Source organism: Dendrobates tinctorius, unplaced genomic scaffold (assembly GCF_039654945.1).
Source record: "Dendrobates tinctorius isolate UK_male_01 unplaced genomic scaffold, ASM3965494v1 ptg000120l, whole genome shotgun sequence".
Lineage (NCBI taxonomy): Eukaryota > Metazoa > Chordata > Amphibia > Anura > Dendrobatidae > Dendrobates > Dendrobates tinctorius.
Window position 1 is genome coordinate 35054435 of NW_027361788.1, and position 144179 is coordinate 35198613.

The 144179-nt window shown below is 46.1% G+C and overlaps 1 protein-coding gene across 1 annotated transcript; it reads left to right on the plus strand.

The window, feature by feature from the left end:
- The first annotated feature begins 38950 nt into the window (after nucleotides 1-38950).
- On the plus strand, nucleotides 38951-98545 carry ADAMTS13 (ADAM metallopeptidase with thrombospondin type 1 motif 13). The gene is made up of 32 exons (XM_073541149.1): nucleotides 38951-39116; nucleotides 64453-64516; nucleotides 64781-65046; nucleotides 65139-65277; nucleotides 65477-65625; nucleotides 74076-74159; nucleotides 74837-74961; nucleotides 75881-76027; nucleotides 79702-79836; nucleotides 80039-80189; nucleotides 81451-81555; nucleotides 81702-81853; nucleotides 82535-82598; nucleotides 82756-82882; nucleotides 85166-85311; nucleotides 85487-85607; nucleotides 85734-85814; nucleotides 86327-86508; nucleotides 86582-86717; nucleotides 86803-86932; nucleotides 87029-87208; nucleotides 87801-87990; nucleotides 88078-88177; nucleotides 88527-88656; nucleotides 88902-89081; nucleotides 92175-92351; nucleotides 92534-92738; nucleotides 92814-93084; nucleotides 93505-93651; nucleotides 96633-96809; nucleotides 96897-97075; nucleotides 98137-98545. Exons 1-32 carry the CDS (start codon nucleotides 39039-39041, stop codon nucleotides 98308-98310), a joined length of 4692 nt encoding a protein of 1563 aa, XP_073397250.1. The 5' UTR covers nucleotides 38951-39038; the 3' UTR covers nucleotides 98311-98545.
- The last annotated feature ends 45634 nt before the right edge of the window (nucleotides 98546-144179 follow it).

Sequence of the window (144179 nt, forward strand, 5' to 3'; positions counted from 1 at the left end):
TGATGTCAGGAATTTTGTGCAGTCCTGTGGGACTTGCTCCCGGTCTAAACCTTGTTCTTGCTCTAGTGGCTTGTTGATGCCTTTGCCGGTGCCCAGGAGGCCATGGACCCATATTTCAATGGATTTTATCTCTGATATGCCTGTCTCTCAGAGAATGACTGTTATTTGGGTGATTTGTGATAGATTCTCTAAGATGGTCCATCTTGTACCACTCCCTAAGTTGCCATCTTCCTCTGAGTTGGTGCCCTTGTTTTTGCAACAGGTGGTTCGCTTGCACGGGATTCCTGAAAACATTGTATCTGACAGAGGAGTTCAGTTTGTGTCTAGATTTTGGAGGACTTTCTGGGAATTCAGTTGTTCTTCTCCTCTGCGTTTCACCCTCAGACCAATGGGCAGACGGAGAGAACAAACCAGACTTTGGAGTCGTATTTGAGATGTTTTATTTCTGCCGATCAGGATGATTGGGTTTCATTTTTGCCCTTGGCCGAATTTGCTTTAAATAATAGAGCTAGTTCTGCCACTTTGATGTCACCTTTTTTTTGTAACATTGGTTTTCACCCTCGATTTTCTTCAGGGCAGGTGGAGCCTTCTGCCTGCCCAGGTGTTGACACTGTGGTGGAGAGAATGCACCAGATCTGGGACTAAGTAGTGGATAAGTTGTCTCTATCCCAGAAAAAGGCCCATCAGTTTTCCAACCGGCGTAGGACCGTTGGTCCCCAGTTTAAGGTGGGTGATATGGTTTGATTGTCATCAAAAAATATCGCTATGAAGGTGGCTTCTCCTAAGTTTAAGCCTAGATTTATTGGACCTTACAAGATTTTGGAGATTATTAATCCGGTCTCTTTTCGGTTGGCTCTTCCTGTCACATTTAAAATTCATAATGTGTTTCATAAGTCCTTGTTGAAGAGGTTTGTTGAACCAGTAGTTCCTGTGGTGGCACCTCCTGACCCTATATTGGTTGAATGTAACATGGAATATGAGGTAGAGAAGATAGTGGATTCCCGTCTGGCTAGACGGAGACTCCAGTATTTGGTTAAGTGGAAGGGTTATGGTCAGGAGGATAATTCCTGGGTCTCTGCCTCTGATATTCATGCTGAAAGATTGGTGCGTGCCTTTCATCGGGCTCACCCGGATCGCCCAGGTGGCATGGATGAGGGTTCGGTGACCCCTCCTCAAGGGGGAGGTACTGTTGTGAGTTCATTTTTCCCTTCACCATTGAGGTCTGATGAACTCCCTCCTCTGGTGAAGGAAGGTAGTGAGACTGATTACCAAACACCTGGGCAGCTAGATAATAACTGGGTGGCTGGAATTGAGGACTGGATATAAGGCTGCCGACGCCCTTCTTCCTGGCTGGTGATTTTCCTGCTGGATTCTTGGAGACCAGTCTGATTCCTGCGTCTGAAAGCTAAGTTTTTCTGCTCTGCTTTGTACTCTTCAGTTTTGTTTTTGTTTTGCCTTGTTTTTTGGGAGTTCTGCCATCCCCGGCCGGGGGTGAGCTGAATTCCATTTTTGTCTCTGATCTGTTGATCTTTTGCTCTGTCTTCAGAATATACCTGAGTGCTGATATAGTCTTTTGAAGCCTAGCGACTTCAGGACCTGTTTTTCCTATCAGTCGGTTGGCTCATTTTGATAGGGTTTTGATAGCAGCTTTCCTATCCTGTCCTATGTAGTTAGCTTGGGCCCCATCATTTGCTCAACCTATCTTTCTATCTGTGTTAGTGTTTTCATCTTGCTTCACTGTCATTATATGTTGGGGGCTGCCTATTGCTTTGGGGTCTGCTCTGGGGCAGTTTAGTTTTCCCCTTTCTGTCTTTAGGCTATGTAGCTCTCCGGCTGTGATCGAGGGGTCTAGGGCACCGTAGGAACCCCCCACGGCTACTGCTAGTTGTTGTGGATAGGTTCAGGGGTCTGCAATCCGATAGCTGCCAACCTCTCTGTTTTTTCTGGACTTAGCTGGTATTTTGTTTTTTCCTCCTTCGGTGACTCATCATAACAGGTACCCCATGCAATCGGACCACATGCTGCACAAACAACCTTGACAATGTTTCTGCTGAAGGTAATGCTGCCAAGGGAATGAAATAGGCCTGTTTAGAAAACCTATCCACCACCACCCAGATCACGGTATTGCCCCTAGAAGGTGGAAGGCCGGTAATAAAATCCATGGAAAGATGAGTCCATGGCCTATCAGGAACCGGCAAAGGTATGAGTTCCCCAGCCGGTCGGTTATGCGAGCTTTTGGAACGGGCACACATGCCACAAGCAGAAACAAATTCCTTGACATCGGACCTTAATGAAGGCCACCAAAAACCCCTGGCTACTGCCTCTCTAGTGGCCGTGATACCTGGATGAGCACTCAGCCTAGAATCATGAAACTCCTGCAGAAGTCTAGGCCGCAATGAATCTGGAACAAACAGTTTATCGCTTGGCCTGGTTGCCGGAGCTAGGGCCTGAGCCCTTAGGATTTCTTGTTCCAACTCAGTTGAGACCCCCGCCACTACCACCCCTGGGGGAAGAATGGAGGACGGCGGCTCAGGGGGAGACACTGGATCAAAACTTCTGAACAGGGCATCCGCTTTAGCATTTTTGGACCCTGGTCGAAAAGTAATAGAGAACTGAAATCGTGAAAATAAAAGTGACCAACGGGCCTGTCTAGGAGTAAGCCTCTTAGCAGATTCAAGGTATGCCAAATTTTTGTGATCCGTGACAACCGTGATAGGGTGAGTCGCCCCTTCCAAAAAGTGCCTCCATTCCTCAAACGCCAGCTTGACCGCAAGAAGTTCTCTATTGCCTACATCATAGTTTTTCTCAGCTGAAGAGAACTTCTTGGAGAAGAAGGCACAGGGTTTGAGAATGGTAAGGGTGGCTGGACCCTGGGACAGCATAGCCCCCACCCCCACTTCAGAAGCATCCACTTCCACAATGAATGGTTTGGACGGGTCAGGTTGCACCAACACCGGGGCAGACATAAAACATTTCTTAATCGCTGAGAAGGTTTCCTTAGCAAGTACAGACCAATTTTTTACATCAGCTCCCTTCTGGGTAAGATCCGTGAGTGGTTTAACCACTTGTGAGAAACCTTTATTGAATCTCCGGTAATAGTTCGCAAATCCTAAGAAGCGCTGGAGCCCCTTGAGATCTCGAGGCTGAACCCAGTCAGCGATCGCCAGCACCTTCTTAGGATCCATACGAAACCCCTCACAGGACACAATCAACCCCAAAAAAGACACCTCCTGTACAAAAAATGAACATTTTTCCAATTTGGCGAACAATTGGTTCTCCCTGAGTCTCTGGAGAACTGTCTTTAGATGTTGCAAGTGAGATTGACTGTCCGGGCAATACACCAAAATATCATCCAAATAAATAATAACAAAACGGCCTATCAGATCAGAAAACACAACATTGATGAAATTTTGGAAAATAGCGGGTGCATTAGTTAACCCAAATGGCATTACCAGATTCTCAAAGAGTCCTTCTGATGTGAGGAATGCCGTTTTCCACTCGTCCCCTTCCCGAACCCTTATCAGATTGTAGGCCCCCCGCAGATCTAACTTGGAGAACCATTGGGCCCCAGCTAACTGGTTACATAAGTCTGGGATGAGGGGAAGCGGGTAAGAGTTCCTAACCGTTATCTTGTTCAGTTCCCGAAAGTCGAGGCACGGCCGCAAACCACCATCTTTTTTCTTCACAAAGAAGAACCCTGCTGCCACAGGTGACACAGAAGGCCTGATATGCCCTTTGCGGAGACTCTCAGCTATGTACTCCTTCATGGCTTGGCGCTCAGGCCCTGACAAATTGAACAATCGAGCCTTAGGTAACTTGGCTCCGGGTACTAAATCAATGGCACAATCATAGGGTCTATGTGGTGGCAGCGCCTCAGCCTCACTTTCGGAAAAAACGTCTTCGAAATCCTTCAGGTACTCCGGAATACCTTCCAGATCGACAGACGACACAGACACGGATTTAACAGCGTTAACAAGATGTCCCAGGTTACTAGATTCAAGATTCAAGATTCAAAGAAGCTTTATTGGCAGGACTAAATACACATTAGTTTTGCCAAAGCAGGTGTACAGAAGGGAATAGGGATAGGGACTGTAGGGATGTTGGGAAGGGGCTGTAGGAAAGGTGGATGGGGCAGATCCAGGTTGGGGCTATAGAAGTCCATGGCATAGGGAAGGTGGATGGCGGCATGGGGGCAGATCCAGGATGAGGCTATAGAAGTCCATGGCATAGGGAAGGTGGATGGGGGATTGGGGCATATCCAGGGTGGGTGCCATAGAAGTCCATGGCATATCAGAGTTCTCTTTCTCGCAGTCTATGGCATTCGTTCACATATTGCGCTGCTATCTCCACTGCTCTCTCTTCTTCCCCCAGCAGGATGTATGTTTTCTCTTCCTCCTTCATGGTGGTGAAATCCGGGAAGAGATGTGAGAGTCTCCTGAAGTGAGTGTCCCTCACTGCTGAGTACTTGGAGCAGTGTAGCAGGAAGTGGGTCTCATCCTCCAGGGCCTCCTGGTCACAGTGTTGGCACAGTCTTTCCTCCCTGGGCTTGTAGCTCTGCCTGTGTCGGCCGGATTCGATGGCCAGACTGTGGGCACTGAGTCTATACCGGCTCAGGATCTTGCGGTCTTTGGGGTCCTGGAGTTTCTCCAGGTATGGAGCCAGTCTGTAGTCTCTCTGTAGACTCTGGTACATGGTCAGTTTCTGTGAGCTGATGATGTCGTTCTTCCAGTCACTTACGTACCTCTCCTGGCCTTCGTCTACCATCTTCCTGATTCCGGCTTTTGTCAGGTTGTTGTGATTGGTTTTCTGGTCAGGTTGGGTTTGGGTGAGCTGTTCCGAGGGTCCTGGTTTTTCTGTTTCCCCTACATGTGTCAGGGCTTTATGGTGATGGGAGCTTGGATTGCTCCTAAGTAGGTGAGCCCGGAATGACAGTGCCCTCTTTAGAACCGTTAGGTGTAGAGGGAATCTGCCCAGCTCGGCCCGGCAAGCACTGTTGGAGGTGCTCCGATGGACTTGGAGAAGGTGCTTGCACTACATTTATTATTGCATCCCCATTGAGTGATTTCCCCTGTAACCCAATCAATGGTAGGATTATGGCGTTGAAGCCAAGGCATCCCCAGTACCAGTCCTGCAGGCAAGTTATCTAGCACCAGACAACTTAGTTTCTCCACATGAGTGGAACCCACTTTTAGAGAAAAAAGTTCAGACCTGCAACAGATACCGTCTTGGGTAAGAGGAGATGAGTCAATTGCCAAAAGTTTAACAGGATCGTGAAGCCTGACTGTCCCTATCTTATTAAGAGTCATAACCTTGGTATCAATCAGGTTCACAGCAGAACCGCAGTCAATAAAAGCAGTAGTCTGAACAGGACCATAACCAAGTTCTAGTTCCACCTGCAGCACCATTTTTGCACATGAGGAAAATTGTACCTGAAGGTCTGGGTAGCCTCCTCGATTACTACCCAGACCTAGTCGTTTCCCGCCATCTTGGAGGATGACGGACAGGAGGGGCAGTCCTTCTACCAATGTCCAGATTTCCCACAATAGAGGCACAACTGCTTTTCCCGGCGGCGTCTTCTTTCCTTTCCCTCACAGGTGACAGCGCTCACCTCCATAGCCATAGGAAGAGTCCGGGTCTCATCTCCACTGAAGAATAAGGGCGTTTGCATAATGCCTCTAGCCCGCAGCCTGCGATCCATGCGAACCGCTTGGACCATGGCATCCTCCAGGGAGTCAGGCAGAGGATGAAGTGCCAAAGCATCCTTCAGACGTTCACACAGGCCTCTGTGGAACAGCCCCCGAAGGGCGGCATCACTCCAGGAAATCTCCCCTGCCCAACGTCTGAATTCAGTACAGAACCATTCGGCCGAGTGCTCCCCCTGACAGACACTCATCACTTTTTCCTCAGTCAACCGCACTCTATCAGGCTCATCATAAATAAGCCCTAAGGCTTCAAAAAATGCATCCACAGACATTCTCTCAGGGGCAGAAGAGGAAAGCGAGAATGCCCAGGCTTGTGGGGACCCCCTAAGCAGGGACATCACCACCCCCACCCTCTGTTTCTCATCTCCAGAGGAGCGGGGTCTCAAAGAAAAAAAAAGCTTACAGCCCTCCTTAAATGCCCTGAAATCATCCTTGTTACCAGAAAATACATCTGGCAATTTAACTGGGGATTCAGGTGGGACTAAAATGACATCTCTATTCCCCACCTGCTGGAAGCCTGCGGAAAGTACCCCCTGAACTGAGTCCTCAACCCGCCGTTGGGACTGGGCCAGAGCTTGGTGTTCCAAACTAAGCTTCTGCAGTGACTGAGTCAAGTCTTTCACCTGCTCAGATAAAGCACACATTGGGTCCATGCTGCAGAAGTGAGGAGAGAAAAAAAAATTGTAGGTCAGTTATAATGTCAGAGACACCGCACTGAACTTGCTCACTGAGCCAGTGCACTTGTCCTGAGTAAAGCGAAAGCGTGCTCAAAGCTACCTGTGGAGCGGGCCGCAACCGAATAGATGCGTACTTCAGAGCCGCAGGACCTGAAACACGTGACTGCTGGGGGCGTGGCCTAAACTCCACAGAGCTAGGAGCTGCAAGACAATTCCTAGCAGAGTAACTGCGAGACAAAGTTACCCAGGGGCATAGACAGGGAGAATAGTCAGGACGTAGCCAATGAGTCACACACAGAGATAGCTGCAAGGTACCAAAGGGGGCGAGCAGAGAGTAGTCAGGTCACAGGCAATGAGTCATACACAGATAATAACGCAGTACAAATTCAACAGGCAAAGTCACTACGGGAAACAGAGCCGGGTCAGAACCATATAAGCAAGCTATAGCAACAAACAGGCACACGGGGGTCAGCACACTAGGCCAAAGGCAAAAGTATAACTGGCAGGGATTGAAGCTACCCAGGGGTTTATGAAGCTCTCCCAGAACCAGAAAGAGGCCACAATCATTAACCCCAAGTGTGCAGGTCAAAACCTGCACAGAGCTCCAGACATTAACCCCCGGTGTGCAGCTCAAAAACCTGCACTGGGATCATGACAGGGAGAAGACTAAGATGCCGTCTAAGTAGACCACTACAAAGGAGTAGAGGAGATCTTGAAAGATGTAATTAATGAGCTCCTGGAAGACTGCAGGTGCGTTGCAGAGACCAAAAGGCATAACTAAATACTCGTAGTGGCCATCTCGTGTGTTGAACGCAGTCTTCCACTCATCCCCGGAACGTATGCGAACAAGATTGTAGGTCGAGCTTGGTAAATACTCGTGCTCCCCTCAGGCAATCAAAGAGTTCTGAGATGAGTGGCAGTGGGTATTTGTTCTTCACCGTGATGCGATTTAGGCCACGATAGTCGATGCATGGGCGAAGAGACCCATCCTTCTTCTTCACAAAAAAGAAGCCTGCTCCTGCAGGGGATGAAGATTTCCGAATGAAGCCTCTGGCCAGATTGTTCTGAATGTACTCTGACATGGCTTGGTTCTCTGCGGGGGAGAGAGGATAAATCCTTCCACGAGGAGGAGTGGTATCCGGAACGAGCTCAATGGGGCAGTCGTAGGGACGGTGCGGAGGAAGAGTCTCAGCTTCTTTCTTGTCAAAAACATCCGAAAAAGCACTGTATGCAAAAGGCAATCCTGAGGGAACAGAGGGAGGACAGGTTATACCTACAGGATGCACCGACAGCAGACACCGAGCCCGACAGGATTCCCCCCAGCGCAAGACGTTACCGTTATGCCGTTCTAAGGTGGGCTCGAGGAGCGGCAGCCAAGGAAGACCGAGTAGGATAGGGTGAGAGATACCTGCTAAGACATAAAATGTAATTTTCTCTTTGTGCAGGGCCCCAACTTGCAGTTCTACTTCCTGGGTAACAAGCGTAACGGTCTCTTGCAGGGGTCGACCATCTACAGATGCGAGAACCTGGGGATTCTCCAGGGTCTTCACGGGGACAGAAAATTTGTTGACCTCCTCAATCCTAATAAAATTTCCAGCGGCACCCGAGTCCATATAGGCAACCAGAGAAGCCCACTTCCCACCGATATGCAAGAGGACTGACAAAGTGAGGGGTTGAGAGGTATCACATGCACCTAGGAGGCCTCTCTTACCTGGCCTAGGCGGTGAAGTTTTCCGGACGCTCGGGACAGGTTCAAAGCAAATGGGAACTGCTGCCACAATAAAAGCAAAGACCCTGGAGGCTCCTCTCCCTAGGACGCTGGTCGGAGAGCTTAAGGCGGTGCACCTGCATTGGTTCGAGCGCAGAGGCGGGAGCGAAGGTCCTGGGTCGGGGACCGGGTGGTCTGCGAGCTGAAGGCAACGGTCGAGAAAGCCTCTCACGAGCCCGTTCCTGAAACCGGAGATCAATCCGGGTGGCTAGAGGAATGAGATCTTCTAGGGCCGTGGGAGTGTCCCAACCAGCAAGCTCATCTTTTATACGGCCCGAAAGACCCTGCCAAAAAGCGCCCACCAATGCTTCGTTGTTCCACCCAAATCAGAGGACAAGTTCCGGAACTGGATGGCGTACTGGCCCACGGTTTGAGAACCTTGGTGAAGATTAAACAGAGCCTCAGTGGTAGAGGCTAGACGACCCGGTTCGTCAAACACCCGACGAAAGGTGTCTATAAAAACGGATAACTGGGTGACCACGGGGTCATCACGCTCCCAGAGGGGATTCACCCAAGCCAAGGCATCCCCTTCCAGATGGGAAATGATGAAGGCCACCTTAGCTCAGTCCGTGAGGTACTGCTGAGGCAAAAGTTCAAAATGGTGGCAGCATTGGTTTAGAAAACCCCGGCATAATTTGGAGTCCCCGTTATACCGCGGTAGTTTGGCCAACCGCGGAAGAGGGTGAGAAAGCGTGGCTGGGGGAGGAGCAGAAACAGCTGACTGCAAGGAAAGCAATTGACCATCCACCAACGCCATGTAAATGAGGATATGTGTCTGAGTGTCACGCTTCTGAGCCAACTCCTGTTGTAAGCCAGCCAGCTGCGCGGCATTACCCGGGTCAGAGGATTGGAGAACGGAGAGACGCGAGTCTATAGTTTTCATAATTAATGATTCTCCCGGAGAAAAACTAACTCTTTTTGCGCAGCCGCGGCTCCAGTGGGATCCATGGCCTAACTGTTCTGTTACGGTATGCTGTCACGGGGAGGAAAAGTGATGACAACCCGGAGTGGACCCTCTGGGTCACGGCCCCAGAGCCCCCAAGGGAGAGCGGGCCTGGTATAGCCACCCCCTATACAGGGAGCGTTAGGGGCAGGCCCATGGAGGATGGAACCGCGACAGCCGGAGCCAAAGGGACGACTGGGGCAAGACACTGAAAATGAGGCACAGCAGAATCAGAGCTGCTAGCGCACAGATGAAACACGGGGACCACGGTGCGAGGGCAGGACACAGAACCGGGACACAGAGGATGGCGGATACTGGAGGCTGCAAGAGAGAGAGCAGGGTACAGGTAAGGCAACAATGGAAGACTGAGGAGGGCTACAGGTGTGCACAGGGAAAAGGAAGCACAGAACGGTAGGAAGGAGAGGTAGGACAGAGGGAGACACAGGAGCTAGGACGGGCTATTGAGCACAGCAGAAGGTGCAGTGAGGAAGCGCAAACAGGGACAGGGCCTGAGTCAAAGTGGGGGCTGACAGATAGAGCAGCGTCACCGCGAGTGATAGTCAGGCGCCTTACCTGGCGTGACTCTGAGCAGAAATAGCGCCGCCATGTTGTGGGGGGAGCCACCGCGTCATAGTTCCTAGGGGCCGGCGTGTCAGCAGCAGGATAGTGCGCAGGCGTGCAGGGACGGCGCCGTTGTACCCGGAGGTCAGGCGCGGGGACGCGCTGAGAAGCAGTAGCGCGCTGGGAGGCAGGGCCACGCTGGTTACAAGTCGCGGCAGGGACCGTGACAGTCACTCCAGAGCTGCACTCACTATTCTGCTGGTGCAGTCACTGTGTATATACATTACATTACTGATCCTGAGTTACATCCTGTATTATACTCCAGAGCTGCACTCACTATTCTGCTGGTGCAGTCACAGTGTACATACATTACATTACTGATCCTGAGTTACATCCTGTATTATACTCCAGAGCTGCACTCACTATTCTGCTGGTGCAGTCACTTTGTACATACATTACATTACTGATCCTGTACCGATGAGTTACATCCTTTATTATACCCCAGAGCTGCAATCACTATTCTGCTGGTGTGGTCACATTACATTACTGATCCTGTACTGATGGAGTTACATCCTGTATTATACCCCAGAGCCGCACTTCCTATTCTGCTGGTGGTGTCACTTTGTACAAAGATTACTTGTCTTGCGATAACTTGTTAGTTTATATATTTGTATTGATCTGATAGTGTTTGTCAGCGATTGTTGTATACTGTCCTGAGTTAACTAAGTTGTATAGCTCAGTGTGCCATCATTTACCTTCTTCTATGTAATTATCTGTAATGCTATTGACCTACCTCCTGAAGTCGGTCAAAGAAAATTTAATACTGTACAATATCACCACCTAGTGGTCAATATTATGTATTGCGCCACTCTTGCATTTATGTTGTGTTCTGTAACCTGTGACCTTCAAGTCAGTGGGGGTTGTCTTATCTTGGGGATTTCTATTTTTATTATGTGGGCCTAGCATGTCTGGCTTCAGAAGCTCCAAGTGATTTTAGTGTCTTCCACTTATGGCTAGTAGAGGAGCGGTCCTCATTTGATCACCATATGCCCTAATAGGGAATGTGAAAGGAGGTTGTTTTCATGATATCCCCTTTAAGAGACTGATAAAGCCTGATCACTACTGTAGTGATGGCCATCTGGCATTCTGAGATGGTGACTTAAAGAGGTAAGCACTAATGTACTGTATGTGTATGCTGCCACAAACGCCGCCCTCCTGGCTTATGGGTGATGTCTGGTATTACAGCTCCGCTTTATTAGGAAAACTTGGCTGCTTTTCTTTCAGAAATGGCGCTACTCTTGTCCACAGGTGGTGTCTGGTATTATACTTTGGAACCAAGTGTCAATAACAGACATAGCGAATGGACCAGAGAGGTGCTGTTTCTGAAAGCAAACAACCATGTTTTCTAAACTATAGCTGAGCTGCAATACCATACATCACCCATAGACCAGGGGGCGCTGTTTTGGGAAGAAAATGATCAGGAATACCTAAGAAAGACATCGTTCATAGTCAATGAGGGCACTGTATGTAGAAAGAAGCAGCCATGTTTTCCTAATAGGAGTAACCTGCAGTATCAAATATCACCTACAGGTGAAGGGGGGCGCTATTTCTAAAAGTAAGGAGGCACATTTTTCCAATCCACAAACCATTTGAATAGTTAAATCTTCTGTGACGGATCCTCTGTAATTACATTTTTACATGTTTTGACAGTAAATGGTGCGTACTATAATGAGTCTAGGGATAGAAGAGAGCTCAGAGCTGCCTGAACATAAAGCATCCCATTAAAATTTCTGCTGCCTCTAATTAGCGTCACCTACGCACCGTCTCCGTTAATAAGTTTGGTGGATTTATGCCAAATCTGAAACTTTGCCTCCAATGATGTCCAATCATCGGCGATTACTGATTATTACGGGTCTTGAGTTGAATCTTGCGGCTTTCCTTGTATTTGGGTGTAGAGCAGGTGTGTGGTTTAGTATCTCAATGCACAAATGACAAAATACTGCAGCTGGTCTCACATTTCATGGCTCAATGTCTTACTTAAAGGGGACCTGTCCTGTGGGACATGGTGACCTATCTGTGGACAGCAAGTCATGTTGTAGATGAGAAAAAGTCGAGTAGATATGTAGTTTTATGGGAAAATATTAAGTCGCACTTCCTGAAATTAGCTTTTTCCCCAGTGCTGATGAGTCCAGTGGGCGGTCTCACTTTATGATTGACAGCAGGAGAGACCACCCACTGGACTCAGAGGCCAAAAGGAATCTGAAATTTTCAAGTTCTGTTGAATCTTTTACTGATTTTTTTCCCCCACAAAACTATATATCAATCTTATCAGCTTCTCCGGCTCTATAATCTGCTATTGATTAGAATCAAGGTCATGGGTAAAAAGTCACATCTCCTTTAAGTAAAGAATGTTGCCATTTATTTGACTTTAAAGCAGCACTCCACCACTCTTACAAAAAACATTTATCTACCACCTGCAGGATAGGTGATAATTACGTGATCACTGTGACGAACACCGACATATAGTTTTATGTAAAAATATTCAGTCGAACTTCTTGAAACTTGCTTATTCCCTGATGCTTATGAGTCCAGTGGGTGGTTTCATTGTATGATTGGATGGTCTAATATGACCCTTCTCTAACGACTCCTTAATATAGGATCGCATAGCATCATGTTCGGGTACAGATAAATTGAAAAGCCGACCCTTGGGAAATTTACACCCAGGCATCAACTCAATTGCACAGTCATAACTCCTATGAGGTGGCAAAGACGCAGACTTACTCTCACTAAATACATCAGAGAAATCAGCCAGATAATCAGGAATATCATGAGACTGGGGAGAGGTGGAGAAAACAGGAGCGTCCCTAAGGGCACACTCACAACCCCAACTCACCACAGACCCAGATTTCCAATCCAAAACTGGATTATGAGTTTGCAACCAGGGGAAACCCAGAACAATAGTATCATGCAAATTATGCAGCACCAAAAATGTACAATTTTCTTGGTGGTCTGGGGCAACCCACATCGTCACCTGGGTCCAAAACTGAGGTTTTTTCTCCGCCAAAGGAGTAGCATCAATACAATATATAAGAAAACAAAACCCAGCTCACCAGTAACCACCGCAGACCTCAGAACTCTGTATAGACTGACGTGAGGAGGATATCAAAGAGAAGATTTGTTCCAGCTGCGTAAAATCATTTCTTCTTTATTTCAATTAAAATAGAAAAACTCTCCATATATATGCCATAACCACGGACACGGCAATGCGTTTCGATCAGAGCGATCTTTTTCAGAGCCATAAGGGAGTTCACCCTTTGAGTTACTTATAAAGCAGAAATTCTCCAATGGCATTGCGATATGCAGTCACATGACATATCAAAAGGTTTTTTGCTACTTAAAAACAATGAAACATAGAAACACTTTGGCATAAAAAAAGCCAATACAGTTACCTTTTAACAATAATGAAGCATAAGGTCATTACGTTTATTTAGACCATAAGGGAAGCGAGTATTAAGATGATATATCCAAAAAGCCTCTCTAGTTAGGCGACGTTGTTGGGAATCTCCTCCACGGAAGGGTGTATTAACCTGCTCTATACCTTGCACTTGAAAACTAGCGGTGTTACGAGCATGTTGTGTTATAAAGTGCTGAGATGCAGTCGATACACTGCGATTCATATTATTTGTATTGCCAATGTCAATCAAATGTTCTCTAATCCGCCCTTTCATTTTTCTTGAAGTGCAACCAACATAAGACAATTTGCAAATATTGCAATCTATTTTGTATATTATGTTTGATGAATTACAATTAATATATTGTTTAATTTTAAATCTTGTTGTGTCATTGGCATTACAAAAAGTCTTGGTGACATGTGCATATTTGCAAGTCTTACAATTAGTGGTTCCACATCTGAAAAATCCTGCACATGTAAGCCACGTTTTTTTGTTTTTTTTATTTAAGAAAAATAAGCTGAGCGATAATTTGTTGCCCAATGTAGGAGCCCTCCTTGAAGCTATGTTTATACCTGGCACTAAGATTTCCGCTAATTTGACATCTTCATATAAGATAGGTAAATATTTATTAATAATTTTTTTGATACTTGAAAATTGTGGACTAAATTGGAAACATATATATGGTTTATTTTTAATTTCTGCTTTATAAGTAACTCAAAGGGTGAACTCCCTTATGGCTCTGAAAAAGATCGCTCTGATGGAAACGCATTGCCATGTCCGTGGTTATGGCATATATATAGAGAGTTTTTCTATTTTAATTGATGAAATGAAGAAGAAATGATTTTACGCAGCTGGAACAAATCTTCTCTTGGTAGCATCAATACCCCTCAAAGGAATAGGTGTCCGAAGGGGCACCATAGGAAAACCACAACGCTTAGCGAAGTCAAAATCCATTAGATTCAAAGCTGCTCCTGAATCCACAAATGCCTTAGCGGAAAATGTGGACAAGGATCACATCAGGGTTATCGCCAAAAGGAACTTAGGCTGCACACTGCCCATCGCAAATAAGTGAGCAAAACGTTTCTCTCGTTTAGGGCAGGCTGAAATAGCATGAGAAGCATCTTCACAAAAGAAGCATAACTTATTACGTCTTCCAAACTCTTGATGTTGCGCCCTAGACAAAACCCTATCACATTGCATGGGTTCAGAGGTTTGTATGAAAGGCGGCACCGCCTCTCGCGTAGTTTTACGTTCTCGTAAACGTCGATCAACTTGAATGGCCAATAACATAGAGTCATCAAGACCAGAGGGGACAGGAAATCCTACCATAACATCCTTTACGGATTCTGCCAGACCTCTCCGAAAGAGAGCTGCTAGGGCATCATCGTTCCATTTAGTAAGGACCGCCCACTTTCGGAATTTTTGACAATATAACTCAGCATCATCTTGCATCTGTTTTAATGCCAATAAGGTTTTCTCAGCTTGATCAATAGCATTAGGCTCATCATACAAAAACCCCAGGGCTACATTAGCCAGAATAGGATTTCCAGGTGTCAGAGAAAAGGCCCAGTCCTGGGGATCGCCGCGCAGCAGGGAAATGACAATTTGAACCTGCTGCACCGAGCTCCCCGAGGAGTTAGGCTTCAAAGCAAGAAATAGTTTACAATTATTCTTAAAGTTCAGAAATTTAGACCATTCCCCAGAAAACATATCAGGAGTAGGTATCTTTGGTTCTACAACAGATGATTGGGTGAGAAAAGCAGAAATTTTCCGAACTTCAGCAGCGAGCTGCTCAACACGATCAGACATTTGCCTAGTCTCCATTCAGGAAAAAATCCTCTTACGGCCCCAGAAAAAAAAAAGGAAAAAATATATAAAAATTTCTGACACCTCTTTTTTTGCAATTCTTTCCTTCTTTTGAGTACCCTACAATCTACAGTTGGGCCAGTGATTCTGTTATGAATGGGTCACCGAGGAGGAGAGCGCAATAGGCTATGCCACCAGAACACCAGAGAGGTTGGTCCCTCAGCGGATTGCAGAACCCTGATCTTAACAACACAACTAGCAGTAGCCATGGAGCGTTCCTACGTTGCCCTAGATGCCTCGTCAAAGCCAGAGGACTAACTAAGCCTAAAGACAGAAAGCCTAAAGACAGAAAGGTGAAATCTAAACTGCCCCGGAGCAGATCCCCAAAGGAATAGACAGCCCCCAAACATATATTGTCGGTGAGACAAGATGAAGCACAAACACAGACAAAAAATAGTCTGAGCAAATGATGGGGCCCACCCTGACTAGATAGGACAGGACAGAAAAGGCACTGTCTGCAATCATGCAAAAACCCTAATAATTCCAACACGACTGCTGTACAAAAATACTGAGGTTTGAACAACCTCGCCCCCACTATATCAGCACTCAGGTGTTCTATCACTCAGGTGTGCTATCTAAAGAGATCAAGTTAGCCAAACACGAGTATGCAAAGATTCTGGAGGAAAGGTTCTCATCAAAAGATACTAGATCTGCATGGAGAGGATTAAGAGAGGTCACCAATTATAAAAGCCACCCCACTATAGTGAACCCCAGCAGAAGTCTGGCAGCAGAGTTAAATGAATTCTACTGCAGATTTGAGGCAAGCTCTACACACAGTGGCTATTCATCTCTAAGCTCCTCAGTCTGTTCATATAAAGATCATTCATTGTGCAACACCCAAGTAGTGATATCCGAGGCAGAGGTGGTACGCATCCTGAAGGGACTTAAGGTCAAAAAGGCACCTGGCCCTGATGGTGTATCTCCAATGTGTCTGAAAGTATGTGCTCCCAGCTTGCCCCTATACTGACAAATATATACAATGTGTCACTGAAAGAGTGCGTTGTACCTCAGTGTTGGAAAAGTTCCACAATTATCCCTGTCCCCAAGAAAGTGGGATCCTCTGAGTTGAACGACTATAGACCAGTAGCACTCACATCTGTAGCTATGAAAGTCTTCGAAAGAATTATGATGTCCCACCTGATAAAATTCACGCAGAATCTATGGGACCCGCTTCAGTTTGCCTATAAGGAGAATCGTTCGGCAAACGACACTGTCAATCTGGCACTGAAGTACATTTTGGATCATACAGATGAACTGCACTCATATGTCCGGATTCTTTTCATGGACTTTAGCTTAGCGTTCAATACCATTGATCCGAATTTACTTCATAAGAAAATGGTAGCTCTTGGAGTCCCTCTCAACTTATGTTTGTGGATTTATAACTTCCTGACAGCCAGGGTACAGAGTGTAAAAGTTGGACCATTCACTTCGGACACCTTGGTCACAAACATCGGGGCTAGAGTTGAGCGACTTTTGGTTTTTTAGGGTCGCGTTTCGTTTCGTGAAACCCGACTTTTCCAAAAGTCGGGTCGAGCAAGATCGTCCGATTATAGGGAAAAGTCGGGGTCGTCCCGAAACACGAAACCCAATGTAAGTCAATGGGGAATAAAAGTCGGCAGTGAGAGGAGGACAGGAAACACACCTACAGTGCCCATTTGAATGCCAAAAGCATCAATTCTTCTTTCTTAAGCTTGTCAACCTTAATTAACTTCATAATACAAGTTACGCACTGAAAAATGGGGGTTATTTGGCTACAAACTGTGGGGGGGGAGGGCTGGCTCCAGGTTTTCATGTGCCCTGGGCGAAAGAGCGCCCCTTTAACACATACCACAACTCATCATGCTCCGATACGGCAGAGAAATAGCGGTATAGTACAATGAAAAATACCTCACTTTTTACATCTCATGACGAGGCCCATCTATTTCTCCATACAGAATCATTGGTCCCATATAATGTTTGAAACAGTATATGATGAGCTCCACATAATGCTACAGTATATGTTGGTCCCCATGGATGAAGCTCCACTGTCTTATGGGCCCAAATAATGCTCCAAACATAATGGGCCCCATTTCTAATGCTCTAGTGTATAATGGGCCCTGTAAATGCTGCTCCAGTGTCTGATGTCCACCTTTGGAATGTTCCAGTGTATGGTGGGCCCCATCTATCATTCTCCAGAGTATAGTGCTCCCCAAAAATTGCTGTCCCAACATTGAAAACAATCAAATAAGTCTCCTCGCTAGGGAATCCCTGTACTTGTCTGGACAGGTGCTGTAGCTTGCTTAACAGCTCGCCAGCCGTTTTCACGCCCAGTATGGATTACACGTGATTGCACAAAGGTGAGAAAGGGTACCGTATCCCCAGATAACATGTATGGATAGCGTACACATTCAAAATATATGTCTCAGGAGGCAGGCTCAGACGGTGTTAGGCCCAGTATGGATTGCACGTGATTGCACAAAGGTTAGAAAGGGTACCGTATCCCCGGATAACATGTATGGATAGCGTACACATTCAAAATATATGTCTATACAGCATGAGGCAGGCTCAGACGGTGTTAGGCCCAGTATGGATTGCACGTGATTGCACAAAGGTTAGAAAGGGTACCGTATCCCTGGATAACATGTATGGATAGCGTACACATTCAAAATATATGTCTATACAGCATGAGGCAGGCTCAGACGGTGTTAGGCCCAGTATGGATTGCACGTGATTGCACAAAGGTTAGAAAGGGTACCGTATCCCTGGATAACATGTATGGATAGCGTACACATTCAAAATATATGTCTCAGGAGGCAGGCTCAGACGGTGTTAGGCCCAGTATGGATCGCACGTGATTGCACAAAGGTTAGAAAGGGTACCGTATCCCTGGATAACATGTATGGATAGCGTACACATTCAAAATATATGTCTATACAGCATGAGGCAGGCTCAGACGGTGTTAGGCCCAGTATGGATTGCACGTGATTGCACAAAGGTTAGAAAGGGTACCGTATCCCCGGATAACATGTATGGATAGCGTACACATTCAAAATATATGTCTATACAGCATGAGGCAGGCTCAGACGGTGTTAGGCCCAGTATGGATTGCACGTGATTGCACAAAGGTTAGAAAGGGTACCGTATCCCCGGATAACATGTATGGATAGCGTACACATTCAAAATATATGTCTATACAGCATGAGGCAGGCTCAGACGGTGTTAGGCCCAGTATGGATTGCACGTGATTGCACAAAGGTTAGAAAGGGTACCGTATCCCTGGATAACATGTATGGATAGCGTACACATTCAAAATATATGTCTATACAGCATGAGGCAGGCTCAGACGGTGTTAGGCCCAGTATGGATTGCACGTGATTGCACAAAGGTTAGAAAGGGTACCGTATCCCCGGATAACATGTATGGATAGCGTACACATTCAAAATATATGTCTATACAGCATGAGGCAGGCTCAGACGGTGTTAGGCCCAGTATGGATTGCATGTGATTGCACAAAGGTAGCACAGTTAGGGAGTTTTAGAAAGTGGCATATGTTGATGTTGGACATTCAGCTGATGCAAAAGGCGAAATAGGTGAAGTACCAGGAAGAGGTGGACCAAAGCAAGCCATTTTTCTGTCACCCTATGTGTCATCAGGGGAAGGTGGGACAAAATCCTTGGAAACCCATGCGTGGTTCATTTTAATGAAGGTTAGATCATCCACATTTTAGGTTGACAGACGGGTCCTTTTTTCTGTCAGGATTGATCCAGCTGCACTGAAGACTCTTTCCGATAGCACACTTGCAGCTGGGCAAGCGAGCTCCTGTAAGGCATATTGGGCCAATTCAGGCCAGGTGTCCAGTTTAGCGGCCCAATAGTCAAAGGGGAATGACCTGTGTGGGAGAACATCGATATGGGAGGAAAAGTAGTTTGTTACCATAGTTGACAACTGCTGTCTCCTGTCACTTTCCATCGATGCAGTATTACCAGTTGTGTGAGCGGTATTTGAAAAATCAGTCCACAACATTGTCATGAAACCCCTGTCTCCAACACCACTTCTGCTGTGTGCACCACGAACACCTCTGCCAAGCTGCCCCCGGCCCGTACGGCTCGTGTGAGAACCATCACCGCTGCTGTGTGCTGGGAATGCCTCAAGCAACCGATTTACCAGAGTTGCTTGTTTATTAGCCAATATTAGGTCAAGGTTCTCCTGTGGCATGATGTTTTGTAATTTGCCTTTATAGCGTGGATCCAGGATGCTGGCCAACCAGTAGTCGTCATCGTTCATCATTTTGGCAATGCGGGGGTCCCTTTTTAGGATCTGCAAGGCATAATCTGACATGTGGGCCAATGTTCCCGGTGTCAATGATGCACTGCGAGTGCTGGGTGGAGGAGCACTTTCTGGCAAATCCACATTCCCTCCAGTCACGCACAAACCCTGTACCAGACCTTGCCACGCCAACATTTTCACTTGCCCCACGAGATGCATCCTCCTCCCCTAAGTAATCATCCCCATCATCCTCCTCCTCCTCCTCTTCTTCCTCCACCTCGTCCAGGAGAGGTCCCTGAGCAGACAATGGCTGAATGTCATCAAGGATTCCCTCCTCCTCTTCCTCCTCATCAACATTGGCTGCAGACGCCTGCTCCTTAAGGTGCGTCAAAGTTTGCATGAGCAGACGCATAAGTGGGATGCTCATGCTTAGGATGGCGTCGTCTGCGCTTACCAGCCGTGTGCATTCCTCAAAACACTGAAGGACTTTACAAAGGTCTTTCAGCTTCGACCACTGCACACCTGTCAACTCCATGTCTGCTCTCAAAGTGCCTGGCCGTGTATCCTCCCACAAATGCATTATGGCCTGCCTCTGCTCGCACAGCCGCTCCACCATGTGCAGGGTGGAGTTCCACCTTGTTGGAATGTCGATAATGAGGCGGTGGTTGGGAAGGTGGAGCAATCGCTGCAGCTTCTGCATATGAACGGAGTGTACAGGCGACCGGCGGATGTGCGCGCACAGTCTTCGCACCTTCTGGAGCAGGGCTGTTAACTCCGGATAATTTTTGAGGAAGCACTGCACCACCAGGTTCAAGGTGTGAGCCAAGCAAGGTATGTGGCTGAGTTTTGAAAGGGCTATGGCTGCCACAAAATTACGGCCGTTATCACTAACTACCTTGCCTGCCTCAAGATGTACACTGCCCAGCCATGATTCAGTTTGTCGCTTCAAGTACTCGGCCAGCACCTCGGCGGTGTGTCTGTCGCTCAAACACATCATCTGCAACACAGCCTGCTGACGCTTTCCACTAGCTGCTCGATAGGGGGACACATCGTGTGCAACAGTGGCAGCTGCAGATGGAGTGCTCGTACGACTGCGCTCTGTGGACGAGCTTTCGCTTCTGGAGGAGGTGGAGGAGGAGGAGGGTCGAACGCCTACAGCCAACTGTTTCCTATACCGTGGGCTAGGCAGCACTGTCCCACCACCGCTGTCCCCTGTGGACCCTGCATCCACCACATTAACCCAGTGCGCAGTGATGGACACGTAACGGCCCTGGCCATGCCGACTGGACCATGCATCAGTTGTGAGGTGCACCTTTCCGCTCACTGACTGCTTGAGTGCATGGACAATGCGGTCTTTCACATGATGGTGGAGGGCTGGGATGGCTTTGCGAGAGAAGAAGTGGCGACTGGGTAGGTCATAGCGTGGTACTGCATAGGCCATGAGTTCGCGGAAAGCTGTGCTTTCCACCAACCGAAAGGGCATCATCTCAAACGAGATTAGTTTGGCAATGTGGGCGTTCAAACCCAGTGTACGCGGATGAGAGACTGAGTACTTTCTTGACCTACTCATAGTGTCTGGGAGGGTGAGCTGGACTTGAGAGCTGCATATGGTGGAAGTAGCGGTGGACAGGGCGGACTGAGAGAGGGTTGATGATGGTGATGGAGTTGGTGTTCTTTCTGATGGCCTAGAATCAGTCTTTCGTTGATATAACAGTGGGATTCCCTGACTGCTGTGGCCTTGCAACGACACCTCAACATTTGCTGCTGTGCTAACCGGTGGGCTTACAGTGGGGGAAACAATGTAGCGTTGCTGACTACCTTCGTTGTGATCAGTTGCACATGTGGCACTTGAGGTTTGGTGTTGTGTCCACGCTTGCAAGTGCATGCTAGTTAAATGTCTAAGCATGCAACTGGTATTCAAATTTTTCAGATTTTTCCCTCGGCTAAAGGTCTTTGCGCACTTCTTACAGATAACCTTGGCCTGATCATGAGGATTTTGTTCAAAAAAGTGCCACACTGCACTCTTCCTACTTTGGCAGACATTTTGCGGCCTAGCACGCTGTGATCTTTTGACCCTCTGGACAAGCTGTCCAGCAACTCTTTTGATGTTTGGAACCTGTCTTTGGAGTGCTCCGGGCCTGCCAGATAACAGCTGTTGCGATGTCGATGTCTGCTGTGGATGCTCCTCATCTGAGCTATTGGAAGCAGCACCCTCTTCCCCCAATGGATGCCAATCTGGGTCAACAACTGGGTCATCCATCACCTCCTCTTCTATGTCATGTGCACCTTCCTCTGTGTCACCGTGTATGGTGGTATAGTTTGCGGGAAGGGGCACCTGAGTCTCATCAGGGTCAGAATCTGGCTCTGTACACTGCGAGGACAATGTAGTGATCTGAGTGAATGTACCAGCAGAATCATCCATCAGCGGCTGTGCATCAGTGCACTCCATGTCAGATTCATCTTGGCCTGGGTAATTCACCGTTTCACTTGATAATCCAGGCATGGTATGTGAAAACAGCTCCATGGAGTAATCAGTAGTATGGCCTGCGTCATCCTTCAATCTTGGTTGGGGTGAAGGACACAAGGAAAGGTGTGGTTCATGAACATGAGCCTCCAATGACGACTCAGTGCTTTTACTTTTTACAACTGAAGAAGAGGAGGCGATAGAGCTGGAGGCTGAGTCAGCAATGTAAGACAAAACTTTTTCCTGATGCTCTGGCTTTAAAAGCGGTTTGCCAACTCCTAGAAAACTAAGCGTTCGAGGCCTTATGTAGCCAGACGATGACGCAGGCTCAACACCTCCTGCATTCGGTCCTATTTTGCTCTTGCCACTACCATCAGATCCACCACCAACACCATCATTACCAGCTGCCAACCCCCGCCCAATTCCACGGCCTCTTCCACCAGCCTTCCTCATTTTTGGTAGAAATGTAGACAAAATCCAACAAACTATATAGTATGTAAAACAAGGTGTCTATAGGACAGGGGAGATTTTGAATTTCTGCACACACTTTTGGACACTGGACACTTTTGGATTGTGTGAGGCCCACTGATATCTGAGCGCTATGTGACAGGCTCGATGGCACAGCTGTGACCTAAGTGACTAGAGAATAAGTGAGATTTTGAATCTCTGCACACACTTTTGGACACTGGACACTTTTGGATTGTGTGAGGCCCACTGATATCTGAGCACTATGTGACAGGCTCGATGGCACAGCTGTGACCTAAGTGACTAGAGAATAAGTGAGATTTTGAATCTCTGCACACACTTTTGGACACTGGACACTTTTGGATTGTGTGAGGCCCAATGAATATCTGAGCGCTATGTGACAAGCTCGATGGCACAGCTGTGACCTAAGTGACTAGAGGATAAGTGAGAGTTTGAATCTCTGCACACACTTTTGGACACTGGACACTTTTGGATTGTGTGAGGCCCAATGAATATCTGAGCGCTATGTGACAAGCTCGATGGCACAGCTGTGACCTAAGTGACTAGAGGATAAGTGAGAGTTTGAATCTCTGCACACACTTTTGGACACTGGACACTTTTGGATTGTGTGAGGCCCAATGAATATCTGAGCGCTATGTGACAAGCTCGATGGCACAGCTGTGACCTAAGTGACTAGAGGATAAGTGAGAGTTTGAATCTCTGCACACACTTTTGGACACTGGGCACTTTTGGATTGTGTGAGGCCCAATGAATATCTGAGCGCTATGTGACATGCTCGATGGCACAGCTGTGACCTAAGTGACTAGAGGATAAGTGAGAGTTTGAATCTCTGCACACACTTTTGGACACTGGACACTTTTGGATTGTGTGAGGCCCAATGAATATCTGAGCGCTATGTGACAAGCTCGATGGCACAGCTGTGACCTAAGTGACTAGAGGATAAGTGAGAGTTTGAATCTCTGCACACACTTTTGGACACTGGACACTTTTGGATTGTGTGAGGCCCAATGAATATCTGAGGGCTATGTGACAAGCTCGATGGCACAGCTGTGACCTAAGTGACTAGAGGATAAGTGAGAGTTTGAATCTCTGCACACACTTTTGGACACTGGACACTTTTGGATTGTGTGAGGCCCAATGAATATCTGAGCGCTATGTGACAAGCTCGATGGCACAGCTGTGACCTAAGTGACTAGAGGATAAGTGAGAGTTTGAATCTCTGCACACACTTTTGGACACTGGACACTTTTGGATTGTGTGAGGCCCAATGAATATCTGAGCGCTATGTGACAAGCTCGATGGCACAGCTGTGACCTAAGTGACTAGAGGATAAGTGAGAGTTTGAATCTCTGCACACACTTTTGGACACTGGACACTTTTGGATTGTGTGAGGCCCAATGAATATCTGAGCGCTATGTGACAAGCTCGATGGCACAGCTGTGACCTAAGTGACTAGAGAATAAGTGAGATTTTGAATCTCTGCACACACTTTTGGACACTGGACACTTTTGGATTGTGTGAGGCCCAATGAATATCTGAGCGCTATGTGACAAGCTCGATGGCACAGCTGTGACCTAAGTGACTAGAGAATAAGTGAGATTTTGAATCTCTGCACACACTTTTGGACACTGGACACTTTTGGATTGTGTGAGGCCCAATGAATATCTGAGCGCTATGTGACAAGCTCGATGGCACAGCTGTGACCTAAGTGACTAGAGGATAAGTGAGAGTTTGAATCTCTGCACACACTTTTGGACACTGGACACTTTTGGATTGTGTGAGGCCCAATGAATATCTGAGCGCTATGTGACAAGCTCGATGGCACAGCTGTTACCTAAGTGACTAGAGGATAAGTGAGAGTTTGAATCTCTGCACACACTTTTGGACACTGGACACTTTTGGATTGTGTGAGGCCCAATGAATATCTGAGCGCTATGTGACAAGCTCGATGGCACAGCTGTGACCTAAGTGACTAGAGAATAAGTGAGATTTTGAATCTCTGCACACACTTTTGGACACTGGACACTTTTGGATTGTGTGAGGCCCAATGAATATCTGAGCGCTATATGACAGGATCGATGGCACAGCTGTGACCTAAGTGACTAGAGAATAAGTGAGATTTTGAATCTCTGCACACACTTTTGGACACTGAACACTTTTGGATTGTGTGAGGCCCAATGAATATCTGAGCGCTATGTGACAAGCTCGATGGCACAGCTGTGACCTAAGTGACTAGAGGATAAGTGAGAGTTTGAATCTCTGCACACACTTTTGGACACTGGACACTTTTGGATTGTGTGAGGCCCAATGAATATCTGAGCGCTATGTGACAAGCTCGATGGCACAGCTGTGACCTAAGTGACTAGAGGATAAGGGAGATTGGATTGCTTTTAAAAAAGCAGTTTGCGGAGCAGTGGGTAAACAGCAATGCCAGCCTGTCAGGAAGCCTTAAAAGGCAGCCCAACAACCAACACCACTGATACACCACTATATAGCCTCCCCTTGCACTGCACACAGTGACTGGTGTGTTGTGCAGGCCAAATTGCTATCAGCAGCAGAAGCAGTTTTTTTTTCTTCTCAGCAGGACAAAAAAAAAAAATTGGGATTGCTTTTAAAAAAGCAGTTTGAGGCCCAATGAATATCTGAGCGCTATGTGACAGGCTCGATGGCACAGCTGTGACCAAAGTGACTAGAGGATAAGGGAGATTGGATTGCTTTTAAAAAGGCAGTTTGCGGAGCAGTGGGTAAACAGCAATGCCAGCCTGTCAGGAAGCCTTAGAAGGCAGCCCAACAACCAACACCACTGAGACACCACTATATAGCCTCCCCTTGCACTGCACACACAGTGACTGGTGTGTTGTGCAGGCCAAATCGCTAGCAGCAGAAGCAGTTTTTTGGTCTTCTTCCCTGCCTAACGCTCTCCCTACAGAATCAGCAGCAACCTCTCCCTATACTGAGATCGGCAGAAGTAAGATGGCGGTCGGCGTGCACGCCCTTTTATACCCTCTGTGACGCCCACCAAAGCAAGCCAATCACTTGCATGCCCTTCTGAAAGATGGTGGTGACCCGTGCCTATGTCATCACGTTGCCCACAGTGTCCGTGGATCCTGATTGGCTGAAAAAGAGCGCAAAACAAACTTTTGAAACGCGACTTTGGCGCGTAAGTCGCCGACCTCGTGGCCGACCTCATCCTAGGGTCGGGTTTCGTTTCATGAAACCCGACTTTGCCAAAAGTCGGGGACTTTTGAATTTTTTCGACCCGTTTCGCTCAACTCTAATCGGGGCACCTCAGGGGTGTGTTTTGTCCCCGTTACTGTTTTCTCTCTATACGAATGATTGCATCTCTTCAGCAGACTCAGTAAAAATCTTGAAATTTGCCGATGATATGACACTGATTGGTCTCATCAGGGGAAATGCTGAAGACTTGTATCGGAGTGAGGTGAAAAGAATATGTGACTGGTGTAAAGCCAATAATCTTGTACTCAACACTAAAATAACTGCTGAGATGGTTGTGGATTTTAGCAAAGATTAACAAGAGATACTTCCAATCTACATCCATGACGAAGTGGTTCTTAGGGTCACAGAGACCAAATTCCTTGGTGTTATCATCTCTCATGATCTTAAATGGGGAAAAACGTGGATGCTGTTATAAGAAAAGCACAACAGAGGATGTTCTTCCTGCGTCAGCTGAAAAGATATGGCTTGTCTAAGAATCTGCTGATCTTATTCTTTAATGCTGTCATCAGATCTGTGATTTGTTCCTCTCTGATAGTCTGGTATGGGGGAGCCACTGCGCATGACAAACTCCGCTTACAAAGGACTTTCAGAACAGCAGAGAGAATTATAGGTTCCCCCCTGCCTAAAATCCAGGATCTTTATGATAAGAGTATTCGATCCCACGCATTGAAAATTTCATCCGATCCCTCTCACCCGGGACACTCCTCATTCCAACTACTCCCTTCAGGATGTCGCTTCAGAGTCCCCAAATGCAGCACCAACCGCCATATGAACAGCTTCTATCCACTCTCTGTTCAACAATTAAATCGTCATGTGTAGACTATATACTGTATCTGTCTTGTTAGATGTTACTTGTTGTATCTGTTGTTATATATTATGTTGCCTCTTTGCCACAAAGAATTCCTTCTATATATGTAATATGTACTTGGCGATAATAAATTTGATTGATTGAGGTGTGAACTGGTGGCTAGCAACAGGCTAATACAGCAGGGGACTGAGCAAACAAACACAAGATTCAAAAATACAGGGCAGGAGCCAGCAGCCCCAGGGGTAGCAAGCTGACCCCTGACAGAAAGGCAAAAACAGATGCAAAGGGTTTAACAAATGACACGTAGCTGAAAAAATGCAGGATCAGGCAGCAGACAGAAATCCTCAGTAAGCAAAGAAAGGAGTATCACCGGCAGTCACTGAGAGAAGTCTGCTCGCTTATGTAGTCCCAGTCACTACCACTACTCCTCCAATTATCTTCTGCAGCTGTTGGGTTAACATCATGTTGACCAGCGCCACTACCAGCAGTATCCACCAGAGGGAGCCGTGCCTCAAAAGTCGGATCAAGAGAGCTCACAACACTCAGGGTCCCGACACCTCAGATATTCACCAGTCCCCGGTCCACCGCTGCCGCTCTGTCTGCCGGGTCCTCTGTCAGTGACGTTCAGGCTGCAGAGGGCGCGGCGCACACTAACTACGTCACCGCGCCCTCTGACCTGAACATCAGAGACAGAGGACGCGGAAGACAGAGCAACGCGCAGCAGTGGACCGGGCGACAGGTGAATATTGCATATACTTATGGAGCGCCCCGCAGGGCCGTGGGTTACTCGGTACCGGGCTGGTCAGGTTCTTAACAGGGGATGTGTCATGGTGGCAGTGACCCGGTCCGTGGCCCTGGGCATCCAGTAAAGTTAAGATGGTTGTTAAATGAAGGATGATGTTGCTAATGGGGAAAAATGATGGGGAAATGGTAGGGAAATGGGGAGTTTGTCGTGACGCCACCCCTGGTATTCGGCAATGGTAGCTGACACTGCAATACAGATCCTCTGGGATGGTGTTAGGGCAGCAGAGATGGTGAAGCTCTCCACAGGTAGAGCTGTGTCCCAGGGCAGTTAAGATGGTAACAGTGAGCTGGTGACGGTGATGGTGAAGGTGGTGTAGGGCAGGCGAGACGCTAATGACACAAGGGACACAGTAGTTGCAGTTTCAGAGTTTTTACTCACAATTCCTGTGTATACGATGGCCCACTTGGCACTGTGTCCTCCGGGTGAGGGGTCCAGCACACTCCCAGGTAGATTGGGAACACCTTTTCAGGACTCTCCTTGATGTTCACCTTTCTAGGCTGCCTCTCTGTGCTGATCTCTACTTTCTCTCCTGCCCTGTGCCTTCACAAGTAGCGACCCCGAGCCAGCAGCCGCGGACCCTGTAAGGTGACGTTCTCAAAGTCCCCTTGTTCCTATCTGGCTGCCATTTCAGGGAATAATTGTGGTTGTGGCTGAGGCACCTGAAATTACCTCAGCCTCCGGCTTGCCAGTTGAGCCTCATTTGTTATTCTCCACTAGGTTTAGTGGCCGGCTCACCCACTGTGGCCTGGTCCTCCCACGTCTGGATACGGGCCCCACGGGTGGCTTATTGCACTACCCGTGCCCCTAGGACCCCTTCTATTCTCCTATGAGCTTCCTTCTGGATGTTTCTCCTCACTCCTTCTCTCTCCTCTCTGTCTGACTGACTCCTCCGCTGTCCTGTCACCAACTGACTCTTTCTAGAATGATCATTTTACCTCACACTAACTCCTCCCACTAACTGTCATCTAACTGTCACTGATTGGATGTCCTCTATCATACCACTTCCTAAGCTCCTCCCCTTCTACCTACCTTTCCCCACTGACTCCCCAACACCCTTTCGTGGCCAGCCTAGTGTGTAAGTGCTATGAGTCCTGGGTGGTGCTCCCTCCTTACCTGAGGGTGGGATACCACACCACTGGATGAGGTGCAGTACCTCTGTGCTTACTGGACTCTCAGGGGCACCACACTTACCCCTTCCTGGCGTGGTCTCTGCAGCCCCCCTGCTTCTCCTATGGTGTCAGGCTCCTTCCTTCAGGAGTCACGTGGTACCACTCATTAAAGTCATGAATATGTGCATATTCATGACTTTAATGAGCGATACCACATGACCTTCATGGAAGAGTCATGAGAAGAAAACCTCTCCTGCATCCTCATTATAAAATTCAGAGCCAAAAGTATGCACAAGAACATGTAAACAAGCCTAATACATTTTGGAAACAAATCCTGTGGACTGATGAGGTTAAAATAGACCACAATGATCAAAGGTTTGTGTGGAGATAAAAGGACATAGTATGTACACAGTGACCGCACCAGCAGAATAGTGAGTGCAGCTCTGGAGTTTAATACAGGATGTAACTCAGGATTAGCACAGGATCAGTAATGTAATGTATGTACACAGTGTCTGCACCAGCAGAATAGTGAGTGCAGCTCTGGAGTATAATACAGGATGTAACAAGATCAGTACAGGATCAGTAATGTAATGTATGTACATAGTGACTGCACCAGCAGAATAGTGAGTGCAGCTCTGGAGTATAATACAGGCTGTAACTCAGGACCAGTACAGGATCAGTAATGTAATGTATGTACACAGTGTCTGCACCAGCAGAATAGTGAGTGCAGCTCTGGAATATAATACAAGATGTAACTCAGGATCAGTAATGTAATGCGTGCACAGTGAATGCACTAGCAGAATAGTGAGTGCAGCTCTGGAGTATAATACAGGATGTAACTCAGGATCAGTACAGGATCAGTAATGTAATGTATGTACACAGTGACCGCACCAGCAGAATAGTGAGTGCAGCTCTGGAATATAATACGGGATGTAACTCAGGATCAGTAATGTAATGTATGCACAAAGTGAATGCACCAGCAGAATAGTGAGTGCAGCTCTGGAGTATAATACAGGATGTATCTCAGGATCAGTACAGGATCAGTAATGTAATGTATGTACAAAGTGACTGCACCAGCAGAATAGTGAGTGCAGCTCTGGAGTATAATACAGGATGTAACAAGATCAGTACAGGATCAGTAATGTAATGTATGTACATAGTGACTGCACCAGCAGAATAGTGAGTGCAGCTCTGGAGTATAATACAGGCTGTTACTCAGGACCAGTACAGGATCAGTAATGTAATGTATGTACACAGTGTCTGCACCAGCAGAATAGTGAGTGCTAGAGATGAGCGACTTTGCCTTTTTTCGGGTCGAGTCGGGTTTCACGAAACCCGACTTTCGCAAAAGTCGGGTAGAATGAAATCGGCCGATTATTGTGAAAAGTCGAAGTCCGACTGAAACACGAAACCCAATGTAAGTCAATGGGGAAGAAAAGTCGGCAGTGAGTGGAGGACAGGAAACACACCTAGAGTGCCCATTTTAATGCCAAAAACATCAATTCTTATTCCTTAAGCTTGTCAACCTTAATTTACTTTATAATAATAGTTAGGCATTGAAAACTGTGGGTTATTTGGCTAAAGTTGGGGGGGGTAGTGCTGGCTCCAGATTTTCGTGGGCCCAGGGCCAAAGAGTGTCACTGGGCTCCTTTAACACATGACACAATTCATGATCCTTTGATACAGTAATCTGTAGTGTGGCCTGCCGCATCCTTTACTTTTGGTAGGGGTGAAGGACACAAGGAAAGGTGTGGTTCCTGACCATGAGCCTCCAATGACGACTCAGTGCTTTTATTTTTTGAAAGTTCAGAAGAGGAGGCAAGAGCTGGAGGCTGTGTCAGCAATGTAAGCCAAAACTTGTTCCTGAAGCTCTGGCTTTAAAAGCGGTTTACCTACTCCCAGAAAAGGGAGCCTTCGAGGCCTTGTGGAGCCAGATGATGACGCAGGCTCAACACCTCCTGCATTAGGTGCTATTGTGCTTTTGACACTACCACCAGACCCACCACCACCACCAACACCATCATTACCAGCTGGCAACCCCCGCCCACTTCCACGGCCTCTTCCAACGCACTTCCTCATTTTTGGGAAAATGTACCCAAAATACCACCAGCAATATGGTACTGTAAAACAAGGTACAAGGTGTGTGAAGGGTTAATACTAAAATCAGAGCTTGAGTTTCACTTCTCCATTTCTCTGTAAGTTTTCGTTTCTCCGTTTTTGTTGTTGTAAGATAAATTTTTATAATTGGCATGGGCTGTCATGAAACCAGACTGTTCCCATCTGTATAAGATAAGGGAGGTGGGAATGTTAAACTCTGAAGAATATGCCATTATACTACTTTCTACGCTATCTAGGTACGGACATATATGTAGTTTCCGGTTTTCTTGCAATATTATTGGCTTATAAAGTGAAATGATGCTATTGGTACTTGAGAACCTTGCATAATTAAGCAAAAGATTATAAAAGATGTGATTAAAATAAAGGGGCTTAGTGATCTGCCTCGATCCTCCCGTACAGAGACCCCAGTCTCCGTGTGGTCATTTGAGTTGCTAGCAACACTGGAATAATTTGGAAATCACTGGATCAACCGTGAAGGGTTAATTTAGCCCTCCCAAAATAGCTACCTCGACAGGTGTATATAGTATTGGGGAGAATTTGAATCTCCCTACAGACTTGAGGACACTGAACTATTATCTCAGGCCCAGTGTAGATTACACCTCAATATACAGGCTGAAATTGGATGGTGTATAAAATGTCTATATAGGACTGGGGAGAATTTGAATCTCCCTACAGACTTGAGGACACTGAACTATTATCTCAGGCCCAGTGTAGATTACACCCCAATATAACAGGCTGAAATTGGATGGTGTATAAAATGTCTATATTGGACGGGGGAGAATTTGAATCTCCCTAGAGATTTTAGCAAGCTGACGATGCTCTCAGTCCCAAGTATGGCAGCAGGCAGCCTAATAAGGCTACTTTCACACATCAGGTTTTCGGCGTCAGGCGCGATCCGGCGTCGTGCCGGAGCGCCGGATCCGGCAAATATTTCGTAAAACCGGATGTGACGGATGTGACAGACAAAACCGGATCCGTCTCATCCGGTTAATCCGGTTTTTGTTCCTTCTTTTGACGGATTACGCCGGATCCGGTTTTTAAAATTGACCCTTGTGGCCTTCCGAACGGGATTGGCTACTGAAAAACTATATATAGCGTGTTCCTACAGCCCTACTTTGACAGGTTGTAGAGGAGAAAGTGCAGGTTGGAGAGAAGAGCAAGTTACTGGCGAAGATGGATGTTGTGATTGGAAATATTTTGAAGAATTTCGTGGATTTTACAGCGGAGGCGAATCGTTTGAGGGTGATTGTTCTGGAGAAGGAGAGAGCGAGACAGCAGCGCATCAGGCATCGTAGACGACGTTTGTGGATCCACCCCATCACAGCCAAGAGAATGACGCGTGGGGTCTATTCTACACTCTGCATGGACCTTAGACGAAACCCGGATAAATATTTTGGATATGTTCGGATGAAAATGGAGAATTTTGATTACTTGGTGGAGCACATTGCACACCTCATAAGAAAAGCAGACACCTATTGCCGCTTCTCTGTTTCACCTGCAGAGCGTCTGATGGTGACTTTAAGGTAAGCCACATTTATTGGATATGCTCGCATCAGAGCACACTTTCACTGCAATCTTGTTGGTGGTAGTTTGTATCTCCAAGTGTTATAGGTCAGTTTTGGTATGTAATGCTGTGATTTTAAACTAATTGATTGTTTTTTAATTCCCCACAGATTTCTTGCAACTGGAGAATCCCTTTCGTCACTGCATTTCCAGTACAGACTCGGGATTTCCACCATATCTGGAATAGTGAAGTACACATGCCGTGCACTGTGGGACTCCTTAGCTGAAGAGTTTTTACCAGAGCCCACAACAGAGAGGTGGATTGAAATTTCAGAAAAGTTTCTACAGATATGTCAGTTTCCGAACTGCTTGGGCGCTGTGGATGGGAAACATATCCGCATTGTAAAGCCAGCCGGATCGGGATCGGAATATTTCAATTACAAGAAATATTTTTCCATTGTCCTCATGGCCATTGCTGACGCGGAATACAAATTTATTGCTGTGGATATTGGGGCCTATGGCCGCTCCAATGACTCTCAAGTTTTCAAACTGTCTGCCATGGGGCGTAAACTGTATGGAAACACCTTCCAGTTCCCACCCCCTAGACCGCTGCCGCAAACATCTGGTCCACCTATGCCATTTGTCTGTGTAGGGGATGAAGCCTTCCAGCTGTCAGAACACCTTTTGAAACCGTACTCTAGCAGAGGATTGTCAAGAACAAGACGCATTTTTAATTACCGCCTCACAAGAGCAAGAAGAATGGTTGAATGTACCTTTGGTATTCTGACAGCCAAATGGCGGGTCCTATTGACTGCGATCAACCTCAAGACAGAAACTGTGGACGAGGTGATCAAAGCTTGCGTGGTACTCCACAATTTTGTTATCTGCAAGGAACCCATTTCCATTGAGGACACCTCTGAAGAAACCACCTTGCAAGATTACCATGACATTACCACTAGAAGTTCTGTGACGGTTTCAGTAATGAGGGACAATTTTGCACTATACTTTATGTCACCTCAAGGCAGAGTACACTGGCAGGATGACAGAGTGTGAAAGATTTGTGCCCTAACCAAACTTGTGTACCTTCTGGACCAACAGTATATACCTTTGCCAACCAAAGTTGGCTATCTTGTCATGGTCTTACTATTTTTAGCTTTAGGCCACAGGTGTGTACCTGGTTGTGTTTTATGCAAAGTATTTCACCTTTTAACAAAAGTTGTGTACATTGTTAGGAAATCACCAACAATAAACACAACTTTTCAGGTGAAATACTTTGCTTCAAACACAACCAGGAACACAACTGTGGCAAAAAGGTAAAATTTACCCACAGTTATATACCTGGTTTTGAATACCGTTTTACCTTCGAAATACCCTGTATTTAACCTTTTTTTTAAACATAGTTTGCCGCAGAAAGAAATGACAGACAACCATTGTGAAACGATAATTTAACTTTTATTTAAAATATTTTTTTTTTGTAAAATGTTTTTAATGTGCAAAAAACTTTTTTAATAAAGGTTTTAAAAACAATAGGCATTTTTATTAAAAAACACACATTATAAATCTGTGTAGTGTGGGGTGGAAATACTGCTGGAGGGGCTGAGGGACACTTCCACACTGGGAGTGTGGAGAGAGGACTGGGATCGTGGTGGGGAAGGAACAGTTAGAGGTGAAGGTGTGGAAAAAGCTACAGAATGGGTGGACATGTGGGAGGCAGAAGAGGTGGTGGGCGGTGGAGTGGAGGGTTGGGCAGGGACTGTAGGAGCAGATGATGTTGATGGCAAGTTGTATGGGGAAGGAGTTTGGTAGGGGGAAGGAGTTTGGTACGGGGCAGGTTGCTGGAAGTGGGGAGATGTCTGGTACTGGGGAGGTTGCTGGTACTGGGGAGATGTCTGGTACTGGGGAGGTTGCTGGTACTAGGGAGGTGGCTGGTATGTAATAGGAGGGGGAGGATGGAAAGTGGCTGGAGGGGGTGCAGATGTAATAGGAGGGGGAGGATGAAAAGTGGCTGGAGGGGGTGCAGGTGGAGGAACTACTGTGGGAGGAGGAGGTTGGGAGGTAACGTGCTGGAGAGCACCGTGGCATGAATGCATTACATGCGTCTGCTGGGTAGGAGATAGCGTTTCCATGCGCTCCACAACAGACCTGAAAAAGGTGTGGTTTGGCGAAGATCTTGCTTCTGAATGCATGGTTTGCAGAAGTGTCTTCACCTCCAGAATGCTGGAGTTGATCTGCTGAAAGCCTGCGGAGATTTGCTCTGACAAGACTTTTAGACAGTTCTGGAAAGATGCATTCAGATGCAAGAACTCTGGCGCATAACTCTTTTCCTGACCCCTCTGCCGCTGCCGCCCAGTACCCGCAGGTATACTAGAGGTGGCAGGGGCAGAAGGGTGGGGTAAAGGGAAAGCGATCTCCTCACCAGCAGCTTCATGTAATGTAGGCGGCCACGATGCTCCTGTGCTGGTGGATGGGACAGATGGGTCGAATGTGTGGGAAGGCTGGGAAGGTGCAGATGTACCGGGGCGGTCGAAGTGTCCCTCGGTGCCGGTCTCCTCAGGGATCGCCTCAGAAGGGTCCAATCGTGCAGACTCCCGAGTGCTGCTCACCGTGCTGTGGTATAAAGAGAAAAAAAAACAATTAAAATAGTGACATGGCATGGCCCTGGCTGAAAAAAAAAAGTTACATAGAAACATTTTTTTTCACATGTGCTGTGTAATATTTACCTTCTGGTGACCATTGTTTCCCGGAGGAACGACAGGGCTTGTGCGTACTTGTACTTGCTCCTGCGTCCTCCAGATCCACTCGGGGCCCGCATCTCTTTATTGAACTCCTTCTTGAAACGATCCCTCACAGACCGCCACCGCTTCACAATTCTCTCCCCTGAAACGAGAAAGGACAAAGTGGTTAGTATACAACATCAGTGTTTCCCAAACTCCAGTCCTCATGGTCCCCAGGGGTCATGTTTTCAGGATTTCCATAGTAAATGGAAATCCTGAACACATGATCCGTGGGGACCACGAGGACTGGAGTTCGGGAAACACTGGTTTAAATCAAGCAACCGGTACTGTATATACTTACGCTCTTTAATCTGGGCCCGAGCATCGAGGTCCTCCCAGCGGTCCACAAGGAGCGAACAGATTTCCTCCCAGAGTCGTCGGGTAACGATCAGGTCAGCATGGCGGCGGTCAGCCATATTCCATAGCAGCTCCCTTTCTCTGACGAGATCGATGAGGCGGTCCACATCGAGTCCTCCATCCTCACTGTCAGAGTCGGGAGCACGCTGTGAAGGCTGTTAAAGAAAAAGACAAAAATAACATAATTAGCCTCCACAAAAGAAATGAAATAAAAAGTGCAAAAAAACAAACAAAAATATTTATACTTACACGCTGGTGACCGCAGCGTTGCTGTCGCCGATGACCCTGGGAGGCACTGCGAGGACCTCTTGGCCGAGCACCAGATTGGGAAGACTAGAGAAGAAAACAAAAAATGTTATGTCTTTTTATGTAGGCATTTGTTTGCTGTGTGTGGTCTGCAGAACATTGTTTTCTATGTGTTGTGTGTAGTGTGATGTTGTGTTTCTGCGTTTGATGTAAAAAACTTACCAATTGTGAGCCCACTCCAAGTGTCTGTCCACCCCTTCCTTCTTCTGGGAGCTCCTCTTCATCTTGTGATTCCTGTTTTGAAATAAAAGGCAATGAATAGACATATATTACAGAGATGATGGATTTTGGAAATAAAAACTTACCGTCAAACGCTGACGATGCGAGGGAGGGCTCCCAGAAGAAGATGTGCTGTCTTCCTGCTGGCCAGACTCCATGCCTGTGGGTGGTGCTGCTGCTGCTGCCATTGCTGCTGCTGCTGCTGCTGCATCTATTGGGCGGCTGTTGAATAAAGAGAAACAAAGGGCCAATGAATATCTTGATATTCCATGGCCCTAGTTTTGAGGAATGGGGGATTTGATAATTACCATCTCTCATCTGCTGCTGGACTCCCCTCCTCAGCATGTTCCATTTGCTGCTCCATTTGGCGTGGTGGTGGTGCTGATGGTGCTGCAGTGGTCTCCTGCCTTTTCCTGCGCCTGGTTGCTGTCTTGGGTGGCATGTTGGGTGTGGCTGAGGGTCCCACTGTCATGCTTTTATATATGTGTCTTGTGGGCAGAGCTACTGAGCATGCTCAGACCAAAAAAAACGGATCCGGCCACCGGATCCGGCTATCGCTGGATCCGGCGCATTGCGGCGCTCATAGGCTTTCATTGTGTGAAAAAGCCGGACGCGCCGTATCCGGCGTGTCCGGCTTTTTCGGCGGAGACAAAAAACGTTACAGTAGCCATTTTTTCCAGACGCCGGATTGCGACACATTGCCGGATCCGGCGAAAACCGGATGAAACGCATGGCCATCCGGCGCGATCCGGCGCAAATGCAAGTCAATGGGGGGGAAACCGGATCCGGCATTGCATTTCGCCGGATCCGGTTTTTGTCAAAAGCGCCGGATCGCGCCTGACGGCAAAAACCTGATGTGTGAAAGAGGCCTAAGCAGGACTGCTGCACACAAAAGTGTGGAAAAATGAACGCTTGGTTACTGGGCAAAAAAGAGGATGAAAAGTATTTTTGCTTTTAAAAAGCAGTTTGCACAGCAGTGTGAAAACAGCAATGCAGCTATCAGGGAGCCTTATAAGGCAGCCTAATAACCAACAGAGCTGATGCACCAAAATATAGCCTCCCCTTGCACTGTACACCAGCAGAAGCAGTTTTTTGTATCTTCTTCCCTGCCAACGCTCTCCCTACAGAATGAGCAGCTCTCCCTATTCTGAGATCAGCAGAAGATGGCGGTCGGCGTGCACGCCCTTTTATAGCCCCTGTGACGCCCCACAAAGCAAGCCAATCACTTGCATGCCCTTCTCAAAGATGGTGGTGACCGCTGCCTATGTCATTGCGTTGCCCACAGTGTGCATCCTCCATCATTGGCTGAAAAAGGGCGCTGGAAGCATCTTTTGAAACGCGACTTTGGCGCCATGGTCACCGACCTCATGGCCGACCTCACGCTATGGTCGGGATTCGTTTCATGAAACCTGACTTTTGCGAAAGTTGGCGACTTTTGAAATTGACTTACCCGTTTCGCTCAACTCTAGTGAGGGCAGCTCTGGGGCATAATACAGGCTGTAACTCAGGATCAGTACAGGATCAGTAATGTAATGTACAGTATATACACAGTGACTGCACCAGCAGAATAGTGAGTACAGCTCTGGAGTATAATACAGGATGTAACTCAGGATCAGTACAGGATAAGTAATATAATGTATGTACACAGTGACTGCACCAGCAGAATAGTGAGTGCAGCTATGGGGTATAATACAGAATGTTACTCAGGATCAGTATAATGTATGTACACAGTGACTGCACCAGCAGAATAGTGAGTGCAGCTATGGGGTATAATACAGAATGTTACTCAGGATCAGTATAATGTATGTACACAGTGACTGCACCAGCAGAATAGTGAGTGCAGCTATGGGGTATAATACAGAATGTTACTCAGGATCAGTATAATGTATGTACACAGTGACTGCACCAGCAGAATAGTGAGTGCAGCTATGGGGTATAATACAGAATGTTACTCAGGATCAGTAATGTAATGTATGTACACAGTGACTGCACCAGCAGAATAGTGAGTGCAGCTCTGGAATATAATACAGGATGTAACTCAGGATCAGTAATGTAATGTATGCACACAGTGAATGCACCAGCAGAATAGTGAGTGCAGCACTGGAGTATAATACAGGATGTATCTCAGGATCAGTGATGTAATGTATGTACACAGTGACCGCACCAGCAGAATAGTGAGTGCAGCTCTGGAATATAATACAGGATGTAACTCAGGATCAGTAATGTAATGTATGCACAAAGTGAATGCACCAGCAGAATAGTGAGTGCAGCTCCGGGGTATAATACAGGATGTATCTCAGGATCAGTACAGGATCAGTAATGTAATGTATGTACACAGTGACTGCACCAGCAGAATAGTGAGTGACGCTCTGGAGTATAATACAGGATGTAACTCAGGATCAGTAATGTAATGTATGTACACAGTGACACCACCAGCAGAATAGTGAGTGCAGCTCTGGAGTATAATACATGATGTATCTCAGGATCAGTACAGGATCAGTAATGTAATGTATGTACACAGTGACTGCACCAGCAGAATAGTGAGTGCAGCTCTGGAATATAATACAGGATGTAACTCAGGATCAGTAATGTAATGTATGCACACAGTGAATGCACCAGCAGAATAGTGAGTGCAGCACTGGAGTATAATACAGGATGTATCTCAGGATCAGTGATGTAATGTATGTACACAGTGACCGCACCAGCAGAATAGTGAGTGCAGCTCTGGAATATAATACAGGATGTAACTCAGGATCAGTAATGTAATGTATGCACAAAGTGAATGCACCAGCAGAATAGTGAGTGCAGCTCCGGGGTATAATACAGGATGTATCTCAGGATCAGTACAGGATCAGTAATGTAATGTATGTACACAGTGACTGCACCAGCAGAATAGTGAGTGACGCTCTGGAGTATAATACAGGATGTAACTCAGGATCAGTAATGTAATGTATGTACACAGTGACACCACCAGCAGAATAGTGAGTGCAGCTCTGGAGTATAATACATGATGTATCTCAGGATCAGTACAGGATCAGTAATGTAATGTATGTACACAGTGACTGCACCAGCAGAATAGTGAGTGCAGCTCTGGAGTATAATACAGGATGGAACTCAGGATCAGTACAGGATCAGTAATGTAATGTATGTACACAGTGACTGCACCAGCAAAATAGTGAGTGCAGCTCTGGAGTATAATACAGGATGCTACTCAGGATCAGTAATGTAATGTATGTACACGGTGAGTGTCTGCATCAGCAGAATAGTGAGTGCAGCTCTGGAGCATAACGCAGGATGTAATTCTGGATCAAGTAATGTTATGTAAGTACAAATTTAGTCAGATTTTCATAACAGTTATGTCTTTAATTAAAATTCTTTTTAAAGATGACCATTTAAAGTCTATAACACTTGGATTTGGTCAATATTCTCATTCCCCACCAACATCTACAGTACAGATTGTCCTGATGACCAGTTGCCTAGCTGTTGCGCCATGCCCAGCCCCCTACACACACATAGCCCTCACTCCCACAGAATTCCCTGCCTCCTGCTCTGCGATTGATCAATAACCAAAGGAGTATTTTAACTTTGGTGCGGATCCGAAGACTGAAAAATCAACCACCAGCAATCTTCTGACGAGTATGGTCCAACCCCGTCTCCTATTGCTGGTACTGCTTGTGCCTTTGCTGGGGCTGTCTGTGCCATGGAGGACATCAGAGGTACTTGTTTTAGTAGCTTTCTGCTACACATGTTTACATTCAGCTTTTGGAATATGACCCTTGCCTTCAGATCACGTTGTGCTACAAACATTAGAGGTTAGAACATGTACTAAGCTAGAAAAAAGGATCCCTTTCTTCGAAATCTTAAAAAGTTTTATTAAAAAATTGGAAATTAAGTTTTAATGTTTTAAAAATACATTCAAAATTATTTACATATTATTTTATTGGTTTTGTAAGATAAAAAAAAGTCCAAATGTAAAAACTTTGTTGGTCAAGAGCAGCTAAAAAGAGTATCACTTGCTGTGGAGGTGCCTGTCAATTGAGTATAATGAAAAATGTGCAATTCTTCATTTACCCTGTGGGGGTGCTGCAGAAAAATTGAACACTTGCTGCCAAGTGCTATCACACATTACAACTGATTTACTGATATTTGTATCAGCACACACAGAAGGCTGTCAATTATTGAATTATTGCTCTTACGTATAGGGGGAAGGTGGGAAAAGGAAGCAAGAGCTTTCCCTTCAAAAATACATTGGACTCAAAACTATTAGTGATGAGTGAACATGTTCAGGTAAGGTGTTATCCAAGCATGCTCAGGTGTTATCCGAGTATCATGGGCGTGCGCGAATAATATGTTTGAGTCCCTGTGGCCGCATGTTTTGTGACTGTTAGGCCGGGATCACACTGCCGCCGGCGCTCGGATCGGAGCGTGCAGCCGCACAGCAATACATGGAGCAGCACGCTCCGCTCCCGAGTGCTGGCGGCAGTGCCGGGTATTAACATGTGAGATTTAGCCGTGTTCCTCGAATGTGTGATCCTGTCCTTAGACAGCCGCAACACATGCAAAGATTCCCTATCAATAGGCAATCCCTGCATGTGTTGCTGCTGTCGAACAGTCATGAGTCATGCAGACGCAGGGACTCAAACATTATTTGAGCACACTGAAGAAACTTCACACCAGAGCATGCTCTGATAACACCTTATCCAAGCATGTACGCTCATCACAAATAACTATCATAGCTCTAAATATTTTTTAGCTATTTTTGGTAATAGGAGTCTGGATTACGCTGACCTTATATATCTAATTTAAATCCTACCTGCCCTTTCGAGGACTGTTCAGAATAATCATATGTGGCGTTAGGAATGCAATTAGGAATAACTATTTCTGGTTATTATATAATTCCTGTCATGCATTTTGTACCACTTTCCCCCCGTATAGGCCTCTAATTTTCAATTGTAACATAGTAACATAGTAACATAGTTATTAAGGTTGAAGGGAGACTTTAAGACCATCTAGTTCAACCCATATCCTATCCTAACTTGCCCTAACATGTTGATCCAGAGGAAGGCAAAAACCCCATGTGGCAAACAGTAAGCTTCACATTGGGGAAAAAAATTCCTTCCCGACTCCACATACGGCAATCAGACTAGCTCCCTGGATCAACGCAATATTAAGGAAACTAGTGTATATACCCTGTAATACTATACTTTTCAAGAAAGGCATCCAGTCCCTTATTAAATTTTAGTAGTGAATCACTCATTACAACATCATATGGCAGAGAGTTCCATAGTCTCACTGCTCTTACAGTAAAGAATCCGCGTCTGTGATTATGCTTAAACCTTCTTTCCTCCAGACGTAGAGGATGCCCCCTTGTCCCCGTCACAGGTCTAAGAGTAAAAAGATCATTAGAAAGGTCTTGGTATTGTCCCCGCATATATTTATACATTGTAATAAGATCACCCCTAAGCCTTCGATTCTCCAAACTAAATAACCCCAAGTGTAATAACCTGTCTTGGTATTGCAGAGCCCCTAGTTCCCTAATAACCTTGGTCGCTCTTCTCTGCACCCGCTCCAGTTCAGCTATGTCTTTCTTATACACCGGAGACCAGAACTGTACACAGTATTCTAAGTGTAATCGCACTAGTGACTTATATAGAGGTAAAATTATGTTCTCCTCATGAGCATCTATGCCTCTTTTAATGCATCCCATTATTTTATTTGCCTTTGCAGCAGCTGCCTGACACTGGCCGCTAAATGTGAGTTTGTCGTCCACCCATACACCCAGGTCTTTTTCAGTGACAGTTTTGCCCAGTGTTTTACAATTAAGCACATAATTATACATCTTGTTCGTTCTACCCAAGTGCATGACCTTACATTTATCCCCATTAAAGCTCATTTGCCATTTATCAGCCAAGCTTCTAGTTTACATAAATCCTCCTGTAATATAAAATTGTCCTCCTCAGTACTGATTACCCTGCAGAGTTTAGTGTCATCTGCAAATATTGAAATCCTACTCTCTATGCCCCCTACAAGGTCATTAATAAATATGTTAAAAAGAAGCGGGCCCAAAACTGACCCCTGTGGTACCCCACTGCTAACTGTGACCCAGTCCGAGTGTGCTCCATTAATAACCACCCTTTGTTTCCTATCCCCGAGCCAGCTCTTAACCCACCTACACATATTTTCCCCTATCCCCATTGTTCTCATTTTATGTATCAACCTTTTATGTGGCACCGTATCAAAAGCTTTTGAAAAGTCCATGTACACCACTGCATTCCCTTGGTCCAGTCCGGAACTTACCTCTTCATAAAAGCTTATCAGATTAGTCTGACAGGAACGGTCCCTTGTAAACCCATGTTGATATTGGGTCATGAGGTTATTCTTCTCCAGATACTCCAGTAGAGTATCTCTTTGAAAACCTTCCAGGATTTTACCCACAGTTGAGGTTAAACTTACTGGCCTATAATTTCCAAGTTCAGTTTTTCTCCCCTTTTTGAATATTGGCACCACATTTGCTATACACCAGTCCTGTGGTACAGACCCTGTTATTATGGAATCTTTAAAGATTAAAAATAATGGTCTATCTATGACTGTGCTTAATTCCTGCAGTACTCGGGGGTGTATCCCATCCGGGCCCGGGGATTTGTCAATTTTAGTGATTTGTAGACGCCGCCGTACTTCCTGCTGGGTTAAGCAGGTGACATTTAATTGAGAATTTTTATCCCTGATCATGTTATCCGTCATGGGATTTTCTTGTGTAAATACTGTTGAAAAAAGTCATTTAGCATATTGGTTTTTTCCTCATCCTCATCCACCATTTCACCCAGACTATTTTTAAGGGGGCCAACACTATCATTTTTTAGTTTCTTACTATTTATGTAGTTAAAGAATATTTTGGGATTATTTTTACTTTCTCTGGCAATGAGTCTCTCTGTCTCAATCTTTGCTGTCTTGATTTGCTTTTTACAGAATTTATTTAGTCTTCTGTATTTAGTTAATGCCTCATCACTACCTACTTGCTTTAATTCTCTAAATGCTTTATTTTTGTCACTTATTGCGCCCCTTACAGCTCTATTTAGCCATAGTGGTTTCCTCCTATTTCTAGCTTGTTTATTCCCATACGGTATATATTGTGCACAGGTCCTATTCAGGATGCTAATAAACGTCTCCCATTTTCTTTGTGTATTTTTATGTATCAGGATATCGTCCCAGTTAATTGCACCAAGATCATCTCTCATCCGTTGGAAATTTGCTTTCCTGAAGTTTAGTGTCCTTGTAACCCCTCTACTACACATCTTATTAAAGGATACATGAAAACTTATTAATTTGTGATCAGTATTACCCAAGTGACCCCCAACCCTTACATTTGATATGCGGTCTGGCCTGTTGGTTAATATTAGGTCTAGCAGTGCCCCCCCTCTTGTTGGGTCCTGAACCAGTTGTGAAAGGTAATTGTCTCTCATAGTAGTCAAAAACCCATTACCTTTGCTGGAACTGCAGGTTTCGGTTCCCCAATGTATTTCAGGGTAGTTGAAGTCCCCCATAATAATGACTTCTTCTTGAGTCGCAGCTTCATCTATTTGCTTTATGAGGATATTCTCTGTTGCTTCCATTATTTTTGGAGACATATAACAAACCCCTATCAGTAATTTATTATTTTTCCCCCCTCCCCTTATCTCCACCCACAGGGACTCTACATTTTCATTAGATTCATATATATTATCACGAAGGATGGGTTTTAAGGATGATTTTACATATAAACACACGCCTCCCCCTCGCTTATTTGTACGGTCATTTCTGAACAGACTATAGCCCTGTAAATTAACCGCCCAGTCATGGCTCTCGTCCAGCCATGTCTCAGATATCCCCACCATGTCATAATTATGCTCCAACAACATTAACTCCAATTCCTCCATTTTGTTGGCGAGGCTTCTGGCATTACTATACATGCACTTTATGTATCTCTCTGTACCTCTATTCTTTCTTAAATTATTAACTGTTCCACCCCCACCCCCAATGTCATTATTTGTGCCCAGGTCTCTATCTGCACTGTCTTCCCCTCCTATAAAAGGAATACCCTCCCCCCCCAGTACCTAGTTAAACACTCCTCCAACCTTCTAGCCATTTTCTCCCCCAGCACAGCTGCACCCTCCCCATTGAGGTGCAGCCCGTCCCTAGCGTAGAACCTGTAGCCAACTGAGAAGTCGGCCCAGTTCTGCAGGAACCCAAACCCCTCCTTCCTACACCAATTCCTGAGCCACTTATTAACCTCCCTAATCTCCCGTTGCCTCTCTGGCGTGGCACGTGGTACAGGAAGTATTTCCGAAAATACCACCTTGGAGGTCCTTGCTTTAAGCTTACAGCCTAATTAACTGAAATCATCTTTAAGGACCTTCCACCTACCTCTACCTTTGTCATTTGTGCCAATGTGCACCATGACCGCTGGATCCTCACCAGCCCCTCCCAGTAATCTGTCAACCCGATCAGCGATGTGTCGGACTCGAGCGCCAGGTAGGCAGCACACCGTCCGACGATCCCTGTCTTTGTGACAGATTGCCCTATCTGTTCCCCTAATAATTGAGTCTCCCACTACCAGAACCTGTCTGGCCTGCCCTGCTCTCCTATTTCCCCCCTTACTGGAGCAAACACTCCTCCGGCTTTCAGAGGACATGCCTTGCTGCAGCAGTGCTACTCCTGCACCGACACTCCCCTCATCTGCCAACTTAGCAAACTTATTGGGGTGTGCCAGATCAGGACTAGCCTCCCTGGTGCTCTTCCCTCTACCCCGCCTTCTAACTGTCACCCAGCTAGCTGCTTCATTGTCCTGCAGCTCCAACCTAGCATCCCCCCCTCATCTATCCCATTGAGCGTCTGCTCAGTGAGCAGAAGACTCCTTTCCATATTGTCTATGGATCTCAGTGTTGCCAGCTGCACATTTAGATCCAGTATCTGGGCTTCCAAATGCACAATGTGCTCACATCTTGCACAGCAGTATGCACCCTCGACCGGCTGTTCAAGGATTTCATACATGCGGCAAGACGTGCACTGGATGGCATTGGCAATAGTGGAGCACATCCTAATGGGGATTGCACCAGACAATAAGATAAGCAAAAATAAATAAAAAGTATTAATATAATATAACAGCAATTCAGTAATACCTCCCTTGGAAACTCCCTGAATCCAAAGTCACTGAATCTCAAGTCACACACTTACCACAGTTCGCACTTACACTCAGGTCACACTCAGCTCTTTCACACTCGCTCAGGCAGAAGATTTAAAAGATTTTTTTTTTCTCTTTTACCAGTACACCACCCTGCTACTCAACGCACTTCCAAAATTGTCTCTGAGCTAGTGTGTGGAGACTGCTATGATATCTCCAATAAAGAGCACACACAGACTTGAGACATCCCTGATCCCCTGTCTCTATATAACACATATTCAGAAGCAGCAGCCTGCAGAGCAATATACAGCAATAATCAGCATTGTAATTGTGAATCCATCTCTGGAGTGGGATAGCACACTTACAAGAAAGCAGCAGGAAGTCTATGTTTGCCTGTGCCTCTCTTTCACTCCTCTATCACCCTCCTTTATTAATAGACTTCTATGGGCAGATGTAATCTGATTCCTCGGTGTAAAGGAGGAAATGGAAAGGTAAAGAGGTGGCTCATAAGTGGAGAAAGACGCATATTTATCTGTTAACCCCTTCACCACCTTGGACGTATGCATACGTCCAGTTCGCTAGGCACTTACTGCCCTTGGACGTATGGATACATCATGGCGATTTTGTGCACACAGAGGCTGTGTGCACGTATGCACCGCCAGGTGTCTGCTGATTCTGACACCCGACACTCAATTAAAAGAACAGTGCCTGCACTGCTCCAGGTCCTTTAACCCCCTAAATGCTGAGATTGATATCGATGGGAACATTTAGCAGGCATGCAGAGGAAGGGCGCCCCACTGCCCTCCAATTGGCGTCCCCCCGCAATGTCATCGCGAGGGGTAGCAATGATGACCTGATGTCGTCATGACGAACAGTTTATAAAGCATAGTAAAGCTCCTGCATAACTATGCTTTACAAGCGATCAGACTGAAAAAAGTCTCATAGTGGGACAAAGTAAAAAAAAGTAAAAAAAAATTGTAAAGATATATATATTTTTAAAAACTCACAAAACAATAATAATAATAATAATTTATATATATATATATACCGTATATATATATATATATATATATATGCTACCCATAAATATTTTATTGAAAAAAGTGATGGAAAAATAATTATTTTTTCAATAAAATAGTTTTTATTGTGTAAAAGCGCCAAAACATAAAAAACGATATAAATCTGGTATCACTGTAATCGCTCTGACCCGAAGAATAAAGCCATCTAATAACTTTTACCGCACAAGGAACGGTGAATAAAATAAATTAAAAATAATTATTCACCTCCTGTTGATTTGTTCATTCCGTCTCCTAAAGACCACAGTAAGGCTCGGCGCACATTTATCCTGTATGTGTGGCGCCCCTGAGGCTCAGTCGCCACAGAGGTACTGCTCCTCCTCCTGAGGTTTGGTGTCCCACCATCCACGTAAGTTGGAGGCTCCTGACCACGCTCCAACACCTGCATCCCACACAACATAGTAGTTTAGCAAAGCCACATTGCGGCTCCCTGCTTGGAGTGTAGCAGAGCACCTTTGGTGGCTCCCTGCTTGGAACACGAAACGTGCTGGGAGGCGGGTGGAGTAAGAATACATAAAAGAGCAGGAAGGTTTAGGATTTCAGGTTAGTCAGTCAGTCAGAGAGTCACTCAGAGAGGAGTGAGGAAAGAAAATCCCTGAGAGAGGGATGGAGGAAGGAGGTGCTGCAGCAGATCTCAGTGACCTGGGTCTGCTGGCATGGGAAAAGAAAGAAGGAGAAAGACATTGAACGGAAACCTGATCTTCCATAAGAAGGAGAGACTAGTACGGAACGTAGGAGTAAAAGGGAACATAGGACGTGGGTTAGAGGAAGAACCCTGCTTAGAAGTTCTAAGCGCAAGGCCGGGGCCCGGTCCCCGAGGTTGTATGGATACTAATGATCCTACAGCAGACACCGGTGGAGTAGTGAGCTGTAAATGCACTACTCCCATCTAAGACTTGGGGGCACAACAGCAACTTGGATAGTGAGCCGGGACTCAGGAGTAAGGAGTCCCCGAAGCAGGCTACAGCTGTCTGCCGTACAAGTATGGTTCTTGGGAACATCTGTCAGGAGGAACTCCAGTGTAACTCAGTACTAGGAGTACTTCACACCAAAGGCGCTATAAGAGGAGACGCTCAGGAAGGCACATGTTGGCGGAGTGTTGGAAGGGAGCATTCCATCTGACCTGGAGGTTGATTGAGTCCCTGATCCGGAGGACACAGCACGGAGGCAGGCACCTGTGTATACTACAGACTGTGAGTAAAGCTTTGGAACTACAAGCCCTGGTGTCCTCCATTCATTCTTGCACCAACATACCCAGCACCGCTACATCTGGGTACCAGCTTCTACACCGCTTGTGCCTCTCCTCTACCCCTACATCTACACTGCTCTGGGACTACAGCTCCACCTGTGGGGAGCTTTACCATCTTGGCTGCGACACATCACCAGTCCCAGAGGATCTGCATGCAGCGTCGGCTTAACATCTCATTTGCTGAACACCACAGGTGCGTCACAAACTATTCATTTACATTCCATCATTTCCAATCTCCTCTGTTTACATTGGGCGCCCAGGGCCACGTTCCGGGTCACCACTGCTGTGACACCTCCCACCGACGCCGGCCCGGTACCGAGTGCCCCACGGCCCTGGGAGGGCGACCCATATGCTACGCTGAGTGCTTACACCGGGGTTTCATGTAAACCTCTGAAATACGTGATTCAGACAGAACCCCCAGCGGAAGATTTCCTATAATGAGATAGATGGAGATACTGTGGATGCAGTCTAGGCTATGATCCAGCGGTGTCGTCTTTTTTAGATGTGTTTAACCCCTTTCTGCCATTAGACGTACTATCCCGTCCATGTGCCCTGGGACTTAATTCCCAAGGACGGGATAGTACGTCTAATGCGATCAGCGGCGCCCACGTGGTGAGCGCCTCTGATCGCGGCCGGGTGTCAGCTGATTATCACAGCTGACACCAGGCACAATGTGTCAGGGGCGGTCACGGACCGCTCCGACACATTAACCCCTTGTACACCGCGATCAAACACGATCGCGGTGTACCGGGAGTTAAAGGGAAGCTTCGGCAGGGAGGGGGCTCCCTCCGTGCTTCCCTGAGCCCCCCACGGCAGCGCAATGTGCAGCGCTGCTGCGGGGGGCTCTTTCCCTACAGGCCCCCGGATCCAAGATGGCGACAGGGGCCTTCGGGGGCCTGTAGGGAGCTGACTTCCTCACTGCCTGCAAAGCGCAGGCATGAGGAAGTCTGCAGAACTGCCTGTGACAGATTGCTGATCTGTCACAGTGATCTGTGATGTGACAGATCAGCGATCTGTCACAGGACAGTGATGTCCCTCCTGGGACTATGTAATAAAGTAAAAAAAAAAAAAAAAAAAAAAAAAAAAAGTGTAAAAATAATTTTAAAAAAATCGCTAAATAAATTAGTAAAAAAAAAAAAAAATATTCCCCAATAAATTCATTTTTTGAAAATAAAAAAAAAAAAAACAATAGAAGTACACATATTTGGTATCGCCACGTCCGTAGCGACCCGCCCTATAAAACTGTCCCATTAGCTAACCCCTTTAGCGAACCCCTTAAAAAATAAAAAACGAAGCAAAAAATAATGATTTATTATCATACCACCGAACAAAAAGTGCAATAACACGCGATCAAAAAGACGCATATAAATATCCATGGTACCGCTGAAAACGTCATCTTATCCCGCAAAAAACGAGCCACCATACAGCATCATCTGCAAAAAAATAAAAAAGTTATAGCTCGCAGAACAAAGCGATGCAAAAATAATTATTTTTTATATAAAATTGTTTTCATTGCAAAAAACCGACAAAACATAAAAAAACGACCTAAATGAGGTATCACTGTAACAGTACCGACGCGAAGAATAAAAGCGCTTTATCAATTTTACCGCACGCGGAACGGTGTTGACGCACCCCCCCAAAAGAAATTCATGAAACGCTGGTTTTTGTTCATTCTGCGTCCCAAAAATCGGAATAAAAAGCGATCAAAAAATGTCACGTGCCCAAAAATGGTACCGATAAAAACGTCAACTCGTCCCGCAAAGAATAAGACCTCACATGACTCAGTGGGTCAAAATACGTAAAAATTATAGCTCTCAATATGTGGTGATGCAAAAACTATTTTTACAATAAAAAGCGTCTTTTAGCATGCGACAGCCGCCAAACATAAAAACCGCCATAAATAGTAAATCAAACCCCCCGTTATCACCCCCTTAGTTAGGGAAAAATAATAAAATTAAAAAAAAGTATTTATTTCCATTTTCCCATTAGGGTTAGGGTTAGGGTAGGGCTAGGGTTCGGGTTAGGGCTAGGGTTAGGGCTAGGGTTAGGGTTAGGGTTAGGGCTAGGGCTAGGGTTAGGGCTAGGGTTAGGGTTAGGGTTAGGGCTAGGGTTAGGGCTCAGATTAGGGTTAGGGGTGTGTTGGGGTTAGGGTTGGAGTTATAATTGGGGGGTTTCCACTGTTTGGGCACATCAGGTGCTCTCCAAATGCAACATGGTGTCTGATCTCAATTCCAGCCAATTCTGCGTTGAAAAAGTCAAATGGTGCTCCTTCCCTTCCAAGGTCTGATATGCGCCCAAACAGTGTTTTACCCCCACATATAGGATATCAGCATACTCAGGACAAATTGCAAAACAACTTTTGGGGTCCAATTTCTCCTGTTACCCTTAGGAAAATAAAAAATTGGGGGCAAAAATATCATTTTTGTGGAAGAAAATGATTTTTTTATTTTCACGCCCAGGCGTTATAAACTTCTGTGAAGCACTTGAGGGTTCAAAGTGCTCACCACACATCTAGATAAGTTCCGTGGGGGGTCTAGTTTCCAAAATGGGGTCACTTGTGGGGAGTTTCAATAGTTTAGGTACATCAGGGGCTCTCCAAACGCACATGACACCCGCAGACCAATCCATCAAAGTCTGCATTCCAAAACGTCACTACTTCCCTTCCGAGCCCCGACGTGTGCCCTGTTATGATTGAGTCACCGTAGGAGGCAAAAACAGAAATACAAGCTAAGTCCAGAAAACCAGAGAAGTTGGCAACTATCAGATTGCAGACCCCTGAACCTATCAACACAACTAGCAGTAGCCGTGGGGGGTTCCTACGATGCCCTAGACCCCTCGATCACAGCCGGAAAATTAAATAGGCCTAAAGAAAGAAAGGGGAAATCTAAACTGCCCCAGAGCAGACCCCAAAGCAATAGGCAGCCCCCAACATATAATGACGGTGAAGCAAGATGAAAACACTAACACAGACAGAAAGATAGACTGAGCAAAGCCGGGGCCCAAAACTACCTAGATAGGAAAGGACAGGAAGGCTGCTGTCTGCAATCTGCCAAAACCCTATCAAAGACATAAGCCAACAAGCTGATATGAAAAAGACCCTGAAGCAGCTAGGCTTCAAAAACTAAATCAGCACTCAGGTATTTTCAGAAGACAGAGCTAAAGGAATTCAGCACACCCCAGCAGGGAATGGCAGAAATCCAGAAAAACAAAGCAAAACAAAGTCAAAGCACAAATGCAAAAGGCCGAGCAGCAAACTTAGCTTTAGAGGAGCAGGAATTCAGACTGGTCTCCAAGGATCCCACAGAGAAATCACCAGCAGGGCAGAAGGGCGTCGGCAGCCTTATATCCAGTCAGTAACTCCACTCAGCCAGTCATCATCATCAGCCTCAGGTGTTTGATAATCAGGCTCACTACCTTTCTTTACCAGAAGAGGGAGTTCCTCGGGCCTCAGTAGTGAAAGGGAAAATTAACTCACCACAGTACCTCCCCCTTGAGGAGGGGTCACCGAACCCTCAACCACGCCACCATGGCGATCAGGGTGAGCCCGATGAAAGGCACGCACCAATCTTTTGGCATGAATATCAGAGGCAGAGACCCAGGAATTATCCTCCTGACCATAACCTTTCCACTTAACCAAATACTGGAGTCTCCGTCTAGCCAGACGGGAATCCAGTACTTTCTCTACCTCATATTCCATGTTACCTTCAACCAATACAGGGTCTGGAGGTGCCACCCCCGGAACAACAGGTTCAACAAACCTCTTCAACAAAGATTTATGGAACACATTATGGATTTTAAATGTGACAGGAAGAGTCAAACAAAAAGAAACCGGATTAATAATCTCCACAATCTTGTAAGGTCCAATAAATCTAGGCTTAAACTTAGAAGAAGCCACCTTCATAGCAATATTTTTTGATGATAACCACACCATATCACCAACCTTAAACTGGGGACCAATGGTCCTATGTTGGTTGGAAAACCGCTGGGCCTTTTCCTGGGAGAGAGATAACTTATCCACCACTTGGTCCCAGATCTGGTGCATTCTCTCCACCACAGTGTCAACACCTGGGCAGGCAGAGGGCTCCACCTGCCCTGAAGAAAATCGAGGATGAAACCCAAAGTTACAAAAAAAAGGTGACATCAAAGTGGCAGAACTAGCTCTATTATTTAAAGCAAATTCGGCCAAGGGCAAAAATGAAACCCAATCATCCTGATCAGCAGAAATAAAACATCTCAAATATGACTCCAAGGTCTGGTTTGTTCTCTCTGTCTGCCCATTGGTCTGAGGGTGAAAAGCAGAGGAGAAGGACAACTGAATTCCCAGCCTGGAACAGAAAGTTCTCCAAAATCTAGACACAAACTGGACTCCTCTGTCAGATACAATGTTCTCAGGAATCCCGTGCAAACGAACCACCTGTTGTAAAAACAGGGGCACCAACTCAGAGGAAGACGGCAACTTAGGGAGTGGTACAAGATGAACCATCTTAGAGAACCTATCACAAATCACCTAAATAACAGTCATCCTTTGAGAGACAGGCATATCAGAGATGGAATCCATTGAAATATGGGTCCATGGCCTCTTGGGGACAGGCAAAGGCATCAACAACCCACTAGAGCGAGAACACGATTTAGAACGGGAGCACGTCCCACAGGACTGCACAAAATTCCTGACATCACGAGACAAGGAGGGCCACCAAAAAAACCGACTCACCAGATCTCTAGTACCAAAAATACCTGGATGACCAGCCAAAGCAGAGCAATGAACTTCAGACATCACTCTCTTCTTCCACTGGCCAGGAACATACAACTTTCCACTGGGACAACGCTCAGGTTTGTCCTCCTGGAACTCTTCCAGAGCACGTCTCAAATCGGGCAAGATGGCAGAAAGAACTACCCCTTCGCCTGAGATGGTAGCAGGCTTGGTCACCACAGGAGAATCAGCAAAGAAGCTCCTAGAGAGGGCGTCTGCCTTGACATTCTTCGTTCCAGGAAGAAAAGAAACCACAAAATCAAAACGTGTAAAAAACAAGGCCCACCTAGCCTGTCTAGGGTTCAAGCGCTTAGCCGACTCTAGGTAAATCAAATTCTTGTGGTCAGTGAGGACCACGACTTGATGCTTAGCTCCCTCCAACCAATGTCTCCACTCCTCAAATGCCCATTTCATGGCCAACAGTTCCCGATTCCCCACATCATAGTTACGTTCAGATGAATAGAACTTTCGGGAAAAGAAAGCACAGGGATTCATTTTAGATGTTACAGGATCCTTTTGGGACAAAACAGCTCCTGCACCAATCTCAGAAGCATCCACCTCTACCTGGAATGGAAGTGAGACATCAGGTTGCCGCAAAACCGGGGCGGAGGTGAATCTTCGCTTCAGCTCCTGAAAGGAAGAAACAGCCTCCGGAGACCAATTTATCACATCAGCACCCTTCTTAGTCAAATCAGTCAATGGCTTGGCAGTACTAGAAAATTTTGCTATAAATATCCGATAAAAATTAGCAAAACCCAAAAACTTCTGGAGGGCCTTCAAAGAAGTGGGCTGAACCCAATCGTAAATGGCCTGTACCTTGGCCGGGTCCATTTCAATAGTTGACGGGGACAAAATAAATCCCAAAAAAGAAATCCTCTGTACTCCAAAAATGCATTTAGATCCTTTGACATACAGGGAATTCTCCCTCAAGATCCGGAACACAGTCCGAATATGTTCCACATGAGAATCCCAATCCTTGGAGAAGATCAAAATATCATCCAGATAGATAATCAAAAATTTATCGACAAAATCTCGGAAAATATCGTTCATGAAGCACTGGAAGACAGAAGGGGCATTAGTGAGCCCAAAAGGCATCACCAGGTACTCAAAATGTCCCTCCGGAGTATTAAACGCCGTCTTCCATTCATCCCCATGCTTAATGCGAATAAGATTATACGCCCCCCTGAGGTCAAGCTTGGTAAACCAGCAAGCACCTTTAACTCTGGAGAATAGATCAGAAATCAGGGGTAACGGATACTGATATTTTACAGTAATTTTGTTGAGGGCACGATAATCAATACAAGGTCTTAATGATCCATCCTTTTTGGCTACAAAAAAAAAAACCGGCACCTAAGGGTGACGAGGATGGTCTAATGTGACCCTTCTCCAACGCCTCCTTAATATAGGATCGCATAGCCTCGTGCTCGGGTACAGATAAATTGAAGAGCCGACCCTTGGGAAATTTACACCCCGGGCTCAGTTCAATTGCACAGTCATAACTCCTATGAGGAGGCAGAGACGCAGACTCATTCTCACTAAATACATCAAAAAAGTCCGCCAAATAATCAGGAACATCATGCGACTGAGGAGAGGTGGAAAACACCGGAGCCTCACTAAAGGCACACCGACAACCCCAACTCACCACAGACACAGATTTCCAATCCAAAACTGGATTATGAATTTGTAACCAGGGAAACCCCAGAACAATAGTATCATGCAGATTATGCAACACCAAAAATCTGCAATTCTCTTGATGGTCTGGGGCGACCCGCATCACCACCTGGGTCCAAAACTGAGGTTTATTTTTAGCCAAAGGAGTAGCATCAATCCCCCTCAAAGGGATAGGCGTCTGCAGAGGTGTCATCGGAAATCCACAATGTTTAGCAAAATCCAAGTCCATTAGGTTTAGGGCTGCTCCCGAATCCACAAAAGCCTTGGAGGAAAATGTGGACAGGGAGCAGATCAGAGTAATAGCCAGAAGAAACTTAGGTTGAACACCCCCAACAGAAAACGTGTGTGCAAAGCGTTTCTCTCGTTTAGGACAGACAGAAATAATATGCGAGGCATCTCCACAGAAAAAACACAACTTATTACGCCTTCTGAACTCCTGACGCTGCTCTCTGGAAAAAACTCTATCACATTGCATAGGTTCAGACATTTGTTCAACAGGTGTCAACACCTCGTGCAGCTTTGCGTTCGCGCAAACGCCGATCAACCTGAATGGCTAATGACATAGAATCGTCAAGACCAGAGGGAACAGGAAATCCCACCATAGTATCTTTTACGGCTTCTGACAACCCCTTCCGAAAGAGAGCAGCCAAGGCATTATCATTCCAGGTAGTAAGTACTGCCCACTTTCGGAATTTTTGACAGTACAATTCTGCAGAATCACGACCCTGGTTCAATGCCAGCAGGGTCTTTTCAGCCTGATCAATGGCATTAGGTTCATCATACAACAACCCCAAGGCCTGAAAAAATGCCTTCACATTAGTCAGAATAGGATCATCTGGTTTCAAAGAAAACGCCCAATCCTGGGGATCGCCACGCAGCAAAGAGATGACAATTTTAACCTGCTGCGCGGAGCTCCCTGACGAGTTAGGCTTCAAGGCAAAAAATAATTTACAATTATTTTTGAAATTCAAAAATTTAGACCGATCCCCAAAAAATACATCAGGTGCAGGAATCTTTGGTTCAGCAGCATGTGAATGAGCAAGGTAGGTGGAAATTCCCCGCACTTCTGCAGCGAGCTGCTCCACACGATCAGACAATTGCTTTATCTCCATTGAGAGAAAAAAAAATTCCCCCTACGGCCTCAGAGATATAGAGGAAAAAATATAAACACCCTTTTTTTTTTTTTTTTTTTTTAAACAATTCTTTCCTGCTATTGAGTACCCTAGGATCTGCGGTAGGGGGCGGGTGATTCTGTTATGATTGAGTCACCGTAGGAGGCAAAAACAGAAATGCTAGCTAAGTCCAGAAAACCAGAGAAGTTGGCAACTATCAGATTGCAGACCCCTGAACCTATCAACACAACTAGCAGTAGCCGTGGGGGGTTCCTACGATGCCCTAGACCCCTCGATCACAGCCGGAGAATTAAATAGGCCTAAAGAAAGAAAGGGGAAATCTAAACTGCCCCAGAGCAGACCCCAAAGCAATAGGCAGCCCCCAACATATAATGATGGTGAAGCAAGATGAAAACACTAACACAGACAGAAAGATAGACTGAGCAAAGCCGGGGCCCAAAACTACCTAGATAGGAAAGGACAGGAAGGCTGCTGTCTGCAATCTGCCAAAACCCTATCAAAGACATAAGCCAACAAGCTGATATGAAAAAGACCCTGAAGCAGCTAGGCTTCAAAAACTAAATCAGCACTCAGGTATTTTCAGAAGACAGAGCTAAAGGAATTCAGCACACCCCAGCAGGGAATGGCAGAAATCCAGAAAAACAAAGTAAAACAAAGTCAAAGCACAAATGCAAAAGGCCGAGCAGCAAACTTAGCTTTAGAGGAGCAGGAATTCAGACTGGTCTCCAAGGATCCCACAGAGAAATCACCCGCAGGGCAGAAGGGCGTCGGCAGCCTTATATCCAGTCAGTAACTCCACTCAGCCAGTCATCATCATCAGCCTCAGGTGTTTGATAATCAGGCTCACTACCTTTCTTTACCAGAAGAGGGAGTTCCTCGGGCCTCAGTAGTGAAGGGGAAAATGAACTCACAACAGTGCCCATACAGTAGTTTTCTCCCACATATGAGGTATCAGCGTACTCAGGACAAATTGGACAACAACTTTTGGGGTCCAATTTCTCCTGTTACCCTTGGGAAAATAAAATAATTGGAGACTAATTGATCATGTTTGTGGAAAAAATACGATTTTTTTATTTTCATGCCTGGGCATTATATACTTCTGTGAAGCCCTTGGGGGTTCAAAGTTCTCACCACACATCTAGATAAGTTCCTTAGGGGGTCTAGTTTCCAAAATGGGGTCATTTGTGGGGGGTTTCAACTGTTTAGGTACATTAGGGTCTCTCCAAAGGCAACATGACACCCACAGACCATTCCATCAAAGTCTGCATTCCAAAACGTCAATACTTCCCTTCCGAGCCCCGACGTGTACCCATACAGTAGTTTTCTCCCACATATGGGGTGTCAGCGTACTCAGGACAAATTGGACAACAACTTTTGGAGTCCAATTTATCCTGTTACCCTTGGGAAAATAAAAAAATGGGTACTAAAAGATGATGTTTGTTGAAAAAATGCGATATTTTTATTTTCACGCCCGGTCGTTATAAACTTCTGTGAAGCACTGGGGGGTTCAAAGTGCTCACCACACATCTAGATAAGTTCCTTAGGGGGTCTAGTTTCCAAAATGGGGTCAGTTGTGGGGGGTTTCCACTGTTTAGGTACATCAGGGGCTCTCCAAAAGCAACATGACACCCGCAGACCATTCCATCAAAGTCTGCATTCCAAAACGTCACTACTTCCCTTCTGAGCCCCGACGTGTGTCCATACAGTAGTTTTCTCCCACATATGAGGTATCAGCGTACTCAGGACAAATTGGACAACAACTTTTGGGGTTCAATTTCTCCTTGTGCCCTTGGGAAAATGAAAAAATTGGTGACTAAAAGATCATGTTTGTGGAAAAAATACGATTTTTGTATTTTCACGCACGGGCGTTATAAACTTCTGTGAAGCACTGGGGGGTTCACAGTGCTCACCACACATCTAGATAAGTTCCTTGGGGGGTCTAGTTTCCATAATGGTGTCATTTATGGGGGGTTTCTACTGTTTTGGTACATCAGGGGCTTTCCAAACGCGACATGGTGTCCGATCTCAATTCCAGCCAAAAACGTCAAATGGCGCTGCTTCCCTTGCGAGCTCTGCCATGCGCCCAAATAGTGGTTTACCCCCACATGTGGGGTATCAGCGCACTCAGAACAAATTGCACAATATCTTTTAGGGTCCTGTTACCCTTGGAAAAATAAGAATTGAGGGTGAAAAGATCATTTTTGTGGAAAAAATATGATTTTTTTAATTGTACGGCTGTATGTTATAAACTTCTGTGAAGCCTTTGTGGGTTCAAAGTTCTCACCACACATCTAGATAAGTTCCTTGGGGGGTCTAGTTTCCAAAATGGTGTCATTTGTGGGGGGTTTCTACTGTTTTGGTACATCAGGGGCTTTCCAAACGCGACATGGTGTCCGATCTCAATTCCAGCCAAAAACGTCAAATGGCGCTGCTTCCCTTCCGAGCTCTGCCATGCGCCCAAATAGTGGTTTACCCCCACATGTGGGGTATCAGCGCACTCAGAACAAATTGCACAATATCTTTTAGGGTCCTGTTACCCTTGGAAAAATAAGAATTGAGGGTGAAAAGATCATTTTTGTGGAAAAAATATTATTTTTTAATTGTACGGCTGTATGTTATAAACTTCTGTGAAGCCCTTGTGGGTTCAAAGTTCTCACCACACATCTAGATAAGTTCCTTGGGGGGTCTAGTTTCCAAAATGGTGTCATTTGTGGGGGGTTTCTACTGTTTTGGTACATCAGGGGCTTTCCAAACGCGACATGGTGTCCGATCTCAATTCCAGCCAAAAACGTCAAATGGCGCTGCTTCCCTTCTGAGCTCTGCCATGCGCCCAAATAGTCATTTACACCCACATATGGGGTATCAGTGTACTCAGGACAAATTGCACAATAACTTTTAGGGACCTATAACCCTTGGAAAAATAAAAATTGGGGGTGAAAAGATCATTTTTGTGGAAAAAATATGATTTTTTAATTGTACCGCTGTACGTTATAAACTTCTGTGAAGCCCTTGTGGGTTCAAAGTTCTCACCACATATCTAGATAAGTTCCTTGGGGGGTCTAGTTTCCAAAATGGGGTCACTTGGGGGGATTTCCACTGTTTAGGTACATCAGGGGCTCTCCAAACACGACATGGCGTCCGATTTGAATTCCAGCCAATTTTGCATTGAAAAAGTCAAAAGGCGCTCTTTCCCTGCTGAGGTCTGCCATGCACCAAAACAGTGGTTCCTCCCCCACATATCAGGTATCGGCGTACTCAGGACAAATTGCACAATAACTTTTGCAGTCCAATTTCTCCTGTTACCCTTGGTAAATTAAAAAAAAATTGAACCTGAAGTATTTTTTTAGTGAAAAAAAGTTAAATCTTCATTTTTTTTTTAAATATTCAAAAAATTCCTGTGACGCACCTAAAGGGTTAATAAACTTCTTGAATGTGGTTTTGAGCACCTTAAGGGGTGCAGTTTTTAGAATGGTGTCACTTTTGGGTATTTTCTATCATATAGACCCCTCAAAGTGGCTTCAAATGTGATGTGGTCCGTAAAAATAAAATGGTGTTGCAAAAATGAGAAATCGCTGGTCAACTTTTAACCCTTATAACTTCCTAACAAAAAAAAAATTTGGTTTCAAAATTGTGCTGATGTAAAGTAAACATGTGGGAAATGTTACTTATTCAGTTTTTTGTGTGCTATATCTCTGTGATTTAAAACAATGTCAGAATCACCGGTATCCATGGAAGCATTTCAGAGTTATTACCTCATAAAGGGACAGTGGTCAGAATTGTAAAAATTGGCCTGGTCATTAACGTGCAAACCACCCTTGGGGCTTAAGGGGTTAAAACAGCGGTCCGCCACAGTTTTGTGCGCTTCTGAAAACAAGGACACCGCTGAACAGAAGCCAGACGGATTACAGAGTGACTCTTCTGCCTCATTATAGTGAATGGATCCCTCGGGGGTTTCATCTGTCACTCAGATTTCATCAGGACACTCAGAGATTTAGATGGAAACCCCGATGTAAGTGGTCAGCGTAGAGCGCCAGATAAATGTGATCATAAATGTTATGTAACATGTTCCCAATAAAAGCTTCAACTCAATCCATAAAAAAAGCCCCCACTCCGGTCCCTCATCTGTCAATGAAAATATAGAGGGCTTCCACGCTACTGATAGCACAAAGGTTCTGGAAAAGTTAAATGGCTCATTGCCCCTACAAGAAATTCAGCAAGTTCTGCGCTCCTAAATCCAAATGCCCGCCTCCCTTCTGGGCCCCAGTGTGCCTAATCCACATATAGCACCCACATGTTTGGCATTTCTGTAGTGATGAGAGCCCGCCTAATTTACAGGTGCATGCCTCCAGAAGCATGGGCTGGGCATAATGTTATGGTCACTACAACGTACTAGTCACTAGAATGTACTGGTCACTACAATATCTTCAACTCAATCCACAAAAAGAAAGCAAGTCTTCGCTCAGCTTCATCATCTCTTAATGGAAAGGGGGCTTCCACATTACTGGTAGCACAAAGGCTCTGGAAAAGCGAAATGGCTCCTCATCCGCCAAAAGAAATTCAGCATATTCTCCGCTCCCACATGCAAATGCCCCCCTCTCTTCTGAGCCCCACAGTGTGCCTTAACCACATTTAGCTTCCACATGTTGGCATTTCTGTAGAGATTTCAGCCCGCCTAATTTACAGGTGCATGTCTCCAGAAGCATTACTGAGCTTGGCACTACCACATACTGGTGACTGCAACGTACTGGGAACTACACTGTACGGGCACTTCAACGGCAGTTTGCAATTTTCACTCAGCAACATCCACTGCTGCTTGTTTCTGGAAAACACCCATGGAGTCAAAATCATCATGTCACCTGTAGATAAATTCCCAAAGGGGTATCATATCCAAAGTGGTGCCACTTGAGGGGGATTCTGCTTTTCTAGCAATTAGGGGCTCTGTATATGGAGTCTGCAAATTATTCTAGGAAAATCTGTGGTCCAGGAGTAAAATAGCGCTACTGTACATCCATATATATAGGGTATTTCTACATTCAGCAGAACATGTGGGACAAGTTTTGGTGCCATATTTACCCATTCTGTAGTGTGAAAAGTGTAAAATCTGGGGCTTAAACAAAATTTTGTTGGTAAAAATGTAAATTTTTTTTTATCCACTGCCCAATGATATACAATTCTGTGATCCACCTGTGGTTTCATTATGATCACTGCACCCCTAGATGAATTCATTGAGAGGTGTAGTTTGTAAAATTATGTCTATGGGGGGGTTCTGCTCCTCTGCCACCTCAGGGGTTCTAGCAATGTGACATGGCACACTCAAACCAGTCCAGCAAAATCTGAACTCTAATATGGCGCTTCTGAGCTTTGCAGTCTGCCTCAAGTAGTTTTCAATCACATATGGAGTATCTGAATACTCAGGAGAAATTGCTCAGCAAATTTTGAGGCCCTTTTTCTCCTGTTACCATGTGAAAAATAAACTTTATTGTGGGATAAATTAGATTTTTTTTTTAATGGCTCTATGTTAAAAACTTTTGTGAAGCACCTGAGGGTTCAAGGTGCTCACCACCATCATACATCACAAGTCACTTCAAATGTGAGGTGATCCCTAAAAAAAGGTTTTATAAATTTTGTTGGAAAAATGAGAAATCACTGGTCAACTTTTAACCCTTCTAACTTCCTAACAAAAAAAAATTGTTTTAGAAATTGTGCTGATGTAAAGTAGACATGTGGGAAATGTTATTTATTAACTATGTTGTGTAACATAACTCTCTGATTTAAGGGCATAAAAATTAAAAGTTTGAAAATTGCAAAATTTTTGCCAAATTTCCATTTTTTCCCCCCCCGCAAATAAACGCAAGTCATATCAAAGAAATTTTACCACGAAGCTATATTAAAAAGTCTCTCATATTCGCTTGTACTATTGATTTGTGCAGTTTGTTGAATGTCAATTTAAACGCAGCTCAACATATACTGCCTTTATATATTATATATACATTGTGCTGAACTATTTTCTATGGTTGAAAATTTGTCGTGTGATGGCGGTCACCAATTTCAATCTCCTCACTTTTTGTTAAATATTTAAAATTGCAGAGTGCTTGAAAAAAAAACAAGAAACTTTTCAATTTACTTTCTACTGAATGTTCACTTAGCTCTCAAGAACAGGGATTCTTAATTCTACAGTCTAGTGCTCATTTCCAAGGTTACTGAACACTTCTGCAGTCTATCAGAGGTCACTTTTTTTTATTTCCGTTGTGGAGCTCTTTGCACATAGAGGTTGCAAGCATTGCTCTGAATCTGGCTGGATTGCAAGCAGAACTGTATGAATTACAGCTAATTGCTCATAGCCTTAGGGAGGCTTATATGCATACCAGATGGAGGCCCGATGCTATTGCATCGGGAGGGCGGTAATGTCACAATGGGGGCAGGTTTTGCAGCGTTGAGAATCTCTCCCCCATGTGCTCACCGACCTATTCACTCTCTCTTTCCCCATGTGCTGACTTCTCCCGTCTGTGCTCTCTTCTTTGACCTGTCTACCCCATGTGCTATCCCCCTTGCCTGTTGTCTCTCTCCTTCCTGTGCTGTGTTCTCCCCTCATGTGCTGTCCCGTTTGCGCTGTCTCCCCCCTGTGCTCTGTCTCTCACCCCTGTGTCTGACCGTCTACAGAACATACCACAGCTCCTGGGCAGGGGAGGAAGCAAAAGACAATACTGACTTTACAGCAGGAGATCGCAGAGGATACATTTTGTGAGGTAAAATATTGTTTAAAAACAGTCAGTGAAATATTTTAACTCCCAAAATGAATCCTCTGTGATCCCCTGCTGTAATGTCAATATTATTTTTTGTTTTTCTTCTTCCACTGCGCAGGAGATGAGTATGCTCCGTACATGGTCACAGACAATTTTTAAAATGAACTTTCGTTTGTGGGAAAACCCATTTAATGTGACCGGCTTCCTCTGCCTGTAGACACGTCGCGCATCTCCTGCTGGGATCAGCCGAATTATTCACTGCGCCTGAGCGTAATTCCTGTACAAAGATGGCAGTAGTCAGTGAATCATTCAGCTGATCCCGTTGGTAGCTTGTTTGCGACGGTGTTCCGCTGGTGGTACCACGCAAGAGGCTGCGTGAGTGTGTGAGTGTGACTGCGTGTGTGTGTGGTGTGTACGGCGTATACTGTGTGTGTGTGGTGCGACGGTGTTCCACTGGTGGTACCGTGCAATAGGTTGGTACCAGTAGCAGTTTCCATATTGAGATACCCATCACTTGGGTGTCCCAATATGGCGGTCGGTGAACTTCTTCCGCTTGGAATTCTGGGATACGGTGACATCTGGACAGAACAGGAAATGAAAACATTACAAGGCAATTATATAAATAGATAGTCTTAACAAAGCCTCCACTCTGAGAATCACCTGTGGGTGGGTGGAAAGGGTGGGTACAGAATTTTAAAATTTTTGAACTGCTGTGCTGCACCACTGTTGGGTTGGCCGCTAGCACTCATATAATTGCATTGTTGTCCATGGTTAACCCTTCGGCTTCCGCATTAGGCGGAAGCATAGGTTAGGCAAATTATATTGTATTTTATAGAACATTCTGGGCCTATAGGTTGTGCAGCACATGGGTCCTAGTTGACCTTGAGTTGTTTGTGAAACTTTACTGTTTTTCCCTTGTGTCGGAGGAAAACACAGTAATATTGCCCCCAAAAGAGACTGTTTCACAACCTGTGGTCCCCCCCAGAGATGATTTAAAGTAAGAACCGACTGCCCTGGTTCACCCTATAGAAGAGCAGAAGGCTAGCACTCGACTCTTATGGATATGATGGTGCTACTGAACGGAGCCAGTGGTCCCATAAATAGTAGAATATATAATCACTGGACTCATAGAGGTTAAAGAGGTTTGCTTCAAGTGAATCGTTTATTACAGGTGATAGGTGAACTGACAGGCAAAAATTAACGTTTCGGCCAGTTAATGGCCTTGATCACAATGCCGCCTTTGAAAATATCTCTCTAATTTACAATACAAGCGATCAATGGAGACGGTTGATGTAGAACTAGACAGAAAATTCCACAATAGGGGGAATGGTGTATAGGGGTCAAAATGTGATGCCACACTGGTTGTATGTGACACTTAATGTGCCAGTGTCTCCCACTCGTCCACTAACGCCGGCTTCTGCAGCTGCGTTTCCCAAGAATGCTCCTGTGATACAGCAGTACCTGCACCTATATCTGTGCTACCACCATTGGATCCTATACTACTGCGGTGACCAGATTATCTGAACCTGGCTTAATACAGCCACTGATGTTTGCTTTTACTACAGCGCCATCCAGCTGTTTCCATGACGCAATTTAGATTGCATGCACAACCTTATCAATTTAAGAATTACCTCACTCAAAAATCACATACAACCAGTGTGGCGTCACCTTTTGACCTCTATACACCATTCCCCCTATTGTGGAATTTTCTGTCTATTTCTACATCAACCATCTCCATTGATTGCTTGTATTGTAAACTAGAGAGATATTTTCAAAGGCGGCATTGTGATCAAGGCCATTAACTGGCCGAAATGTTAATTTTTGCCTGTCAGTTCACCTATCACCTGTAATAAACGATTCACTTGAAGCAAGCCTCTTCATCCTCTATGAATGCAGTGATTATATATTCTACTGGTCCACCCTATAGCAGTCCCCAGTGATATTGCACAGGGAGAACTGACAACTCCGGCCCTGCGTACTCCCACAATGCTATGCGCCGGACAGTTTCTTGTTGGAAGGTGTGTCGGGCACAACAACCTCTAGTGGGGTGGCATGTGAGATTGTTGTGAATGGACTTGCAGTGTCAGTCTCCGGCCATAAAAGGTCCAAAACGTCTGTTAGAGAGAGAGAGAGAGAGAGAATTGGGGAACAACTACGGCTGGATACAGAGTCAGATCCCCCGCCATCTACTGTGACGTGGAGAGCCTCCTGCTATTCTATCGAGCTAATCCACGCTTCATGTGACAAGCCCACCATCCACCCCTTGGTGCCCCAGCTAACGGCTGAACGGACGATCAGCCATTCAGGCACCAATTTACAGTCGGTAAGTCCTGAGCTCAGGCCCCAGCACAGTGATCAAGGTGGGAGTGTGCACGCGGACCTAGAGAGAGTTTTGCACCAAACGTAGACTGTCAGGCAGAGATATTGACCTAGAGCTAGTAGCTTATAGCTTTAGGGAGGCTTATGTACAAATACTCTTAACAAGCCCTCTCCTCGGAGAATCATCTGTGGGTGGAATAAAATGGTGGGTTCGAGAATTGTTAAGTTTGTGAAATGCTGTGCTGCACCACTGTTGGGTTGGCACCTTGCACTTATATAATTGCATTGTTGTCCGTGGTTAGCCCTTCGGCTACCGCATTAGGCGAAAGCATAGGTCAGGCAAGCTATAGTGTATTTTATTGAACATTCTTGGCCTATAGGTAATGCAGTACAAGGGTCCTAGTCGACTTTGACTTAGGTGTTTGTGAAAGTTTATTGTGTTTTCTCTTGTGTTGTCAGAGGAACTCAAGCTCTGTTTTCAGTAAAGAATATTTCCTTGACAAATTGTCTGGTTGTGTTCTCTGTCCATGGCTCACTGTAACCTGGGGAGACCCCAGTACACGGTCTACAAATGCACCACCCCTTGGTAACCAAGAAGCCAGGAAAAGAAGCAGAGGAGTGGTACCCTCTTTATGATAGAAATTGAAATAACCCCTTTAAGGGAATGTGCACAGTTAGTTTTTTGCTGAGTTTTTGGAGCCAAAACTGAGGTGAAACGATTAAATGTCTGCTCATTTTCTGTTATGAAAACTCCTGAAAGAAAACTCAAGTTTTTCATACTCTTAGTGGGCTACATTTTAAGTTCCTTTGTTTTTATTGAAAAATGTGAATCAATATTTTTTATATTCTATTAAAAAGTAAAAATATAATTAAGCAATTGACAAAAAATAATAATTTTTGATACAATTGAATAAAATAAGTTTTGCTTTTTGTCTTTTTTTGTCTTATTTTTAGGTATTTTTGAAAATATTACACCCGGAAGATTTGATTTCATATTTTGGCCAGGAAAATGTTGCAGGTAACTTTATAAAAAGCACCAAATTGAATTTATTTTATTTATTTGTGATTTTATGTATTTTATCTTGTATTTTTGAACAACATCTGTTATTTTTAGTAGAAACGTAATTAAATTGTATACTGTGAACATTTTGCCATCCTGTGTTGTAAAAACATCTGTCAGCATAATATTGTTTCCTGTAACTGTGATATTTTTAGAGACTTAATTACATTTTCTCATGATAGTTTTTATTTTAGTTATTTCTCTTTTATTTCTTTTTTTTAGCATTTAATGTGGATCTGGGTAATCTGACATGTACCTGTAAAGAAGGAACCAATATTTCTTCTCCATGTTTTGTGAATGTTTGTACCTTACAAACCTTTCGGCAGAGATACGTCTTCACTTTTCCAGAGGAAGAAAGACTAATTACTATAGAACTTTTTCTAAATGCCTCCTTTCACCACCTGCATCAACACTCCCGCGGGTCAACGGGAACCATTCTGCATCCAGAAGGAGCAAAATCTGCAATCACTTACTACAAAGGACAAATAGTGGGTTAAATTCATATATGCCAACTTTATCATGTGCCTTTTATATAAATTATCCGAGTTCTTGTAGGTCAACTGTTTTCTTCTCATTTCAGCATGGGTTTTTCATCAAGGACATGGAGCAATTTTCCATCCAGCCTATAAAGGGGAAACATCTACTTCCTACTCCTGAGCAGGAACCATGTAACACTCATATCATTTTTAGAATTGGGAGTGAATCCAAGATAAAGAAAGGTATGAAAATAAGGGTGGAGAGGCGTTTTATACCAGTGCTCTCCAACCTGTGGCTCTCTGATGATTAAAGAATTATAAATCTGTGGTGATGAGGATCTACTTGGAGCTGTAGTGCTGGATCAACTGAAGAGACACAGATTGGAGACCACCGATTTTGACAATATCTGGTTTTAGAATATTATCTTGCATTCTCTTCTAGAGTCATTAAATGCTCCTCGTAGTAGTCGGCTACAGAAAAGAGCGGTTCTTGGTGTGAAGCATTTGGAACTTCTAGTGATTGTGGGTTATGATGTCTACCAGTTCCACCAGGAGGACACAGAAAGATATATTCTGACCAACCTCAATATTGTACGTATGTACGTTACATTTTTCATTGCTGACTTGGTTGACAGTCTTGACTAAGTTTAATTCGTATTTCGGGAAAGCAGCCTTTCAGTTCTTTGAGAGTTCACATGGGCAGAGAAGAACTAAACGATGTACTAGCATTCAAAGCGCAGCGTAGTGTAATGCATCAGGTATTCAAAAGCACAAGGCTGCTGACGCTACCGTTCTAACCGATCATACTTTTCTGTGCTTTTGGGTCGCCCTCCCAGGGCTGTGGGGTACTCGGTACCGGGCCCGTCCTTCAGAGGGGAATGTCACAGCAGCGGTGACCCGGTCCGTGGCCCTGGGCACCCATGTAAAAGAGGATTGAGTGATGAAATAAAGTTTATGAGTGATTTTTGACGCCACCTGTGGTGTTCGGCAAGGGAGGTGTTAAGCCGACGCTGCAGACAGACCCTCTGGGACAGATGGTGGGGTGCAGCAGTGATGTTATAGCCCTCCACAGGTAGGGCTGTAGTCCCAGGGCAGAGTAGATGAAGAGAATAGGGATTGAGGAAGAGGGTGCAGTGTCTGGCACAGAGATGTAGCAGTGCTGAAGAAGTTGCAGAAAGAAGGCAAGGACACAGCGGAATGTAGTTTCTTTACCTTTACTTTGTAAGTGCAGTCCAGGGTCCAGATTACAGATGGCACAGGAGCTGATTATCCTGGAAGCAACTCAGGAATCTCTCTATGCAGATAGGTTGTGTAGTCTCCTTCCTAGCGCTTACTTGAGGTACATGCAGTACTGTGTTACACTGAAGTTCCTCCTTCTTCTACCCTTTTGGATCTACCTCGTATGGCAGACAGCTGTAGCCTTCTATGTCCTTTGGCTCACCCGTTGCTGTTGTGCCTCAGAGTCTTAGGTGGGAATAGAGCATTTACAGCTTCCTATTCCTCTGGTTTCTGTTGCAAGACCTTCAGTATCCATACAACCGTGGAGACCAGGCTCCAGATCATGCTCTCCAGCTGGGATCGAGCTCTCAACTACGCTCAGTCTCCCAGCTTCTCTCTCCACGTCTACACACTTCGGCCTCCTCACACTAACTCCTTCTTTTTCCTTCCTGGCCCTCAGAGAGCACTCCTCCCCCTATTCTGGTTCAGAGCTCCCTCTGCTGGCCCGGAGTGGGCACTGTGTTGCATGTCATGGTTAACTGCTAGAGAGACCCTTCATTGCTGCCAAGCCTGACATCACCCTCCCTGGAGGAAGGCAATGCCACTGTGGGGATCATACTCCTGGGGGAGCCACATTCCCCCCTAGTGCAATTCAGTACTCCTGGACTGATAAAAAAAACATATGAACATATAAACAAATAAGCAATTATAAGTCTACAAGATTTAAGAAAAATGAAAAATTACACAAACCAAAAACTCCAAAAATAGTCCTTTGACGATTAGTCCATGCGTCAATGTCCATGGTCCATTCCTGGGCAAATGGTGAACTATGTACAAAAGAAGTTTTTGACCACATCTAGTACTGTGGTCCAATTGTCTATCAAAACAAACTGGAAAATTCAAAAAGCGATTTCTTACAGAGTCTCTGTAGGCACAAAACTTAAACGTTACATATATAAATGTACAGGTTAACATTTACATTATTTGCATAATTTATTTAGATGCAAAACCTGAGGGGTGTTATGCCTTGGGTACTCCGAACAGACCTGCGTAACACTGGTGTAGGTAAAGTGGGTAGTAGCAGTCTACGGACTCTTAGACTCACCATGGGTATGACAGATTCACCACTGGCAGGGTGAGGATTCTCTGGCTCCACTGCTGGTGTGGCATCTGCTGCCTGAACTTCCTGATTTTCAGAGTTCTCTTGAGTCACTTCTTCTTGTACTACCAGTCGGGGAAAGGTCAAAACTGGCACCACTATGGCATTATTTGCTCGAGTCCAATTTGCAGCGAATTCTCCAAGTACAGTACTGACCTTTTCTTCTTCTTCTGTGGGTTGGATGTTGTTTTGCTCTTCCATTCTTTCTTTTAACTGGTCAGGGCACAATTTCAAATGATCCCTTGATACTGCTGCTGAGGTTTCTCCCCCATCCTTACTGATAAGGCACACTTTGGTGTAATCGAAGTTTGTTGGTAAGATGGTGTAGGGTTCAGCTTCCCATTGGTCATCTAATTTATGCATCCTCCTCTTCCTTTTTAGGACTTGTTCTCCTGGTGACAAGAGAACTGCAGGTGCATGGTGATTGTAGTGCCTTTCTTGGTTTTGTCTTGCCTGAGCTAGACTCTTTTCTACACACTCTTGTACTCTTCGATACTGTTGCTGCCTCTCTGTGTCCCAGTCAGCATCTGGTGACGTCACCTCAGGTGTAAGGACTCCCATATCCAAATCAATAGGCAGCTTACCAGGCCTCGCTCTCATTAGGAAGGCTGGAGTGCAGTTGGTGGAATTCACAGGAATGTGATTGTAGAGGTCTACCAGATCTGGCAACATTTCTGGCCACAGATTCCTCTCTTCCAAAGGCAAGGTCTTCAGTAGGTCGATCACCACCCGGTTCATCTTTTCACACATGCCATTGGTCTGTGGATGGTACGGTGTTGTCCGGATCTTCTTGCAACCATATAAGTTACAGAATTCCTGGAACACTTCTGTCTCAAAGGCTGGACCTTGATCTGTAAGCACTCGCTCGGGGTATCTGTGTGGTCGACAAAAGTGCTGTGGGAAGGCTCTGGCTGCTGTCCTAGCTGTTTGATCCTTGACAGGCACAACTACCAAGAATCTTGAGTAGTAGTCAACGAAGGTAAGAGCATAAATGTAGCCTGAATGGCTTGGGACCAGCTTCACATGGTCCAGGGCGACCAACTGGAGTGGCTGTTTGGTTACTATTGGCTGCAAAGGAGCTCGCTGGCTGTTACGGTCCTTTCTGCGCAGGTTGCATTGTCCACACTCCCGGCACCAATTTTCAATGGCTTTCCTCATACCAGCCCAGTAGAATCTCTCCTGGAGCAAGGCCTCTAACTTCTTCCATCCGAAGTGTCCAGCTCCATTGTGGTATGCTTCCAAGACCATTGATGCTTCCCTCTTTGGGACTACCACTTGCCAAACCAACTCATGAGTGCGGGCATTGATACTCCTCCGACACAGCTTTCCTTCATAGATGAACAGCCGGCCTCTTTCCTTCCACAACTGCTGGGTTTCTTTAGGAGCATCCGACTCTGGTCGTGAGTCAGCTTGTGACAGTAGTTCCTTCACCAGGCGGACTGCGGGGTCGCTATCCTGCGTTTCTGCCCAGTCATGATGAGGCAATGGATTTAGGGTGGCCTCTTTCAAGCCAGACCGTCTGTTTCTCACTCCTTGAGCACGTTGGGCCGCAATTGGCCAGTGGAAGGCAGGTAACTCTATTTCTTCAAGAGCCTCAGGGTCTTCTCCTGCATCTGGCAGATTAGGCATCCTGGACAGCGCATCAGCATTGGCATTCTTGTGCCTTGCCCGGTACTTGATGGTAAACTCCTAGTTAGACAGCCGAGCCATCCATCGCTGCTCCAGTGCACCTAGTTTTGCAGTGTCCAAGTGAGTCAACGGGTTGTTGTCCGTGAAGATGGTAAACTTGGCTGAAGCTAGGTAATGCTTGAATCTTTCAGTCACAGCCCAGACTATGGCGAGGAACTCCAGCTTGAAGGAACTGTAGTTGTCAGGGTTCCTTTCAGTGGGACGAAGCTTCCTGCTGGTGCAGGAGATCACTCTTTCTTTGCCATTTTGTACCTGTGATAGTACTGCTCCTAGTCCCACGTTGCTGGCATCAGTGTACAACACAAAGGGTTTGTTATAACCTGGGTTGGCCAGAACTTCATCTCCCGTGAGAGCCATCTTCAGCCGGGTGAAGGTCCTCTCCAACTCCTCAGTCCATTCAAATGTGGAATTCCTCTGTTTGGCTTTCTTGGACTGCCCCACCAGAATATTTTGCATAGGAGTGGCTATTTCAGTGAAGCCTTTGATGAACCTTCGGTAGTAGCCTACCAGCCCGAGGAATTGGCATACTTCATGGAGGTTGCTGGGCTTTGGCCAGTCCCGGATGACTGTGACTTTGTCTGGATCTGGTGCCACACCTTCTGCACTCACTGCATGACCGAGGTACTGTACCTTGGGCTTCAGGAGGTGGCATTTGGAAAGCTTCACCTTTAGGCCAAATTTGGACAAGGCTTCAAACACTTCAGCCAGGTGCTCCAGATGGTCTTCATAAGTCTTGGAGAAAACAATGACATCATCAAGGTACAACAGGACTGTCTCAAAGTTCATGTGTCCCAGGCAGCACTCCATCAGCCGTTGAAATGTTCCTGGGGCAGTGCAAAGCCCAAATGGCATATAGTTGAACTCACAGAGACCCATTGGAGTGGTAAATGCTGTTTTCTCCTTGTCTGCCTCTGCCACGGGAACCTGCCAATACCCACTAGTGAGATCCAAGGTGGAAAAGTAGTTAGCAGTTTTAAGTGCAGCTAATGACTCTTCAATTCTGGGTAATGGGTAGGCATCTTTATGTGTAATTCTGTTAATTTTTCTGTAATCAACACACATTCTCATGGTACCATCCTTTTTCTTTACAAAAACTATTGGAGCTGCCCAGGGGCTACAACTGTCTCTGATAACCCCTGCTTCCTTCATCTCTCTCAACATCCCTTTTGCACATTGGTATTGTGTTGGGGGTATAGGCCGGTACCTTTCTTTTATGGGTGGATGATCTCCAGTGGGGATATGATGTTGAACCCTTTTTGCCTGCCCAAAATCTAGTGGGTGTTTACTGAATACCCGCTCATATACTTGTGTCACTCTGTAAACCCCATTTTTCTGGTATAAAGGTGTTGAGTCAGTCCCCACCTGCTGTTGCTGGCACCACTCCTCCATCTGCTTCACAGAGCCATTGTCCTCCACCTGATCGGATGAGACCAAGGGCTCTGCTGCCTGCAAAGAGTTGTTATTAACAGTGAGCAGCTTAGCAACTGTGGCATCCTCCTCCCCACAATTCAAAAGGCGTACAGATACTCTCCCTTTACGTACATCAACCACCCCTCTGGCTGTCAGGACAGTGGGCCTGCTATCAGAATATACTGGCTCTACCAATGCCTGGTAATCCTTCCCTCTGAGGCCTATGGCCGCCCAACACCAAATCAACATTTCACATCTGGGGGGGTATTGCAATGGGGAAAGCATCACTCACTCTGACACTACCAATTTCTCTGCCAGAGAGTTCTACCTGTTGTCTTTGCATCAGGGCCTTGATCTCCTTCTGCAGGACTCATTGTTCACTGGAACCAGCAGTCTCAGCCACCTGTTGCAACAAGACAATAACCTCGGAAAGACAATTTTCAATTACATTTGTACCAAGAGTCATCATGGGATTACATTCTCGTCGATCAATATCCACAACTATCAGACCTTGAGATTTCAACTCCACCCTCCCCACTTTAACAGTAATTTCTTTACATCCCACTTGTGGTAAAGACTGAGCATTACTGGCAACTACTGTTAGTTCATCAGTTGGGCCACGGGTGAGTTCAGAGTCAGCCCAATACCACTTGTAGAGGATATAGGGCATAGTGGTCACCTGGGAGCCAGTGTCCAGCAAAGCGTTCATGGGGATGCCGTCAATCACCACAGGAAGGACCGGTCTCCCTCCCACATACTTGGCTCGCCAGTTCCTTGGGCCTTGTGGTCCTACTCCTGGGGGTTGGCCCTCTGCCCCAGGGGTTGCTCGTTTAAAGGACAAAATCTTGCAAGATGACCTGCCTTGTAGCAGCGACAACAGATGGGACATCCGTCCTGGTCATAGCGGTCGTTGTTCCTTCCTCGGAGTGGCGGGGTTCTCCTCCTCCGGAGCCAAGGGACATCCTTTGGACTGGAAGCAAACTGGATCTTTTCCTTGGAGGACACCTGCAGGGACTGCACGGTTTTAGTAAGTGCAGCCATACCCCTGGTCAACTCCTGGACCCGAAGACCCAGCTATTCAGTTGGATCGTTGTCCAGAGTCTGTGCCTCAGCCTCCACAGGGATGGAAGGAAAAGATGTTGCTTCCTGATGGTAGGTGATCGCTGGGCACCTAGAGGGCTCTGGACGGCTGTCAGTTGATTCCTGCAGGACCCGAATAACCCTGTCCTTAAAATCAGCAAAGTCCAGATCAGGGTTTTGCAGGGTTATGATGCGCAACTGTCCTCTGTGGGTACTGGATAGGAGTCCTTCAATGAACTGCTCCTTTAACAGTTTATCTTCCTCCTTCACACTCTCAGGATTAACTTGCTTAACTGCTCACAGCGCCTCCTGCAGGTTAAGAGCATAGTCCCTTATACTGTCCTGCGCTTTCTGTTTACATCCAAAGAATCGCATCTTGATTTCAGCTGCAGGGCGGGTGTCAAAGGTGCTTCTCAGCTTAGCCAGGATCTTTTTAACAGTCTCTTTGTCAGTGTCCGGCCAGGCTTTCACCTCTCTCTGTGCTGCACCCGTTAGCTGTCCAATAAGGATGTACACTTTCTGGCTTTCAGACAGAGGGTATACTTTAAACAAACTGCACAGTCTCTCTTTAAATTCACTCAGAGTATGTGACTCCCCTGAGTACTGCGGTAGCCATGCTGCTCCCGGTATGTAAGGCATAGACAGCGGCATTATGGGGACCGCTGCGGTGGGTGCTATTGGAGCCGCAGCCGCATTGGGCCCTGCATCTTGCGGCGCTGAGGGGTTGGCGGGGGCGTCCGCCGCTGCATCGGCGCGTGCCTCCGACATTCTCTTTCCCCCCTAGTTAACGTTAGCCTGGCCCCAGGGTTGAGCAGGCTTACCGGCTGCAGCTTTGCAGGCTGGATGATCGGGGCTGCAGGCCTCCGCTCCTCCCACTTCTTGCGCGCTGTCTCTCCCCGCGCGGCACTTCACTTCTTCGCGCTCTTTGGCAGGCTCCGCCCACGACAGCTCGCCTCTTTGGTTTCCTGCGCGCGCCAAGCAGCGGGATAATGGCGGCAATGGTACAAACAGTCTAATGCACACAAAACAGTCTCTGGCACACAGGACCCGGGAACACTGGGCTCCGTAAATCCTATTCGTGATGCTAAAATGGGTCGCCCTTCCAGGGCTGTGGGGTACTCTGTACCAGACCGGTCCTTCACAGGGGAATGTCACAGCAGTGGTGACCCGGTCCGTAGCCCTGGGCGCCCATGTAAAAGAGGATTGAGTGATGAAATAAAGTTTATGAGTGATTTGTGACGCCACCTGTGGTGTTCGGCAAGGGAGGTGTTAAGCCGACGCTGCAGACAGATCCTCTGGGACAGATGGTGGGGTGCAGCAGTGATGTTATAGCCCTCCACAGGTAGGGCTGTAGGCCCAGGACAGAGTAGATGAAGAGAATAGGGGTTGAGGAAGAGGGTGCAGTGTCTGGCACAGAGATGTAGCAGTGCTGAAGAAGTTGCAGAAAGAAGGCAAGGACACAGCGGAATGTAGTTTCTTTACCTTTACTTTGTAAGTGCAGTCCAGGGTCCAGATTACAGATGGCACAGGAGCTGATTAGCCTGGAAGCAACTCAAGACTCTCTCTATGCAGATAGGTTGTGTAGTCTCCTTCCTAGCGCTTACTTGAGGTACATGCAGTACTGTGTTACACTGAAGTTCTTCCTTCTTCTTCCCTTTTGGATCTACCTCGTATGGCAGACAACTGTAGCCTTCTATCTCCTTTGGCTCAGCCGTTGCTGTTGTGCCTCCGAGTCTTAGGTGGGAATAGAACATTTACAGCTTCCTATTCCTCTGGTTTCTGTTGCATGACCTTCAGTATCCATACAACCGTGGAGACCAGGCTCCAGATCATGCGCTCCAGCTGGGAACGAGCTCTCAACTACGCTCAGTCTCCCAGCTTCTCTCTCCATGTCTACACACTTCGGCCTCCTCACACTAACTCCTTCTTTTTCCTTCCTGGCCCTCAGAGAGCACTCCTTCCCCAATTCTGGTTCAGAGCTCCCTCTGCTGGCCCGGAGTGGGAACTGTGTTGCATGTCATGGTTAACTGCAAGAGAGACGCTTCATTGCTTCCAAGCCTGACATCACCCTCCCTGGAGGAAGGCAATGCCACTGTGGCGACCATACTCCTGGGGGCGCCACACTTTCATGTGTGCATACTTTAGTACTATACATACATACTATAGTTTATATGAGCTAAATGATACATTTTATTTTGCTAATGCCTTTTTGACTATTATACCTTTTAGGATTAGTTGGCCTCAACACATCAATGACACAGGATCCACATTTCAAGTTGCAAGGTCAAATACAGGGGCATACCTAGAGGGAGGCAACTTGGTGCTATGAGCTGAGGAGATTTGTACCAACAAGCCACTTTGCCTTGGCCAGGGTGTTTGGACATGAATATGGAAAATATACTTGTATCAAAAATACTAGATTTCATATGAGGCTCCACCTGCCCACCATTGTCGTGAAGCTGATCTTTTATCTGTTCCTTTTTAGGGAGCAGAATTACTAAGAGATGTTTCTCTCGGTGCCACGCTCCGTGTCCATCTGGTGAAAATGATCATTCTGACTGAAGCAGAGGTAATGAGGTCTTGTCTAGATTATATGTGTATTTATTTGGATTGCTAACTTCAGTCTTCATTCTTAGGGTACCGTTACACTTAGCGATGCACCAGTGATCCCGACAACGATATGGATCGCTGGTGCATCGCTAAGTGGTCGCTAGTGAGCTGCCACACAGGCAGATCTCACCAGCGACATTGCTGGGGTCGCTACTTACCTGTCAGACGCGGCGATCCTGACGTCCTACCGCCCGCATCCACGCGTCGCTCGTTGGCGCCACAGGAAGCCCAGCAGGAAGCACCCGATGAGAAATGATCCAGGACCTTCTCACGCGACCAGCGATAATCAGCGGGGGAGCCGGTCGGAGGTAAGTATCACATGTAGCGATATCGCTAGCAATATCGCTGCTACGTCACAAAATCGGTGACTTTACAGCGATATTGCTAGCGATATCGCAGTGTGTAACGGGGGCTTTACAATGGTTGCATGACATTGTGTAGATGGCTCTTGAACACCAATTTTCGTTATCTTCTACTAGTCAGGATCCACTGACCTGCTCATATCTGCCAAAGTTAAAGCCATTAGCGACCAAGAATCTACAAGCCAAGGTGTTCGGGAATGTACTGACACAATAGATAGTAAAACCATCAGTATTAGGATGTTTCACCATGTTTTTCAAACTTTTCTTTCATTAGGCAGGAATCCAGGTCAGTGCTAACCTCATGTCCTCCCTGATGAGTGTCTGTGAGTGGAGCAGAATCCTAAATCCTGTTAGTGACTCTGACCCTCAACATGCTGATCTGGTTCTTTATATCACCAGGTATGCAATAAAAATATAAATTGAAATGACCTTGTTCCTGGTCCAAGCTCTGGTTTCTGTGAATTTGTCACCAGTCCATGTGGACATCTTGTAATGACCTTCAGAAATCTCCCCTTGTTGATGACATGAGGATGAGTGTAGAGTTTTATCTCAGTTTTGTTCCTGGTTCTAGATCTGGTTCCTAGGACTCTACTCAACCACCAGTCCATGCAGATATCTTCTAATGACCTGCAGAACTCGTCTCTTAAGTGAGCACATGACTAACAGAGCAGAGCTCAGTAATTATTATTATTATACATTTTTATAGCGCCATTTATTCCATGGCGCTTTACATGTGAAAAGGGGCAAATATAGACAAGTACAATAAACATGAGCAATACAAGACATACACAAGTACAGAAGGAGAGAGGACCCTTCTCGCGAGGGCTCACAGTCTACAGGGTGCTCATAATTCCATCTCTGCTTCCTGGAACTTTATTCTACCACCAATCCATGTGAACATATTGTAATGGCCTTCAGAAATCTTCCTTTGTTGATGACATGAGGAAGAGATTAGAGTCTTAGCTCAGTTTTGTCGGTGGTTCCACCTTGTGGTTCCTGGGACTCTACCCAACTACCAGTCCATATGAACATCTTATAATGGCCATCTTCCTATAACTGATGGTATGAAGAAGAGGATAGCATACAAATTCGGATTTGTCCCTGCTTGATCAGATTGTATCTCTGGTTTATCTGACTCTACCACCAGCCTAAGTGGACATCTTGCAATGGCCTTCATTCAGAGGTTACAATTGCGGATTTTGGTGTGGATTTTCCCATGCTGAAATGATGCAGTTGGATCAGGTCCATATGAAAGTACCATACTGTGTAGATTGTGGATCATAAAATGTATAAAGAAATATTTAATCTCCTTTTGAAGGTTTGACCTGGAGTTACCTGATGGAAACAAGCAAGTACGTGGTGTCACCCAGTTAGGGGGTGCCTGTTCCTCCTCATGGAGTTGCGTCATCACTGAAGACACGGGGTTTGATCTGGGGATCACCATAGCCCATGAAATTGGACACAGGTGAAAAATTGGGGCAGATTACTACAGAATATGTGTGTAAAGTGGCCAAGAGCGGTAGTCATGACCGAGCTGCTGTGCGGTTACGCTCTGGCACTTTACAGTCATGGCCAAAAGTTTAGAGAATGACACAAATATTAATTTTTACAAAGTCTACTGCTTCATTTTTTCTTATGGCAATTTGCATATACTCCAGAATGTTATAAAGAGTGATCAGCTTAACAGCAATTACTTGCAAAGTCAATATTTGCCTAGAAAATGAACTTTATCCCCCAAAACACATTTCAACATCATTGCAGCCCTGCCTTAAAAGGACCAGCTAACATCGTTTCAGTGATTGCTCCATTAACACAGGTGTGGGTGTTGATGAGAACAGGGCTGGAGATCAATCTGTCATGATTAAGTAAGAATGACACCACTGGACACATTAAAAGGAGGCTGGTGCTTGGCATCATTGTTTCTCTTCTGTTAACCATGGTTATCTCTAAAGAAACACGTGCAGTCATCATTGCACTGCACAAAAATGGCCTAACAGGGAAGAGTATCGCAGCTAGAAAGATTGCACCTCAGTCAACAATCTATGACATCATCAAGAACTTCAAGGAGAGAGGTTCCCTTGTTGCCAAAAAGGCTCCAGGGCACCCAAGAAAGACCAGCAAGCGCCAGGACCGTCTCTTAAAAGTGTTTCAGCTGCGGGATCGGGCTACCAGCAGTGCAGAGCTTGCTCAGGAATGGCAGCAGGCAGGTGTGAGTGCATCTGCACGCACTGTGAGGCGGAGACTCTTGGAGCAAGGCCTGGTCTCAAGGAGGGCAGCAAAGAAGCCACTTCTCTCCAGAAAAAACATCATGGACAGACTGATATTCTGCAAGAGGTACAGGGAGTGGACTGCTGAGGACTGGGGTAAAGTAATTTTCTCTGATGAATCCCCTTTTCGATTGTTTGGGACATCTGGAAAACGGCTTATTCGGAGAAGACCAGGTGAGCACTACCACCAGTCTTGTCTCATGACAACTGTCAAGCATCCTGAAACCATTCATGTGTGGGGTTGCTTCTCAGCCAGGGGAATGGGCTCTCTCTCAGTCTTGCCTAAAAACACAGCCATGAATAAAGAATGGTACCATAATGTCCTCCAAGAGCAACTTCTCCCAACCGTCCAAGAGCAGTTTGGCGATCAACAATGCCTTTTTCAACATGATGGAGCACCTTGCCATAAAGCAAAGGTGATAACTAAATGGCTCAGGGAACAAAACATAGAGATTTTGGGACCATGGCCTGGAAACTCCCCAGATCTTAATCCCATTGAGAACTTGTGGTCAATCATCAAGAGACAGGTGGACAAACAAAAACCTTCAAATTCAGACAAAATAAAAGCATTGATTTTGCAAGAATGGACTGCTATCAGTCAGGATTTGATCCAGAAGTTGATTGAGAGCATGCCAGGGAGAATTGCTGAGGTCCTGAAGAAGAAGGGTCAACACTGCAAATATTGACTTGCTGCATTAACTCATTCTGTCAATATAACCTTTTGCTACTCATAATATGATTGCAATTATATTTCTGTATGTGATAAAAACATCTGACAAACACACATAAAAACCAGAGGCCAGCAGATCATGTGAAAATATAATATTTGTGTCATTCTCTAAACTTTTGGCCATGACTGTACTAGAAAACAGTGTGCTGTCAGATGTGGGGTGCATCATACTCACTTTTAGGCCGTAGACCTCACTGTGTCCAGGCCTCCATCTTCAGGAGCTACAGCACACAATTCAGGGGACACCAAGTTCGTTGCAACAAGCAAAGGTTTACTGGTCAGTTCAAGTTCATCAGGTTGTAACATGTGGGATAGGTCACAACTATTGATGAGCGAACGAGCTTGGATAAGGTGTTATTTGCGCATGCTCGGGTGCTAACTGAGTGACTTCAATGTGCTTGAATAATACGTTCGAGTCCCCATGCCTGCATATCTCGCGGCTGTTCAACAAGCTGAAACACATGCATGGATTGCCTAACTAACAGGCATTCCCTGCTTGTGTTGCAGTTATCGAGCAACCGCGAGACATGCAGCTGCGGGGACTTGAACATATTTTTTGAGCATGCCGAAGACTCTCGGTTAGCAAACGAACATGCTTGGATAACACCTTATCCGAGCACATTCGCTCATCACTAGTCACAGCACTTCATATCTCTTATTTTCTTAGGACAACACTTCTTCAGTCCTACCATTTGTTTCTCCCTCACCCACTTGCTCTGTTGGCCCCAGAGATCTCCCTTGCAGTTCGGCAGGGCACACGGGATCCATTACTTTCCATCTACATTGGTCCCAATCCACCTTTCTTTATTCGCCAGAGGACACGATGTGACAGACAGACCATATGCCAGACTTTGGGCTCCGGACCTCTTGGGATTCAAGTACAGCCTCCCACTGCCTCAAACGACTGGTACATGCTGGCCCTAGCAGCCCACTGTCCTTGAACTTGTCACTGTGTAGGGTCGGTGGGCCGAGCTGGGGGGTGGTCCCTCTCTTTACCGCGCAGAGATAAAACAGAGACAAGATGGAGGCAGAATCTGGGTGCAACAGGTCCAAGTTTATTTCACTCGCCGTCCGCCTGACGGCCTCAGAGCACACCGCATTTTCTTCACCTCACGGCCCTCCATTTCCAGGGCCGCTTCTCACACACTGTACTCTATACTGGGGACGTGTATTCATACACTGTCCCTTCTTCACTCGTCGACGCTCTTGACAGTTCCGTCACTGTGGCCGCCTTAGGCCCGTAAACCAACAGCACTTCCACTGATCAGTCGTCGTGTCAAATACGGTGTCCTACACCCAGTGTCTTTTCTCTTCTGCAGTTCTTCCTGTCAGGACCACCCCCCTGACGTTCTCTCTCCTTCAGTCCCCCTGGTCTGGTTCTCCTCAGAGTGCACGAACTGTCGTAGTCCTCCTGTCACCTGAGCTTCCCCTGGGGACTGTAACTTTCTGGAACCCTCCTTCAAATTTATATCTTTCCCGGTTTCCTGTAACTCCGCCCCCCATGACCAACGGTTTCCTAAGCCCTAAGCTGATGTCAAGTCCTTTGTTCACACTCCTCCCTGCCCTCTAATGGTCAACCGGTCAACCCAGGTATTGCACGTCCACTACACTTTCCTAGCTGTTTCCCCACTGTAGTAACTGTCACCTACCTACACTGTGCAAACCTTTCCTTCTTCACTCTGACTAGTCCATCCGTCTGTCAGGTCACCTTCCCTACAACTGCACTTCCCTAACTAACTAGCTAACTAACTAAGAGGAAGTGCCCACCTTTTACCAACACTAGTTCCCACCTACTGTGTGCTACTTGTACACATTAACTGTATCTTCTCCTAATTTGTGCCTATGTCTAATCCTATGCATACCCTGTACTATACACTACTTACATTGTATATTAACACTTTACATTACTTATACGCTGTACATTATCATAACACAATATAAGAGACACACATCACTATTCACATTATATGTAGAACCGCATGACACTGCACACATGGCGTGATTGTTGTCTTCAGGGGCAGGAATGCAGCAGCGCAGTCCACCACTTTTACATGTGTATACATGACGCATGCAGTCATGTATTTAGCAGTCAGACTTTTTGATGTTTGCCTTAATCCTGGTATTTTATTCTCTTCCCTGCAGTTTTGGAATAAATCATGATGGGACAGGAAACAGCTGCAGTGGCGGTGGGAAAATCATGGCCACTGAAGGAAGTCACAACAGTGTGCATCTGACATGGTCAGATTGTAGTAGGGAGCAGTTCCTTCGATTTCTCAGGTACAGACCCCATCCTCCTTAATGAGATTGCCCATTGTGGCCCATCTTATGTGATTTTACATAGGACTGCACTGTATTATCAGAGAATTATCATAATAAACAACCACGCTATGATCATACACAACACATACCATATTAGTTTTGCTGCATCTTAGCTTAATTCATTCACTTCTTTATAACTTCTGCGTGTATTGCTTTGCAGCAGTGACCAGGCAAATTGTATCGATGACCTGCCAGCGTTAGAAAGCAGTATCCCTGGCTGGAAGCCTGGTCTGTATTACGGAGCAGACGAACAATGTAAAATCGCATTTGGGAGTTCTGCCTTGGCCTGCACGTTTTCCCATAACGATCTGGTAGGAAGAGATTGATTACTTTTGCTCCGTTACAAATAAAATTAAAAAAAATAGGCAACCTTTTGCTTAAATAATCTCCCACTATTTTGTGTATAAGGCTCCTGTGTAATGCTAGGAGTCTCCATGGTTACAGACTACAAGACCCATTGTGTAGTCAGATGCTGCAGCTCTACTCCCGTTATATCTTTTATTTTTAAATCCTTTCTAAATATACATTGTATATTTTGATATTTACTTTTTGCTTATTTTACTCACTGCTTATGTATAAAAATGGATGACATATGGATGACAATACAAATGAAAACTCATTAATTTTTTATGGATGAAAATTGGACAATTTTATAAATGGTTGTGTGAACTTAGCCAAGGGCTGCGAGTAAAACAATGGAGTAGATAGAAAGTAATTGTCATGTAAAAGACTGACCTACTTATACTTCAAGGACAACCATCCTCCATTCTGTAAATGTACTAGGGGGCACTAGAGACATTCATACTCTAAGCAGTGGGTTCTGTAAAGAGGTTGTACCATTATACAACAATTTGGGCTAGAACTAGTGTTTCTGTTGGTACCATGCTCTAGCTTTATGAACTTAGTGAATATCTTTTTGAATCTTTTCTGCATCTTTTTTCACTTGTCTGTACAACCGGGTCAATATCATGTCATCTGTTCAACTGGAAATTGGTGTCATCTTCTCGGAGTCCTCGCATACAAACAGCTTTTGCCAAAACCTTGCCTCGTGTGTCAAACTTGATCTACTCAATTTCAGGAGACCTCCAGAACATCCCAGAGAGTACGTTTAAAGTTTTCTTGTGTCACTATTTCTCGTAGATTATTATGGAATAAATTCATGGACTTAGGTGCGCTGCTTGACAAATTCACAAATCCAGGTTATGAGAAAGATTAACTGTTTATTTCCCAACGCGTTTCGAAGTGTATATATGTCATCCCCTGAGGAAGAAGTGGTATACACTTCGAAACGCGTTGGGAAATAAACAGTTAATCTTTCTCATAACCTGGATTCGTGAATTTGTCAAGCAGCGCACCTAAGTCCATGAATTTATTCCATAATAATCTGAAGTTCTGGCGGTCACGGTGTTGACCTTTGGACGTGCAGCAAGCTGACTACAGATCTTGTATGCCTGAATCTCTCCTGGAAAGGGTGAGTGAATTTGTACTAATTTTTCTAATAATAACCCGGATAAGACCCTATTGCGCTTTTGTTGTTCCTATAGTTTATTTGCATTGAACTATTTCTCGTAGGACATGTGCAGCGTCCTCTCCTGTCACATCACTCAACACGACCGAACCAGCTGCAACCGTCTACTTGTCCCATTACTTGATGGCACAGAGTGTGGTGAGAACAAGGTAACCTTTTATAAATTAGAAGCCAGAATGATTGCCTGCGGCGGTCTGGCCATGATATAAGTTTAAGTACTGGTCTAGGAGGGTGGAACTAATGCAGACAAGGAAATGTGCCTTGATTTAATGGTTTCATTATTGTCTTTCCTCAGTGGTGCCATAAAGGACGCTGTACTTCTCTTGCGGAGCTGAATCCAGTATCAGTGGTCCATGGAGTCTGGTCTACTTGGAGCAGTTTTACTTCTTGTTCTCGCAGTTGTGGAGGGGGAGTAATTGTCAGGAAACGTCAATGCAACAACCCAAGGTTACACACTAGTTAAGAAGTTATGCACTTTGGACCAGCGTTTTCTTGTTGGCCATTCAAAAAGATGTCAGTAGATCACACCCGCTCAGATTTGTGCAGTCGGACAGTTTGGACAAAACGGGTTAGGGCACTCTACAGGAAGCAACAGCCACTAAGTTTTAGAGATCACTGTTGGTTTGAGCTTGCATATCACACCAATGAGATCTGAGACATGTCTGAAGGTCATTTTTGGATGAAAATTCCATTTAATGAGTATTACAATGTCTTCCCTTGGATTACTGGGGCATGCCTGACCACACAGACCATCACCAGTGGACACCAATCATGTGTCTTTATGCATAATCATGAATGGTCTTTGCATAGATTTGATTAACCATTATGAGATTGTGGAATGTCACCTCTGGCACTTGTAAGGGAAATAATGTTCAAGTTTGAGCCCTGCACCCCATAGTTTTGGTAATGTCTGTGCCTGGTAATGCAGCTTAGTCTCATTCATGCAAATAAGCCTCAGCTGCAGTACCAGGCACATTCACTACTGAAGGATAGAGCTGTGCCACGTAAATTTAAAAAAAGAAGTGGCATATAAACTCTTCCACCCCCAACAAAGTTTGTGTAGAGTTATACTATACAACATGTTTCATTTCTATTTTGCCATGTATTTTGGAATTATACATCCCACAGACCTGCATTTGGTGGTCACAACTGCGAAGGTCCAAGCCTTCAGGCTGAAATGTGTAATACACAGGTAGGATATGGGATTTCCTTTACTTTATTTTGATACCATACATTATATTATAGATGTCTCTAGCCAGTGGCCCTTCACCTATCAGGCCAAATTGGAAGGCTTACAACAGCTGCAGATCCTCAGGTTGGACTGTTACATAAAAAAATATTTTTTTCAGGCCTGTGAAACAACACAGCTGGATTTTATGACTGAGCAATGTGCTGCCACTGACGATAAGCCGCTTTTCCTTTCTCAAGGTCAACCCTCGTACTACCACTGGACATCGGTAGCTGGGTTTGCACGTGGTGAGTGTTTTTTTTTATATGGGCTATACTATAATACATACAGTGGGTCCAGAAAGTATTTAGAGTAGACCCCTTTAAATTTTTCACAGTTTGTTTCATTGCAACCATTTGGTAAATTAAAAAAAAAAGTTCATTTTTTTTCTCATTAATGTACACTGTGCACCTCATCTTGACTGAAAAAAACAGAAATGTAGAAATTTTTGCAAATGTATTAAAAAAGAAAAACTGAAATATCACATGGTCATAAGTATTCAGACCCTTTGCTCAGTATTGAGTAGAAGCACCCTTTTGAGCTAGTACAGCCATGAGTCTTCTTGGGAATGATGCAACAAGTTTTTCACACCTGGATTTGTGGATCCTCTGCCATTCTTCCTTGCAGATCCTCTTCAGTTCCATCAGGTTGGATGGTGAATATTGGTGGACAGCCATTTTCACGTCTCTCCAGAGATGCTCAATTGGGTTTAGGTCAGGGCTCTGGCTGGGCCAGTCAAGAATGGTCACAGAGTTGTTCTGACGCCACTCCTTTGTTATTTTAGCTGTGTCTTTAGGGTCAATGTCTTGTTGGAAGGTGAACCTTCGGCCAAGTCTGAGGTCCAGAGCTCTCTTGAAGAGGTTTCATCCAGGATATCTCTGTACTTGGCCACATTCATGTTGCCTTCAATTGCAATCAGTCGCCTTGTCCCTGCAGCTTAAAAACACCCCCATAGCATGATGCTGCCACCACCATGTTTCACTGTTGGGATTGTATTGAGCAGATGATGAGCAGTGCCTGGTTTTCTCCACACATACTGCTTAGAATTATCACCAAAAAGTTCTATCTTCGTCTCATCAGACCAGATAATCTTATTTCTCATAGTCTGGGAGTCCTTCTTGTGGATTTTAGCAAACTATATGAGGGCTTTCATATGTCTTGCACTGAGGAGAGGCTTCCGTCGGGCCACTCTGCCATAAAGGCCCGATTGGTGGAGGGCTGCAGTGATAGTTGACTTTGTGGAACTTTCTCCCATCTCCCTACTGCATCTGTGGAGCTAAGCCACAGTAATCTTTGGGTTCTCCAAGTCTCTTCTCCCACGATTGATCAGTTTGGCTTGACAGCGAGATCTAGAAAGACTTCTGGTGGTCCCAAACTTCTTCCATTTAAGGATTATGGAGGTCACTGTGCTCTTAGGAACCTTGAGTACTGCAGAAATTCTTTTGTAACCTTGGCCAGATGTGTGCCTTGCCAAAATTCTGTGTCTGAGCTCCTTGGCCAGTTACTTTGACCACATGATTCTCATTTGGTCTGACATGCACTGTGAGCTGTGAGGTCTTATACAGACAGGTGTGTGCCCTTCCAGATCAAGTCCTATCAGTTTAATTAAACACAGCTGGACTCCAATGAAGGAGTAGAGCCATCTCAAGGAGGATCAAAATGAAATTGACAGCATGTGACTTAAATATGAGTGTCTGAGCAAAGGGTCTGAATACTTATGACCATGTGATATTTCAGTTTTTCTTTTTTAATAAATTTGCAAAAAATTCTACATTTCTGTTTTTTTTCAGTCAAGATGGGGTGCAGAGTGTACATTAATGAGAAAAAATGAATTGTTTTGAATTTACCAAATGGCTGCAATGAAACAAAGAGTGAAAAATCTAAAGGGGTCTGAATACTTTCTGTACCCACTGTAAATATGTAATGGTGCAAAGTTTAACATTATTACTAGCTCACAGCTTTATAGCCAGGTGGTTGCTCTGCTTCACATCATAACTGGTGTCCAGCACTACAACCCATTGGCTCATCATTTCCCAATCTATGTGGTCCACTTGCCAAAGTTTTAAACCATTTTAAATGGAACTTGTCATGGCACGTTAACTGCTGAAACAAGTAGCATGGCTGCATAGGTCTTAGTACAACAATAAGAATGATAACTCTTTTGTAGGAATCCTAAGTGCCAGTGCTGAGAAATTGAGCATTGAAGTCTAATGAAAATTAGCCAGGAAGTGTATTAGGGTGCGTGTCTAATTGGAGGCGTGTCTATATACCAGTGAATTAGGGGGGTGTTAATGTAGCAATGCACTTCCTGGATAATTTGCATGTGACTTCAAAGCTTGATTTCTTAGCAGGGACACATCAGATTACTACAAGATGGGTATCATTTTGATTGTGGCACTAGGACACATACAGCCTTCTCAGATGTTTTGTTATTAAAATAGTCCTGTGAGGTTCCCTTTAAGTACATTGAGACCTAAAACAGTTTGTTTAAATCAAGAGTGGAGGTCTGACCACGCCATGATGTTCCTCAGGTGACACATTGTGCCAGCATATGTGCCGTGCTCAGGGGCAGAATTTCATGGTGAAACGTGGCGACACTTTTATGGATGGTACGCGATGTGAGCCAAGGCGCGAGACCGAAGCCGCTATCAAGCTGTGTATAGCTGGACGATGTAAGGTGAGAAGCAGAGAGTTTAAACTCCTATTAAAGGCTGTAGCATGCTATGCTGTCATGCTGTGTTGTTATATTGGAAGCTAAAACCTTGTAGAAGACCACATAGACATATTATCAGAGTAGGTGGGAAGTGATTCTTATGAAATTACCCTGTGTGTAATACAGGTATCTTGCTCAGGTCTTTGGCTGTGATGGAGTCATGGATTCTGGGTTGGTGATGGACCAATGTCGGGTATGTGATGGAGGCAACGTCACGTGTAGCAGAGTCAGTGGGACCTTCAGTGAGGGAATAGCTGGCAGTAAGTGACAAGAATAATAATTATTAATATTATTAATTATATTATTAATCATAATTATTATTATTGGCCTAGTTTTGGATATGTTATATAATTTATAATCTAATTTTACAATCTGTTGCGTTGCAGATTATGTCACCTTTCTCACCGTTCCTGTTGGCTCAATGACAATACATGTGACCAACCGAAAACCTCTTTTCACACATATGGGTAAATGAAGGATTCCTACAATCCCTTGGTGACAGTAACGTTATAGTAAAGAGAAATAATATACACAGTGATGTTAGAGTAAAGAGATAATACACACAGTGATGTCACAGCAAAGGTATAATACACTCACTGCAGTCACAGTACAGAGATAGTGCACACAGTGATGTCAGTACTTGGATAATACCCACAGGATGTCATACTACAGAAAAAATGCACATAGTGATATCACAGTTAGAGCTGAGCGAATATGTTCGAGTTCCCTCTTATTCGGCAAGCTATAGCGCTTACCGAATACGCTGCAGAAGGAACAGGGCTTCCTGGATCTCGCCGGCTGACCATAGCCACAGCTGCGGCTGTGTCACAGTCACAGCACATGCATAGAGAGACAGTTTGTTGGGCTCTCCATGCATTCATAGATTTAAGGTGATTGACATTGAGAATATAACTGAAACAGGTTGGGGTCAAAATCCCAAACTACTGGAATCGTCAGCTACTTTTTGACTCTTATATAGCTGTAAAGGAAAACACGGAGTATATTATAGCCGGAAAGAAAAGTATCTCCATGAATGTCACTCATCCCTCAATGTTGGAAGATGAACAGGTGGAGTTCAGACTGTTTCTTACACCCGAGAAGCTTCCCCATCAGGAAAAGATCAGCATTGATGGTCCAACCACAGCTGAGATAGAGATACAGGTAATATTCATAGCATTTGCACTGCCATCTTTAAAGCTACCTAAGTGGATGACAGTCAGTTTTTTTTTCATAGGTTTACAGAAAATATGGTCCACAATATGGAGAGAGTACAAATCCTGATATTGAATACAGTTACTATGTTCCAAAGAAAGACCATTCTTACTCATGGATGTCGGTACGTGGACCATGCTCAGCAACTTGCGGTGGAGGTATTAATCCATTTTATATGAAAGCACCAACAATTTACCTATTTTTTAACTATTGATAATGAATTATACTGTCTCTTCCCTCCAGGTGTTCAGATAGTAATCCATGAATGCTTTGACCTTACGCTCCAAGAAGTGGTTGAATCAAAATTATGTAATGATTCGAACTTTATCAGACCCGCTAAGGAGCCCTGTGGGGACAATCCATGCCCTCCAAGGTATATAGCTAAATTTTCTCTCTATGGAGAAAGTATAGAGTACCGAAGACTTCCTTCCACCATAATTCATCATATTGACCATTTCTTAATTTCTAGGTGGGATGTGAAGGTGTCTTCTCCATGCACGGTCTCCTGTGGAGGTGGCGTCACATTGAGGACAGTACACTGTGTCCAAAAGCAAAATGATATGGAGACAATAATATCTGATCGGTACTGCGGTCACACACCAAGACCTGAGGTCTTCACTACCTGTCACCCTGAGACCTGTCCTGCTAGGTAGCTCTATAAAATAAGGAGTTATGCACTAAAGAGGATTGATATTTAGGCAGCTTTTGTTGCAAATCCTACTTGATTTATTTAGAAAAAGTTGTCCAAATCCAGATGACATTAGCAGAACTGGTTGACTATGTTACACACAAAGGGATCTCCCATATCTCACCCAAGAAATGGTGGAAAAAAGGATTGGACTTGATAAATTTTAACTCCCGATCCCATGGATGTCCCTAAAGATAAGCCACCACTTTTGCAAACATATGTTGAATTGAGTGTACATGGAAGGAATATCTGTTGGTCAAATGAGCATGAGGCCTTTGGCAACTGAAAGTGTCCGGTCATCTATAGTCTACCGTGTGGCCAAGTTGTCAGGAAACACCGTCTCTATAGATTTTTATTTCTTCTCTTGGAATGGACGTGGCCAAGAAAAGGTGGCTCTCATGTGGTTGAGAAAGTACATCAATTGTCTATCTTGGCTTGGTACAGATGGAAACAGTGGACAAAGGAGTGGAGTACCCATTATATTTGATAAGTGCAGCTACTAAATCTGCAAAATTCTGTTCCTTTGTGAGATAAAGTGTTTTTCTCTTTGTAGGTGGGAAATGTCGGAGCCTGGTCCTTGCTCAGCCATTTGTGGATCTGGTCTAGCAAAGCGTAATGTTTCTTGTGTGCAGTCACAGTCTGGTTTAGAAGCCGTAGTGGAGGACTCCAATTGCTCAGGGCATGAGAGGCCGACATCCCTGGTCCAGTGTATGGTCAGCGTATGCCCCGTCGGCTGGGATACAGTAAGTATTATGTCCAACTGAAGTTTAACAGGAACATGCTAAATTATGCCAATTACATTTTGCATGTTGCTTGTGTTCTTGCCATAGATTATACCTTCAGTAAATAACGATACCAATGGCATCAACAAGACAGATGTGTATGTGTGGAGTCCAGTCCAGGGGCAATGCTCCGTCACTTGCGGTACCGGTAAATATTAATTCCCGGATGGTGTGACATTAGCTTTGGATTTCCTCATAGTAAGTGAGTAGTAATTAGATAATGAGCCTTAACCTAACTCCTAAGTACTAGAAGTCAATACCAAGATCTGCCAGGGCTGGCAAAGTCTTCATGACTCCCGGGATGCTACATAAACGGTGGTTTTTAGATATCAAATGGCTAATGGAAATCATTTTTCATTTTACTTTTGATAATAGCAGGAAATTAAGGTTTAGTACCATCAGCTATGTGTAAAGTAAATTAGAAGACCAAGATGTCTACATTTTTACATTTAGACAGTCATATATATGTAATATTCTACTTATACTATCCCTCTCAGGTTCTTCAGAGCTCCACTATATTTGTGTTGACTTTTATGCCAAAGAGGAGACCATGGAGGAGAACTGTAACCAAACTTTGAAGCCGGGGACACAACATAAGCCATGTCATCCCCAAAGCTGTCCTCCAGAGTAAATAAATCCTGCATATTTTGTCATTATTTTACTGTTTCTAACTACATTAGTTATTATTACATTAACATAAGAAAAAGGCGCAGAGAAGTAACAACTGTGAAATTGCCCATGACCTCTGATAACTGGAACAGAATGAATAAGACAAATGTTTATAGTTGTTGGACCTGTCTGAGAATTGCCACCTGACACTTTGACTTTAGTTCCGATGTTATTTTAATAGTTTTTGTTATTTTTTCCTATAGATGGGAAGTGATGGAGTTATGGCCATGTCCTGTGACTTGTGGTAGAGGAATAATCTCAATGTCTGTGGCCTGTGTGAGGAGGGATAATAACATCACCTATCGATTACCTCATTCCAATTGCAGCCCAATCCCACTTCCAAACTCCATGAAAGAGTGCGCCATGGAGCCCTGTCCTGTCCGGTAATGATCCTCAGAGTATGAGCTGTTGTAACGTGGCACGGGACGGTAGCCGTGGGCGAGGTACACTACATGAAGGTGGGGGTCCTGGCTGGGTGTGTGGACTTGTGCTGTGAGGCGCTACGTGTGCTCAGGTGGTCACATGTAACTGATTATGTTGGTTTGCCAGGACCGGACATTTCACAGTTCAGTGAGGGAGACCATCAGTCAAAAATACATTTTTTACTGATCAGTAACTTGGTACACAACTTGATGAACATTTTCTTTCAACACATGGATCGTTTTCCACACATAGATTCCTTCCCCCTTTCTCTCTTGTCCGCTATCTTCACTTTTCCTCTTTTTTTCACCACAGACCAGTTATTATCTACAGTCCTAGGCTCAACTCGCAGATCTGCGTCCTTTTTCCCTTAGAGGAGCTACTCTAACAATATGGCCTTTACTTATCTCTTCTGTCTCAGACGCTCTGGAACGCCTACCCGGGCACTCTCTTCACCTTGCGCTCTGTCCCATTTTGTCCCGTTACTGACCCAGGACCCATCTCCCATCTATCTCTTTGTTGCTTCAGTCACTTCTCTTCTGCTCAGGATCTCGCTATCCTCTTTCTCCTCTCTCTTTAGGGACACCCATTTCATGTGGAACTGGTCATATTGGACCTTAGGTCTTTTCTCTGCACATTCTGGGCCCTTTCTAACCCTCTGGCAGGAACTGTCTCTTGTCCCTCCAGCTTAGCCCCCACCCCACTCTTGGCTAGTCCCAACTATCTTGTTTTTCATATTAACTACCTGCTGCTGTGCAGACTACAATACAAACACTATTAACACACGGTGAGCTGGTTTTCCTCCCTTTTTCCACTATTAACGCATAACACAGTTCACATCGCACATTATAACATTACACTTGTTCTTCAAGGGTGAACATGGGCAGCATGTCCACCTCCTCACACTATCTGCAATGATTCTGGTGGACTGCTCTTTACTGATAAGTTAGTTTGCACATTAATGTCAGCAAAACTTGCTGCTTACGGGGTGCTGGCCAATCACAAATCTATTTAGGTCCCCACGACTCTCCCTTGATGGCAGATATTGGGGGATCAGACAGTTGGCTTCCAATATTTCCAATCCATTTTTTCTCAAGGGAGATAATCCACTTCTCTAGGCTCTTTCTTCTCTCCATCCCCCCCACATGCATGCTTGAAAATAAGGGAACTGTCAACTAAACAAGTGTTTTTCCCACAGCTTTCAGAAGCCAATTTTAGGGAAGGTAACCCTGACAAATAAAAAAAAAAACTACACTTCTGTTGTTTTTATTACTTTACCACACCACTAATCACTTCATAAATGTCATGCTTCTGTCAAAAGCAAGATGGCGCATGGCGAGACGGAAGGGAAGGGGAGCTGTGCCACTAGTGAATGATTAAAGAGGGGCACCCCTGACACTTGCCCTTTGCATTCCTAGACAGGTTATTTCACTTTCATATCTCTGTCTTACCTGAGAATGACCCTGACTAATGTGTAGGGCAGCAGGAACGTTAGTCCTGCTCTGACATAATGATACAAAGTGAAACAGAGAAGGCTAAAAGAAACAGCAATGGCTCAACACTCCCAGAATACAGAAAGGGGAAAGAAAAGATGAGGCTAACCATATAGGAGATAAGGTAAAGGAAGACACTCAAACAAACTTCCAAACAGATATCTCAAGAGGCGACCTCTCTTCACACAGCTCACACCTCCAGCTCCAAACCAGGTGATTGCAAGCTATCACTGGCAACTATTCAAGCTAATAGGTGAGTATTTATACCACAGGGGAGTGGAGAAATCAGAAAAGCAGAGGTAACAGGATGGAGAGCTCTAGGAAACAAACAACTGTTTATCCTTGCAACAACACATCAAGGAAAATCTGCACATCTAACAGAAAAGAAAAGCAGATCCAACCAGTGCAGGTGCATGTGTAGCCAGGCGTAATCTTCTGACCACTCTCTGTTGCGGCATCCCTGTCACAATATAGTTAGACAATGATTAGTTTCCCTCATCTCTTTTCCAAAATCCTGATATTGATTTCCCATTTCCCTATATTTGCCTGTGAAGAGGAGATCCTAGGTAGAGTTGAGCGAATTTGCTCGGGTCCCTGCTTATTTGGCAAGATATAGCACTTACCGAATAACCTGCAGAGGGAACCTGGCTTCCTGGATCGCCCCAGCAGATCAGCTGTTCGGCTTCGCAGCTGCAGGTGTCGCGGATGTGTGACAGTCATCATGACACATGCATCGAGAGCCTGTTGGGCTCTCGATGCATGTGTCGTAACTGTCACACAGCTGAGACACATGCAGCTGTGGAGTCGAACAGCTGATCTGCTGGCGCGATCCAGGAAGCCAGGTTCCCTCTGCAGCTTATTCGGTAAGTGCTATATCTTGCCAAGTAAGCAGGGACCCAAGCAAATTCGCTCAACTCTAATCCTAGAAGCACAATGAGGTTTTTCAACTTAGGTTCACTCTCTTAAATGCATGTATTTAACCTGCTGCACGACCAGATCTACCCTCGCCTACTGTATCACCACCCATCCCTTGTAGATTGTGAGCCCTCGCGGGCAGGGTCCTCTCTCCTCCTGTACCAGTCGTGACTTGTATCGTTTAAGATTACTGCACTTGCTTTTATTATGTACACCCCTCCTCACATATAAAGTGCCATGAAATAAATGGCGCTATAGTAATAAAAATAATAATAATAATGTATTTGGGGCTAAAAATCATTTATGCAATTCGATTTCATTACAAATTTTGCACCGTTTTGCTTTTACAAGCTCTTTGCTTCCTGGCACATTCAACTTTGATGTTGTCTGTGATTATAAATCAGTTGATTTGAGCTAAAAAAAAACCCACACAAGATGGTAAGAAATTCTCCCATTGGCAAGTAGAAGGAGATCACTGTGCTCATTCTGCAAACAAAAGGCTATAAAAGACAAAGTGCAACATTTTTGATAACACCCTAAAATCCAAACCTTTAAATAAGAAAAATAAATTGTCCACAAGGGTAGACAACCTCTTTAGTTGAATTTTGGAGCAAAGTAAATCTTCAAAAACGTTGTTTTTTTCCCCAGGTGGCGCTATAAATCAGGATCTTGTAGTGTAAGTTGTGGAGGCGGCATCTTACAGAGAGTGCTATATTGCACCAGAGAAGGAGAAGCTGAAGAAAAAATAGTTGCAGATAATGAATGTCAGCATTTGCCTCATCCTCAAGAACAGGAACCCTGCAACCACCAGCCGTGCCCCCCGAGGTACAAGTACAGAATGTTTTTCTACGTCTGTACATTACAGAATGCTAGGCAGTTCTTATAATTTTTATCAAAATTGTTTACTTTGTTGCACTGCTGACTATGACTACGTCAGCAGGTTTCCGATATTTCATAGTCATCGTGTTATTTGTGCATCTGAACGTTCTTTTCTCATTCACTACAAGGTGGCAAGTGGTAGAAGTCAGTCCATGTTCTGCAGCTTGTGGGTATGGAGTATCCAAACAGAAGGTGTCTTGTATGGAGACAGTGGCTGGAGAAGACAATGAGGTAGACGCAGTGTTTTGCTCATCTCATGAGAGACCTCTGACCGTCATCCCTTGCTTTATGGCCACCTGCTTCTACACGTGGGATGTGGGGGCCTGGACTCAGGTACTGATCAACCACAAAAGAAGGCGCTTTGCCTGTGTTAATAGGAATAGTAGCTAATGTATTCTTAACCTTTAGTGCTCGGCTACTTGTGGAAACGGCATTCAAAGACGTCAAGAATTTTGCATCAACTCCAAGACTCATCAGCAAGTGAGTCCCACATTCTGCCTGAACGCCCCGAAGCCCATAACCATGAGAGGATGTTCAGAGAACCCCTGCCTATTGGAAACCCAGACATCACAGCCAGACATGGCGCGAGCCCCATTGTCGACATCAGCTGTCCCTAACCAGGGACCTCAATTTAAAGCTGCTCCAATGTCTGAAAGACCAAAGCATATGGACGATGAAGGTGAAGATGGTAACTGTGGTTTGAGCGTTGTTCCGTCCAATCATGATTTTATTATTTTACCAAATTGTTTCCACGTGCTGCAGAAACTGACAATCTGACATAAAATAAATACAATTTGCAGCACGTCAATTGTTTCTGCGGCTTCTATCCTCAATAGAGGGGTGAATTCCACCACAATCTGCACCAAAAGTCACCCGATGTCCATGTACGGTAGTCATAAAATGGACCCAAAAGATTGAATTCTTGCAGACTCAGCTGATGGACTGGATCGTGTCTCTCTATCAGACACCTGACCCTACAATGCAATAAGTAGCCTGAATGGTCAGATGACTGTATGGATGGGATGTTATCACTTCCGGTCCCGAGAATTTTGGGTTAGATCCTCATTTTTGTCCTTACTAGTATCATTGTCATTTGCAGATGTCTGTGGTCGTCTATTCATGAACTCAACCGGAGTAATAAATACTACTGGCCTTCTGGAAAAAGATTGTATATTTTCAATCGGACGTCCTCTCGGAGAAGTGATAGTTGTGAAAGTCCTCTCAAGCTCCCTCAACTGCACAGCCGGTAGGTTTCTAGGGTGGAGATTACTAGAATTATTTTTAGGGTCTTCTCTCTATGTACCGTTGTGGCCAAAAGTATTGACACCCCTGCAATTTTGTCAGATAATACTCAGTTTCTTCCTGAAAATGATTGCAAACACAAATTCTTTGGTATTATTATCTTCATTTAATTTGTCTTAAATGAAAAAAAACACAAAAAGAATTGTCCTAAAGCCAAATTGGATATAATTCCACATCAAACATAAAAAAGAGGGTGGACAAAAGTATTGTCACTGTTCAAAAAATCATGTGATGCTTCTCTAATTTGTGTAATTAACAGCACCTGTAACTTACCTGTGGCACCTAACAGGTGTTGGCAATAACTAAATCACACTTGCAGCCAGTTGACATGGATTAAAGTTGACTCAACCTCTGTCCTGTGTCCTTGTGTGTACCACATTGAGCATGGAGAAAAGAAAGAAGACCAAAGAACTGTCTGAGGACTTGAGAAACCAAATTGTGAGGAAGCATGAGCAATCTCAAGGCTACAAGTCCATCTCCAAAGACCTGAATGTTCCTGTGTCTACCGTGCGCAGTGTCATCAAGAAGTTTAAAGCCCATGGCACTGTGGCTAACCTCCCTAGATGTGGATGGAAAAGAAAAATTGACAAGAGATTTCAACGCAAGATTGTGCGGATGTTGGATAAAGAACCTTGACTAACATCCAAACAAGTTCAAGCTGCCCTGCAGTCCGAGGGTACAACAGTGTCAACCCGTACTATCCATACAAAAAGGGTGGGGGAACAAGAGGCGCAATAGTGCCCTATCACTAGTGACACTACGATGTGAGTGGTGTAATGCAGTTCCACTCACCTATTCCAGTTGTGTGACCCACAACTGGCTTGGAGACATAACACAGTATCAGCTGCTGCAGGACCTCCACCGACCACTCCAAAGTGGAAAAACTGCCAGAGAATATGGGAAGCAAGATGTGCCACAGTCCGCGCTGCTGAATCCACAAAATCACCTGGGATGCAAGATGTAGTAACAAAGTACTTCTTTATTCCTTCCTACGCGTTTCAGCGCCCTTCCTGGCACCTTCCTCAGGGATCCCTGAGGAAGGTGCCAGGAAGGGCGCCGAAACGCGTAGGAAGGAATAAAGAAGTACTTTGTTACTACATCTTGCATCCCAGGTGATTTTGTGGATTCAGCAGCGCGGACTGTGGCACATCTTGCTTCCTAACCCGTACTATCCGTCGGCATCTGAATGAAAAGGGACTGTATGGTAGGAGACGCAGGAAGACCCCACTTCTTACCCCAAGACATAAAAAAGCCAGGCTGGAGTTTGCCAAAACTTACCTGAAAAAGCCTAAAATGTTTTGGAAGAATGTTCTCTGGTCAGATGAGACAAAAGTAGAGCTTTTTGGGCAAAGGCATCAACATAGAGTTTACAGGAGAAAAAAAGAGGCATTCAAAGAAAAAAACACGGTTCCTACAGAAAAACATGGCGGAGGTTCCCTGATGTTTTGGGGTTGCTTTGCTGCCTCTGGCACTGGACTGCTTGACTGTGTGCATGGCATTATGAAGTCTGAAGACTACCAACAAATTTTGCAGCATAATGTAGGGCCCAGTGTGAGAAAGCTGGGTCTCCCTCAGAGGTCATGGGTCTTCCAGCAGGACAATGACCCAAAACACACTTCAAAAAACATTAGAAAATGGTTTGAGAGAAAGCACTGGAGACTTCTAAGGTGGCCAGCAATGAGTCCAGACCTGAATCCCATAGAACACCTGTGGAGAGATCTAAAAATGGCAGTTTGGAGAAGGCACCCTTCAAATATCAGGGACCTGGAGCAGTTTGCCAAAGAAGAATGGTCTAAAATTCCAGCAAAGCATTGTAAGAAACTCATTGATGGTTACCGGAAGCGGTTGGTCGCAGTTATTTTGGCTAAAGGTTGTGCAACCAAGTATTAGGCTGAGGGTGCCAATACTTTTGTCTGGCCCATTTTTGGAGTTTTGTGTGAAATGATCAATGTTTTGCTTTTTGCGTCATTCTCTTTTGTGTTTTTTCATTTAAGACAAATTAAATGAAGATAGTAATACCAAAGAATTTGTGTTTGCAATCATTTTCAGGAAGAAACTGAGTATTATCTGACAAAATTGCAGGGGTGTCAATGCTTTTGGCCACAACTGTACATGTCATATGTATATTTTCCACCTTTAGAGATGATCCATCATGGCGGTTCCAAAGATAGGAACAAACAGCAGGACCCATAGAAAGCCAAGCGCCTCTGAATGGTGCCCGACTAATTTTAGGAAAAGGCCCTTCAGCATACACCAAACCTGAGTCTAAACAGATATAGAAACAATCAGCACTAATGAGGCTATGTGCACATGCTGCGGATTCACCAGCGTATTTTTCCGTGCGGATCCGCAGGTAAAACCGCAGGTAAAGTGACCAGCGGTTTTCCCCTGCGGTTTGACACCTGGACAATGGAATAGGTGTCAAACCGCAGTGGAATCCGCAGAAAGAATTGACATGTCAATTCTTTCTGCGGATTTAAGACCGCAGCTTTTCTGCATGAAAAAACCGCAGCATGTGCACTGCGGATTGTAAATCCCATAGACTTACATGGTACTGTACACTGTCTGCAGTACTGCTGCGGAACCGCAGGGCCAAGTCCGCTGCGGATCCACAGCAGAATCCGCAGCGTGTGCACATACCCTTAAGAAAGATATACTGTATAGGCCCCATACTTAGCCACTTTAGGCAGACACCAAGCCATACCCCCACAGTTTATAGACCCCCTTACCTTGTTTACACATCTTAGGTTCAGAGCCCCACTTCTCCCCATTGTCGTGCTTCCCTCCTCTCTATCCAAAAAAGGATAGTGCCCCTTTGTGGGAGATGTATGAGTTTTCCAGGAAAACCTCTCTTTTTCTGGAAGTGTCACAGATGTTCTAAAAGAGTTGATATGCCATCAATATCTCTTTCTTTATTGACCATAGGGGAACTGGTGCTGTTTTACGGCAGAGCCATGTGGAGAAAGTCGTGTACCCGTCTCTCTTCGGTGACTCTGATTGCAAGATCAAACACTCTAACAGTGCGACAGCGCCAATTTCATCCTGGTAACGGAATTGCACTGGCATACTGGAGCAGATCAGCCACAGAGAGCTACCACCAAGGTATTAAAGCTGCGATATCCTATACCTCACGTATAACTGCTAAATCTGTACCCCCAATCACCATGACACCTACCATGCTTTCTACAGACTGTGATGTCCAACTTTTTGGGATGCACGGAGACATACAGAATCCTGTTCATCCAAAGTCGGGCTCTCTGGCATGTCGTGTTTTCATCGATGTTCCCCCCATATTTACCATAGCTATTCATGCCCTGTATATGGATCTGAACTTAGGACACAATGAAACCAACTCAAATTATATCCTGGTGAGTAGACACAAGTGGGAATTTGCAAATAGGCACTTTGGGCCGATGTGGGCGAAAGGAAGTTGATTCTCGGCTGCTCCCCAACCCTAAACCTTCATGTTTCCAGCACGATAAGAATTGCCCATGGGATAATGCAGATGAATAGTTACAAGCATCTATCATTAATATCAGAGCCTTATTGGTAGCACCACAATACAGCTTCTATATAATACTGCCATACTGTGCCTGCATAATGCTACCATACAGATCCTATATAATACCACCATACAATGCTTACATAATACTGTTATACTGCTGCTGTATAACACCACCATACAGCGCCAACATAGTACTGTCATACACATCCTATAATCCAGTATACAGTGCTCACATAATACTGTCATACAACGCCTACATAATACTACTCTCATGCAGTTCCTATATAATACCACCAAACCATGCCTGCATAACATGGTCATATAGATCCTACAACATGCTGCCATACTGTGCCTGCATAATACTGTAATTCAGATCTTATATAACACTACCATACAGTGCTAACATAAGTCATATATCCCCTGCATAATTCTGCTATACTGTGCTGACATAATACTGTCATACAGCTCCTACATAATACTGTTATACTGTTCCCACATACAATAATACTGTAATACAACTATTACATAACACTGCTATTCTGTGAACCAGAGGTGAATCTAGATTGGTGGAGATGCCTTAAATATAAAGGGAAGTAGGTAAAATTATGAGTTGAACTGCCATACTACTGCTGTCTAAATTACACCACTAAACAATGACAAAAATGTAACATAGTATGGACTTGTAATTCCCGCATAGTAGAGCCATGTAGTACCCGAAGGACTACAACAAATATTATCTTGATATAAATTTTACATGGCCTGTCACTTAGAGGTTAGCGTAGACTGTGACGATGGTCGAGACCCCATAAATTGTGCAGCTCCTAAGGCAACACTGAAATTATACAGCTACATATTTAGATGGGAATTTAGCATTGGGGCACAGATGGCACTTTTTTATTTTAACATTAAGATTATGCTTTTCAGATTCGAGACATGAAGACGCTGAAGTCCACCGCCTTCCACGGGAATCATTTATTTTACTGGGAGTCTTTAGGAAGCCAAGCAGAGATAGAATTCAATGGCGACTTCTCACAGGACAGAGTCAGCGTCCGGGCTCAGTACTGGGCGAGGGAGCGAGGAAGGCAGAAACAGGCATAGGAGGACAACACCTAATGATGATCTCACCTGAGCACTTGGAAATGACCCCAGTCATTCTGCATCTTCCATGAACAGCCACAAATTAGAGCAAAACTTGGTTTTGTCACCAAGTCGCGGACACATATGTACGGTTTACATAATTTTATATAGTTTTGTTACATTCTGATAATCTGCCACTTGTGTGTAATACCTGGGAGACTCCTTAGATTAAAAAAAACCCTATATAACAGTGTAAGATATTATATGGACATTTTATTTTACATTTTTGCATTTTATCTGAAATTCTCTGTGCAGCTGAAAGTCTACTCCTAACCACCTATCAGCCCTCGGAGTCCATCACCTTGATAGAAATTTGAGATGGCATACCGGGGAGAGGTTAGTGTAGATTGCTTACAGTAAATCATAACCTTACCTTTGCTAACATCCTCACTGCCTCTCTGAAATACTCTGCGCTGCTTGGTGTGTCTGCTGCCACCAACTTTTCAGTCTGTGGTGTCCATTTCTTCCTCCTTACATTTAGGCACCATCCCTGTCATACATAGGCCTGTTGCATAGGCCTATTATCGCTCAAACTGCGGAGTCCAATTTTGCTTCTCTCTCCCTCTCCACATCATGGCGCTACCCATCTCACATATAGCCCTTCATAACATCACCATATGAGGGACAGATCACTACCTCAAACAATATCCCCTCCTTAAATACTCTGTTCTGCAGTGTGACCGATTCTTCTATCTCTAGTGTGGGGAGCCCAAGTTGACTCTCTCCCTCTATTCACGTCATGATATCGCCCTGCCTAAAATCATCACTACTCCCCTGAAATACTCTGTGCTGCTGGTGGATGCCGCTTCTCCTATTTCTCAGTCTCTGGAGTCCAAATAGTCGGTATCCAATTCGTCATATTAAAAAATGACTAAAGCCATATTCAGAGTTAATATGGACCCTTGGGTGACAATATGTACCCCCGAGCCTAATATGGTCACCTGCCCAGCTACAGTATGTCAGGTTTTGGTGCCAGCCCTGTCACCACATGACATACAACCGATACTAACAGATTGCGTAAAAAATGAGGACAAGCAAATCCTGCTGAAGATGTGACTGTTTACGACAGACATGACTGTGCAGAAACGCCCCGTAGCACATGATATATGATGTCACCTGTTTATTCTGTGACATGACACGTGACAGGTTCAGAGAAGTTTCCAGAGACCTCAGTTCTCCTCCAGGTAACAGTAGGATGTCCTGAAGAAGTGACACGCAAGGAGACTATGGCCACACGTCAGAAATGTCTGCAATTGTCCCATTCATCTGAATGACGCAGAAATCTATGAGTTTGCTGGAGAAACAATCCCATTCACACACATAGAACTCTGGTGTAGCGTGGGTTACCAGCGCTGGGGGTACGGAAAGTATTTTGGGCCCCCTAAACGTGACCCTTTTTTAAAAAAAGATTTGCGACAACTTCCCCCTGAAGATCTTTGTCACCACTCACAAAATTACAATTATTATGTGACAGCACATTGCAGCCTTTGTCATCTGACAAATGACAGAGCTCACTTAATCATACTAAGAGTTGTTGTCTCAATCGCTGCCTATGCAGAGCGCAGCCAGTTAATGACGAAGTCACCTCGAATGCAGCGCTCTACATAGGAACCTGTGGTACTAACACAAGTCAGCCCCTATCTGCTTTAATCACCTAGTTTGTGGAACTCAAAGATGAAGTGTGGCGCCCCAAGGAGTATGGTCGCCACACTGGCTTTGCCTTCCTCCAGGGGAGGGTAATGCCAGGCTTGGAAGCAGTGATGGGTCTCTCCAGCAGTTAACCTAATGCATGCAACACAGTTCCACTCTGGGCCAGCGGGGGGGAGCTCTGAACCAGGATTGAGGAGCAGAGTGGTCTCTGAGGGTCAGTAGGAAGGAGTAGGCAGATTGTGTGAGGAGGTCCACGTGTGCAGACGTGTGGAGCGGGGTGGAGGTTGAGCTCCGGGAGGAGAGCTCCCTCACCGCTAGAGCGCAAAGACTGGAGCCTGGTCTCCATGGTGGTACGGATACTAACAGTCCTGCCACAGATACCAGAGGAGTAGGAGGCTGTAAATGCCCTGCTCCAAGCAAAGACTTGGGACACAACAGCAATTGGATAGAGAGCCAGGACTCAGGAGAGGAGTCCCCGAGAGAGGCAACAGCTGTCTGTCATACAAGTAAAGTTCTAGGAACATCTGAAGAGAGGCATTTCAGAGTAACTTGCTTCACACTACAAGCGCTAGAAAGGAGACTGCACAGCCCTTCTGCTGAGAGAGAATCCTGGACTGCTTCCAGGCTAACCTGCTCCAATACCATCTGTAATCAGGACCCTGGACTGCATATACTCAGGAAAGGTACAGAAACTACAACCGCTGTGTCTTGTCTGTTCCCTACGCTTTCGGCACTGCTACATTCCTGTGCCAGCTACATGTACACTGCCCTGGGACTACAGCTCCACCTGTGGGGAGCTTTACCATCTAAGCTGCACATACCATCCATTCCAGCGGATCTGTATGCAGCGTTGGCCTAACACCACATTTGCCAAACACCACGGGTGGCGTCACGAACTATTCTACCAATAACTACATCTACCCATTACTTGGGCGCCCAGGGCCACGGACCGGGTCATCGCTGCTGTGACACATCCCCCTGACACCGGCCCGGTACAGAGTACCCCACAGCCCTGGGAGGGCGACCCAATTTGGCGTCACGAACAGGATGTCGGAGCCCGGTATCCCCGGGTCCTGTGTGCCATAGACTGTGTTTGTGAACTGTGTGAATTTGGCGCCATTTGCCGCCATTGCCACGCTGCTTGGCGCGTGCGGGAAGAAAGAGGAGGGCCTTCGTGGGCGGAGCCTGCCGCTAAGCGCGAAGAAGAGAAGTGCCGCGCGGGAAGCGAGGACAGCGCGCGAGAGGGGGAGGAGCTGATGCCTACAGCCAGGAGCATCGGGCCTGTGAAGCGGCCGCCGGAGAGCTCACCCCATTCCACCGGCCTAGCTAACGTTAACTAGGGGGAAAGAAGATGTCTGACGATAACGCCGATGGAACGGGGGGAGCTTCCGCTAACCCCGCAGTGGTTGCCATAATGCCGCTGTCTACATACCGGGAGCAGCCTGGCTACCGCAGTACTCGGGTGAGTCAGATACCCTGAGTGAATTTAAGGAAAGACTGTGCAGCTTGTTTAAAGTTTACCCTCTGTCTGAAGACCAGAAAGTGAATATCCTGATTGGACAGCTAACGGGTGCAGCCCTGAGAGACGTGAAAGCCTAGCAGGACACTGATAAGGACACTGTTGCAAAGATCCTGGCCAAGCTGAGAAGCACTTTTAACACCCGCACCGCAGCTGAAATCAAGATGAGGTTCTTTGGCTGTAAACGGAAGGCACAGGACGGTATAAGGGACTATGCTCTCAACCTGCAGGAGGCACTGCGAGCAGTTAAGCAAGTTGATCCTGATAGTGTGAAGGACGAGGACAAGCTGTTAAAGGAGCAGTTCATTGAAGGACTCCTATCCAGTACCCACAGAGGACAGTTGCTTATTATAGCCCTGCAAAACCCTGAGCTGGACTTTGCTGATTTTAAGGACAGGGCTGTTATGATGAGTCACCAAAGGAGGAAAAAACAAAATACCAGCTAAGTCCAGAAAAACCAGAGAGGTTGGCAGCTATCGGATTGCAGACCCCTGAACCTATCCACAACAACTAGCAGTAGCCGTGGGGGGTTCCTACGGTGCCCTAGACCCCTCGATCACAGCCGGAGTGCTACATAGCCTAAAGACAGAAAGGGGGAAAAACTAAACTGCCCCAGAGCAGACCCCAAAGCAATAGGCAGCCCCCAACATATAATGACGGTGAAGAAAGATGAAAACACTAACACAGATAGAAAGATAGGTTGAGCAAATGATGGGGCCCAAGCTACCTACATAGGACAGGATAGGAAAGCTGCTGTCTGCCATCCGCAAAAACCCTATCAAAATGAGCCAACCGACTGATACAAAAAACAGGCCCTGAAGTCGCTAGGCTTCAAAAAACTATATCAGCACTCAGGTATATTCTGAAGACAGAGCAAAAGATCAACAGATCAGAGACAAAAATGGAATTCAGCTCACCCTCGGCCGGGGATGGCAGAACTCCCAAAAAACAAGGCAAAACAAAAACAAAACTGAAGAGTACAAAGCAGAGCAGAAAAACTTAGCTTTGAGACGCAGGAATCAGACTGGTCTCTAAGAATCCAGCAGGAAAATCACCAGCCAGGAAGAAGGGCGTCGGCAGCCTTATATCCAGTCCTCAGTTCCAGCCACCCAGTTATCATCTAGCTGCCCAGGTGTTTGGTAATCAGTCTCACTACCTTCCTTCACCAGAGGAGGGAGTTCATCAGACCTCAATGGTGAAGGGAAAAATGAACTCACAACAGTACCTCCCCCTTGAGGAGGGGTCACTGAAACCTCATCCATGCCACCAGGGCGATCCGGGTGAGCCCAATGAAAGGCACGCACCAATCTTTTGGCATGAATATCAGAGGCAGAGACCCAGGAATTATCCTCCTGACCATAACCCTTCCACTTAACCAAATACTGGAGTCTCCGTCTAGCCAGACGGGAATCCAGTATCTTCTCTACCTCATATTCCATGTTACCTTCAACCAATATAGGGTCAGGAGGTGCCACCACAGGAACTACTGGTTCAACAAACCTCTTCAACAAGGACTTATGAAACACATTATGAATTTTAAATGTGACAGGAAGAGCCAACCGAAAAGAGACCGGATTAATAATCTCCAAAATCTTGTAAGGTCCAATAAATCTAGGCTTAAACTTAGGAGAAGCCACCTTCATAGCGATATTTTTTGATGACAACCAAACCATATCACCCAACTTAAACTGGGGACCAACGGTCCTATGCCGGTTGGAAAACCGCTGGGCCTTTTCCTGGGAGAGAGACAACTTATCCACTACTTGGTCCCAGATCTGGTGCATTCTCTCCACCATAGTGTCAACACCTGGGCAGGCAGAAGGCTCCACCTGCCCTGAAGAAAATCGAGGGTGAAAACCAAAGTTACAAAAAAAAGGTGACATCAAAGTGGCAGAACTAGCTCTATTATTTAAAGCAAATTCGGCCAAGGGCAAAAATGAAACCCAATCATCCTGATCGGCAGAAATAAAACATCTCAAATACGACTCCAAAGTCTGGTTTGTTCTCTCCGTCTGCCCATTGGTCTGAGGGTGAAACGCAGAGGAGAAGGACAACTGAATTCCCAGCTTGGAACAGAAAGTCCTCCAAAATCTAGACACAAACTGAACTCCTCTGTCAGATACAATGTTCTCAGGAATCCCGTGCAAGCGAACCACCTGTTGCAAAAACAAGGGCACCAACTCAGAGGAAGATGGCAACTTAGGGAGTGGTACAAGATGGACCATCTTAGAGAATCTATCACAAATCACCCAAATAACAGTCATTCTCTGAGAGACAGGCATATCAGAGATAAAATCCATTGAAATATGGGTCCATGGCCTCCTGGGCACTGGCAAAGGCATCAACAAGCCACTAGAGCGAGAACAAGGTTTAGACCGGGAGCAAGTCCCACAGGACTGCACAAAATTCCTGACATCACGAAACAAGGCGGGCCACCAAAAGGACCGACTCACCAGATCTCTAGTACCAAAAATACCTGGATGACCAGCCAATGCAGAGCAATGAACTTCAGACATCACTCTCTTCCTCCACTGGTCAGGAACATACAACTTTCCACTGGGACAACGCTCAGGTTTGTCCTCCTGAAACTCTTCCAGAGCACGTCTCAAATCGGGCGAGATGACAGAAAGAACTACCCCCTCGCCTAAGATGGTAGCAGGCTTAGTCACAACAGGAGAATCAGCAAGGAAACTCCTAGAGAGGGCGTCTGCCTTGACATTCTTAGTGCCCGGAAGAAAAGAGACCACAAAATCAAAACGTATGAAAAACAAGGCCCACCTAGCCTGTCTAGGATTCAAGTGCTTGGCCGACTCCAGGCAAATCAAATTCTTGTGGTCAGTAAGGACCACGACTTGGTGTTTGGCTCCCTCCAACCAATGTCTCCACTCCTCAAATGCCCATTTCATGGCCAACAGTTCCCGATTCCCCACATCATAGTTACGTTCGGATGGGGAGAACTTTCGGGAAAAGAAAGCACAAGGATTCATTTTAGATGTCACAGGATCTTTTTGGGACAACACCGCTCCTGCACCAATCTCAAAAGCGTCCACCTCCACCTGAAACGGGAGTGAGACATCAGGTTGCCGCAAAACCGGAGCAGAAGTGAATCTTCGCTTCAGCTCCTGAAAGGAAGAAACAGCCTCCGGAGACCAATTCAGCACATCAGCACCCTTCCTAGTCAAATCCGTCAATGGCTTGGCAATACCAGAAAATTTAGCTATAAATTTCCGATAAAAATTAGCAAAACCCAAAAACTTCTGGAGGGCCTTCAAAGAATTGGGCTGAACCCAATCATAAATGGCCTTTACCTTGGCCGGGTCCATTTCAATAGTTGATGGAGACAAAATAAATCCCAAAAATGAAACCCTCTGTACCCCAAAAAGGCATTTCGATCCCTTGACATACAGGGAATTCTCCCTCAAAATCCGGAACACAGTCCGAACATGTTCCACATGAGAGGCCCAATTCTTGGAGAAGATCAAAATATCATCCAGATAGATAATCAAAAATTTATCCACAAAGTCTCGGAATATATCGTTCATGAAGCACTGGAAGACAGTAGGGGCATTAGTGAGCCCAAAAGGCATCACCAGGTACTCAAAATGTCCCTCTGGAGTATTAAACGCCGTCTTCCATTCATCCCCATGCTTAATGCGAATAAGATTATACGCCCCCCTGAGGTCAAGCTTGGTAAACCAGCAAGCACCTTTAACTCTGGAGAATAGATCAGAAATCAGGGGGTAACGGATACTGATATTTAACAGTAATTTTGTTGAGGGCACGATAGTCAATACAAGGCCTTAATGAACCATCCTTTTTAGCCACGAAAGAAAAAAAAAACAGCACCTAAGGGTGAAGAGGATGGTCTAATATGACCCTTCTCCAATGCCTCCTTAATAGAGTTCAGCGAAACGGGTCGAAAAAATTCAAAAGTCGCCGACTTTTGGCAAAGTCGGGTTTCATGAAACGAAACCCGACCCTAGGATGAGGTCGGCCACGAGGTCGGCGACTTACGCGCCAAAGTCGCGTTTCAAAAGTTTGTTTTGCGCTCTTTTTCAGCCAATCAGGATCCACGGACACTGTGGGCAACGTGATGACATAGGCAGGGGTCACCACCATCTTTCAGAAGGGCATGCAAGTGATTGGCTTGCTTTGGTGGGCGTCACAGGGGTTATAAAAGGGCATGCACGCTGACCGCCATCTTACTTCTGCCGATCTTAGCATAGGGAGAGGTTGCTGATTCTGTAGGGAGAGCGTTAGGCAGGGAAGAAGACACCAAAAACTGCTTCTGCTGCTAGCGATTTTGCCTGTACAACACACCAGTCACTGTGCAGTGCAAGGGGAGGCTATATAGTGGTGTATCAGTGGTGTTGGTTGTTGGGCTGCCTTCTAAGGCTTCCTGACATTCCTGCATTGCTGTTTACCCACTGCTCCGCAAACTGCTTTTTTAAAAGCAATCACAATTTTTTTTTTGTCCTGCTGAGAAGAAGAAAAAAAAACTGCTTCTGCTGCTAGCGATTTTGCCTGTACAACACACCAGTCACTGTGCAGTGCAAGGGGAGGCTATATAGTGGTGTATCAGTGGTGTTGGTTGTTGGGCTGCCTTCTAAGGCTTCCTGACATTCCTGCATTGCTGTTTACCCACTGCTCCGCAAACTGCTTTTTTAAAAGCAATCACAATTTTTTTTGTCCTGCTGAGGTACTGAGCGTGCATTTTTTCACACCATACAGCGGTGTACGCTCCTCACACAGTACCGTGTAACGGCTGTTATCACAGCCACAGTGAAGCTATCAGTGAGTCACTCTGTGAGAATAAGTCGAGGACATGTTCCGTTCTTACAGACCTGCACTCTAGGGAGATTCCAATTCTGCCCAATTCTACATACACCTTGTAGTTTGTGATACACTAGCCAATTTCTGCCTGTGACATAGCGCTCAGATATTCAGTGGGCCTCACACAATCCATAAGTGTCCAGTGTCCACAAGTGTGTGCAGAAATTAAAAATCTCCCTTATCCTCTAGTCACTTTGGTCACAGCTCTGCCATCGAGCCTGTGACATAGCGCTCAGATACTCAGTGGGCCTCACACAATCCATAAGTGTCCAGTGTCCACAAGTGTGTGCAGAAATTAAAAATCTCCCTTATCCTCTAGTCACTTTGGTCACAGCTCTGCCATCGAGCCTGTGACAGAGCGCTCAGATACTCAGTGGGCCTCACACAATCCATAAGTGTCCAGTGTCCACAAGTGTGTGCAGAAATTAAAAATCTCCCTTATCCTCTAGTCACTTTGGTCACAGCTCTGCCATCGAGCCTGTGACAGAGCGCTCAGATACTCAGTGGGCCTCACACAATCCATAAGTGTCCAGTGTCCACAAGTGTGTGCAGAAATTAAAAATCTCCCTTATCCTCTAGTCACTTTGGTCACAGCTTTGCCATCGAGCCTGTGACAGAGCGCTCAGATACTCAGTGGGCCTCACACAATCCATAAGTGTCCAGTGTCCACAAGTGTGTGCAGAAATTAAAAATCTCCCTTATCCTCTAGTCACTTTGTTCACAGCTCTGCCATCGAGCCTGTGACAGAGCGCTCAGATACTCAGTGGGCCTCACACAATCCATAAGTGTCCAGTGTCCACAAGTGTGTGCAGAAATTAAAAATCTCCCTTATCCTCTAGTCACTTTGGTCACAGCTCTGCCATCGAGCCTGTGACAGAGCGCTCAGATACTCAGTGGGCCTCACACAATCTAAAAGTGTCCAGTGTCCACAAGTGTCTGCAGAAATTCAAAATCTCCCCTGTCCTATAGACACCTTGTACCTTGTTTTACATTACTATATAGTTTGTTGGATTTTGTCTACATTTCTACCAAAAATGAGGAAGGCTGGTGGAAGAGGCCGTGGAATTGGGCGGGGGTTGGCAGCTGGTAATGATGGTGTTGGTGGTGGATCTGATGGTAGTGGCAAGAGCAAAATAGGACCGAATGCAGGAGGTGTTGAGCCTGCGTCATCGTCTGGCTACATAAGGCCTCGAACGCTTAGTTTTCTAGGAGTTTTGTCTTACATTGCTGACTCAGCCTCCAGCTCTATCGCCTCCTCTTCTTCAGTTGTAAAAAGTAAAAGCACTGAGTCGTCATTGGAGGCTCATGTTCATGAACCACACCTTTCCTTGTGTCCTTCACCCCAACCAAGATTGAAGGATGACGCAGGCCATACTACTGATTACTCCATGGAGCTGTTTTCACATACCATGCCTGGATTATCAAGTGAAATGGTGAATTACCCAGGCCAAGATGAATCTGACATGGAGTGCACTGATGCACAGCCGCTGATGGATGATTCTGCTGGTAGATTCACTCAGAGCACTACATTGTCCTCGCAGTGTACAGAGCCAGATTCTGACCCTGATGAGACTCAGGTGCCCCTTCCTGCACACTATACCACCATACACGGTGACACAGAGGAAGGTGCACATGACATAGAAGAGGAGGTGATGGATGACCCAGTTGTTGACCCAGATTGGCATCCATTGGGGGAAGAGGGTGCTGCTTCCAATAGCTCAGATGAGGAGCATCCACAGCAGACATCGACATCGCAACAGCTGTTATCTGGCAGGCCCGGAGCACTCCAAAGACAGGTTCCAAACATCAAAAGAGTTGCTGGACAGCTTGTCCAGAGGGTCAAAAGATCACAGCATGCTAGGCAGCAAAATGTCTGCCAAAGTAGGAAGAGTGCAGTGTGGCACTTTTTTGAACAAAATCCTCATGATCAGGCCAAGGTTATCTGTAAGAAGCGCGCAAAGACCTTTAGCCGAGGGAAAAATCTGAAAAATTTGAATACCAGTTGCATGCTTAGACATTTAGCCAGCATGCACTTGCAAGCGTGGACACAACACCAAACCTCAAGTGCCACATGTGCAACTGATCACAACGAAGGTAGTCAGCAACGCTACATTGTTTCCCCCACTGTAAGCCCACCGGTTAGCACAGCAGCAAATGTTGAGGTGTCGGTGCAATGCCACAGCAGTCAGGGAATCCCACTGTTATATCAACGAAAGACTGATTCTAGGCCATCAGAAAGAACAACAACTCCATCACCATCATCAACCCTCTCTCAGTCCGCCCTGTCCATCGCTACTTCCACCATATGCAGCTCTCAAGTCCAGCTCACCCTCCCAGACACTATGAGTAGGTCAAGAAAGTACTCAGTCTCTCATCCGCGTACACTGGGTTTGAACGCCCACATTGCCAATCTAATCTCGTTTGAGATGATGCCCTTTCGGTTGGTGGAAAGCGCAGCTTTCCGCGAACTCATGGCCTATGCAGTACCATGCTATGACCTACCCAGTCGCCACTTCTTCTCTCGCAAAGCCATCCCAGCCCTCCACCATCATGTGAAAGACCGCATTGTCCATGCACTCAAGCAGTCAGTGAGCGGAAAGGTGCACCTCACAACTGATGCATGGTCCAGTCGGCATGGCCAGGGCCGTTACGTGTCCATCACTGCGCACTGGGTTAATGTGGTGGATGCAGGGTCCACAGGGGACAGCGGTGGTGGGACAGTGCTGCCTAGCCCACAGTATAGGAAACAGTTGGCTGTAGGCGTTCGACCCTCCTCCTCCTCCTCCTCCAGAAGCGAAAGCTCGTCCACAGAGCGCAGTCGTACGAGCACTCCATCTGCAGCTGCCACTGTTGCACACGATGTGTCCCCCTATCGAGCAGCTAGTGGAAAGCGTCAGCAGGCTGTGTTGCAGATGATGTGTTTGGGCGACAGACACACCGCCGAGGTACTGGGCGAGTACTTGAAGCGACAAACTGAGTCATGGCTGGGCAGTGTACAACTTGAGGCAGGCAAGGTAGTTAGTGATAACGGCCATAATTTTGTGGCAGCCATAGCCCTTTCAAAACTCAGCCACATACCTTGCTTGGCTCACACCTTGAACCTGGTGGTGCAGTGCTTCCTCAAAAATTATCCGGAGTTAACAGCCCTGCTCCAGAAGGTGCGAAGACTGTGCGCGCACATCCGCCAGTCGCCTGTACACTCCGTTCGTATGCAGAAGCTGCAGCGATTGCTCCACCTTCCCAACCACCGCCTCATTATCGACATTGCAACAAGGTGGAACTCCACCCTGCACATGGTGGAGCGGCTGTGCGAGCAGAGGCAGGCCATAATGCATTTGTGGGAGGATACACGGCCAGGCACTTTGAGAGCAGACATGGAGTTGACAGGTGTGCAGTGGTCGAAGCTGAAAGACCTCTGTAAAGTCCTTCAGTGTTTTGAGGAATGCACACGGCTGGTAAGCGCAGACGATGCCATCCTAAGCATGAGCATCCCACTTATGCATCTGCTCATGCAAACTTTGACGCACCTTAAGGAGCAGGCGTCTGCAGCCAATGTTGATGAGGAGGAAGAGGAGGAGGGAATCCTTGATGACATTCAGCCATTGTCTGCTCAGGGACCTCTCCTGGACGAGGTGGAGGAAGAAGAGGAGGAGGAGGATCATGATGGGGATGATTACTTAGGGGAGGAGGATGCATCTCGTGGGGCAAGTGAAAATGTTGGGGTGGCAAGGTCTGGTACAGGGTTTGTGCGTGACTGGAGGGATGTGGATTTGCCAGAAAGTGCTCCTCCAACCAGCACTCGCAGTGCATCATTGACACCGGGAACATTGGCCCACATGTCAGATTATGCCTTGCGGATCCTAAAAAGGGACCCCCGCATTGCCAAAATGATGAACGATGACGACTACTGGTTGGCCAGCATCCTGGATCCACGCTATAAAGGCAAATTACAAAACATCATGCCACAGGAAAACCTTGACCTAATATTGGCTAATAAACAAGCAACTCTGGTAAATCGGTTGCTTGAGGCATTCCCAGCACACAGCAGCGGTGATGGTTCTCACACGAGCCGTACGGGCCAGGGGCAGCTTGGCAGAGGTGTTCGTGGTGCACACAGCAGAAGTGGCGTTGGAGACAGGGGTTTCATGACAATGTTGTGGACTGATTTTTCAAATACCGCTCACACAACTGGTAATACTGCATCGATGGAAAGTGACAGAAGACAGCAGTTGTCAACTATGGTTACAAACTACTTTTCCTCCCATATCGATGTTCTCCCACACAGGTCATTCCCCTTTGACTATTGGGCCGCTAAACTGGACACCTGGCCTGAATTGGCCCAATATGCCTTACAGGAGCTCGCTTGCCCAGCTGCAAGTGTGCTATCGGAAAGAGTCTTCAGTGCAGCTGGATCAATCCTGACAGAAAAAAGGACCCGTCTGTCAACCCAAAATGTGGATGATCTAACCTTCATTAAAATGAACCATGCATGGGTTTCCAAGGATTTTGTCCCACCTTCCCCTGATGACACATAGGGTGACAGAAAAATGGCTTGCTTTGGTCCACCTCTTCCTGGGACTTCACCTATTTCGCCTTTTGCATCAGCTGAATGTCCAACATCAACATATGCCACTTTCTAAAACTCCCTAACTGTGCTGCCTCCCCCCCCATGGCCGGGGTCACCACCTAGCGCACGACACCGTGCGAGTGCCGTTGCCCTGGACAGGTGGGTAGGCTGACTCTTGGGTGCGGGCACTGGCACAGGGTCCCTCATAGTGCAATCAAGTGTCTCTGACGGTGGTGGTGCACACCCGCCGTCAGACACACCGCTGTACTATGAGGGGCCCAGTGCCAGTACCGACGCCCACGAGTGGGCCCCCCTTGCTTGGGCAGGGCCCCAGCATTTGCAATCTTTACCTCTCCCTGCTCCTCCGCTGTGTAATCTGGGCCGTCAAATCCATACTGTGCCTGACACCGTCTGAGCCTGCCTCCTGATGTATAGACATATATTTTGAATGTGTACGCTATCCATACATGTTATCTGGGGATACGGTACCCTTTATAACCTTTGTGCAATCACGTGCAATCCATACTGGGCCTAACACCGTCTGAGCCTGCCTCCTGATGTACAGACATATATTTTGAATGTGTACGCTATCCATACATGTTATCCGGGGATACGGTACCCTTTCTAACCTTTGTGCAATCACGTGCAATCCATACTGGGCCTAACACCGTCTGAGCCTGCCTCCTGATGTATAGACATATATTTTGAATGTGTACGCTATCCATACATGTTATCTGGGGATACGGTACCCTTTCTAACCTTTGTGCAATCACGTGCAATCCATACTGGGCCTAACACCGTCTGAGCCTGCCTCCTGATGTATAGACATATATTTTGAATGTGTACGCTATCCATACATGTTATCCGGGGATACGGTACCCTTTCTAACCTTTGTGCAATCACGTGCAATCCATACTGGGCCTAACACCGTCTGAGCCTGCCTCCTGATGTATAGACATATATTTTGAATGTGTACGCTATCCATACATGTTATCTGGGGATACGGTACCCTTTCTAACCTTTGTGCAATCACGTGCAATCGATACTGGGCCTAACACCGTCTGAGCCTGCCTCCTGATGTATAGACATATATTTTGAATGTGTACGCTATCCATACATGTTATCCGGGGATACGGTACCCTTTCTAACCTTTGTGCAATCACGTGCAATCCATACTGGGCCTAACACCGTCTGAGCCTGCCTCCTGATGTATAGACATATATTTTGAATGTGTACGCTATCCATACATGTTATCTGGGGATACGGTACCCTTTCTAACCTTTGTGCAATCACGTGCAATCCATACTGGGCCTAACACCGTCTGAGCCTGCCTCCTGATGTATAGACATATATTTTGAATGTGTACGCTATCCATACATGTTATCCGGGGATACGGTACCCTTTCTAACCTTTGTGCAGTCACGTGCAATCCATACTGGGCCGAACACCGTCTGAGCCTGCCTCCTGATGTATAGACATATATTTTGAATGTGTACGCTATCCATACATGTTATCTGGGGATACGGTACCCTTTCTAACCTTTGTGCAATCACGTGAAATCCATACTGGGCCTAACACCGTCTGAGCCTGCCTCCTGATGTATAGACATATATTTTGAATGTGTACGCTATCCATACATGTTATCTGGGGATACGGTACCCTTTCTAACCTTGGTGCAATCACGTGCAATCCATACTGGGCCTAACACCGTCTGAGCCTGCCTCCTGATGTATAGACATATATTTTGAATGTGTACGCTATCCATACATGTTATCTGGGGATACGGTACCCTTTCTAACCTTTGTGCAATCACGTGCAATCCATACTGGGCCTAACACCGTCTGAGCCTGCCTCCTGATGTATAGACATATATTTTGAATGTGTACGCTATCCATACATGTTATCCGGGGATACGGTACCCTTTCTAACCTTTGTGCAATCACGTGCAATCCATACTGGGCCTAACACCGTCTGAGCCTGCCTCCTGATGTATAGACATATATTTTGAATGTGTACGCTATCCATACATGTTATCCGGGGATACGGTACCCTTTCTAACCTTTGTGCAATCAGGTGCAATCCATACTGGGCCTAACACCGTCTGAGCCTGCCTCCTGATGTATAGACATATATTTTGAATGTGTACGCTATCCATACATGTTATCTGGGGATACGGTACCCTTTCTAACCTTTGTGCAATCACGTGCAATCCATACTGGGCCTAACACCGTCTGAGCCTGCCTCCTGATGTATAGACATATATTTTGAATGTGTACGTTATCCATACATGTTATCTGGGGATACGGTACCCTTTCTAACCTTTGTGCAATCACGTGCAATCCATACTGGGCCTAACACCGTCTGAGCCTGCCTCCTGATGTATAGACATATATTTTGAATGTGTACGCTATCCATACATGTTATCCGGGGATACGGTACCCTTTCTAACCTTTGTGCAATCAGGTGCAATCCATACTGGGCCTAACACCGTCTGAGCCTGCCTCCTGATGTATAGACATATATTTTGAATGTGTACGCTATCCATACATGTTATCTGGGGATACGGTACCCTTTCTAACCTTTGTGCAATCACGTGCAATCCATACTGGGCCTAACACCGTCTGAGCCTGCCTCCTGATGTATAGACATATATTTTGAATGTGTACGCTATCCATACATGTTATCTGTGGATACGGTACCCTTTCTAACCTTTGTGCAATCACGTGCAATCCATACTGGGCCTAACACCGTCTGAGCCTGCCTCCTGATGTATAGACATATATTTTGAATGTGTACGCTATCCATACATGTTATCTGGGGATACGGTACCCTTTCTAACCTTTGTGCAATCATGTGCAATCCATACTGGGCCTAACACCATCTGAGCCTGCCTCCTGATGTATAGACATATATTTTGAATGTGTACGCTATCCATACATGTTATCTGGGGATACGGTACCCTTTCTAACCTTTGTGCAATCACGTGCAATCCATACTGGGCCTAACACCGTCTGAGCCTGCCTCCTGATGTATAGACATATATTTTGAATGTGTACGCTATCCATACATGTTATCTGGGGATACGGTACCCTTTCTAACATTTGTGCAATCACGTGCAATCCATACTGGGCCTAACACCGTCTGAGCCTGCCTCCTGATGTATAGACATATATTTTGAATGTGTACGCTATCCATACATGTTATCTGGGGATACGGTACCCTTTCTAACCTTTGTGCAATCACGTGCAATCGATACTGGGCCTAACACCGTCTGAGCCTGCCTCCTGATGTATAGACATATATTTTGAATGTGTACGCTATCCATACATGTTATCCGGGGATACGGTACCCTTTCTAACCTTTGTGCAATCACGTGCAATCCATTCTGGGCCTAACACCGTCTGAGCCTGCCTCCTGATGTATAGACATATATTTTGAATGTGTACGCTATCCATACATGCTATCTGGGGATACGGTACCCTTTCTAACCTTTGTGCAATCACGTGCAATCCATACTGGGCCTAACACCGTCTGAGCCTGCCTCCTGATGTATAGACATATATTTTGAATGTGTACGCTATCCATACATGTTATCCGGGGATACGGTACCCTTTCTAACCTTTGTGCAATCACGTGCAATCCATACTTGGCCTAACACCGTCTGAGCCTGCCTCCTGATGTATAGACATATATTTTGAATGTGTACGTTATCCATACATGTTATCTGGGGATACGGTACCCTTTCTAACCTTGGTGCAATCACGTGCAATCCATACTGGGCCTAACACCGTCTGAGCCTGCCTCCTGATGTATAGACATATATTTTGAATGTGTACGCTATCCATACATGTTATCTGGGGATACGGTACCCTTTCTAACCTTTGTGCAATCACGTGCAATCCATACTGGGCCTAACACCGTCTGAGCCTGCCTCCTGATGTATAGACATATATTTTGAATGTGTACGCTATCTATACATGTTATCTGGGGATACTGTACCCTTTCTAACCTTTGTGCAATCACGTGCAATCCATACTGGGCCTAACACCGTCTGAGCCTGCCTCCTGAGACATATATTTTGAATGTGTACGCTATCCATACATGTTATCCGGGGAAACGGTACCCTTTCTAACCTTTGTGCAATCACGTGCAATCCATACTGGGCCTAACACCGTCTGAGCCTGCCTCCTGATGTATAGACATATATTTTGAATGTGTACGCTATCCATACATGTTATCTGGGGATACGGTACCCTTTCTAATCTTTGTGCAATCACGTGCACTCCATACTGGGCCTAACACCGTCTGAGCCTGCCTCCTGATGTATAGACATATATTTTGAATGTGTACGCTATCCATACATGTTATCCGGGGATACGGTACCCTTTCTAACCTTTGTGCAATCACGTGCAATCCATACTGGGCCTAACACCGTCTGAGCCTGCCTCCTGATGTATAGACATATATTTTGAATGTGTACGCTATCCATACATGTTATCTGGGGATACGGTACCCTTTCTAACCTTTGTGCAATCACGTGAAATCCATACTGGGCCTAACACCGTCTGAGCCTGCCTCCTGATGTATAGACATATATTTTGAATGTGTACGCTATCCATACATGTTATCTGGGGATACGGTACCCTTTCTAACCTTGGTGCAATCACGTGCAATCCATACTGGGCCTAACACCGTCTGAGCCTGCCTCCTGATGTATAGACATATATTTTGAATGTGTACGCTATCCATACATGTTATCTGGGGATACGGTACCCTTTCTAACCTTTGTGCAATCACGTGCAATCCATACTGGGCCTAACACCGTCTGAGCCTGCCTCCTGATGTATAGACATATATTTTGAATGTGTACGCTATCCATACATGTTATCCGGGGATACGGTACCCTTTCTAACCTTTGTGCAATCACGTGCAATCCATACTGGGCCTAACACCGTCTGAGCCTGCCTCCTGATGTATAGACATATATTTTGAATGTGTACGCTATCCATACATGTTATCTGGGGATACGGTACCCTTTCTCACCTTTGTGCGATCACGTGTAATCCATACTGGGCGTGAGAACGGCTGGCGAGCTGTTAAGCAAGCTACAGCACCTGTGGTTTGCACACGTAAGTTTTTAATTTTTTCAGGAATGATGGTTAGGTCTAATTCCGGAACTGCGGTTGACCTGCACTTACTGGGAAATCATCGTTCGCGGGTAATAATTGTAATCAGTGATCCCCATCACTAACGTTGTTCAGCGGGTTATCTGCACCTGTAAGCGACAAACGCTGGCCTTTTCAGTGTAGCGCACATGCAGCCACGGACATGTAAGGGCATGACACACCAGTTATTGGCCAATCTCATGTGCCAGAGCCTCACGTGTCCCTCTAGTAAGCCGGACTCGGACCGCGGGGCATGACGGAGTCTCGTTCGTTAACGGAATTAAGCTTGCAATGTGTGCATCTGTTCTGTAGCTGGCATGGTTGAGGTTTCCCAGGTGGAGTCGAATTTAACCGTAGGCTCCACTCCTGGTGGTGCCCTTCTGGACATTCCTTTAAGGTTCAGCTTTGCAACCATACTGCTCACGTAAAACAAACACTTTGCCTTCATGAACGCTGTTTGGAGGGTCATGACTCGTGGGAATAACGCCGCCCAATCAGTTAACCTGCTAGAGAGATCCTTCGTTGCTCCCAAGCATGACATCACACTCCCTAGGAGGAAGGTAATGCCACTGTGGCGACCGTACTCCTGGGGGCGACACAAGTGCACTGATGCCCAGCCACTGCTCGATGAATCTGCTGGTACATTGACCCAGACCACTACATTCCCCTCGCACGCTACACGGCCTGAATCTGACCCTGATGAAACTCAGGTTACCCTTCCCATATACAGTTCCATCTTACACGGTGACAAAGAGGAAGCTGCAGATGAAAGTGCAGGTTCGGTCCACCCGCCATCAGACACACCACCGTACTATCAGGGGCCCTGTGCCAGTGCCGTCGCCAACGAGTGGGCCCCCCCTGCTTGCTCAGGATCACAGCACTTGCAAGGTTGATATACTGTGCAGTGAGATGGAAGATGGGGACGACGAGGAGTCCAGACTAGTACAGGGATTCCCTAGCGAGGAGACTTATTTGATTGTTTTCAATGTTGGGACAGCAATTTTTGGGGAGCACTATACTCTGGAGAATGATAGATGGGGCCCACCATACACTGGAACATTCCAAAGGTGGACATCAGACACTGGAGCAGCATTTACAGGGCCCATTATACACTAGAGCATTAGAAATGGGGCCCATTATGTTTGGAGCATTATTTGGGCCCATAAGACAGTGGAGCTTCATCCATGGGGACCAACATATACTGTAGCATTATGTGGAGCTCATCATATACTGTTTCAAACATTATATGGGACTAATGATTCTGTATGGAGAAATAGATGGGCCTCGTCATGAGATGTAAAAAGTGAAGTATTTTTCATTGTACTATACCGCTATTTCTCTGCCGTATCGGAGCATGATGAGTTGTGGTATGTGTTAAAGGGGCGCTCTTTTGCCGAGGGCACATGAAAACCTGGAGCCAGCCCTCCCCCCCCACAACTTTAGCCAAATAACCCCCATTTTTCAGTGCGTAACTTGTATTATGAAGTTAATTAAGGTTGACAAGCTTAAGTAAGAAGAATTGATGCTTTTGGCATTCAAATGGGAACTGTAGGTGTGTTTCCTGTCCTCCTCTCACTGCCGACTTTTATTCCCCATTGACTTACATTGGGTTTCGTGTTTCGGGACGACCCTGACTTTTCCCTATAATCGGACGATTTTGGAAAAGTCGGGTTTCACGAAACGAAACTCGACCCTAAAAAACCAAAAGTCGCTCAACTCTACTCCTTAATATAGGATCGCATAGCCTCGTGCTCGGGTACAGATAAATAGAAAAGCCGACCCTTGGGGAATTTACACCCCGGGTTCAGCTCAATTGCACAGTCATAACTCCTATGAGGAGGCAAAGACGCAGACTCATTCTCACTAAATACATCATAAAAGTCAGCCAAATAGTCAGGAACATCATGCGACTGGGGAGAGGTGGAGAAAATAGGAGCGTCACTAAGGGCACACCGACAACCCCAACTCACCACAGACAAAGATTTCCAATCCAGAACTGGATTATGGATTTGCAACCAGGGAAACCCCAGAACAATGGTATCATGCAAATTATGCAACACCAAAAATCTGCAATTTTCTTGATGGTCTGGGGCGACCCGCATTACCACCTGGGTCCAAAACTGAGGTTTATTCTTCGCCAAAGGAGTAGCATCAATACCTCTCAAAGGGATAGGCGTCCGCAGAGGTGTCATAGGAAATCCACAACGTTTAGCAAAATCCAAGTCCATCAGGTTCAGAGCTGCTCCTGAATCCACAAAAGCCTTGGCGGAAAATGTGGACAGGGAGCAGATCAGAGTAATTGCCAGAAGAAACTTAGGTTGAACACCACCCACAGAAAACGTATGTGCACAACGTTTCTCTCGTTTAGGGCAGACAGAAATAATATGCGAGGCATCTCCACAAAAAAAAACACAGCTTATTACGCCTTCTGAACTCCTGACGTTGCACCCTAGACAAAACTCTATCACATTGCATAGGTTCAGACATTTGTTCAACAGGTGGCAACATCTCTCGTAGTTTTGCGTTCATGTAAACGCCGATCCACCTGAATGGCTAATGACATAGAATCGTCAAGATCAGAGGGAACAGGAAATCCCACCATAGTATCTTTTATAGTTTCTGACAAACCCTTCCGAAAGAAGGCTGCCAAGGCACCATCATTCCAGGTAGTAAGGACCGCCCACTTTGGGAATTTTTGACAGTACAACTCTGACGAATCCCGACCCTAGTTAAATGCCAACAGGGTCTTTTCAGCCTGATCAATAGCATTAGGTTCATCATACAACAACCCCAAGGCTTGAAAAAATGCGCTCACATTATTCAGAATAGGATCATCAGGTTTCAAAGAAAACGCCCAATCCTGGGGATCGCCGCGCAGCAAAGAGATGACAATTTTAACCTGCTGCGCGGAGTTCCCCAACGAGTTAGGCTTCAAGGCAAAAAATAATTTACAATTATTCTTGAAATTCAAGAATTTAGACCGATCCCGAAAAAACACATCAGGAGTAGGAATCTTTGGTTCAGCAGCATGTGAATGAGCAAGATAGGAGGAAATTCCCCGCACTTCAGCAGCGAGCTGCTCCACACGATCAGACAATTGCTTCATCTCCATTGAGAGAAAAATTCCCCCTACAGCCTCAGAGATATAGAGGAAAAAATATGCGCAAAAAAAAAAAATTCTGACCCTTTTTTTTTTTTTTTTTTACAATTCTCTCCTGCTATTGAGTACCCTAGGATCTGCGGTATGGCTGGTGATTCTGTTATGATGAGTCACCGAAGGAGGAAAAAACAAAATACCAGCTAAGTCCAGAAAAACCAGAGAGGTTGGCAGCTATCGGATTGCAGACCCCTGAACCTATCCACAACAACTAGCAGTAGCCGTGGGGGGTTCCTACGGTGCCCTAGACCCCTCGATCACAGCCGGAGAGCTACATAGCCTAAAGACAGAAAGGGGGAAAAAATAAACTGCCCCAGAGCAGACCCCAAAGCAATAGGCAGCCCCCAACATATAATGACGGTGAAGCAAGATGAAAACACTAACACAGAAAGATAGGTTGAGCAAATGATGGGGCCCAAGCTAACTACATAGGACAGGATAGGAAAGCTGCTGTCTGCCATCCGCAAAAACCCTATCAAAATGAGCCAACCGACTGATAGGAAAAACAGGCCCTGAAGTCGCTAGGCTTCAAAAAACTATATCAGCACTCAGGTATATTCTGAAGACAGAACAAAAGATCAACAGATCAGAGACAAAAATGGAATTCAGCTCACCCTCGGCCGGGGATGGCAGAACTCCCAAAAAACAAGGCAAAGCAAAAACAAAACTGAAGAGTACAAAGCAGAGCAGAAAAACTTAGCTTTGAGACGCAGGAATCAGACTGGTCTCCAAGAATCCAGCAGGAAAATCACCAGCCAGGAAGAAGGGCGTCGGCAGCCTTATATCCAGTTCTCAATTCCAGCCACCCAGTTATCATCTAGCTGCCCAGGTGTTTGGTAATCAGTCTCACTACCTTGCTTCACCAGAGGAGGGAGTTCATCAGACTGCAATGGTGAAGGGAAAAATGAACTCACAACACAGGGCTATTCGGTTACTGCAGGAGTCCACTGACAGCCGTTCAGCACCCCACAGGTGCCCAGCGATCACCTACCATCAGGAAGCAACATCTTTCCCTTCCCTCCCGGTAGAGGCTGATGCACAGACTCTGGATAAAGATCCAACTGAGGAGCTGCGTCTTCAGGTCCAGGAGCTGACCAAAGGAATGGCTGCACTCACCAGAACCGTGCAGTCTCTGCAGGATTCCTCCAAAGAAAAGGTCCAGCTTGCTTCCAGTCCAGAGGATGTCGCGTGGCTCCGGAGGAGGAGAACCCCGCCACTTCGAGGAAGGAACAACGATCGCTACGACCAGGACGGACGTCCCATCTGTCGCCGCTGTTACAAGGCAGGTCATCTTGCAAGGTACTGTCCTTTAAACGAGCAACCCCTGGGGCAGAGGGCCAACCCCCAGGAGTAGGATCACCAGGCCCAAGGAACTGGAGAGCTAAGTATGTGGGAGGGAGACCGATCCTTCCTGTGGTGATTGACGGCATCCCCATGAACGCTTTGCTGGACACTGGCTCCCAGGTGACCACTATGCCGTATATTTTGTACAAGAGGTACTGGGCTGATTCTGAACTCACCCGTGGCCCCACTGATGAACTAACTGTAGTTGCTAGTAATGGTCATACCTTGCCGCAGATTGAATGCAAGGAAATTTCTGTTAAAGTGGGGAGGGTGGAGCTAAAATCACAAGGTCTGATAGTTGTTGATATTGACCGACGTGAATGTAATCCCATGATGACTCTTGGTACAAATGTAATTGAAAACTGTCTGTCCGAGGTTATTGTCTTGTTACAACACGTGGCTGAGACTGCTGGTTCCGGTGAACGAGTCTTGCAGAAGGAGATCCGAGCCCTGATGCAAAGGCAACAGGTAGAACTCTCTGGCGGAGAGATTGGCAGCGTCAGAGTGAGTGATGCTTTTCCAATTGTAATACCCCCCAGATGTGAAATGTTGGTTTGGTGTCGGGCAGCCATAGGGCTCAGAGAGCAGGATTACCAGGCATTGGTAGAGCCAGTATATTCAGATAGCAGGCCCACTGTCCTGACAGCCAGAGGGGTGGTTGATGTACGAAAGGGGAGATTACCTATACGCCTTCTGAATTGTGGAGATGAGGAAGCCACAATACCTCGGTAGTCACAGTTGCTAAACTGCTCACTGTTAATATCAACTCATTGCAGGCAGCAGAGCCTCTGGTCTCATCCGATCCGGTGGAGGACAATGGCCCTGTGAAGCAGCTTGAAGAGTGGTGCCAGCAACTGCAGGTGGGAACTGACTCTACACCTTCATACCAGAGAAATGGGGTTTACAGAGTGACACAAAAGTATGAGCAGGTATTCAGCAAACACCCACTAGATTTTTGGCAGGCAAAAGGAGTGCAACATCATATCCCCACTGGAGACCATCCACCCATAAAGGAGAGGTACAGACCTATACCCCCAACAAAGTACCAATGTGCTAAGAGTATGTTGAAAGAGATGAAGGAAGCTGGGGTCATTAGGGACAGTTGTAGCCCATGGGTAGCTCCAATAGTGTTTGTAAAGAGAAAGGAAGGTACTATGAGAATGTGTGTAGATTACAGGAAAATTAACAGTATCACACATAAATATGCCTACCCATTGCTTAGAGTTGAAGAGTCATTAGCTGCACTTAAAACTGCTAACTACTTTTCCACCTTGGATCTCACCAGTGGGTATTGGCAGGTTCCCGTGGCAGAGACAGACAAGGAGAAAACCGCATTTACCACTCCAATGGGTCTCTGTGAGTTCAATTATATGCCGTTTGGACTCTGCATCGCTCCAGGAACATTTCAGCGGCTGATGGAGTGTTGCCTGGGACACATGAACTTTGAAACAGTCCTGTTGTACTTGGATGATGTCATTGTTTTCTCCAAGACCTATGAAGAGCATCTGGAACACCTGGCTGAAGTATTTGAAGCTTTGTCCAATTTTGGCCTGAAGGTGAAGCCTTCCAAATGCCACCTCTTGAAGCCTAAGGTCCAGTACCTTGGTCACCTGGTCAGTGCAGAAGGCGTGGCACCAGATCCTGACAAGGTCACGGTCATCTGGGACTGGAAGAAGCCCAGCATCCTCCATGAGGTACGCCAATTCCTTGGACTGGTAGGCTACTACCGAAGATTCATCAAGGGCTTCCCTGAAATAGCCACTCCTATGCAGAATCTCCTGGTGGGGCAGTCCAAGAAAGGCAAGCAGAAGAATTCCACTTTTGAATGGACTGAAGAATTGGAGAAGTCCTTCACCAGATTGAAGATGGCCCTCACAGGTGACGAAGTTCTGGCCTACCCAGATTATGACAAACCCTTTGTGCTGTACACGGATGCCAGCAACGTGGGATTAGGAGCAGTACTGTCGCAGGTACAGAATGGAAAAGAGAGAGTGATCTCCTACGCCAGCAGGAAGCTGCGTCCCACTGAGAGGAACCCTGACAATTACAGTTCTTTCAAGCTGGAGTTCCTTGCCATAGTCTGGACTGTCACCGAAAGGTTCAAGCATTACCTAGCTTCTGCCAAATTTACAATCTTCACGGACAACAACCCGTTGACCCACTTGGACACAGCCAAGCTAGGAGCACTGGAGCAGCGATGGATGGCTCGGTTATCCAATTATGAGTTTACCATCAAGTACCAGGCAGGGCACAAGAATGCCAATGCGGATGCGCTATCCGGGATGCCTAATCTGCCAGATGCAGGAGAAGACCCTGAGGCTCTGGAAGAGGTAGAATTGCCCCTCTTCCACCGGCCACTGGCGGCTCAACATGCTCAAGGAGTGAGAAACAGGCGGACTGGCTTGAAGGAAGTCACCCTGAATCCATTGCCCCATCATGATTGGGCAGAAGCACAAGATAATGACCCTGCAGTCCGCCTGGTGAAAGAGCTGCTGACAAAAGGTGACTCACGCCCAGAGTTGAATGCTCCTGAAGAAACTCATCAGTTGTGGAAGGAAAGAGGTCGGCTGTTCATTTATGAAGGGAAGCTGTGTCGGTGGAGTATCAATGCCTGCACACATGAGCTAATCTGGCAGGTGGTGGTCCCAAAGAGAGATGCATCAATGGTCCGAGGAGCATACCACAATGGAGCTGGGCACTTTGGATGGAAGAAGTTGGAAACATTGCTCCGAGAGAGGTTCTACTGGACTGGCATGGGAAGGCCATTGAGAGGTGGTGCTGGGAGTGTGGACAGTGTAACCTGCGCAGAAAGGATCGAGGCAGCCAGAGAGCTCCCTTACAGCCAATCATCACCAAACAGCCCCTGGAGTTGGTAGCCCTGGACCATGTGAAGCTGGTTCCAAGCCGGTCAGGCTACATCTATGCCCTTACCATTGTGGACCACTATTCAAGATTCCTGGTGGTTGTGCCCGTCAAAGATCTAACAGCCAGGACAGCGGCCAGAGCATTCCAACAGCACTTCTATAGACCACATGCTTATCCTGAGAGGGTGCTGACAGACCAAGGTCCAGCTTTCGAGACAGAAGTGTTCCATGAATTTTGCAACTTATATGGGTGTAAGAAGATCCGGACAACACCTTATCACCCACAGACCAACGGCATGTGCGAGAAGATGAACCAGGTAGTGATTGATTTACTGAAGACATTGCCCTTGGAGGAGAGAAATCTGTGGCCAGAAAAGTTACTCGATCTGGTAGATGTCATGATCCAGGACGGGATTTCGCTTTGACCCGTCCTGGTTAGACTATGGGTTAATTGTGCTGCCTCTCTCTGGCAGAAGGAGGCTATTTAGTGCTCACTGGACCTGGGTCCGGTGTCAGTTATACTCCTGCCCTCGGCTGAGTTAAGTGACCTCTTGTATACGTGTGCCTTGTGCCTGATATCTTGCTTGCTTGTGTGGTTTTGATCTGGTTCTGTCCCTGTTACGAGTTCTGCCTGACCCTCTTGTACTGCGCTACCTCTCGTGTATGACTCTCTGCTTGTGACCAGACTCCTCTCTGCTTGTCCCCTTGGTACCACGTCGCCCTCTTGTGTATGACTTTTGGCTTTGTCTGACTACCCGTCTGTTTGTCCCTCCTGTGCCTCTTTTGCCCGTACTGTTGTGACCTCCGTTTTGCCTGACTCTGAGTTGTTGTATGGTGTCCTGTCATATCTGAAAGCAGGACGCTAAGCCACGCCCCCTTGCAGTCACATGACCATAGGTTCTGTGCAAGCTTGCTCATTTTCAGTGTCCGCAGGTCCCGTGCCTCTTTACTTTCCAGCGCTGACTGGACCCTGACACTATTAGCTTGAAGCACGCCTGGTCACCTCTGCTGCCCTGCTCCCCAGGTAACTTTCAGCACTGCTTCTGTACTCAGGACACGCACACTGGCTCTATGAGAAAGTGTAGTGCGGTGTCTCTGCCAGTAGATCTCTACAACCATATCCCAGTGAACTCTACCAACTGTACTCCAGTGTACCTGATGAGAACAAGGCCTGGTAAGCTGCCTATTGACTTGGACATGGGAGTCCTGACACCTGAAGTAGCGTCACCAGATGCTGACTGGGACAAGGAGAGGCAGCAGCAGTACACATGGGTACAGGAGTGTGTGGAGAAGAGTCTGGCTCAGGCAAGGCAGAAGCAGGAGAGACTTTATAACCAAAATGCGCCTGCTGTTCCTTTTTCGCCAGGAGAGCAAGTTCTCAAGAGAAAAAGAAGACTGCATAAGCTGGATGATCAATGGGAAGAGGAGCCCTATACAATTCTGCCCTCAAACTTCGATAATGCCAAAGTATGCCTTGTTAGCAAAGATGGAGGAGAGACCTCAGCAGCAGTATCCAGGGATCACTTGAAGTTATGCCCTGACCAGTTGAAAGAAAAAGCGGGAGGATCAGATAACATCCCACCTACAGAGGAAGAAAAGACAGTCAGTAGCGTGCTGGGAGAGTTCCCTGCGAATTGGACTAGAGTTAATGATGCAATCGTGGTGTCGGTGTTGTTATTTCCCCAAATAGAAGCACAGGAGAATAGAACTCAAGAAGGCCGTGAAGATCGAGAAAATCAGGCAACAGAGGCCACACCAGCAGTGGAGTCAGAGAACACTCGCCCTGCCAGTGGTGAACCTGTAGTGCCCGTGGTGAGTCCAAGAGTTCACAGACCAGTTAGTGTCCCCGTGCCATGTAGAACTACTAGGAGCATATCTAGAACATTACACACCACACCGGTAGTTAGAACCAGACAAACAGTAAGGCCCACTACAGTACCAGTGTTACGCAGATCCACTCGTACCACTCAGGGTGTACTGCCAGTTAGGTTCCGCATCTAAAGTAAAATGTGAATATTGAAGTTGAATGTAAATATCTAACTGTTTTCTAAGTTTTGTGCCTACAGGTAACCTGTAAGAGTTCCCTTTGAAAGTTACCAGTTTTGTTTCATGGACACTGAACCACAGGACTTGTGTGTGGTCAAAAACTTTATTTATAAAAAGTTACCATTTGCCAGGAATGGACCATGGACATTGATGTTGGACTTGTCATCATAGGACCATTTTTGAACACTTGGTTTTTGTACATTTTTCTCTTTTTCAAATCTTGTACAATTATTGTTGTTTAAATGTTTATATGTTGTTTTCATGTTCTTGTTCAGCCCAGGAGTGCTGACTTGCACTAGGGGGAATGTGGCGCCCCCAGGAGTATGGTCGCCACACTGGCTTTACCTTCCTCCAGGGGAGGGTAATGCCAGGCTTGGAAGCAGTGATGGGTCTCTCCAGCAGTTAACCTAATGCATGCAACACAGTTCCACTCCGGGCCAGCGGGGGGAGCTCTGAACCAGGATTGAGGAGCAGAGTGCTCTCTGAGGGTCAGGAGGAAGGAGTAGGCAGATTGTGTGAGGAGGTCCACGTGTGCAGACATGTGGAGCGGGGTGGAGGTTGAGCTCCGGGAGGAGAGCTCCCTCACCGCTAGAGCGCAAAGACTGGAGCCTGGTCTCCACGGTGGTATGGATACTAACGGTCCTGCCACAGATACCAGAGGAGTAGGAGGCTGTAAATGCCCTGCTCCAAGCAAAGACTTGGGACACAACAGCAATTGGATAGAGAGCCAGGACTCAGGAGAGGAGTCCCCGAGAGAGGCTACAGCTGTCTGTCATACAAGTATAGTTCTAGGAACATCTGAAGAGAGGCATTTCAGAGTAACTAAGTACTGGAGTGCTTCACACTACAAGCGCTAGGAAGGAGACTGCACAGCCCTTCTGCTGAGAGAGAATCCTGATCTGCTTCCAGGCTAACCAATGCCATCTGTAATCAGGACCCTGGACTGCATATACTCAGTAAAGATACAGAAACTACAACCGCTGTGTCTTGTCTGTTCCCTACGCTTTCGGCACTGCTACATTCCTGTGCCAGCTACATGCACACTGCCCTGGGACTACAGCTCCACCTGTGGGGAGCTTTACCATCTAAGCTGCACATACCATCAGTCCCAGCGGATCTGATCTGTATGCAGCGTTGGCCTAACACCACATTTGCCAAATACCAGGGGTGGCGTCACAAACTATTCTACCAGTAACTACATCTCCCCACTACTTGGGTGCCCAGGGCCACGGACCGGGTCATCGCTGATGTGACACATCCCCCTGACACTGGCCCAGTACCGAGTACCCCACAGCCCTGGGAGGGAGACCCAGAAGCGGCAGACGGAAGACAAAATGTTGTGTCCTCCAGGAATTTGGCGTCTGTGTCACCCCCCTTCCCAATGGTACGCTAATGACGGAACTATAAAGGAGCAATAAATCAGAGTAAGTTCACAGAGTGTTTTAAAATATGGAATTTGGAGCAGAACCTGCTAAATAATGCACATGGAAAAAACCGCTTTTATGGTTTATACATGATTTTTATGGCTGAGGGGGGAATAATGTATTCTAGGTCCAGGCCACCGGAGACAAGGATAGTTATGCCACGCCGTGTAAGTAATCCCCATGAAAATGAATGGGAGATACGGAAACAGCATAACTCGCTGCGGCACGGACGGAAATAACCCTTTAAATGCTCTTCCTATTGATTTCAACAGGAAAACACGCTTAAGGCATGTTCACACGGAGCATTTTTTGGAACTGACAGAAAACGCCACAGTAAAATATCACATTGAAATGAATAGGAAACTTATCCAAAGAGTATTTGAAGCATTTTTATGTGAATTTTTGAAGAGTATCAGGCTCCAAAATTCACTTAAAGAAAACTTTAAGGCTTTTCTGCTTCAAAACTGACTACTGAATTAACAGAAGCAGAAAAAACCCACCCATTTAAAAATAAGATGTATGGACCAGGATCTTTTAGCCAGAAAAATTCAGCTTAAAGGGAATCTGTCACCCCATTTTTCTCCTATCAGCTGCCGGCACAGCCATTAGGGGCTTATCTACAGCATTCTGTAATGCTGTAGATAAGCCCCGATGTAACCTGAAAGATAAGAAAAATGAGTTAGGGGGGTCAGGGTCCGGTCCGATGGGTGTTGCGGTCCGGTCCAGCGCCTCCCATCTTCTAATAGTGACGTCCTCTTCTTTGCTGCCTGTCGTGGCTCCGACGCAGGCGCACTGCTCTGCCCTGTTGAGCAGCCGCGACAGGCAGCAAAGAAGAAGACATCACCGACTGTTAGAAGATGGGAGGCACCAGACCGGACCGCAACACCCATCGGACCAAAACCAGACTGGGACCGCCCCTGGGTGAGTATAATATAACTCGTTTTTCTTCCCTTTCAGGTTACATCAGGGGCTTATCTATAGCATTACAGAATGCTGTAGATAAGCCTCTGATGGGTTGCTGGCAGCTGATAGGCGAAAAATAGGTGACAGATTCCCTTTAAGAAAAACCCATGTAGTTTTTTGAGGCAGACAGCTCCTACGTGTTTTTTTTTTTACCTTTTTTAAGAGAAATCCACATCAGTGATCCATGTGTTTTTTTTCTCCCCACTTTTTTTTTACAGCCTTTTCACTGGACAGTGTTAGACTAAGTTCAGATGTCACAGATTTATGGTGCAGTTTTCAGCAAGGCATGAACATGAACAGGAATCGAATCACAGAAGTGACACGTCAATTCCTTTTTCCTTGGTGCTGGTTTTCTAACAGAAAAATCCCACAAAAACTTGCTGTGTGAACAGCAATATGGATTTTTCAATTAAATCAATTTGAAAAAAATTTACATGGAGTTTTTTGACCCACTTCCAAAAACTGCATTGAAAAAAAAGTTTTTTGACGCTTCTTTTTTGTATGTGTGCTGATGCATTTTTCTATATTCAACTGGAAAGTCAGTTTGAGCATTTATTATTTTTTTTTGTGGAAAAAAAGATACATTATGTGCAGTTACTCTAAGAGCAGAATAGAGCAGAATCTGCATCAATATCAGCTTTAAACACTTTTGGAATAAGCTCCATATTAAGTTCAATGGAAAATCTGCATGGAGGGTTAAGGATTTATTTTTGGGGGGGGGGGGGAGTGGAGAATACAAAAAATCCTGAAAAACTGATTCACAAAATATTTGGAAAAATCTTTTGGAAAATTTTTTGCTAGAGAAATTTTTTGGGGAAAAAACGCCTGGTGGAAAAAAATAAATAAAAAGAAAGTGCATGTTACTTCTAGTAAGATGATCCTGATGGAAACACCTCTCCAAACTAGTGTTCAATTAAAAGGTTGCAAACCAAAAAAAAATAAAACGCTTCATGGAAAATAAAAAAAAACCCTACAAAAACCACCTGTGGAAAACAAAAACTCCTCCAAAAAAGTCAACAAAGAAATGTGTTTCCTGAAAAAGTCATCAATGTGTTAAAAAAAAAATTCTCATGATTATTTTTACAGCTATGGGACAGTTTTTTTTTTAAAATAACTTTTGAGGTCCCCTCTTTAATGGTGCTTGGGCAGAAGCCATTTTCTCTATCACTTCATTGGGGGACACAGAAATCATGGGTGTATGCTGCTGCCACTAGGAGACTGACACTTTGCACAAAAAAAGTTAGCTCCTTCTCTGCAGTATACACCCCACTGACTGGCACTAAGTTAATCAGTTTTAGCTTAATGTCAGTAGGAGGTGGACACGAGTCTCTCTTGAGACCCAAATCTACCTAATGTGCGTCGTTTCTTTTCAGGAGGGATACAGTGTGAATAGTCACTACTGTACTCCCACGCAGAGACTATGAGTATGGCGTGTACTGCCACCCTGTATCCTCATACATCTGTTCGGCAGGACCCCAACCCCTAACAGAAGCGTGTTCAGGTGATCCCGACCCGGTCCTGCCTCCGTCCCTCTACCCACTCGCCCACCAGAGCCTGTCGGTTTGAGGAGACGTGGACGTCCCACAACACGAATTCCGGATGTCCGACTTTCATGGTTTGAGAGTTAACTTCTCTCTCTCCCTTCTTCATCCGTTCAGCAATGAAGGTCATGGGCAGAATGGTGGCAGCCTCGGAAGCAATCTCCTTTGCGCAATTCCACTCGAGACCACTTCAGTAGGCCATCCTTTCGCAGTGGGACAGGTCTGTCCTGTCGCTGGATCGTCTGCTTTGTGTCTCTTCCCGAGTCAAGTGGTCTCTTGACTGGTGGCTGTCATCCCCTCTCATCCGCCTGGGCCGGTCCTTCCTTTCCGGTCATTGGCAGGTGGTGACGACGGACACGAGCCTTCTGAAATGGGGAGAGGTTTTTTTGCCATTGGACGATTCAAGGACGTTGGTCGGCGCAGGAGTCCTCTCTATCGATCAACATCCTCGAGATAAGGGCCATCCTTCTGTCCCTCCGCCACTGGGAAAAGCTTCTCAGTGGTCTGCCAATCAGAATTCAGACGGACAATGCCACAGCAGTGTCATACGTCAATCACCAGGGAGGGACCCTGAGTCCCCTGGCGATGGCCGAGGTATCCAGGATCCTCCTCTGGGTGCAGGCAACAGTTCCAGCAATATCCGCAGTACATATTCCCGGTGTGAACAACTGGGCCGCCGATTTTCTCAGGGTCTCGCGGCAGGAGAGTGGTCCCTGCATCAGGAGGTCTTCCATCAGATTTGCCTTCGATGGGGAACTCCAGATGTGGATCTCATGGCGTACCGGCTGAACAGCAAGGTTCCACAGTTCGTCTCCAGCTCCCGCGACACCTCTCGCGATGGGCGCCGATGCTCTGGCCATTCCCTGGTCGCAATTCGTGCTTCCCTACCTGTTTCCTCCCCTTCCCCTTCCTCCCAGGCTGTTGAAGATCAAAGCGGAGGGGGTGCCGGTCATTCTGATTGCACCGGATTGGCCCAGAAGGTCTCGGTTCACAAAGATTGTCAATCTTTAAAAAATGGCTCATCATTGAAAATCTGTGACTAGACCTCAAAATAGCAGCGGATGCAAGATGACCCAGGAAGCTCAAAGAACTGGGCGAATTTTCCAAGGAAGAATGGATGAAAATCCCTCAAATAAAAAACACTCTTGTCAGGCTACAAAAAGCAATTACAAGCTCTGCAATTTTTAAAATGTAAAAAATGGCTATATATATATTTTGCCTAAAACACAAATAAAATTAGTAATCTTTAACTTTAGGCCTTTTAGTGATTATTTCATCTTAAACTTACTTAACTGTTCACAATAACAGTCATTTTAACCAGGGGTGCCACGGTGAATTATGACAGTCGGCTGCGCTCAGTCACGGATGTGCTTCTCCCTGCAAAACGCCAGCCATTCTTCAAAACGGTGGTGCTGAGACTTGTATATCTACGGGAAAAGTCAAATTCTATCAAAACTCTGCTCAACTTTTTTTGTCATCAGATTGCTGCTGGATCCGTTCTAACGGGAATACTGGACATGTGAACATAGCCTTAGGCTTATGTTACTTATGCCAACGCTTTAATTGTAAAAACTGTTGAAAAATTGGATTTCTGTGTTTACCATAAAATTCTTCTCTCATTGGATACATTGGACGACACAAGAGCATGAGTATATGCCCTGCCACTAGGAGGCATTCCATCTTATAACCCAGGGTTCCCCAACTCCAGTCCTCAAGGCCCACCAACAGGTCATGTTTCAGGATTTCCTTAGTATTGCCAAGGTGATAATTGCATCACCTGTACAATACAAGGGAAATCCTGAAAACGTGACCTGTTGGTGGGCCTTGAGGACTGGAGTTGGGGAACCCTGTTATAACCCATAGATATACAGGTGCATCTCACAAAATTATAATATCATGAAAAAATTAATATATTTCAGTTCTTCAATACAAAAAGGTGAATCTCATATATTATATAGAGTCATTACTAGAGTTGAGCGATACCGTCCGATACTTCAAAGTATCGTATCGGATGGTATCGGCCGATCTTTAAAAAAAGTATCGGTATCGCCGATTCCGATACCGGAAGTCCCATTCAAGTCTATGGGACTTCCGGTATCGAAATAAGAAAAACCCTTTCCTGCCCTTGTACAGCCTCTCTGGGGTCTGTACGGGCCTTTCGGGGGGCTGTGCCGGCCTGCCAGGGGGTCTGTGCAGGCTCCGGTGGTCTGTGCCGGCCTGCCGGTGGTCTGTGCAGGCTCCGGGGGGCTGTGCCGGCCTGCCGGGGGGCTGTGCCGGCCTGCCGGGGGGCTGTGCAGGCTCCGGGGGGCTGTGCCGGCCTGCCGGGGGGCTGTGCCGGCCTGCCGGGGGGCTGTGCAGGCCTGCCGGGGGGCTGTGCAGGCTCCGGGGGTCTGTGCAGGCATCGTCCGATGGGACTACAAGTCCCATCGGGCGATGCCTGCTACCATGACAGTGATTGACACATTAGCCAATGATGGGACAGTAGTAGTCCCATCATCCGGCTAATGTGTTAAATGTAAAAAAAAAAAAAAAAAATTACATGCTACATACATACAACATGCATACTACATACATGCTACATTCATACTACATACTACATACATGCTACATTCATACTACATAAATACTACATGCAACATACATACTACATATATACTACATGCATGCTACATACATACTGCATGCTACATACATACCACATATATACTACATACATACATACTACATACATGCTACATGCTACATACATAACACATATATACTACATGCATGCTACATACATACTACATGCTACATACTACATATATACTACATGCATGCTACATACTACATGCTACATACATACTACATATATACTACATGCATGCTACATACATACTGCATGCTACATGCATGCTACATACATACTACATACATACTACATAAATACTACATGCAACATACATACTACATATATACTACATGCATGCTACATACATACTGCATGCTACATGCATGCTACATACATGCTACATTCATACTACATAAATACTACATGCAACATACATACTACATATATACTACATGCATGCTACATACATACTGCATGCTACATACATACCACATATATACTACATACATACTACATGCATGCTACATGCTACATACATAACACATATATACTACATGCATGCTACATACATACTACATGCTACATACTACATGTATACTACATGCATGCTACATACTACATGCTACATACATACTACATATATACTACATGCATGCTACATACATACTGCATGCTACATGCATGCTACATACATACTACATACATACTACATGCTACATACATACTACATATATACTACATGCATGCTACATACATACTGCATGCTACATGCATGCTACATACATACTACATACATACTACATGCTACATACATACCACATACATACTACATATATACTACATGCATGCTACATACATACTGCATGCTACATGCATGCTACATACATACTACATACATACTACATGCTACATACATACCACATATATACTACATACATACAATACATTCATACAATACATACATAGACATACAGTACATATAACATAGAGTAACATACTTACCAATACTTGTCACATTGTTCCCCGAAGCCATTGTCTTTTCCGGAATAAATATTAACATAACAAACCACAAAAATACTCACCCACGATCCGAAGCAGTCCACGAGTGTGTCCCACGACGATCTTGGGTAGAGAACTGCAGCATCAGATGATGCTGCCGTTCTCTACGGGCTGCAGGAATCCAATGACGGAAGGTAGGTATCCTTCCGCACTGTATTCCTCCGCCACTTAAAAAAAAAAAGTCCCTAGTCTCACTTTATGCCATTGCTGTGTGGGAATTTCCCACGCAGCAATGGCATAAAGTGAGACTAGGGACTTTTTTTTTTTAAGTGGCGGAGGAATACAGTGCGGAAGGATACCTACCTTCCGTCATTGGATTCCTGCAGCCCGTAGAGAACGGCAGCATCATCTGATGCTGCAGTTCTCTACCCAAGATCGTCGTGGGACACACTCGTGGACTGCTTCGGATCGTGGGTGAGTATTTTTGTGGTTTGTTATGTTAATATTTATTCCGGAAAAGACAATGGCTTCGGGGAACAATGTGACAAGTATTGGTAAGTATGTTACTCTATGTTATATGTACTGTATGTCTATGTATGTATTGTATGAATGTATTGTATGTATGTAGTATATATGTGGTATGTATGTAGCATGTAGTATGTATGTAGTATGTATGTAGCATGCATGTAGCATGCAGTATGTATGTAGCATGCATGTAGTATATATGTAGTATGTATGTGGTATGTATGTAGCATGTAGTATGTATGTAGCATGCATGTAGTATGTATGTAGCATGCATGTAGTATATATGTAGTATGTATGTAGCATGTAGTATGTATGTAGCATGCATGTAGTATATATGTAGTATGTATGTAGCATGCATGTAGTATATATGTAGCATGTATGTAGTATGTATGTGGTATGTATGTAGCATGTAGTATGTATGTAGCATGCATGTAGTATATATGTAGTATGTATGTAGCATGTAGTATGTATGTAGTATGTAGTATGTATGTGGTATGTATGTAGCATGTAGTATGTATGTAGTATGTATGTAGTATGTATGTGGTATGTATGTAGCATGTAGTATGTATGTAGCATGCATGTAGTATATATGTAGTATGTATGTAGTATGTATGTGGTATGTATGTAGCATGTAGTATGTATGTAGCATGCATGTAGCATGCATGTAGTATGTATGTAGCATGCATGTAGTATGTATGTAGCATGCAGTATGTATGTAGTATATATGTAGTATGTATGTAGCATGCATGTAGTATGTATGTAGCATGTAGTATGTATGTAGCATGCATGTAGTATGTATGTAGCATGTATGTAGTATGTATGTAGTATATATGTAGTATGTATGTAGCATGTAGTATGTATGTAGCATGCATGTAGTATGTATGTAGTATTTTTTTTTTTTTTTAACATTTAACACATTAGCCGGATGATGGGACTACTACTGTCCCATCATTGGCTAATGTGTCAATCACTGTCATGGTAGCAGGCATCGCCCGATGGGACTTGTAGTCCCATCGGACGATGCTTGCACAGACCCCCGGACATCAGCACAGCCCCCCGGCAGGCCGGCACAGCCCCCCGGCAGGCCGGTACAGACCCCCACAGGGTGCACAGACCACCGGCAGGCCGGCACAGCCCCCCGGCAGGCCGGTACAGACCCCGGGCAGTCCACACAGCCCCCCGGCAGGCCGGCACAGCCCCCCGGCAGGCCGGCAGAGACCCCCGGAAGGCCCGAAATGACGGCGCATCATGATGCGCACACACCGCGCATCATGATGACGTCAGGCCGTCAATCAACTGAACTTCCGATTCCGATACCGAATTCCGATATTGAAAAAATATCGGAAGTCGGTATCGGAATTCCGATACAGCAAGTATCGGCCGATACCCGATACTTGCGGTATCGGAATGCTCAACACTAGTCATTACAAACAGGGTGATCTATTCCAAGTTGTCACGGTCCCTGCCGCGACTCCTCACCAACGTGGCCCCGTCTCCCGGCGCGCTCCTGCTTCTCGGCGCGTCCCGGCGCCTGACCTCCGGGTACCCCGGCACCGTCCCTATGCGCCTGCGCACTTCCCTGCTGCTGACACGCCGGCCTCTAGGAACTATGACGCGGTGGCTCCGCCCCCAACATGGCGCCCACTGGCTATTTCTGCTCGGCGTCAGGCCAGGTAAGACGCCTATCACTTGCGGTGACGCTGCTCTACTTGTCAGCTCTCGCTTTGACTCAGGCCCTGTCCCTGTTTGCGCTTCTGCCGGTAGCTTCCTCACTGCACCTTCTGCTGTGCTCAAAAGCCGCCCTAGCTCCTGTGTCTTCCTCTGTCCTACCTCTCCTGCCTACCTGTCTGTGCCTCCTATTCCCTGTGCACACCTGTCGTTCGCCTCAGTCTTCCATTGTTGCCTTACCTGTACCCTGCCCTTTCTCTTGCAGCCTCCAGTCTCCGCCATCCTCTGTGCCCCGGTTCTGTGTCCTGCCCTCGCACCGTGGTCCCCGTGTTTCTTCTGTGCCCTAGCAGCTCAGATTCCTCTGTGCCTCGTTTCCAGTGTTTTGCCCCAGTCGTCCCTTTGGCTCCGGCTGTCACGGTTTCATCCTCCGTGGGCCTGCCCCTAACGCTCACTGTATAGGGGGTGGCTACACCTGGCCCGCTCGCCCTCGGGGGCTCTGGGGCCGTGACCCAGAGGGTCCACTCCGGGTTGTCGTCACATTTCCTCCCCGTGACAGCATACGGTAACAGCATAGTCAGGCCATGGATCCCGCTGGAGCCGCGGCTGCACAAAAAGAGTTAGTTTTCCTCCGGGAGAAACAAACGCGCATAATGTCCTTTATGAAATCTATGGACTTGCGTCTCTCCGCTCTCCAATCCTCTGACCCGGGTAACGCCGCCCAGCTGGCTGGCTTGCAACAGGAGTTGGCTCAGCAGCGTGACACTTAGACACATATCCTCAGTTACATGGCGTCGGTGGACGGTCGATTGCTTTCCTTGCAGTCGACTGCTTCTGCTCCTCCCCCAGCCACGGTTTCTCACCCTCCTCCGCGGTTGGCCAAACCACCCCGGTATAATGGGGACGCCAAATTATGCCTGGGTTTTTTAAACCAATGCCGCCTCCATTTTGAACTTCTGCCTCTGCAGTACCCCGCGGACCGAGCTAATGTGGCCTTCATCATTTCCCATCTGGAAGGGGACGCCTTGGCTTGGGTGAATCCCCTCTGGGAGTGTGATGACCCCGTGTCACCCAGTTATCCGTTTTTATGGACACATTTCGTGTCGGGTGTTTGACGAACCGGGTCATCTAGCCTCTACCACTGAGGCTCTGTTTAATCTATGCCAAGGTTCTCAAACCGTGGGCCAGTACGCCATCCAGTTCCGGACCTTGTCCTCTGATTTGGGCTGGAACAACGAAGCGTTGGTGGGCGCTTTTGGGTGAGGTCTTTCGGGTCGTATAAAAGATGAGCTTGCTGATCGGGACACTCCCACGGCCCTAGAAGATCTAATTTCTCTAGCCACCCGGATTGATCTCCGGTTTCAGGAACGGGCTCGTGAGAGAAGGCTTTCTCGACCATTGCCTTCAGCTCGCAGACCACCCCCCAGTCCCTGACCCAGGACCTTCGCTCCCACCTCTGCGCCCGAACCAATGCAGGTGGACCGCCTTAAGCTCTCCAACCAGCGTCGTAGGGAGAGGAGCCTCCAGGGTCTTTGTTTTTATTGTGGCAGCAGTTCCCATTTGCTCCGAACCTGTCCCGAGTGTCCGGAAAACTTCTCCGCCTAGGCCAGGTAAGAGAGGCCTCCCTAGGTGCATGTGATACCTCTCAACCCCTCACTTTGTCTGTCCTCTTGCATGTTGGTGGGAAGCGGGCTTCTCTGGTTGCCTATGTGGACACGGGCGCCGCCGGAAATTTTATTAGGCTTGAGGAGGTCAACAAATTTTCTGTCCCCGTGAAGACCCTGGAAAATCCCCAGGTTCTCGCATCTGAAGATGATCGACCCCTGCAAGAGACCGTTACGCTTGTTACCCAGGAAGTAGAGCTGCAAGTTGGGGCCCTGCACAAAGAGAAAATTACGTTTTATGTTTTAGCAGGAATCTCTCACCACATCCTACTCGGTCTTCCTTGGCTGTGACTCCACGAGCCCAACTTAGATTGGCATAACAGTAACATCTTGTGCTGGGGGGAGTCCTGTCAGGCTCGGTGTCTGTCGGTGCGTCCTGTAGGTATAACCCGTCCTCCCTCTGTTCCCTCGGGATTGCCTTTTGCATACAGTGCTTTTTCGGATGTTTTTGACAAGAAAGAAGCTGAAACTCTTTCTCCGCACCGTCCCTACGACTGCCCCATCGAGCTCGTTCCGGGTACCACTCCTCCTCGTGGAAGGATTTATCCCCTCTCCCCGGCAGAGACCCAAGCCATGTCAGAGTACATTCAGGACAATCTGGCCAGAGGCTTCATTCGGAAATCTTCATCCCCTGCAGGAGCAGGCTTCATTTTTGTGAAGAAGGATGGGTCTCTTCGCCCATGTATCGACTATCGTAGCCTAAATCGCATCACGGTGAAGAACAAATACCCACTGCCACTCAGCTCTGAGCTCTTTGATCACCTGAGGGGAGCACGAGTACTTACCAAGCTCAACCTACGAGGAGCCTACAATCTTGCTCGCATACGTTCCAGGGATGAGTGGAAGACTGCGTTCAACACACGAGACGGCCACTACGAGTATTTAGTTATGCCGTTGCATCTCTGCAACGCACCTCCAGTCTTCTAGGAACTCGTTAATGACATCTTTCGAGATCTCCTCTACTCCTGTGTAGTGGTCTACTTAGACGACATCTTATTCTTCTCCCCCAACCTGTCCACGCATCGTCGAGATGTCCGCCAAGTCCTCCAACGCCTCAGAGAGAACCACCTTTTTGCCAAGTTGGAGAAATGCATCTTTGAGCAAGCTTCGTTGCCTTTTCTTGGGTATATCGTCTCGAGCTCGGGGTTGGTGATGGATCCTGAGAAAGTCTCGGCTGTCCTCAATTAGCCACGCCCCCTTGGAGTAAAAGCAATCCAGCGTTTCTTGGGATTTGCCAATTATTATAGGCAGTTTATCCCCCACTTTTCTTCTCTGACTAAGCCTATTTCTGCCCTCGTCCGTAAAGGAGCCAACCCCAATCTTTGGCCTCCCGATGCGGAGGTCACCTTTGAGGCTCTGAAACAGGAATTTGCGAAGTCTCCTGTGCTCCTTCGCCCGGATACCAATAGGCCATTAATCCTCGAGGTTGACGCATCTTCAGTTGGAGCAGGAGCAGTCCTTCTGCAAAAATCCTCCTCTGGCCGTTTACTCACCTACAGTTTTTTTTCTTAGGCCTTCTCCTCTCCTGAACGAAATTATTCCATTGGAGACAGAGAACTGCTGGCCATAAAAATGGCTCTCAAAGAGTGGCGCCATCTTCTCGAGGGAGCCGTCCATCCGTTCACCATATTTACGGATCATAAGAATTTGACCTACATTCAGTCCGCTCAAAGACTCCACCCACGGCAAGCCAAGTGGTCCTTGTTTTTCAGGCGTTTTGATTTTGAACTTCACTTTCGACCCGGGGATAAGAACGTCAAGGCTGACGCCCTATCATGGTCATTTTTGTCAGTGGATATGGAAGATGGACCGGCATATCTCATCGACCCTGCCAAAATCCTTACCGTGACCCCACTGAGCGTGGTTTCCCCACCGGCTGGTAAAACCCTGGTTCGAAGTGGAGATAGACGGAAGGTCCTACGTTGGAGCCATTCATCTAAGTTTTCTGGACATGCAGGAGTTATAAAAACTCTCTCTCTAGTCTCCCGCCATTATTGGTGGCCTTCGCTTTGCAAAGACGTCCAGGATTTCATCGCCTCCTGTCCGTCTTGAGCCAGGAACAAAGTCCCTCGTCACCCACCTTTGGGACTCCTGCATCCGTTACCTGTGCCTGCGAATCCATGGACCCATATTGCTATGGACTTCATCACCGATCTGCCTCCTTCCTCAAGGTGTACTGTTATAATGGTGGTCGTTGATCAGTTTTCCAAAATGGCCCATTTCATTCCTTTGCCTAGCCTGCCTACTGCTCCCGAGTTGGCGAAGATTTTTCTGCTCCACATCTACCGACTCCATGGCTTCCCCGTGTTTGGCGAGCTCTCTGCTGATTGTTGAAGATATCTCTGGATTATTCCTCAGCCTATCATCCCCAGTCAAATGGTCAAGTAGAGCGAGTCAACCAAGCTCTAACATCCTACCTTCGGCGGTTCTCCAATGCTCACCAAGATGACTGGGTCTCTCTTCTTCCTTGGGCAGAATTCGCCAACAACAATCATCTAAGTGAAGCTTCCTCTAAGTCTCCCTTTTTTGTGGTTTTTGGATAACATCCCGGCATCCCCCTTCCTGTTTCCCCCGCTTCGGATGTACCGGCAGCGGACTCCGTGTCTGTGGACTTCTCTCAGATTTGGAGGGAGACCAAAGAAGCCCTTGAAAAAGCCAGTCTCAAGATGAAGCGGTATGCCGACAAAAAACGGTTAGATGCCCCCCCATATCTCCCAGGAGATAGGGTTTGGCTATCCTCACGGTATATCAGGTTAAAGATTCCCTCCTATAAGTTGGGCCCACGTTACATTGGTCCCTTTGAGATCTTGAGTCGTGTCAACGACGTGGCCTACAAGTTGAAATTACCCGTTGTAACGGGGTCTACCCAAGCTGGGGGTACCTCTTTCAGTACCACCCCGTGTTTTCGGAGGTTTGCTCTGCGTTGGCTGGAGTCTGAATGAATGATGCTGGCTAGAATTCTTTGGTTACATGGGCGCATATAAAAGATCACTGCTTCTCCATGTATTTCCAGTCTGACCACACTTTACTCACAGGACACAGAATATATCACACAGATACAGAGGGCAGGCCAATAGAAAAGTGGCAGGCCAGACATGCATTACAAAAGCCGCAGGTGGCCGGAGCCTGCCGATGTTTACTGTGGGAATTACAAAGATGGGGGGAGGGCGGACAAAAGGAGAATATCGTGTCCCCTCTGCCCAGGGCGCAGCCTGTGGGCTGATGCATTAGGGACATGTATCTCACATAGAACCTATTATGCATACATATAACTGCACAACATATTCTGGGTGCTGAGTGGTTCTGTAATACGTAACACCCGCTTCGCTGAAAAACCCCAATACCTTTCACGTATCACTCCTCAAACCTGCGGTATTTAACCACTTTCACTCTGCTTCTTCTCAAATTCCCCAACCTAGTAGTTCTGATAATATCTTTGAGGTGCAGGATATACTAGCTATGAAGACAGTTAGAGGGAGAACTTTGTTTTTGATCGATTGGAAAGGTTTCGGTCCTGAGGAGAGATCTTGGGAACCCCGGAAAAATATCAATGCTCCTCTTATTATGAGACGATTTCTCACCAGCATTAGGAAGAGGGGGAGTAAAGGGGGGGTACTGTCACGGTCCCTGCCTGCGACTTCTCACCAGCGTGGCCCCGTCTCCCGATGCGCTCCTGCTTCTCGGCGCGACCCCGCATCTGACCTCCAGGTACCCCGGCGCCATCCCTGCGCGCCTGCGCACTAGCCTGCTGCTGACACGCCGGCCGCTAGGAACTATGACGCGGTGGCTCCGCCCCCAACATGGCGGTGCCCACCGGCTATGTCTGTTCGATGTCAGGCCAGGTAAGACGCCTATCACTTGCGGTGACTCTGCTCTACCTGTCAGCTCTCGCTTTGACTCAGGCCATGTCCGTTTGCCCTACCGCCAGTAGCTTCCTCGCTGCACCTTCTGCTGTGCTCAAAAGCCGCCCTAGCCCCCGTGTCTCCCTGTCCTACCTCTCCTGCCTACCTGTCTGTGCCTCCTATAACCTGTGCACACCTGTCGTTCGCCTCAGTCTTCCATTGTTGCCTTACCTGTACCCTGCCCTTTCTCTTGCAGCCTCAAGTCTCTGCCATCCTCTGTGCCCCGCTTCTGTGTCCTGCCCTCGATCCGTGGTCCACGTGTTTCTTCTGTGCCCCAACAGCCTCGTTTCCAGTGTTTTGCCCCAGTCGTCCCTTTGGCTCCGGCTGTCGCGGTTCCATCCTCCGTGGGCCTGCCCCTAACGCTCCCTGTATAGGGGGTGGCTACACCTGGCCCGCTCGCCCTCGGGGGGCTCCGGGGCCGTGACCCGGAGGGTCCACTCCGGGTTGTCGTCACATTTCCTCCCCGTGACAGCATACCGTAACACAAGTGTTTATTTCTGTTAATATTGATGATTATGGCTTACAGCCAATGAAAACCCAAAAGTCATTATCTCAGTAGATTAGAATACTTTATAACACCAGCATGAAAAAATGATTTTAAAATCTGAAATGTTGCCCTACTGAAATGTATGTTTAATAAATGTACTCAATACTTGGTCAGGGTTCCTTTTGCATCAATGTGGCATGGCAAGGAGGCGATTAGCCTGCGGCACTTCTGAGGTGTTATGGAAGCCCAAGTTCCTTTCATAGCAGCCTTCAGCTCATCTGCATTGTTGGGTCTGGTGTCTCTCATCTTCCTCTTGACAATACACCATAGATTCTTAATGGGGTTAAGCCCAGGGGAGTTTGCTGGCCAATCAAGCACAGTGATACTGTTGTTTGTAAACCAGGTATTGGCACTTTTGGCAGTGTAGACAGGTGCCAAGTCCTGCTGGAGAATGAAATTTCCATCTCTAAATAGCTTGTCGGCAGAGGGAAGCATGAAGTGCTCTAAAATTTCCTGGTAGACGGCTGCACTGACGTTGGTCTTGATAAAACACAGTGGACCTACACCAGCAGATGACATGTCTCCCGAATCCATCATTGGCACATCCATAAGATGCGCCTATTCTGGAAATTAACCTTGCTTTTCCCCCTTGCCCTGGTGCACTAGAAAGTGGGGTAATCATATTGGGGTTGATGTCAGCTTTGTATTGGCAGCTGACATCAAGCCCAGGGGTTAGGACTGGAGAGGCATCCATTAGCTCACTGCCAGCAGAGATAGCGAGTTGCATGTGTTAGCACAGCTCAGTGGCTTTGGCTTAAGGTGACGTGAGAAAGTTGAGTGGAGTTCATACCCACTGAACTCGGTTCACCTCACTGACGTCAGCACAAGCATGAGAGCTTCCCCACGGCGCACGCACCAATGTCGGTAAGGTGAACGGAGTTCATTGGGTATGAACTCCACTCAACTTTTTCATGCCACCGCGAGGCATTGAGCTGTGCAGCTCACTCTCTCTGCTGGCTTGCACGCTGAACACTCTCATCATGCCATAATTCCGTGTGCCAAGTACATGTACCAGAGCTAGACTTGTGAAGGGACAAATGGATTATTATCTTCTCAGCGGAGAGGTGAGGAATATGGTTGTTTTTTTTTTTTACAGTGGACATGGGATTCAGTGGATTAGGTGTCAGTGTGTATTTATTAAAACAAATATGTTGGTGTCTTTAGTTAAAGTAAAGGACATTTTCAGGGTGTTTTTTTTATTTACAATTTGACTATGGGGTTAGTAATAGGGGTATCTTATAGACACATCTCCATTACTAAACCCTGGGCTTGTTGTCAGTTGCCAATACAATGCTGACATGAACCTCAATACGATTACCCCACTTGCCAATGCACAAAGGCAAGTGGGAAGAGCAAGATTAAGTGTCAGAACTGGTAAATCTTATGGATGTGCCTTTTCTGGGGCGGCTGAGCTGATATTTTCAGTCAGGGAGGGGGCCAATATCCATGGCTATTAATAACACCCTGCAGCTACCTGCCTAGCCTTTCCTGGTTAATTATAAGGAGACCCTACACCATTTTTTGGGGTTCCCACATTTTAATAAAAAGCAAAGACTAATTAAACAGCTGTGAGCTTATTTCAATAGCCTGTGAAGTTCCATGTATATTACCCACTTCCCTGGTTATACACATTTCCCTCCTGCTGGTTAATAAAATTTCAGGGGATCCCACACCATTTTTTTCAGAAAAGTTTTTATTACTAAAATACACGTACAGAAAGCTACACAGACAAATCACTGACTATATACAGTATGTGACTGACATCTTTAGCTCTATTCCATATATGTATTCTATTCTGTCAGGTCACGCTGTGATTTTACTGTACGTGGCAGCTGAAATGTCGGGTTTTCAAGAAGATATGCGCCTAAAAATCAGACGGCACGCGCATGGACTGAGTGCCATCTGTTTTTTTCCTTACACCCATTGACTTGTTTTGGCGAGTCTCGTCCAATATACGCAGTCAATCGCAGCATGTTGCGATTTTTTCCTCAGTCCAATTTCAGCTCAGGGAGAAAAAAAAAAAAATACCGCAAATGAGCACTCACTGAATAACATAGGAGCAAGTGCAATGCAAATTTTTCTTGCCCCTCAGCAAACAGCCCCACACAAGTAACATCACCTCATTCCCCACGCAGCCCCCCAGCATGCAGCTCCACACAAATAACCACCCCTTCCCCACACGGCCCCCCCACATGCAGCTCCACACAAATAACCGCCCCTTCCCCACACAGCCCCCCAGCAAGCAGCCCCACACAAATAACAACCCCTTCCCCACACAGCCCCCCAGCAAGCAGCCCCACACAAATAACAACCCCTTCCCCACACAGCCCCCCAGCATGCAGCCCCACACAAGTAACCGCCCCTTCCCCACAGAGCCCCCCAGCATGCAGCCCCACACAAATAACCGCTCCTTCCCCACACAGCCCCCCAGCAAGCAGCCCCACACAAATAACAACCCCTTCCCCACACGGCCCCCCCACATGCAGCTCCACACAAATAACCGCCCCTTCCCCACAGAGCCCCCCAGAATGCAGCCCCACACAAATAACCACCCCTTCCCCACACAGCCCCCCAGCAAGCAGCCCCACACAAATAACCGCCCCTTCCCCACGCAGCTCCCCAGCATGCAGCCCCACACAAATAACCACCCCTTCCCCACGCAGCCCCCCCAGCATGCAGCCCCACACAAATAACCACCCCTTCCCCACACAGCCCCCCCCAGCATGCAGCCCCACACAAATAACCACTAGTGTTGAGCATTCCGATACCGCAAGTATCGGGTATCGGCCGATACTTGCTGTATCGGAATTCCGATACCGACTTCCGATATTTTTTCAATATCGG

Excerpts from the sequence above, each read along its gene's own strand:
- ADAMTS13 (XM_073541149.1), top strand. The coding sequence starts at position 39,039 with ATGGTCCAACCCCGTCTCCTATTGCTGGTACTGCTTGTGCCTTTGCTG. Across the intron at positions 85,608-85,733 it reads CAGTGAGGGAATAGCTGGCA|ATTATGTCACCTTTCTCACC; the intron begins GTAAGTGACAAG and ends GTTGCGTTGCAG. Across the intron at positions 86,933-87,028 it reads GACAATCCATGCCCTCCAAG|GTGGGATGTGAAGGTGTCTT; the intron begins GTATATAGCTAA and ends CTTAATTTCTAG.